Here is a 144179-nt window from a genome sequence, read left to right as displayed (position 1 = left end):
CCCATACCTGGTGACTAGTCATTGCTGGTCTGTTAAATTATAATCCATTTCATTTTTTATGGTATTATTTGGTAAGTTGACATATCTACCACCTTCCAACTCTTTCAACTTCTTTTTTTTTTCCTTTTGCAACAAACATTTATTTTATTTTTTTCCAGTTACATGTAAGGGTAGTTTTCAACATTCATTTTCATAAGATTTAGAGTTCCAAATTATTCTCCCTCCCTCCCTCCCATTCCTTCCCCCTCCACAAGATCACAACGAGGTTATATATGTACAATCCACAAGTGTTCTTTTTATCAGTTCTTTCTATGGGGGTGCATAGTAAGCTTCCTCATTAGTTCCTTGGGATTGTCTTGGATCATTGCATTGCTGAGAATAGTTAAGTCATTCACAATTGCTCACTGAACAATACAGCTGTCACTATGCACAATGTCCTCCCAGTTCTGCTCACTTCACTATACATCAATGTTCATTAGTCTTTCCAGGTTTTTCGGGGCTCATACTATTTGTCATTTCCTGTAGCACAAGACCATTCCACTACAATCATATAGCACAGCTTTTTCCATCATTCCTCATTTGACGGACATTCCCTTTATTCTCAATTCTTTTTTTGGTTTTTTGGTTTTTGCAGGGCAATGGGGGTTAAGTGACTTGCCCAGGGTCACACAGCTAGTGTCAAGTGTCTCAGGCCGGATTTGAACTCAGGTCCTCCTGAATCCAGGGCCAGTGCTTTAAACACTGCACCACCTAGCTGCCCCTATTCTCAATTCTTAGCCTCCACCAAGAGTTGCTATAAATATTTTTTGTACACTTTTTCCCCTTTTCTCTTTTTCATGATTACTATTGTTAACTGTTTCCTTTCCATCCTATTCCCTTCCCCATGATATTTATTCTATTATCCACCTTCTTTCATCCTATCACTCTTCAAAAGCGATTTGCTTCTGTCTGTCTCCTTCCCCACTCTGCCCTTCCTTCTTTTGACCCTTTCTCTTTATCCCCTTCCCCTCCTATTTTCCTGCTGGGTTAGAGAGATTTCTCCACCCAATTGAGTGTATACATTATTCCCTCCTAGAACCAATTCTGATAAGTGTTAGGCTCATTTACTGCGCGGATTAAATAGATTACTCCACCCAGTTGGGGGTGTGTGTTAGTCCTTCCTTGAGGCAGCTCTGATGAGTTTAAGGTCTTTGAGCCTTTTCTGATGAGTGTAAAATTCATTTACTGCCCTGCTCCTCTCCCATCTCTTCCCCCACTCCATAAGCCTTTTCCTGTTTCTTTCATGTAGGATTTAACCCCTGCTTTCCCCCTCCCCCAGTGCATTCCTTCACCCCTCAATTTAACCCTAAAGATGTCATCACCTAGCTGGGTGAGTGGACAAAACATCACCCCTGGCCACAGGGGGATCCCAGCCAAAACCTGGCCTCAGACACAAGACAGTTGCCCACTGTATGACCCCAGGTATGTCCCCCAGCTCCAATTGTTTATGGGTCTTGTATTTGGAAGTCAAATTTGCCATTCAGTTCAGGTCTTTTCATCACAAATATCTGAAAGTCTTCTTTTTCATCAAAGTCCCATTTTTTCCTCTGAAAGATTATGCTGAGTTTTGCTGGGTAGGTTATTCTTGGTTGTAATCCCATTTCCTTTGCCCTCTGGAATATCATATTCCATGCCCTCCGGTCCTTTAATGTAGAAGCTGCTAGATCTTGTGCTATCCTGACTGGGGCTCCACAGTACTTGAATTCTTTCTTTTTGGCAGCTTGAAATATTTTCTCCTTGACCTGAGAGCTCTGGAATTTGGCTATAATATTCCTAGGAGTTTTCCTTTTGGGATCCCTTTCTGGTGGATTCCTTCAATTTCTAATTTAACTGCTTCTTCTAGAATTTCAGGGCAATTTTTCCTGAGGATATCTTGGAAGATGATGTCTAAGCTCTTTCCTTGATCATGGTTTTCAGGTAGACCAATAATTTTCAAATTATCTCTCCTGGACCTATTTTCCAGGTCAGCAGTTTTTCCCAGAAGATATTTCACATTGCCCTCTATTTTTTTATTCATTTGGATTTGCTTTATTGTGTCTTGGTTTCTCATAAAGTCACTGGCTTCCATTTCTTCAATCCTCATTTTTAGGCAATTATTTTCATTACAGCGCTTTTGTACCTACTTTTCCATTTGTCCAATTTGACTTTTCAAGCTGTTGACTTTTTTCTCATGTCTTTCCTGAATCCCCCTCATTTCTCTTTCCATTTTTTCCTCTACCTCTCTAACTTTATCTTCAAAGTCCTTTTTGTGCACCTCTATGGCCTGAGACCAATTTGTATTTTTCTTGGAAGCTTTAGATTTAGGGGCCCTGATGTCAACATCTTCCTCTGAGGGTGCACCTCGTTCTTCCTTGTTACTGAAGAAACTTTCTATGGTCCTCACCTTTCTCTGTCTACTCATCTTGCCTTTCTTTTACTTGACTTTTAGCTCTTTAAAAGTGGGGCACTGTTTCCAGGCTGCAGTATCCCAAGCTTAAGAAGTTCCAGGTGGTATGATTTAAGGAAGATCAGGTTCTTCACTCACCTGGCCTGTTTCCTGGTCCTAGATGACCCCAGACCAACTTGCTAAACAACCAGCTTTGTGTGTTGTGGTTGTTAGCTCTGACGAGCCTGTGCCCCTCCCCCACCTGGGCCACTGCTGCTCAAGCCTACCTCCTGGTTCTCAGCAGAGATGAAAAACCCAAATTCTGCCTCAGCACCAGCATAAACCCCTATGTCTCTCCCCTACCCAGGGCTCAGCCCTCTCACCAGACTGTGAGCTTAGTTCCAGACGACACTGGCACTTCAGCTAATTCAGAGGCTCTGGGGGTCTCCTTCTCTGGTGAGGCCTTCCTGGGACTGGATCTGTGTCAGGGTGACTGTGGGGTTGGGCTCCACTCCTGTATCAGCACAGCAGCTCCCTCCTTCTGATCTTCCAAGCCCTTCTTGGTTAGAAGATGATTTCAGCACATTCTTCTGTGAGTTTTGCTGCTCCGGGCATTTTCCTATGGTGTTATTTGGGTGTTTTTTGGAGCGATTGTGTCATGAGTTCGAGAGCTCACTGCCTTTCCTCCACCATCTTGGCTCCACCCACCGGAAAAATATCTAGAAACCCCAGGTGGTGAGTTAATAAAAACGAGTCCAACTCTTTGAATTAGCTGAGCTAGAAGCAAGTTTGGGGATTGTGTCAGTCTTTGTTAGAGCCAGGAAGCTTATCCATTTTTCTCTTCCCCTATTCCCTTGTCATTGGCTTAATTAATTTCACCTTTGCTCTGTATTTTGTTCCCATTAATAAAACCTGATTTGTTTGTGGAAAAGAGGCTGTTAATCTCCTTTCTTATTGGCCTGGGAGAAATAACTTAAAAAGGCAGTTTGGAAGGGAGGAAACTTAGGACCTAGAGGTCCCTCATCATTTTCTTCTTCTTCTTCTTTTTGTTTTTTGCAGGGCAATGGGGGTTAAGTGACTTGCCCAGGGTCACACAGCTTGTAAGTGTCAGGTGTCTGAGGCTAGATTTGAACTCAGGTACTCCTGAATCCAGGGCCGGTGCTTTATCCATTTCACCACCTAGCTGCCCCCCCCATCATTTTCTGAACCCCAATATTACGGCAAGCCACCCAATTAACTCTCCCCATGTTAAATTCGGCTCCTATAGTTGTAAACAACTAACCTAGTGTTAAGTTAATAAATGGAGCTGGGGTATTAATCTCTGGGCCTCCAAAAATGAGGGCAGTACAGTCAGTGAGAGCTTGATCCTGTCAGAGAGGAAAGACTCCACAACCCCTTTAGGGTACTGGAGAACCCCATAGGGGAAAATATAGCAGGCCTAATCCTTGGACCATGAAGCCAGAGTAATCATGTTACATGTAAATAATCAAGCAAAACAAATGCCTGCTTTGGACATGTCCAAGAAGTATATGCCTTATTTTGCACCCTGACTCCACCACCTTCTGGTAAAGGAGGTAGGGAGTAAATTTCATCATCAATATTCTTTAAATCATGTTTGCATATTTAGAGTGGAGCCATCAATTTTATCTGAAAACATCATGCCACCAGGGGGTACTGTAATGAAAGGAAAGACTAAGTGCCATATTTAACAGCCCTTCACTGTACTTTCCTAATTTGCAAGTGTTTTGCATATTCAAAATGATGCCCACTCACCAGTTACAAGTACCTTTGAACCCTCAGGATCCTCCCACAAAGGGCCAGATCTTTTTTTTTTTTTGGCCGGGCAATGAGGATTAAGTGACTTGCCCAGGGTCACACAGCTATTAAGTGTCAAGTGTCTGAGGCTGCATTTGAACTCAGTTCCTCCTGAATCCAGGGCCAGTGCTTTATCCACTATGCCACCTAGCTGACCCCCCCCACACCTTTTTTTAAATAAATATTTTAATTAAAAGTTTTGAGTTCCAAATTCTAACCCTTCTTCCCTCCTCCCTGAAGCAGTAAGCAATCAGACATAGGTTATACATGTGCAATTATATAAAACACTATCATATTAGTCATTATGTATAAGAAAACTTGAATAAAAGGAAAAAATGAAAGAAATAAAGTGAAAAATAGCATACTTTTTAAAACATAGCATGCTTCAGTTTGTGTTCAATATCTTTCTTTGGAGGTGGATAGTATGTTTCATCATTAGTCCTTTGGAATTGTCTTGAATCATTGTATTCCTGAAAATAGTTGTCATTCATAAGTTCTTCATCAAACAATATTGCTGTCACTGTGTACAATGTTCTCCTGGTTCTGCCCACGTCACTATACATCAGTTCATATAAGTCTTTCTAGGCCTTTCTGAAATCATTCTGCTTGTCATTTCTTATAGCACGATAATGTCCCATCACAATCCTATACCACATCTTGTTTAGCCATTCCCAAATGAGGGCATCAAAGGGCCAGATCTTGAGACCAGGTTGCAGGCTGAAAGAGATGGGAGGTCTTTTTTCTGATGAAGCATCACTTCTCAAACTAAGAAATTTAGTCACCCAGACAAAGACACAAGTCATAAACAGCTTCCTTACTGTCTGCTTGTTTCCTCCAATTATTTAGTTTGGGAGTCAAAACAGTTTGTTGAGTTCAATTTTGTTTTTGTTCTTTTCTTCCCAGATGTGCCATGTTTGGTTTGAAACCTTTTAAACTATTTACTTCTTGGGCATTTCAGCCTTGGTTTTCTCATTATTTAGAAAACTTTCTGATGATTGGTTCTAAATAATGAGAGTTTCTTTCATGATTTGTTAAACTGATAAGTCACACCACTGTGAACTTTATCAGGCTAACAAGCTTTCATGGTGAAAAGAATATAAAGCATCGGGGTGGCTAGATGACCCAGTGGATAAAGCACCGGCCCTGGATTCAGGAGTACCTGAGTTCAAATTCAGCCTCAGACACTTAACATTTACTAGCTGTGTGACCCTGGGCAAGTCACTTAACCCTAATTGCCTCACTAAAAACAACAACAAAAAAACAAATAAAAAAAGAAAAGAACATAAAGCATGAAAGGGAGGACGTGCTGACATTGTTAAAGACCTATTGATCAGTTATCTCCTCTCTAGCGCAGAGGGTGAGTCCGCTGTTCTTTCTGTGGTTCTCTTGCCTGCAATCCAAGACTTCAGAGACCTAGAATTCCATTCATGTGGGTACTCCCTCTATTGGCACACATTCCAGTCCATGGATGGCTTAGGAGGAGGTCTTCGAGAGCTGCCATGAGTGGAAAAATTTACCACCCAGTGGCCAACCTGGTGATCTCCAGATGACAGACATGTAGTCCATCAATTGACTCAAACCTGAAGCCTTTCTAAGTTGTCAGGGCTTACTGGCGCTTGGTAGAGCCTTCAAGAACCTAAGGTCCCCTTTCTGTCACAAGAGTCAGAGGACTTCAGTGGGTTCTCATCCACACATTTCATAGGCATCCAGGTAGCATAGTGAATAGAGAACTACACCTGGAGTCAAGATGACCTGAGTTTCAATCCTACTTCAGCCATGTTAGTTATGTCACTCTAGATAAGTCACTTAAACCTCTCAGCTTCAGTTTATCTGCAAAATGGAAAAAATGGCATCAACTTCAAAATGTTGTGGCCAGGATCAAACAAGATAGCATATGTAAGTACTTTGCAAACTACACTGCTGTATAAGTGCTTCTTTTTTTTTCTTTCTTTCTTTTTTTTTTTTTGCAGGGCAATGGGAGTTAAGTGACTCGCCCAGGGTCACACAGCTAGTAAGTGTCAAGTGTCTGAGGCTGGATTTGAACTCAGGTACTCTTGAATCCAGGGCCGGTGCTTTATCCACTGCGCCACCTAGCCGCCCCCATAAGTGCTTCTTATTGTTCAGTCCTGTCTGACTCTTCATGAACAGTATGGTCCATGGGGTTTTCTTGACAAAGATACTGGAATAGTTTGCCATTTCCTTCTCCAGTGGTCCAAGGCAAACAGAGGTTGAGTGACTTGCCCCGGGTCACACAGCTAGTACATACCTGCAGTCACATTTGAACTCAGGTCTTTCTGACTCCAGGCCCATTGCCTCTATCCACTGAGACAGTTGGCTGCCTCCTATATAAGTAGTAGTTTTTAGTTATTATAGCCTCCAAAGAGGATTCACACAAAATGCTAATGGCCTTCTTGTTTGTTTCTAAAACATTTTTTATGGATAATGTAGCACTCAGACCCTCTCCCTTTCCAAATGATCAAAACAGCATTAAAAAAAAGCCAAATACATCTGTGATATCTGGATACTCTTATGTAACTTACTGGGTTTTTGTGACACTACTCTTTTCTGGTTCACCTCCTACATTTCTGACCATGCCTCAATCTCCCCCAAACTACCCCATTTTGTATATATGAGGAATTCCTTTATAAGAATTTTCGGGGGCAGCGAGGTGGTGAAGTGGATAGAGCACTGGCCCTGGATTCAGGAGGACCTGAATTCAAATCCAGCCTCAGACACTTGACACTTACTAGCTGTGTGACCCTGGGCAAGTCACTTAACCTTCATTGCCCTGCCCCTCCCCCCCAAAAAAGAACTTTCTCATTCTCCCATGAGAAAGTAAGTTCCTTGAGGGCAAGGATTATTTTCTTTTGTCTTTGTATCACAAGGACCTGGTGTGGGTGCTGATTGATTGTTGCCATTTCTCCTATTTAAAACATCATTGGTAATATTCAGCAGTCTTCTTGCACCCAGGCCTTTTTTTAAAAAATTGAGATTATTTATTTGAAATTAAGTTATCAGAAGAGCATCATTTTGTGGCTCATGAGGATTAACTATATGGTGCAGGGAAAAACACCATACTGTTCTAATGGCTTTTACATCAGCTGCAATTTTGATTCTTCTAAGATAGCAGTATCCTGTGATCATCAATCACATAACATCTGTACAGAATATTGGCATTGAAAGGATGAGCTTTTGTTGAAAAGAGTGCCTTGGTGTCACTCATGGCAAGTGCTGCCCATTGCACAAAATATACACAGATTTGAGTTTGAGGAAAGCTGTTGGTCTAAAACATATTGTGAATGAAAGTAATAAGACATAAAACTGGAAATAAAGGTTGGAGTCAAGTTGTGGAGAACTCCAAAGTTTCTATTTTATTGGTGGAAAAAGGAAGCCAAGCATGGTATATGAAAAAGGAAATGAAATGGTTTGGGGGAGTGGAGAGTGGAAAGAACTTGTGATTTCATTTGTGTAGAGATCTCCCAATGTGTAAGATTCCTCCATTGATATGGATTTGCAACTCATCTATCGTCTTATAGTCTCAAGCTTATAGTCTTAAGTGTTACCTGCCACATAGTGGTTAGGTGACTCGCCCAGTCACACGGCCAGTATGTAGTGGCAAGATCTAAATTGCACTTTTTTTTGATACCAAACTTGGTCCTCTACTACTACACATATGGCTCCGCTTTAGGAATCAATCGATCAGTTGATCGATCAACAAGTTAAGTGCCTAGTAGGTGTTGGGGATATAAATACAAAGAATGCAATAATCCCTACTCACAATGAGTTTACCTTCCACAAGGGGAGATAGGAAAGATTATCTTGGCAACTGGGTGAAGTACTGATTGGAGAGTGAAGAGACTGGAAACAGGAAGACCAATTATAGTATCCTAGATAAGAAGTAATGTTGGTCTAAATTAGGGTATTGGCCAATATGTAAAGGGGTATAGAGATAAATAAATAGAATCTGCCAACTCATTTGATGCAGGGAGTGAATCAAGGATGACTACAGCATTACGAATCTGTGTAACTGGGAGAATGACCCAGAAAAGTTCAGAAGGACCAATTCAATTCAATCCAAACATTTACTGTTTACTATATGCAAGGTACTATGATTACAAAAATAAAACAATCCTTGCCCTCAGGGAGCTTATATTCTTAGGAGGGTGGGGGTAGAGGATACATCATATATGTAGGTAAGCACAGAACAAGGAAAAATTGAAGAGGGAGAAAACTAACAATTGGAGAGATCAGAGGAGTTACTGATAAAGCGACATGTTGAACTCTGAAGGAAGACAAAGGTTCTGAGTTTAGAGGGAAATATAATGACATATTTTTTTATGCTATCTGCACTTTTTTCTAATTTTGTTCATTTTACTTAGAGTTTGACTTTAACTCGTTGATTTCACTCACTACCAAAGACAACTAATTTGACACCCATGTTGACAAACAGAAATTTTGTCTGTTAATATAAAATCTTTTTATCACAGGACCATAGGGACCAGTGAGTTCAAGCCCATTTTACAAACGAGAAAAGGTGGGGAGCAGAGAGGTGACTTGCCTGAGGTTATGCAGGCAGTGACAGAAGCAAGATTTGTATCTGAACCCTCTGACTCCAGAGCAGTGGCTCTAACTATATAACATGTGTGGGGCCCTTTCTACTCTTCACAATATATAGGTGTGCAGCTTCCAAGTAGTTCACCTTCCTTCATTTTTGGTCCTGAGCCATATTTTCCAACGTATTCTTTAACATCTTCCCCATGCCTACTTTTTTTTTTTTTTAAAGTAGGGCAATGAGGGTTAAGTGACTTGCCCAGGGTCACACAGCTAGTAACTGTCAAGTGTCTGAGGCTGGATTTGAACTCAGGTCCTCCTGAATCCAGAGCCGGTGCTTTATCCACTGTGGCACCTAGCTGCCCCTCCCCATGCCTACTTTCAATTCAATAGACAGTTATTAAACACCTAGATACTATGCATGTTCAAGGGCTATTATAGGCATTGAGGTCACAAAGACAAAAACAAAAGTGCCTCCCCTCAAGTTTACCATCCAATCAATGTGAGATACAATGTATATACAAGTAAACAGTTATTGCAAGAGGAGAGAGTACTAATAATAGCTGGGGCAAGGGCTCATCTTGGAAGAGGTGCCTGTGCTATGCTTTGAAGTTGCTGGGGATCAAGAGAATATGCTTAGTGTAGAGGGTCTTGTCAGTGAAGATCTTCATATAATTTAGAAATTAATCCATCTTTGGAATAAGCTTTGGTGCACAAACTGCAATTATCTTCATGGTGGCCTGTTTGCTGAGTATGTCCATTGCTGGCAGTGCAATTATCCCATTTTATATTTTTGGTGCTTTCTGGGATAAAAACGAACCCTTCCAGTTTATTTGACCAGCTGAGAAACTGTGAGGTATCCTTCCATTTAGTTACTTTTTTTTTTTTTTGGTGGGGCAATGAGGGTTAAGTGACTTGCCCAGGGTCACACAGCTAGTGTCAAAGGCCGGATTTGAACTCAGGCCCCGCTGAATCCAGGGCTGGTGCTTTATCCACTGTGCCACCTAGCTGCCCCTTAGTTACTTTTTTTTTTTTTTTTAAGGCAATGGGGGTTAAGTGACTTGCCCACCGTCACACAGCTAGTGTCAAGTGTCTGAGGCCGGATTTGAACTCAGGTACTCCTGAATACAGGGCCGGTGCTTTAACCACTGTGCCATCTAGCTGCCCCACTTTTTTTTTTTAAGAGACTGTTTCTCCAGTACTCACTGGCCCCAAATTACACATTGAATAGCAATAGCTTCATATTTGCAGAGGGGATGAGAACTTCTACTCTTCTCTGCTCTTTCATCCATAATTCACCAATGTCATTATGGAGGTGGAAAACATCCACACAGGATTGAGGGCTGTTCTGTTTTTGTTTCTTGCGTTACCAGGACTGAAAAATTCATCACCTCATGGCCAACCTTCTGGTGGTCAGCCTCTCCTTATTTAGCTAGGCAGGTTCTTATATAGCAGCATGTGGCTGGGACCACGGGCTGAAGTCTTTCCAACCGGGCAGACCCTGCCAGAGCTTGGGACTCCACTAGGAATCCAGGGTCAGGCCATTTCCACAAGGTAAGAGTACAGTATCAAAGGATGTTCATGGAGCTTTATACAAAATACACATGTAGCACTTCTGTACATCTCCTGATTCCCACTCCTTATCTATGACACAAATTATTCCTAGTTTACAGATGAGAAAATAAGGCTTTGAGAAGTTTTGACTTGGCCAACGTGACAGGTGTACCAGAACTCAGAGGCCCACAAACCCAATGCTATTGGCTATTCCTACTACCTATCTACTGCTAGAATGGTGTTATTGCCCCTTTCACCTTTATGGTGCCATGTCCCAAGTGTGTGTGAAACCTGCATGCAAGCCAATTCTTTTTTGTTTGTTTGTTTTGTTTTTTGTTTTTGTTTTTTTGGTGGGGCAATGGGGGTTAAGTGACTTGCCCAAGGTCACACAGCTAGTGTCATGTGTCTGAAGCTGGCTTTGAACTCGGGTCCTCCTGAATCCAGGGCTGGTGCTTTATCCACTGTGCCACCTAGCTGCCCGCAATCCAATTCTTAATACTGATCACTCACTCGAGAAAGCCTAGCAAAGGGGCAGCTAGGTGGTGAAATGGATAAAGCACCAGCCCTGGATTCAGGAGGGCCTGAATTCAAATCCGGCCTCAGACACTTGACACTAGCTGTGTGACCCTGGGCAAGTCACTCAACCCTCATTGCCCCACAAAAAAAAAAAAAAGGAAAAGAAAAAAAAAGCCTGGCAAACTTTGGCCAACTCCACAAATACAAGCTAGGGCAGACACAGATGGATAGTTCATTTGAAAAAATGGCAGCCAAACAAGCTAACCTGATTTTAGACTGCATAGTGGCAGTGATAGTTCTGCTGGGAGTGTTATGTACAATTCTGGGCACATTTAGGGAGAACAATGATGAAGGAAGCATCCAGAGGACAGCCAGGATGGTGAAATATTTCAAGTTCATGCCATGATGATCAGCTCAAGAACTAGGGATGTTTTAATGGGGAGAAGGGAAGATTTGGAGAACAATTAATTGCTGTCTTTGAGTATTGGAATGACTGCCCCATGGGAGAGACCAGACTAGTTCTGCTTAACCCTTGAGCTGGTGGATCTTAGCTTTTCTTTGTCATTTACTCATCAGTCCGATGAAATCTCTGGACCTCCTCAGAAAAATGGTTTTCTTTAAAAATCCATTAATTGAGTGGATAAAGCACTGGCCCTGGATTCAGAAGGACCTGAGTTCAAATCCTACCTCAGACACTTGACACTAGCTGCATGACCCTGGGCAAGTCACTTAACCCCCACTGCCCCGCCCCCCCAGTCCATTAATTGAAGGAAATAACTGTGGTTAGAAGTTAGTAAATATTAAGCTTCGATTCTTCCCCCATTAAAATTCACAGACCCTTTGTGAGTCCGTGGAACAGTGATTAAGAATACCTACCATAGAAAGTGGAACTAGGGGCAAAGGGTATAAGTTGGGCTCCGTTCCTGACCTGCAGGATGTTCTCCACAATATCATAGCAGCTTTTTCACCCTGTAAGTCCATTCTACTCTAGGCCTTCTCAAACTAGAAGTATACATGGTGCTGCAGCCCCCTCCTCTGATTGGTCAATATCTCCCAGAACCTACATTTGGGGAGGGGGCAGGGCAATGAGGGTTAAGTGACTTACCTGGGGTCACACAGCTAATAAGTGTCACGTGTCTGAGGCCAGATTTGACCACAAGTCCTCCTGAATCCAGGGCCGGTCCTTTATCCACTGGGCCACCTAGCTGCCCCCCAGAACCTATATTTTAAGGGAAGTGACCAGGTTAGCCCTGTCTTCTGAGGACTTGATTCCTGACTCCAAATTTTCCTTACCACATCCCTGACCTGGGGCTGGGGGGAGGAATGGTGGGGAATTTTAAAGCAGAGCAGAGGGTAAGGATTCTGCCTTGGTTTCTATCTGTACAAATCAGAATATTAAAGACTGACAAAAAATGTACTCGAAACTCTTTGTTCAGCACTATCTCAAAGCCCAGATAAGATTCAATGAAACTAAGTTATGCTTAGAGACAGCTAAGATCCAAATTTACTAGTTATGTGACAAGAATGCACTGGTGATGTTAAAGCCTGAAGATGATTTCTTTGGTCACTCAGTCTTCCTTTAAGATTAAGGGCTGAATTGGAAGTTGAGGGGGTGCCCATCAATTGGGGAATGGCTGGACAAGTTGTGGTATATGAATACAATGGAATACTATTGTGCTGTAAGAAATGATGAGCAGGAGGAGTTCAGAGAAACCTGGAGGGTCTTGCGTGAGCTGATGATGAGTGAGATGAGCAGAACCAGAAGAACATTGTACACAGTATCATCAACATTGAGTGTTGACCTACTGTGATGGACTATATTCTTCTCACCAATGCAATGGTACAGAAGAGTTCCAGGGAACTCATGATAGAAGAGGATCTCCAAATCCAAGAAAAAAAAAGAAAGAACTGTGGAATATAGATGCTGATTGAACCATATTATTTCTTTTGTTTTGGGTGATGCTGTTTTTTTTTTCCTATCTTGAGGTTTTGCATCACTGCTCTGATTTTTTCTCTTGTAACAGGATTAATGCAGAAATAGGATTAATGTTATTATGTGTATATATATATCTATATGTATATGTATAGAGATATATAGATATAACCTATATCAGATTACCTGCTGTCTAGGGAAGGGGGGAGGGAGGGAGAAAAATCTGAAATTGTAAAGCTTGCATAAACAAAAGTTGAGAACTATCTTTACATGTAACGGAAAAAATAAAATACCTTATACATTAAAAAAAAAAAAAGAAATGTTTGTATATGCTCCACAAGGGAGCAAAGCAAAATAAATCTATTTGTGGTGGATAGATAGATAGATAGACAGACAGACAGATAGATAGATGTATATAAACATACAGACTATGGAAATGAGTAGATTATTTAAGACTGGAAGAAAATAGTGATCACATTTACCATTTGAACTCATTCCAAATTCATGTTTTTAAATCCAGTAAAAGAAGTTAGGAGAAAATTTTAACAATATATTTTTAAAGCCTTACATATAATACTGTCTTGCTAAAGCTAACAACGACATGTAAATAAATGCATATCCAAAAAAGCATTCCTCCATGGGGCTTCTAGGGTACTTAAATAATTTAGTATAATAAAGGGAAAAATTTCATTATTAATAAAAAATTTTCAAAGTTAAAAAAAAAAAGATTAAGGGCTAAAGAAAAAAAAAAGAATGTTAAAGATTAAGGGCTTATGGGACAGCTAGGTGGCACAGTGGATAAAGCACTGGCCTTGGATTCAGGAGGACCTGAGTTCAAATCTGGCCTCAGACACTTGACACTTACTAGCTGTGTGACCTTGCACAAATCACTTAACCCTCATTGCCCCCTTAAAAAAAAAAAAGATTAAGGGCTTATTACATGGCACTTCTAACTCAAAACTCATGGCATTCCATTAGTGACTAGAAATTTAAGTTGCCTTATTTTAGACAAGCTTCCTCAACCTTCCACTTAAGCAACACTGAATTTTCTCTGCAATTCAAAATCCTCAGCTTTGATTTGTTCTCTTAGTCTTTTTGTGCAACCAATCATCAAAGAGCTGATTTTTCTTAAAACAAAAACTGCATTAAAAAAAAAATCAACAAGCACCTAGCTAGGGTTGCGTCGAGGTGCATATGCACCAATAATGCTTACAATGAATTTTTTTTCCATTTCACACACAAGCACTTGTAAGCAGTCACTAAACTAGGCTCCATGGAGATAGGGACTATAGTTAATTCATATTTTTGCTCCTGGTAATGGTCAAAGTAGGTAATTAGCATTTTGTAAAATACATGCTGTTTGCCAAGTTGCAGATGAAAGTGATTGGTGGGGGCAGCTAGTGAATAAAACACTGGCCCTGGATTCAGGAGGACCTGAGTTAAAATCTGGCTTCAGATACTTGACATTCACTAGCTGTGTGACCCTGGGCAAGTCACTTAAAAAAGTGATTTGGCAGATCACAATGATTTAGTCAAGAAGCATCTACCAGGGGGCAGCTAGATGGCACAGTGGTTAAAGCACCGGCCCTGGATTCAGGAGTACCTGAGTTCAAATCCGGCCTCAGACACTTGACACTTACTAGCTGTGTGACCATGGGCAAGTCACTTAACCCCCATTGCCTAAAAAAAAAAAAAAGCATCTACCAGGAACTCTGCTCACCTATCTTCCAGGCCTAAAAAAAAGACCCCATAATACTGTAGATATGTAAAATCAGTTCCTTGGGACTACAAAAGCATCACAAAAAATGTTCCATATTTTATTTTCAATCCCACAAATAAACAACAAACTTTTCCAATAATGAAAACTATTCCAGCTCTGAGTTCTTCTTTTATGGGACCAAGCATTTTGGATACCAGTCATTTCTGGTGAAATTTCTAATGGTCAGAACCAAGGCACAGTGGCCTCAGAGAAGTCTTATAGTTGATAGCCTCAACAGAAGGGCATAGCATATTTCATTTTCTCTGTAAGGCAAAGTTGTGTGAAAAATCAGCACTTTACATATATATATATCCCTTTGATGCTTAAAGTATTTTACTTAAAATAACCTGTGCAGGGTTGGCATCACTTTCATACACAATCCATTTCAGGAGTAAAAAAAGATTCTAACTCCAATACATGCAGGTTTAAATCTATTTTTGTTGAGAAGATGAAATATTTGAGGATGAAAAGTGGAGCACTATTACTGATCTTGAAAGAAAGAACAAGTTCCAGGGAATATTATTGTTTGAACCACAGAACATCAAACCAGGCAGAGAAGTCCATAAGGAAATCAATTTCAATACTCTCCCTTTGGTCCTTCATCTTCTAAGAACTTAAAGTATTTCCTTTTTTGTGATACTAGACATTTAATTTTATTACAAATGTAATTCAAGTAAGAATAAATAAAATTTAAGCTCTTTTAGACTTTCTGTCCCAGGTTCCTTTAAATAGAAAAAGTGCCAAGTGTTTCTTCAGAGTATATTAAACTCTTCTTGTCCAAATCCAACTGTAACTTGGTCTTCCAGAATCTTTCTAGAACTAAAGATCATATTCTAATAAGAAACCTCAGGGCAATAGTCTCATTATTGATATTGTCGGTAGTCTCCAAATGGTGAGGGTGACAACTGGGCTGGAGGCAACTGGGAAGGATCATCCACAAACTGGGGTCCTGTAATTGACATAAATTCAAGTTTTATAGAAATCATATCACTCTTAAATATCAAGAAGTTACAACTAAGAGCAGCGAACAACATATGGTTGAAAAAATGAAGTGTCTGCATTTAGTCCAACCAATGGAAAATATATTGCATTAAACTAAGGGTATCAGTCTAGTTTTATTTTTAGAGTTGCCTAATTCCTGTACTAGCATGACAGTACTGGAGACACTTCAATCTCTGTAGGCCAGATGACAGCCTGGCTTCCCTTGTGCTGAAGAGTGAAGATCTCTCAAGTACTATGCCAGAAATGCTGTGTGGATTAATTTCAGCAAGGAACAGAGTCAAAATTTTAAGTAACTGCAATAACAAGCTGCTGTAGCCACCCAACCTGGGGTGGTCTTACCTCCTGGCATACTTTATTGCAGTTACTTAAAAGCATTTGTTTCCAATTTTATGGAAAATGAAAGAAAAATATTCTTTAAACATTTATAAAACACAGGTAAGCCATGTTTTAAGACAACCCAGTGAACCAGACCTATAAAGACAACAAAGTAGGTGATGGAAACTCTTAAGAGGGGGAAGACGCTCATGGCTAATTCTAGGGTAGAGTCTTGTGGCACTGAGTTTGCAAAGACTGGAATGATAACCACTGACATTTAGGTAAAGTCTGAAGGTCTACAAAGCACCTTCTTTACAAAGCTGTTTTATAGGCAATTCAAGTGTTAGAGAGGTTAAGTGATTTGCCCATGGTGCAGCACTGCTTGGCAATCTTCTGCACTGCCCAGGGAATATTTCTCCATAGTAGGGTGTGGGAGTGAATGCAGGAGAGTGTGTTTGATCACAGATGTGAGTGCATACATAAAATGTAAAACTAAAGACAGTTCAATGAGAGCAGGGAATGAGTTTTACATAAACTCTATTTCCTACTCTACTTGGTATAGTTAACTGTGCCCACAGCAAGGGCTAAGTATTTTCTGAACCGAAACAAAGGATTGTTGTGGGAGTAATGGCAGTATATTAACATGGATAAGGAAGGGACATTTAATGATTCCTAGCATCTACAGAGAACACTGGTTAATGTCAGGGGCAAGATCTGAACTTGGACCTTCCTGCCTCCAAGCAGAACATTCATCACTTGTCACCATTGAGTCAGTCACGTAGCTGCCTTGAACATAAGAACCCAAAGGTTTTAAAAAATGAGAATAAATAATAACTACTAAAGTTTTCCACCCACAAAGTGCTTTACTTACTACATTTGTGGCAGCAACAGAATTTAATATGATTTAGAGAATTATAATGGTTTGTCTCATTCCTAGAAAAATTATTATTATTATTTTTTCAAATGAGGCAATTGGGGTTAAGTGACTTGCCCAGGGTCACACAGCTAGTAAGTGTGTCAAGTGTCTGAGGCCGGATTTGAACTCAGGTCCTACTGAATCCAGGGCCAGTGCTCTATCCACTGCGCCACCTAGCTGCCCGAAAAATTATTTTTAATTGATCTTTGGGATCAATTTTTCTTCATGGGAATTTCCTTGAAATTGTGTATTTATTTCATACATGATTTACTTTCTAAGAAATTTTCTTTACAAAAAATGTTCCAGAAATGTTGATCTAGGGGTGCAGTGGATAGAGCACCAGCTCTGGAGTCAGGAAGACTGAGTTCAAATCTGGCTTCAGACACTTGACACTTATGAACTGTGTGACCCTGGGCAAATCACTTAATGCCAATTGCCCCTGCCCCAAACCCACCCAAAAACCAAACAGAAAACTTCATCTATTGTTTTTTTGGCAGGGTGGGGTGGGGAGGAGAGGGGCAGGGCAATGAGGGTTAAGTGATTTTATCCACTGTGCCACCTAGCTGCCCCCAGAAATGTTGATATATTGCCAAAAATGGAGGCATTCCTAAAACATTTTCTTTTAAAATTAGGCAAAAGCTGAATAAGATAATGATGCCTTCAAAGATTGCTTTATGTTGCTTCTAGATGAAGGGTGTACTTTGGTCACTGAACTCTTCAAGAAAATAAAGCAAGTCAAACACAACCAAAGATAACCAACATTTTCTTAAGAGAGTCAGGACTGTATGGGAAATTTGAACATGTTTGCACTTTTTGTAAAGATGCTTGATATGACTATTTTCACTTTTGCATTGTCTCTGACAGAAATGGTGACTAAAAAGTACCCTGATCAGACAGAAAGAGCCTGTGAGGCCATCCCGTCCATCCCACATCCTTTGTAAGTTGTGCCAGAAGGATATGGGATCCTTGCTCAGTGCATAGGGAAATGAGATCAGATTGGGAGAGATTATCTCTTCCCCACACTCTACACTGAGTCTTGTCCAAGGGCTTGAACCAGTTTTCTCCTTGTTCCACTCCTCTGCTTGTCTTCCTAAAGAACAGCCAGTTCAATGTTTTGCTGTTACTGTCTCAGACAGAATGTGATCCTCCTCTGCTAGTTTCTGTGTCAGTCCCTGCTGATCCTATTCTCCTTCCCCAGAGAAAAACATTTCCAAATTTAGAGTAAGAAGTGTTTGAAGTTTCTATGGTTACCATTGCCAAACTAGATTCAATGGGATCATTAGCTCCTAAACTTTTCTCCCTAATTGCTACAGGAAGAATGGGTAACAAATAGCCACAAGCAATGACATGCACTTTACCAATGACGTTTAATGCTCCCTTTTCTCCCAATCCAAATCCTTGGAATCCTTAACCCAAATCCTTGGAAAAAGTAAATTGATTGCGGAAAAGATTCACTTTGGTTTTTCTTAAAACACAGTAGTTGAAACTCATGTCCTATTTTTCTTTTTCTTTTCTTTTTTTTTTTTTTTTGGTGAGGCAATTGGGGTTAAGTGACTTGCCCAGGGTCACACAGCTAGTAAGTGTCAAGTGTCTGAAGCCGGATTTGAACTCAGGTCCTCCTGAATCCAAGGCCGGTGCTCTATCCACTGTGCCACCTAGCTGCCCCCATGTCCTATTTTTCAAATGGCACTGTCACCTACTACCAGCATCCCCAGGGTCCACACAACAAAGTGTGATACTGTTCATAAGGCAGATTCCCCCAATGCTGATAAAGCCATCAACACAAATCAACTCAAGTAAGAGTGTATCTAAAGATCAGTGAGCCATTCCAAAGTCAAAATTTTGGCTACTGAGAACATTACTACTAGATTTAGCTACTGAGAACATAACTAGAGATTCTAGAGGAGGAATACTTACCATTTGGAAATTGTGAAGATGCAAATCTTGTTAACAGGATACCAGCTCCTTCTATTAAGGCAAGAAGAATGCCACCCATTGCAGCTGAACCAACCATGGCCACTGGTCCGTCTGAAGGCATCAATGACAGAGAAATTACTTTCCACTTCTTGCTTTATGCATTGGCCATAATAGGGGGACAGGCTTGAACCCAGTGGATATAAATCAGGAGTTCTTAACCCGAGGCCCCTGACTTGTTTTTAATAAAACTGGTTTCATTTATAATCCAAATACACTGTTTTATTTTATGCATTTAAAAACATTACTCTGAGAAGAGGTCCACAGGCTTCAGAAGGCCACCGAACAAATGACATAAAAAAGGTTAAGAATCTCTGATCTTAAATGAAGCCTGACCAACCTTTTCTCCCAAGGATTCAAAAGGCCAAAAGGTAGCTCTGTGACCACCTTTTTTGCAAGGGTTTGGGAGGCAGAAATGTGTTATAATCTCTCTCTCTCTTTTTTTTTTGGTGAGGCAATTGGGGTTAAGTGACTTGCCCCAGGGTCACACAGCTAGTGTTAAGTGTCTGAGGCCAGATTTGAACTCAGGTCCTCCTGACTCCACTGTGCCACCTAGCTGCCCCTGTTATAATCTCTTGACCATCAGGGTGAAATCCCTGATGCTTTCTGGCTAGGCTAACTCAAACTTGTTCTAGAATAAACACAACACCCCTTGCACTATCCGCAGAATTGTCTTGGTTTCCTTAGAATCCCTTTTCTCTCTTTCCCAGGGCTGAGCTTTTCTTTATAAATCACTGGGGACCAATTAGGCCTTCTCTTCCTTTTCTGGACCAAACCCACATCCCAGATGTCAGACCAGAAATGGAATGACCTTTGGAAGAACAAAGATATTCAAATTGTCAACTATTATCTAGTAGTATCCCAGATCTTGATTGTCCTGATTTTGAGAAACAGTTTTAAGTCATTAAAAAAAAAATCCTCAAATGCTGGTGAATTACCATTAGAGGGGAAATTATCAGTCGTTAACTTAGCAGGAATTATTTCTGCTAAGAAACAACAAAACAGAAATCATTCAACAACATACCATCACATGTCTGACCTGAACAACTTTCTCACAAAACAGTAGTTTTGGACAAGTCGTAAAAGGTTCTGATCAAGAAATGTTTAAGGATTGGCCCTGGATTCAGGAGTACCTGAGGAGTTCAAATCTGGCCTCAGACACTTGACCCTTACTAGCTGTGTGACCCTGGGCAAGCCACTTAACCCTCATTGCCCCCCCCCCCCCAATTTAAGGAAGCAGGTCTATTATACTGGTAAAATGCCAAGGTAATAAGTCCTCTTTTCTTTCTGACTTGTCATTATCTATACCTCTGCTAAGTCAGATCAAATAGGACTTAGCTTTTTCCTTACAGCTATCATTCCTCAAACACTAAACAAGTGATGGTGAAGATGTGATGCTTATTGAGGCCTTCCAAACATCTCTCCTTCTCGTGTAGCCATGAGACTTTCTTACTTCTTGCTGCCAATATGGCTCCGGTTAAGGCGCCACTTGTGATGGAATTCCACGGATCTTCTTTTCCTCTGACTTTTACCAGACTGCAGTCAATCATGGAAAAGAGACCTCCCCAAACTGCGAAGCTCCCTGTATAGTTTAAAACAAAAATTTCTCTTACAATATAAAAATTATTTTCCTGCTACAATAAAATGGCCTAGTAGGAAAAAAAGATCAAATTCTACTGTTATGCTTTATATTAACTGCAAAATTTGAACCACACTTCGTTCCAATCAGACCTTCATTCATGTACCACAGATCTGCACAAGAATTGAATAAAGCCAGAATATTTATCAGCTAATAAAAAGCTTTAGTTGTTACACCAGCCAGAAAATTAGCAAAGACCCCAGATCTGAAAGAAATAATTCCCACCATATGTCTTATTTTCTTCTCTCATTCATATATTTATTGAGCATCTAACCAGGCTAACTGCTAAAAGGACATTTCTCATTCCTTTCCCTTATTCATGCCTATAAACTATACAATCAAGTCATAACCTAATGCATCAATATTCAACAGAGACAAACTATTAGGAAAAAAACACAATTGGTATAAGAGGGGTTAATATTTTTTAAAATGGAGTTTCTTTTCTTTCTTTCTTTTTTTTCCCCGGGACAATGAGGGTTAAGTGACTTGCCCAGGGTCACACAGCTAGTAAGTGTCAAGTGTCTGAGACTGGATTTGAACTCAGGTTCTCCTGAATCTAAGGCTAGTACTTTATCCACTGTGCCATCTAGCTGCTCTCAAAAAATAGAATTATAAAAGAATTAGGAGTCAGTCTGGGTTCACCCATAGGACATGCCAGAGTAATCTAACCTCATTTCTTTTTCTGAGAGTTTAGTAGACTGGTAATGACAAAGGGGAATGTTACAGACATAGTAAATTTGGAATTCAGGAAGGCACTAACAACATATCCTATGATATCCTTCTGGACAGATAAATGCTGAATACTAGTACAGTTAGATTCAGAACTAGTTGAATGACCTGACCCAAAGAATGGTGATTAATAGATCCGTCTCACCTTGGTAGGAGTTGCCCCAAGGATTTGCCTTTGGTCAATTTTCTATTCTTTCTTTTCTTTTTTTAAAACCAAGGCTTAGGGGGCAGCTAGGTGGCACAGTGGATAGAGCACCGGCCTTGGAGTCAGGAGTACCTGAGTTCAAATCCGGCCTCAGACACTTAATACTTACTAGCTGTGTGACCCTGGGCAAGTCACTTAACCCCAGTTGCCTCACTAAAACAAAACAAAACAAAAAAAAAAAACCAAGGCTTAGATGGTATGCTTATTAAATCTGTGACTGACATGAAGCTAGCAGGGTCAGTTATCAAGCTGGAGGAAAAAAACAAACAAACGAGGATCCAAAAATATCTCAACAGGCTGGACCAATGGGCTAAACCTAAGATGACAAAGTGCAAAAGGCATAAATTTAAAGCCTTACACTTGGGTTCAAAAAACAAACAAAAAACCAGACAAGAAAAGCCAGACAAGCGTTCATGCGAAAAAGATGGGGTTTTTAAGTGAATTTAGAGCTTACTATGTATCAACACTGATACAGCAGCCAAAAGAGATAGTGTGATCTTAAGCTGGCATGAATTATAGTGCCACCTCCCTAGAAAGGCGGAGGTGATGGACACCAGGTCAGATCATCTCTGGAGTCCTGTTCATTTCTGGGCATATTCAGGAACACAAGTAAGCTAGAATACATTCATAGTGGACTGAATGGAAACTGCTACACAAGGATCACTGGAAGGAAATGGGGATGATCAGCTTGAAAAAAGAGATTCAAGGAGTGGCACATTATAACTGTTTACAGAAACACACACACACACACACACACACACACACGTTCAATTCAGCACAACTATAGTAATACACCAAACTAAAATACTGGGTACTTGACAAGTATATAGAATAAATACACTGTGGGTCTAATGTGTTTTCTAAGTATTAAGTTGTTATACTGTTAATTCATTTTGCAGTTATTTTTGGTTGTCACAACAGCCATTTAAACAAAGGAGAAATAATTACAATTTCCTTACTATGCCATAAAGTGACCGAAGAGACAGTAAAAATAAAAGAGGTGGTATAATTCAAAGAAAAAAATCTCTATCACACATACGGATGGAGACCCTATTGGTTCACTGAAAGCTTAGCAGGTTTTGTGTGACTTGTAGTAGACGTGGTGACAGCATGAGAACACCACAGAGTGAAAGTACATGGCAGAAAACATCAAGAAGTGATGGCTGGGAGAGAAAAGTAGCACGAAGAAAGAAAAATATGTAGAAGGAGCTTCTGGGAGAATGGCAAACACTGGGAATGGCTTTCTGCAAGGTAAAGAGTAGAGGCCGGGCAGCTAGGTGGCATAGTGGATAGAACACCGGCCCTGGAGTCAGGAGTACCTTAGTTCAAATCTGGCCTCAGACACTTAATACTTACTGGCTGTGTGACCCTGGGCAAATCACTTAACCCCAATTGCCTCACTAAAAAAAAAGAGTAGAGGCTCTTAAGCCAGGACTGGGCAGGAACATAGACCAGAGCTCAGTGATGCACAAAACCTTGCAGGAAGGGATACCAAAGTGATCATTACCAGAGATGCTCCAACACCACTCCCTTGCAGCAATTTTCTATTGATGCTGTGACCTTGTACCTGGAGCATTCTGGTAACAAATGTTTCTGTTCAAAATACTAACTGGTTGCCTTTGTTGCTAGCAAGCGAGTTGGTCCATCAAATACCCTAAAATCAAAATCCTATTTTCCCAGCCATACCTTACCTGCTACACTGCTCAGTGGGCTGTTCCACCTCTCATCTATACCTGGAATGCTCATTCTGACTAACCTTTGCCTCCTTCAATCCTTAGCTCAACTGCCATCTCCCCAGTTTTTAGTGTTATCCCCTTAACCTCCTACGTAAATACACTCTCTTCATTTCCCACTCCTGAGTGCTCTACCAGACTTCATGATCTCCCCAAACTCATCATTCTGCAAAATGAAACCAACTCTGAATCTTATAGCTCCTCAGATCATCTCCTTCCCTGGTTGTCAGACATCCTCCTGTCTCCTCACACTCGGCTTTTCAACTTTTTATCTTCTGTCTCCCCCATTAGACTGTGAGATCCTCGAGGGCAGGGAGGGTCTTAAGCCTTTCTTGTATCTTCATAGTTTAGTACAGTGCCTAGCACATAGTAACTGCTTAACAAATGTTTACTGATTAGTAAGCCATGAAGATTGAACTCAATTTACTTTTCTTCCTGTATATACTGGTTTACCTAACTGTAAGTTTTAAATGAAACCATGGGGGCAGCTAGGTGGCGCAGTGGATAAAGCACCAGCCCTGGATTCAGGAGGACCTGAGTTCAAATCCGAACTCAGACACTTGACATTTACTAGCTGTGTGACCCTGGGCAAGTCATTTAGCCCTCATTGCCCCCCCCCCAAAAGAAACCATGGGGTTCACATCTTGTTAATTCAATCAAGCAAGTTAGGTTCTGAGAAGCATACAAAGTTCAGGTAAGAGCATCCTGGCCCTCTCAAAGCTTATAATTAAATAGGGAGCTATTATGAAAACAAGAGTTGCTATAATGTTACCTATGTACACAAGAGGTATAAACAAGGAATAATAATGTAAGCTTTGAAGAAGTAAAGGTCTTTAAGGATGAGAAGGATCAGAGGTTTCTTGGAGTGGGAGCCAATTAAACTGGGTTTTAACGAATGGCTAAGAACTCAGCAAAAAGCCCGGGGAAGGGTATTCTGTTTTCTCCTCACCAGGTAGTGTAAAGAGTAATTGTCTCACATTGTGTGATGATCAACTGTGATAGGCTTAGCTCTTCTCAGCAATACAATGGTCCAAGATAATTCCAAAGGACTCGTGATGGAAAATGCTCTCCACTTCCAGAAAAAAGGACTGTGGAATCTGGATGCAGATTGAACCATGCTATTTCTACTTTTTTGGTTTGTTTTTTCTTTTTTGAGGTTTTTCCATTCTGTTCTGATTCTTCTTTCACAACATGACTAATGCAGAAATATGTTATTGTACATATATAACCTACATCAGATTGCTTGCTGTCTTGGGGAAGAGGGAGGGAAGGGAGAAAAATTTGGAACTAGATAGAAATCTTATATTGAAAACTATCTCTACATGTAACTAGAAAATAAAATACTTTTATGATTTAAAAAAAAAAAGAGTAATTGTCTCCTAATTCTTGGCAATTTGTGTCCTAGAAAATAGTTCTACTTTTCAAGTATCTCTCACAAGGCCTTCTAAAGTTTTAATACTTTCCTTCAACTTCTCCAGAAGCTGCCATATCCTTTCTTAAAACCAGCAACTTTAAACATTTATTTCCCCTTCTATTAAAAAAAAAGTAATTTGTGGAAATGAAGAAGGGTTTTCATAAGGTAAACCATAAAGACTACTTTTTGAAACAGGCCAGGAAGGCATCAGTTTGTGAACATATTTCCTGGAACAAGCAATTAAAGCCAAACTGAGATCAACAATTGGTATAAGCCAAAAAAAGAAGGTAGAGATTCATCTTCAGTAATTGGGCAAAAAAAAAAAAAACCTGAACATGAAATAATTTTCTTTACCTCCCAATTGTGGTGCTCTGGTTTTGATGGCTGTCAAACTGCCTCGAAGCCTGTGGCTTACCCCCTAAGGAAACAAAATTAAGTGGCCAGAAAAGATTAGACGTGCAATTTATTTCCAACCCATTGATAGAATTTGTTTTATTTTAATTTTTTATCAAATGTGGATTCCATGTAGAAGGCTAGTTTTCCATACACTTACCACAGGAGAATTGCGAAAACCTTTGATCGCCTGGAAGATACCACCTCCTATGGTACCCATAGTGAAAGCCCCACCACAGTCATCCACAATTCGCCAGGGGCTAAGAAGAAGAAAAAAACAACAACAAAAAACCTTTAATGATGCTGTATAGCTCAAAGCTTGCCTTATCCACAAAACCTTCCCTGTTTTAAATGAATGACAACCCTCAAACTCAAGCCCAGCCCAATTAATGACACCCAGCCCCACAGAAGACACACAGAAGTATATGGCAGGGGCAGTTAGGTGGCGCAGTGGATAGAGCACCGGCCCTGGATTCAGGAGGACCCGAGTTCAAATCCGACCTCAGACACTTGACACTTCCTAGCTGTGTGACCCTGGGCAAGTCACTTAACCCCCACTGCCCAGCAAAACAAAAAACCCAACAACAATAACAACAACAAAAAAGACTAAACGAAGGTACTGGATTCAATTTATGAGTGTCCAAGAGGGGAAAAGATGCAAGAGATGTTGCAGAAATAGAAACAAGACAGAGAGCAGCTATACTCTTAGTAGGGGCCTCTAAGAGGCTGGATCACTTGTGGGTGATGCTCTGGAGGCTGTCTTTGGTATCAGGTGTTTTGGACTGGAGGATGGCTGTGGTACCTTCCAACTCTGAGATTCCTGGTTCTGTGAAGTCTGAGATTCCAATGGAATCTGAGAATTCTAAGAATGCAGTTTACAGACGTCCTGTCTCTATGATTATATGAAGATCACAATGATCAACTACAAATAATTTTTTTTAAAAAGCAAAAAAAGAGGCTAGTGCAGATTTCTGACCCCAAAATTACAGGAAGGTAATTAAAGTTCAGAAGCTGGGCTCTCTCATCTAATGCAAATAAAAGCTGAGAGAAAAAATGCTGGGTTGACTGGATGGTTTGGGTGGACTATACTGTATCATCTAACATGGAGGAAAGAGTAAAATAGTCCTGGGTGTGTAAAGGCTCTTTGAGTAGGGAGTCACTCACTGACAGTGAGAGAAGGTAGGAATGGCCTAGTATGACTGAAGTAACATAGTTTTGATTCTGGCAAGTCTTTGTTAGAAGATAAACACTGTGTGTGACATTGAGGTCATATTCCCCCACCTCACCATGTGGAGATGGTGAAGAACAGAGGTGACAAGAAAATCTACTTACTCTCACATGTCTGTTGGCACTAACCATCATCAACCAGTGTCAAAGCTCGTTTGGGAAAGGCCTACTCCTCAAACTTCAAAGAGACTTGCTGGTGACAATTAGATTATCTAAATCCCCAATGAATAACTGATTTTTTAAAATGTTAAATGATGGACCCAATAAACATACACTGAAATCTATAAACAAAAGCAGGGTCCATCCTGGGGATGCTCATAAAGTCATTAATGACAACGTAAAAAGCTAAATACACAGTAATAAAAAAAATAAGTAAACATCTATGTTTGGTCTTCTAATAGGGTCAAGATCACTGACACAGCTCTCCCTTATGGCAGTGACCTGGTCTCCAGAAAACTTTCTTGAGTAGAGTAGAGTAAATATTGCCCCAGTCAAGAAGAGAATTTCAACTAATAATAGACCATCATTTGCTACACTCTGGGGAAATGCAAAGAACTAAAAAATAAGGCTACAACAGTCACAAAGTTTATCATCATCTGATTGGGGAGCCATATCATACTTTAACACTCACAATTACATACATTATTTCATCTGAGCCTCATAGCAATATAGTGAGGTAGGAGACCCAGATACCATTTTTATAGAAGAAAGACTTTTGTTAACGGTTAAATAAATGTTGGAGGGGGAATTTGAACCCAGATTTTTCCTTTCTTGAAATCCCTCTGTCCATGAAATACACATTTTCAAAAAAAGGCTTGAGCTAAGTTTTAAAGGATGGGTAAAGTGTGTTTATGTGTAGACATTTCAGAGCAAAAGCAAAGGCAGGAAGTTGAAAAGCATATCAAGCCGACCGTGAATCAACTTGACTGGAGTAGTAGATCATAGATATTCCTATAATAGAAGGAAATAAAACTGGATAGCAAGATTGATAGGCAGGTCTTAAATATTAAGCCAACACATTTGGATATGAATGTACAGGCAATGGGAAACTAGTTAAAATGTTTGTTAACAGGGTAATGATTAATACAGTACTTTAGAAAGAATAGGTTGTAGCTGTGTGACTCTGGGCAAGTCACTTAACCCTAATTGCCTCACTAAAAAAAAAAAAAGAATAGGCTACTTTTTGCAAGATGAATGAGCCTAGCTATAAGAGGCTCAGGTAGGAAACTACTTTTTGTTGCTGTTCAGTAGTTTTCAGTTATGTCTGACTTTTGGTGACCCCATTTGGGGTTTTCTTGGCAGAGATACCAGAATGCTTTGCCATTTCCTTCTCCAGTTCATTTTAAAGATGAAGGACTGAGGCAAACAAGGTTAAATGACTTTGCTCAAGGTCAAACTAAATGTCTGAAGGTAGATTTGAACTCACAAAACAATGAGTTTTCCTGAAACCAGGACCAGCAATCTAACCACTGCGCCACCTAGCTGCCCAGGCAATAGTCCAAGGACAAGATAATTAACAGTTCTAAGCTAGGATGGATGGATAGCAATGCTCAGGAATGGAAAGGGCCTGCACAAAAGAATCAACAAAACAAAAGCCTAGACAGACAGCACTGAAACAAGTGTTGGGGAAAGGAACAAGTTTATTGCTACCAGGGAGCAGCTGGTTGGACAGCTTCACTCAACTCTAAAGAAAAGGGTCATTAGACCCAAATAAAGGATGACCCACCACCCCAAGCCACATCTTGACCCCAATGATCAAATTTTGGATTTAACACTGGAGGCTTTTGGGTCAATCCCCAGTTCTTCGGCCTGTTTCCTCAAGAAGGGGGTTTGTTAAAGCAGATGTCCTCCAAAACTCCACCCAGTTCTAAAAATCTGACTTTATGCTCAATACTTTTGTTGTCCTATCAACCCCAGACACTGCTAAGATGCCCAAGAAAAGACTAGAATAACCATAAGTCCAAGGCTGTCCAAGCACTCACATTATGCCAAGTGTTACAGGTACTTGTTCAATATTCTCAAAGGTGCAAATAGTTTTCATTAAGCGAGTCAACATTTCATCGAGTTCAATATTTCTAGTGAGTTCTCAACAGTCATACTGAGCTCAACAAATATTGGTCTGGGTGCTTCAGAAGAAACAAAGTGGAATGAGAGGATCGACAAGAGCCATTCCCCAATAGATAAATGGTCAAATAGAAGATATCAACAACCACATGCAGATGCTCCAAATCACTAAAGAGAAATGTAGATTAAAACACAACTGAGGCTCCGCCTCATAACCATCATACTGGCAAAACAACAAAAGACAAATAGCAATTTTGGAGCTGTTGGTGAAGCTGTGAACTGGTTCAGTCATTATGGAGAACTTGGAACTAAATGTCAAAAGTCACTAAACTATATATATAAAACCTCTGATAGAGCAATTAGGCATATACTCCACAGAGGTCAAAGACAGAGCTTTATAAGGACCTTTATATACACAATTCATGCCAACACTTTTTATTGCTGATAATTAATTAGAAAAAGACATAGCTGCTCATCACTGGGGGAAGACATAGAAACATAATGGGATATTACTGTGCCATAAGAAATGAAGAAAATTGGGGGCAGCTAGGTGGCATAATGGATAAAGCACTGGCCTTGGATTCAGGAGGACCTGAGTTCGAATCTAGCTGACACTTTACACTTACTAGCTGTGTGACCTTGGGCAAGTCACTTAATCCAAATTGTCCCCCCCAAAAGAAATGAAGAAAATGACAAGATTCAGAAAAATATGAAAAGATATAAAGAAATTGAGAAGACATCATGAAATGATCAAAATCAGAGGACAATTTACACAATGACCACAATAATATGAAAGGAAAAAAACTTTGAAAGATCTCAGAAGCCTGACCAAAGAAGTAACCAATCATGATTTCAAAAGATTGATGAAATATAATTCCCAACACTCAGCAGCAAGGTAATGGATGAGAAGTTCAAATGAGACATTTGTTCTCAGACATGGCCAGTGTGTAGACTATAACCATTACAAGAGAGGGCTGCTACCAGAAGGCCATTAGTTAGTGGGTGAGTGATAAATAAATATGGGGGGGGGGGTGGGGGGTGGGAAGAATTATGAAAAAACTTTTCTTCATGCACATTAAAAAGCAAGACTGCAAAGGGGGACACAATCTTTTTTATGTACCAAAATGTTTAAATTCACAATTTTTAAAAATGCTAAGAGGGGCAGCTAGGTGGCACAGTGGATAAAGCACCGGCCCTGGATTCAGGAGTACCTGATTTCAAATCCAGCCTCAGACACTTGACACTAGCTGTGTGACCCTGGGCAAGTCACTTAACCCCCATTGCCCCGACCCCCCCCCCAAAATGATAAGGCTCATGCCCTCAAGGAATAACATATAAGCCAACAGAACTTAAAAGATGAGTACATAGGTTACAGTACATAGGATTCTAAGTACATAGGCTATGACACAGGTTATAAGTACACAGGAGAAAATTATTTCCTTTACAAATCTCGAACAACTCCACAATCCACAACAGTCCATGCCCTGGAAAAAACTTCCATTCCCATTCTAGAAGGTGCCGGCCCCTTCCTCCCTCAATTGATGGATAGGATAGATCTGAGGATAGGTAGATTTGAGAATCATCCGCATAAAGATGGTAATTAAATTAATGGGATTTCAAGCACAGTAGGATTAGAGAGAGAAGAGGGCCCAGGACAGAACCCAGAGGAATAAGCAGTCAGACAGGAGTTGAATCAGGAGAGTGGTTTCCTGAAAACCTAGAGTATCAAGGAGGAGAGGATGATCAACAGTATCTAAGGCTACAGAGAGGTCAAGAAGAATGAGGACGGAGAAAAGGCCATTGGAGTTGGAGTCAGAGAATGTAGCTGAAACTCTAGCTTTTCCTATGATGTGTGTGATCCTGAGCTAATCCCTGAGTCTCTGAGCCTTAATTTCTCCAGTAGGACATGGGGTCCAGACCAGACCCTTATGGCTCTATCTACATTCAGTAAGTTGCTTTAGTTCGGAGGGTCTGAGAAATCCTAACAATAGCAGGAATGAAAAAAAAGCTGATGCAGGAACTTTGGCACTTAGGCTAAAGCACTAGTGTGAGAAAATAATTATTAATAATGAATTTCTGGGGCAGCTAGGTGGCGCAGTGGATAGAGCAACGGCCCTGGATTCAGGAGTACCTGAGTTCAAATCCGGCCTCAGACCCTTGATACTTACTAGCTGTGTGACCCTGGGCAAGTCACTCAACCCCAATTGCCTTACCAAAACCAAACCAAAACAAAAACAATAATGAATTTCTTCGGAGGGGGGAGGGCCCGACAGACAGGACCCAACAGAGATCAGTTTCAATCCTTTCTCTCCCTCACTCCAGAAAAGTTCAGCTCTTGCCTGGGATTCGCCCAAAGGAGCTGGGGAAATCGAGATTGATTCTTTAGTTTAACTAATTAAAGAACCACACCTCGACACAGGAATTTGACCTTCTGTATACAATCTAGACCACCCTCAGGTCAGGTCAATCAACAGAACTGAATGATTGACTTAGATCTAAGGAGGATAAAACCCTTGGCCACACCAAGGTCAAGGTCACTTTTTTTTTTTTTTGCTCTCTCCCGCCCCTCTCTCTTTCTCTTAAGACCATGTAGGTATGAAGGCCCCAGACTATGAGAAGTTAGGGAGATGTCAGTTCCTTACTGGTATATGTGATATTAATTAATTAATAATAAATGCTTACTGCCAAAATGGGTGCAATAGCCATTAATATATAAATAGCAATTTCTACTAACAGAAAAAGAAGGATATTAAGAGTTGGGGAGTGGGAAGCTAATGGCACATTCAGCTCTTGGAACTGTAGCTTAAGGCACAGGAGGGAGTTAGGCTGAGTCTTATCCATCCAATTACCTCGATACCTTTTATACATCTACCTCCTTTCCGTTTATACAACCACCCTTCTCAATCACCTGCCTGGCCAATTACAATATTATCCTCATTCTTCCCCTGCACCTTCTAATCCATCCTGCTCACAGATGCCAAAGTCGTATTCTTATAGCACAAGTCATTCCCCTGCTCAAGAAACTCTAAGGTAAAATTCCATTTTCTGTTTGGTATCTGAAGCCCTTTACAATGGAGAGGTCGGGTCTATCTTTCCAGGCTGATATCACACTATGCATGCTACATCCCAGTCAAACCGGCCTCTCTCTCGGTATCCCCGGGTTTAGCATTGTGCCTGGCGCACAGTAGGCGCTTAATAAACGTTTATGGCATAGGACAGAACATTCCCAGGGGAGGGAGGAGTGGGGCGGTACCAGCGGCACTTTATCTGCAAACTTGGGTTTGCTCGACTTCTCCGAGCAGACAAGGTTATACTCACCGACCCTCCCCCCCTCCCTCACAACACGTTCCTGGGAACGGGACGGGGACCGGGGCCTCCCCACCGATAGGAACATCCGGGGAAAGGTAGCAAGGTGGGCGATGGGGGCTCTCCCACCCCCGGCAACGGGCCGGACTATGGGTCCCGGGCTTTGGCTCCTTCTCCCGCTGACACCCCGCGATCCCCCTAGGGTGCAGCCCAAGGAGGCGGCGAGAAGGCCGAGGAGGGGGCGTCAGGCCGAACGCAAGGTCACGGCCGGGCAGGGCCAGGGATGCCGGGGAAGGCGGCCGGGAGAGGGGCGGCCTGGGCCCCCGGCGGGGGCGCGCGCGTTGGAGGCCGCCTCGCGGAAGCCGACCGGAGGAGGCGAAGGGCAGGGAATCGCGGGCCGGCGGTTGGGGCGGCTCACCAAGGCTCACGAGCGTATTCCTCCATCTTGGCTGCGGTGGCGAGAGGGATGCCGGGCGAGCGGGGCGGAGCTCCGGCGCGCTCGCAGGGGAAGTGACCGACCTCTGTCCCTGGGACAGCCCCGGGGAGGGCCGGGAGGACGCTGCGGACAGGGATTGGCTCGCCGCTTCTTGGCGGATAGCCAATGGGAGAAGCGGCCCTGGGAGGTGTGGGGGGCGTGGCTTTTCCAGGATTTGCCAGAGAAACTCTCCTCCCCCTAGTGAGGTGGGCGTCATGGGTTCTAATCCTCCCTTTGCCACAGCCTCTTCGGCCTATTCTCTTTCCATTTGGAAGGTTTCCTAAACCCGTAAGAGGTGAAATTTTGAATTCCGCTTATGAATTAAAACATGGGGTCATACGATTGAGGCCTGGAAGTGACTTTGGAGATTATCTGGCCCCCAAGCCAGGAGGACTTGGGTTCAAGTTTCAGCATTGATACCCCCTGTCCTTGGAGTCAGGAGGTTGGGCACTAGTAGGTTAAAGGAGGTCATATTTATAACACACTCTGCCAAACCTTAAAATCTCCGAGAGAGTGTGACCCGGGGGCAAGTCCCTTTCCATTGCTCTAAGGCTGCAGGGATCTGCTTTGGTAGAGGGAGTTTCCACACTGGGAAGTCCCAGAGATCCTTATAAGAGAAACAATATTCAGCATGCCCACCATTCATCCCGTCTACTCCCGGATTTGTCCTGAACATGCTTCCATCGAGTCTATGCAAAAGAAACCTGCATTCCAACTCTTCGAAAAGCTACCATTTCATCCACCTCGGCAAAAGTCTTTCAAGAATTAATCATAAAAGGACGATATAGCAGTGCTGCAAGGCTCCCTCCTAGTGATCCCTCTCCGGACTGTGCCTCTGCTCTTATTCTTTTTTTTTTTTTTTTTTTTGCAGGGCAATGAGGGTTAAGTGACTTGCCCAGGGTCATACAGCTAGTATGTGTCAAGTGTCTGAGGCCCGATTTGAACTTAGGTACTCCTGAATCCAGGGCCAGTGCGCCACCTATCTGTCCCCTTGCTCTTATTCTTATCATGCCAAGCACTAAGGTAGACTAGGGGGTATGTTTGACTTATCAATAGAGTTACAACCTCTTTCTTATTATTAGTGGGTTTGAACTCCCACTCCAGCTTATTATTATTTTTAAATAAACTTGAAAAACTTTTCTCAATAGTAATTCTTTTTTTATATTAAATCCCTTAATCTTTGATGACTACATAAATATCAAAATCACCAAATACATAACTTATTAGCAAAATAAAATCAATGATAAAAACAACATGCGGATAATTTATTTTCAGTGTTTTGGCCAAGAGAATGGTCATTCATATCCAAAGTCACCTCAAACCCTTAATATAAAAGTATGACTTTTATACAGTTCTAAAAATACAATTTAATTATTCAGTTCACCACAGATACTGATCAAAGTTTATGAAGAATCCTCTTGATATTTTCCCTCACGATGAGAATTTCAACCCTCAGGAAATAAATAGTCCTTTTTTTTTTTCTTTTTTTCCTCTGGAAACCGTGTTTCCAGAATATACTTCAAATTTCCACTTCCTCACAGATTGTTCATAAAATTCTTTTTTATGTTTCTTGATAACAAGAGAAGGCATTTTTCACAAGAAAGATTTTCTTACCTTCTTTCTACATAGTTTATCTCAAATTTATTCATAGATCAAAGATTAAAAACACACACTTCCCAATTATATAGGGAAAGGCACCTCATGGAAAGACTGTTAAAACTAATTCTAAACTGTCAGTCCTAACTGCCTTTTCTATAACATTCCATTTGGCTCTTAAAAATACAGTACAATAATATCTGTAGGAAAGCTTTAGTGCAACAGTTTTTATAGTATATTAGCGATTTGTCCCAATCTGAGCTCCACTGAACAAAAAGATAGTAATAGAAGAAAGAAAATTATAATATTATTATTAGAGTAACAGAGGCAGTGTGGCATAGTGGATAGAGTATTGGACTTGGAGTTGGGAAGACTATGGCTCAAGTCCTGCCTTGGACACTTTTAGGCAGTATGACTCATGGCAAAGCAGAGCTCCAAGGCATCTTTTCTAAGCCTATGACTTTCAGTTGTGCCATAGGAGTGCCCTAAATTGTTGATATCATAGGTCTTAACTAAAGAGGGAGAACAATATATAGATATGTGTGTATATCCGTATCTATATGTGTGTGCATGTATATATCTGTACATACTTGTATATAACATGCACACCTATGTACATAATGCACACACCCACTCCATAATACATATATGTATGTATATAGACACAAATACATATATAGATATCCACAAATGTGCATAGATGCACATACATAGATATTTATGTAGATATGATTATTATTACTACTTCACCCTTCGAGGCTCGGTGATTCCCTTGGTTTGAATCCTCCCTTCTCAGATACAGATTGAAGCCCTTCCATCACTTAGTAGATGGTATTTGAGCAGTGGCCAAAAATTCATCACTCTATTACCAACCTAGTGATAAGCCTCTCCCAAATTAACTAGGCTGGTTCTTGGATGACAAATACACAGTACATCACTTGACCCATGCTTCCAGCTTTGTAGGTTACCTGCCACAGATTGCACGAGCTTGGTAGTGCTGAGGCGAGATTTAGGTGATGGAAAAACAAAAGATGCCAATAAAAGTTTGTTTTAAAGACAATTTTTGGGCAGCTAGATGGCATGGTGGATAAAGTACTGGCCCTGGATTCAGGAGGACCTGAGTTCAAATCCAGCCTCAGACACTTGACACTTACTAGCTGTGTGACCTTGGGCAAGTCATTTGACCCTCATAAAATTGTCTTTATTTTTTTTTTTTGTTTTGTTTGTGGGGCAATGGAGGTTAAGTGACTTGCCCAGGGTCACACAGCTAGTAAGTGTCAAGTGTCTGAGGCTGGATTTGAACTCAGGTCCTCCTGAATCCAGGGCCAGTGCTTTATCCACTGTGCCACCTAGCTGGCCCCTCTAGAAGCTTGTTAAACTGTGAGTCTGTACCCCATGTGGGGTCATGTAACTGAATGTAGGGTCACAAAAAATTTGGCAACACTTATTTTATATACCTACATACTCAGGGTTGCATAAAAATTTCTCAGGTGACAAGGGGTCACAAGTGGAAAAAATTTAAGAAGCCCTGCTTTAGATTGCTTGTTCTTATGGAGGGTAGAACCCTTGGCCCCTCCTAGGGGTCACTGGTGGAAGCTATCTTCAAGATAAATTGGTTGCCTTTGGCTTTTGGGGTGAGGGGCTCTTAGAGGAGGGACTACCCTTTTGTCCTCACCTGTAAAAAAGATCCTCTAGACCCTTTTGACACTTTTTCCTTCTACATTTCTTTCTTTTTCTTTGAATTTTTTTTCCTTCTATATTTCTTAAGGAAAGAGCCTAAGAGCATCCTAAATGCTCTCCTTATGGGGATGCCACTCCCCCCACCCTGAATGTCATAGAATGGCTGACTTGGGGAAGAAGCATAAGACAAGCTGCATTTACAAATCAAGCTGCATTTACGTGGCCTGACATGAGAGTCGCTGAAGGTTAGGATTTAACCAGTTATCATTGCCACTTCTGCTCTAGAGCTGACAGTCTCTTGCAAACCCAAGAGACAGAAGCAGCTGGGGACCATGGTAGAGTGCCAGGATTTCTGGAGAGAATCACACATCAGAGGCTCACCTGCATGTGCTCACCCGCATGGCCTGAGAGGCTTATACTTTTGTTTTAAAAAATCAGTTTCACAATTACATGATGGAGAAAGAGTGACTAAGTAGGAATTCATATGAAAAAGAAGTGGGGAACTGCAAGTGCAATGTTGAATCAGCATTGAGTTCTTGGATCTTGTCTTGGAAAAGCAGTGGATGGAGCTTTCTTTTTATTTATTTGGACTTTTCCCCAAGTTACATGTATAAACAAATTTTCACATCAATTTTTTTTGGGGGGCAATGAGGGTTAAGTGACTCGCCCAGGGTCCCACAGCTAGTAAGTGTCAAGTGTCTGAGGCTGAATTTGAACTCAGGTCCTCTTGAATCCAAGGCTGGTGCTTTATCCACTGCACTACCTAGCTGCCCCCTCACATTGATTTTTTTTTTTTTTGGTGAGGCAATTGGGGTTAAGTGACTTGCCCAGGGTCACACAGCTAGTAAGTGTCAAGTGTCTGAGGCCAGATTTGAACTCAGGTCCTCCTGAATCCAGGGCTGGTGCTCTATCCACTGCACCACCTAGCTGCCCTCCCCCACACACACATTGATTTTTAAAACTTTGTGTTTCAAGTTTTCTTCCTCCCCACCCCCCACCTTAAGAACTCAAGCAATTCGATATTTTATACATGTACAGTCATGCAAAACATTTCCATGTTAGTCAGGTTGTGAAAGAAAACAGACCAAGAAAACTTTAGAAAGAGGAACTAACAAAAAAAATTATACTTCAATCTGTATTCAGATGCCATCAGTTCTTTCTCTGTAGATGGATTGCATTTTTCTTAAGTCCTTCTGATACCATCCTGCTCATCATTTCTTACAGCACAATAGTGTTAGCAGGGGTAGCTTTCTAAACATGTCTCAACCGTGAAGAGGTTAACCATTTGGCCAAGAGGTGAGAGCCCTTGAAGTTTCCTTCTCCAACCCTTCCCACACCCCCCCACCCCATCATGTTCAAGAGTCCTGACTTCTAGCCAGCAAAAAAAAAAGGGGGGTCAATCTCCTCAGCACCAGGATCTCACAATATAGCATCTAACAAAAGAAGGAGATTTCTTGGGTAATGTAATGCCTGCCAGCCGTGGAGGTTTCCTTTTCAGTAACTTCAAAACTGAGAATTAGGGAAGCTCATCTTCTGTTGAGAGAAGGGAATTTCCTGAGCGGCTTGCCTTTTGGAGAGAAAAGAGGATTGCAGATAGGGCTTCCTGGGTTGGGAGGTGCAACTACAAGGGACTAGAGCATCATAGAGAAGAACAAGAAATGCATACTTTACTTTTTGCTATTATTCTGAGTTATTTGGCTGGTGCAGGTCAGAAGAGTGGGCTACCGCTTGTCTAGAGACTCCCAAGTGGATTTCCTTTCCAGGGGAGTCCAAGCCTGCAGAACAATACCATAAGGCATTTAAATATCTGCCTAGTTATCATCAGATCACAGGACCAGAGTATCATAGATTTAGAGGCCATCAAGTTCCACCCCCCTCATTTAGTAGATAAGGAAACTGAGGCACAAAGTGGTTAAATGATTTGCTCAGGATCACAAAGCACTAAGCATCCAAGACAGGAATAGTACTGGAGTCTTCCTGTCTCCAAGTCCAAAGGTCTATTTACTATCCCAGACTGTCTCTAGAAAAAGTGAGAGGCTAGCCACAATGTTGGGCTGTCTCTTTCCAGCAACCCCATTCCAAAGGAGTCCAAAGGAGTCCAAACCATAGAGTCATAATGAGTTTAGAGAAATTCAAGACCCAGGTAGAAAGTAATAGTCACCTGAAGAGGAAAGAGAATTGTACAGATTATTTATGGGTTCTTTGGAGTTCTTGTGTGATTCTGCATTTGTTTGTAACAGAGCCACTGCCCTTGCTCCTACTGCCTAAAGGCCACTTTACTACATTTCATCTCTCCCTTCCCCCCCTGCCCCCCAAGATTCTTTAGTACTCTTTTTTTTTTTTTGGTGAGGCAATTGGGGTTAAGTGACTTGCCCAGGGTCACACAGCTAGTAAGTGTCAAGTGTCTGAGGCCGAATTTGAACTCAGGTACTCCTGACTCCAGGGCCGGTGCTTATCCACTGTGCCACCTAGCTGCCCCTAGATTAATTTTTACAAAGGACTATTTACTTTAAAGGCATAGCATGAACAAAAGTACAAACAGAAGTTTCTGAGTGTGACATAGCTGATAAACAAATCATTCCCTTGTAGGCTGTGTCATGAATTCACAGCCAGGCTGGGTTAAGCAGAATGCTCCGCAAGGCTGACTTCTTACCAGGGTCGACTGCCTAGGCTACTGGCCAACTCTTGTGAATTCTAGATACCTCTGTTGGCTCTTCTGAAATTTTGAGTTCTTCAGAGATAAGATCAATGGATTGGTGTGTGAATGTTGAGGACTCAGGTGTGGTGTGGAAGGTGGTGCTGGTCCAGGTTGGGAGGGGCAGGTCATTGACAGCCAGGCAGATGATGAGATAATCTAAGTAGATGGCTGGATGGGGTATCAAGTTGAAGCTGGCCTGGTTTCTAAGGCCAGCAATTGACATACTGGGTTAAATGGACTAGTTTGCACATACTCAGTCACCAGTCACCTGGGCTATGTCCATAAAAATCAAATGCAATCATGGACTACAATAAGATAGATATTGCTTCCAGGAAGAGTGAGGTAATAGTTGCAGTTCTCAACCTGGAGGGGTGATGTGTGGTCTCTCTAATGTTATTGTTCTCAAGCCCCTATTTGGTGTGTGTCTTCTAGTATCAGCTGATCAGTCAACATTTCTCCAGGATCAGTTTGACCAGTCAATCTCTCCTCAATATCAATTAGCTCTTACTAATGAACATTTACTGAGAAGATATAGCACGAACTGAAGCACTAAAAACAAAACAAAACAAAAAACCCACCCCAAGCCAACCCAGTCCTCTCCACCACCTCAGTCCTTGGGGAGAATAGAATCAAATTTAAAGTGGTTGCTATAACTTGTAGATATCTTGACTATTTTTACCAATCCTCTATGGTATGTAAGTTGGTAGATATATATACTTAGACCTCTTTCCCTCATCCTCTTTTAGCTTAAAATATATTAAAATTTCTTCTTCTTTTTCTCTTTTTTTTTGGTGAGGCAATTGGGGTTAAGTGACTTGCCCAAGGTCACACAGCTAGTAAGTGTCAAGTGTCTGAGGTTGGATCTGAACTCAGGTCCTCCTGAATCCAGGGCCAGTGCTCTATCCACTGTGCCACCTAGCTGCCCCCTAAAATTTCAATACAAATACATTCTTACCAGACTTTCTTAGGTGTTATGGGGGAAATTAGTGGGGGCGGGGCAGGGTGTTAGAGTCCTTAGGAATTCCTCCTGAAAGAATTACACCCTCTCACACACAAATCCAATTAGAATAAAATAATATTTTATTTGGGCGCTAGAGAAAGGAAACCAAGAGAGAAGTCCTTCTCAAGGGGAGAAGGCATGGCACAGAGGTGTGGTTCTCTGAGATACCTATCTCCTCAAGCAGGAAACAGGCCAATACTTTTAAAGAAGATGGTGGAGGGACAGATGGGGTCATCATGTGACTGTGGAAAGTTTCCTTATTTGATGTGATCACCAGAGGGAGGACCGTCCTCCACTGGTGGTGGCTGGGGAAGTTGGGTGACAGGTGGCCACTCAGGCAGGCAGCCTAATGGGCTTATCTCTCTTGCTTCAAGGTGAGTCTCCCAGAGAAGACCCCTGTCAGGTGGCCAGGTTAAACTTTAATAGTCCTAACCCTATAACGTTAGGTACACTCCCTCTCCAGACAGGAATCTGTTATCCCTTTAAGTAGTTCAGAAGTCTAAATCCCTTTCTCAGACACTACTTTCTTAGCCAACTTTTTTGCTTCTTCAATTGATTTTTCTTTTCTACATTGCTTGCTTTCAATGGGCAATAGTGGGGGTGGGGTGGGGTGGGGGTGAGAAACCTGTATCCATATGGTCTTCAACTTCTTACCCAAGACTCCATAATTATTGGCAATGATTTTTAGGTTCCTTTTGGCAATTTCATTTGTACCCATGTGAATGATCAGAAATGAGTAGCTGGGCAGCTAGGTGGCGCAGTGGATAGAGCACTGGCCCTGGAGTCAGGAGTACCTGAGTTCAAATTCAGCCTCAGACACTTAACACGTACTAGCTGTGTGATCCTGGGCAAGTCACTTAACCCCAATTGCCTCACTAAAAACAAACAAACAAAAAGAAATGAGTAGTTGATGTCCACTTTAATAAGTCTTGGGAAATTTTCTCTTATGTTTGGTGTCCTTGCTCTGAGAAGACAGTAGACCTCTTCACTGGAATCATGGTGACCTATAGCTGCCTCAGAGCACATAAGCAGAGAATCACCAGCCTCTACTCTTCTTCCTCTGACCCTTTTTGGATGTTTTCTGAGGACTCTTTAGAGGACAAACAGCTTTTTCTTCCTCTGGGCATCTAGTTCCCTCTTCTTGGGGAAGACATTAAAAAAAATCTTTTTAAAATTTCTAATTGTGCAATTATTCTTTTCCTTCCTTTTTTCCTCTGTGTAACACTTATTCACTCTCCAGTATCCTGGCATGTATCACATCTTTCTTCCTTCATATTAATTCTCTTGAGTTTTTGTTTGTTTCGTTTGGTTTGGTTTTCAAAAGGAGAGCTTGTTCACTTTATTATTTTTAATTATGTATTTTTATTATCATTTTTTTTGTTTTGCTTTGGCCCAGGGTTGCACAGCTAGTAAATGTTAAGTGTCTGAGATCGGATTTGAACTCAGGTCCTCCCGATTCCAGGGCTGGCGATCTATCAACTGCACCACCTAGCTGCCCCTAGTGGCTCCCTCTTGCCACCAGGATCAAAAACAAAATACTCCTTCAAATAATGGCCATTAGATATTAAAATAGAAAATCATTCTAGAACACAGTGGGCTTCCCCAGTTGGGTGGGGCCCAAATAAAATTGAGGAGAATGTTAAATCCAATCTCATTATCAGCCCTATTCTTCAGGGGCTGATTTGATCTAGTTGAGAATGAGGAAATAGAAAAGGAAAAAAAATCCAGCATCTCCCCAATAGTAAATGGTTATTAATGTTATGGGCCCATAGCACCCCAGAAGTTCTCTGGGGCACATCAAAGAATCTTCTCCTTGAGAAACTAAACCAGAGGACAGACACACCTAAAGAGATAAGTGGAACCAGATCGGACAGAGCTAGCTCCAGGAGTCCCACCCTTCTTTCTAGTCTCCCTCAACCCTGGGGCGATAAGATTAGGTGTGGCTGCTGCCATTGTGGTGGGAGGAGGAGAGAGATGGCTTGAGAGATCCCCAGCAACCCCTCACCCAATTCCCCCAGCCACCACCAGTGGGGGATGGTCCTCCCTCACTAAGGGAACTTTCCACAGTCAGATTGATGTGGGCTAGAATTTAGGGTCAAATTGATTGTGAGTCGTCCCAAAAGAATTACAAGACTCAGTGACTCAGTTTCCCAAGTTTCATTGCAATACTGTGGGTGACCACAGGGAAAGAACCAGAATACTGGCAAGGTATCTCTCCAATAAGGAAAGGAAAGACTGTTATATTTATAGTATGGATAAATTGATTATCAGTCTCATTATAATAATCTCCACCTTGGGGAGGGACAGGGGAGGGCCTGTCCTTCTCATTATAATATTCTCCACCTAGGGGTGTTACAAGGGAGGGCTTATCCTAATTTGGAGTTCCTGAGGGTCCTAAGCCAACCCCTGAAGCAGGTACTTTTTTCAGTGGAGGCGTGTTTTGGGGGTTTACACTTCATAGGGTGAACCTGGGGACAAATTTGGCCTTTTCTTCGCACGTCTCTTTCTGATTCCCATGGCTAGTTTCAAAATATAATCATTTTTCATTAGAATTTCTATAGGTTGTCTTTTTCCTTTATTGTTATTTTGACCTGACCTGTTCTAGTCCGTTATGGATGTTGATCACTATGGGTACGAGAACCTAACATAAGTTATCCATTAACTGGGGTCTGACTCCCTTTTAGAGCTAATTTCTGTATTAGAGCTTGGGTCTTGGCCTTTTCCATTAACCCTTTTTTGCCTCCTACATCAAGATGATCACCCCCATCAATCCTTTAAAAAAGTATCTGCCTGTCTACTGCTCAAGGAGATTGGTATCTCAGAGCCACACTCTGTGCCATGCCTTCTTTCCATGAAAAGAAGTCCAAGGATTTCTCTCTTGGTTTCCCTTCCCCAGCCCCTAAATAAACTACTATCTTATTCTATTGGATTTGTGTGCAAGAGGGTGTAATTCTTTAAAGAGGAATTCCTAAGGACACCTACCCCAACCCCTACCCCTATCCCAAACCCCCTACCCTATTTCCCCACAACAACCTTGTGAGCTTTGAAATGTCAGAAAAGCTATCCAGAGTTCCCTCAGAAACTAGAGTCAGTCAGTCGCTGAGACCACCAGAGCTGATAGTAGCGGTGATGTAGGAGGCAAAAAAGGGTTAATAGAAAAACCTAAGACCCAAGCTCTAATACAGATATTAGCTCTAAAAGGGAGTCAGACCCCAGTTAATGGATAACTTATGTTAGGTTCTCGTACCCATAGTGATCAACATCCATAACGGACTAGAACAGGTCAGGTCAAAATAACAATAAAGGAAAAAGACAACCTATAGAAATTCTAATGAAAAATGATTATATTTTGAAACTAGCCATGGGAATCAGAAAGAGACATGCGCAGAAAAGGCCAAATTTGTCCCCAGATTCACCTTATGACTTGTAAACCCCCAATACACACCTCCACTGAAAAAGGTACCAGCCTCAGGGGTTGGCTTAGGACCCCCAGGAACTCCAGATTAGGATAAGCTCTCCCTTGTAACACCCCCTAGGTGGAGAATATTATAATGGATAGGACAGGCCCTCCCCTGTACCTCCCCAAGATGGAGATTATTATAATGAGACTGATAATCAATTTATCTATACTATAAATATAACTGTCTTTTCTTTCACTATTTGAGAGATACCTTTCCAATATTCTGGTTCTCTCCCTGTGGTCACCCACAGTATTGTAATAAAACTTGGGAAACTGAGTCACTGAGTCTTGTAATTCTTTTGGGACGACTCACTATCAATTGGACCCCAAATTCCAGCCCACATCAGCAGTACTTGACTATAGTGAGGAGCCAGTTCCTGTTTGAGCCATCCTAGCAGATTCACACATCATCCAAAATACTGGGTTCTATAATGAGCCAGCCCAGATGGAACAAGGTCATCCCATCACAAACACTCCACGCTGAAACAAACTGAGTGAGAACTCTTTGAAAGAAACTCAAGGTTCCCCTTGGTCCAATGTGTTCCCTCTATTTTTTTCCTCAGTACACTTGTGATTTCAGTCTGAGCCTCCTTTCCCAAGGGACCAACTGTGTGAATATGGGAGAGTGCACCCCAAATTGGGTGATGTTTTGTAAAGCCTGCCATTGTCATGCCTTCTTAGTAAATATCCTTTTGTAAAAGCTAATTGATCTGAAAGGGATAATCAATACTGTGAAAGCATACTGAATAGGAGTGTGAGTATTAGCAAAGGAGGAAACCCGTCAAGGTTACCTCCTTAGAATCCTAAGGAGAGGAATGCTCAGCTGCTCCCTAGGGACCTAACCTACTAGTTAGGGGGTTTTGGAGAGGGATCCCAAAGGTGATGCTCCCTGAGGATCAAGTGAGATAATTCAATCCAACAACAACAATTAGGTATTTATTTATTAAGCATTCATTAAGCCTACTATATAGTAGGCTTTTTGTCTGAAAAACAAAAATTAAATACAATCTCTGCTCTTAAGGAGTTAGCAGCATACTGGGAGAGAGAACACATGAACAAACAGTAAAATACAAAATAATTGAGAAAGGAGACACAAGCAACTTGAAGATTCAAGAAAGATTCTTCTGTAACAATTGGAGTGACACCACCTGCTGAAGTTACTATAGGAAAGCTCCGCCATGAGGAGAAGGCATCTTGAGGGCTAGCCATGTAGCTTGGGAGGTCAGTTCCTTGGCATCAGGAAGTGACATTTGCTCATGGATACTGTCAATCAAGGCTACCAGCCAATTAGCTTGGAGCCATGTGTGATCGTGTGGAGGGGATGTGCCCAGTTTCACAGGAGGCTTCTGGGAGGAAGAAGTAAGCATTGGGTCCTTTTTGTTCCTGACCTTGCTATGGCAAGTCGGATGATGGGGTCTCTTAGAAATAGTTAGATTTTTACCTTCCTCTCTGATCATTAGATCCTTATGCTCTTTAATAAATACTTAAATACTCTTGCTAAAGCTTCTAATTTATTGGCGACCACTCATTAGATATTTTAGACAGTATAGCTAGATAGCAACTTTATACTTCATAGTAAGTGGCCCCTGAGTTGGGCCTTTGGAGAAACCTAGGGATTATAAGAGATAGAGATGGGGGGGAAGGGGAGGGCATTCAAGGCATAGAGGATATGGTCCTTGCAAAATCATGGAGACAGGAGCTAGGTGGTGCAGTGGATGGAGCATTGGCCCTGGATTCAGGAGGACCTGAGTTCAGATCTGACCTCAGACACTTGACAGTAGCTGTGTGACCCTGGGCAAGTCACTTAACCCCAATTACCTCACCAAAAAAAAAAAAAAAGTTGTGGGATACCAAATAGGCCAGTTTGCCCAGAAAGTAAAGCATATTAAGGTGAATAATGTGAACTTAGATAAAAGCATCAGCCCTGGATTCAGGAGGACCTGAGTTCAAATCCAGTCTCAAACACTTTACACTTACTAGCTGTGTGACCCTGGGCAAGTCACTTAACCCTCATTGCCCCCCCCCAACAAAATAATAATAATAATAATAATAATAATAATAATAATAATAATAATAATGTGAACTGAGTCCGTAAAGGCAGACAAGAGCCAGAAGGTGATCAACAATGTTAAAGGCTACAGAGAGGTCAAGAAGAATGAGAACTGAGAAGAAACTATTGAATTTAGTGATTAAGTGATGATTGCTAACTTTGGAGAGAGCAGTTTTGGTGGAATGATGAAGTCTGAAGCTAGATTATAGAGGGCGAAGAACAGACTGGGGGAGAAAAAGTGGAAGCACCTATTGTAGATGGCCTTCTCTAGGACTTAAGCCACAAAGGGCAGAAGAGTTAGAGGACAGTAATTAGTGAAGATGGAGGAATTGAGTGAGGGTCTTTTTGAGGATGGGGGAGACATAAGGAATGAGCCAGTAGACAGGAAAAGATTGAAGATTAAGTGAGAGAATGGGGACAGAAGGGGCAATCATTGGAGGAGATGGGCTGGAGCGGGTTCACTTGTATAGGAAGAGGGGTTCGCCTTGGTAAGGAATACTGCCACCTTTTCATGTGAGAGAGGGATGAAGGACAAAATAATAGCAAAAGGCAGCTGAGTGATATGAGGTCAGGAAGAGGGAGCTCATAATGAGTGGCCTTGATTTTTTTCCATAAAATATGAGGTTCTTTGCTGAGAGGGTTGTAGGGAGGGGGAGGTATGGGGGGTTTAGGAAGGATGAAAAGCTTTGGGAGAGCCACTGTGGAGGGTGGGATAGTAAGTCGATAAGGGAGATGGACCACCAAGCATGGGGGGGGGGGCCCAGTTAAGGTTGTGTAACACAAATTTGTAGTCAAGACAGTTGAGTGCTTTTCTCCACCTTCATTCTGTGGCATGTATGTTGGAGAGAAGGCAGGAGATGGTAGGAGTGATCCAAGGCTGAGGCATGGCAGGACATAATTGATATGATAAGGGGGTCAGGGATTCAGGAGAAGAGAGTGTAGAGTTGAATTGATTCACCAATGGTGTTGAGTTGAAGAAAAGAAGAGAGAGTGGCATTAGTGCAGAAGTGATGGCTTGGGAGAGAACTGAGAGGGATTAGAGGTCTTGTTGTGGACAAAGAGTATGGGAAGGCAAAGGGAGAGCCAGAAAGCCAATACAATAGATTAAGATCAGATAAGAACACTTCAGAGTTTTTGAATATGAAGGTGGTGCATTTCTGGGCAAGATCAAGTATATGACCATCTTTTTGTGTGACTGAGGTGGGGTGGAGGAGTAGTTCATGGGAAGCCAGTAGGTTGAGAGCTAAGTGGTTAAGGTGTTTGAAGAAATATCAATATGTATGTTGAAGTGCCCCAGTATGGGAACAGAAGTTGAGGAGAAGAGAAATATTTGAAATTGGGAAGGCAAACTAACATAGCTGAAGCAGCAGAGTATGTCAAACCACCCCCTTGTCCACCATTTCTCCTCAGACCTTTATGGTGACACCCCAGGATCCTGAACACAAGAAAGAGCCTTAGGATTAGTAACATCTCCCAATCCCCCAGAAGTGCTTCTAGCCCAACCCAGAAACCATCACTGAGGGGAGAAATCATTGTAGAGAAGAAGCCCATCTTCCTCATCACAACCAGCAACAGCTGTTGGCCAAACTACCAGCAATGGTTGAATAAATGTGGTATCTACAGCCATAGGAAAAACTGTTCTCAATCACTACTGATTAGAGAAATACAAATTAAAACTACTCTGAGGTACCACCGCATACCTATCCAATTGGCTAATATGACAAAAAAGGAAAATGACAAATGTTGGAGGAAATGTGGGGAAAATTGGAACACTGATGCATTGTTGGTGGAGCTGTGAACTGATCTAAGTATTCTGGAGAGCAATTTGGAACCCATGCCCAAAAGGCTATAAAATTGAGCTTACCCTTTGACCCAGCAATACCACTACTAGGTCTATATCCCAAAGAGATCAAAATAAATAGAAAAGGACTCACATGTACAAAAATATTTATAGCTGCTCTTTTTGTGATGGCAAAGAATTGGGAATTAAGGGGATACCTCAATTGGGGAATGGATAAACAAGTTGTGGTATGTAATGGAATACTACTGTGTGTAAGAAATGATGAGCAGGCAGATTTCAGAAAGACCTGGAAAGATTTACATGACTTGATGCTGAGTGAAATGAGCAAAACCAAGAGAACAATGCACACATTAACAGCAACATTGTGTGATGTTCAACTGTGATAGACTTAACTCTTTTCAGTAGTGCAATGATCCAAGACAATGCTAAAAGACTCATGATGGAAAATACTCTCCACATCCAGAAAAAGAACTATGGAGTCTGAATGCAGATTGAAGCATACTATTTTCACATTTTGTTGTGGTTTATTTTTTCTTGCATTTCGATCTCAAAATCTTACAAAAATGAATGTTGAAAACTATCTTTACATGTAATTAAAATACTATTAACATATTAATTCATTCCCTTGAATTGGACTCCTTTCTGAGATGCTCTTTTTGGAGGGAGAGACCATTCCTGAACCCAAGAGCCTTGGGAATAATAGAATCTCTCAAACTATTTGCCTTGCTTTCAGTCCAAGCTTTGTGGCCATCATTAAGGAGGACAAACTTTGTCAAGAAGGGGCTAGCCAAGCCTACCAACTGCCATTTATGGGGTAGAAAAGCCAGCCCAGCTGCAACAGACACCCCCAGGGAGAGAGAGGAGATGGAAGGTGCCAGGCATCATGTGGGGACCAATATTGCCGCAATATTGGGGCAAGGAAAGAGACCAGCAGCATCCCTCAAAACAGAACAAGATTTTTTTTTTTTAGTGAGGCAATTGGGGTTAAGTGACTTGCCCAGGGTCACACAGCTAGTAAGTGTTAAGTATCTGAGGCCAGATTTGAACTCAGGTACTCCTGAATCCAGAGCCAGTGCTTTATCCACTGCGCTACCTAGCTGCCCCCTAACATTTGTTTTTATATGATTTCTAGTTTCAAATTTTTCTCCCTCTCTCCCCTCCCTCCCCCTTCCCCAAGACAGCAAGCAATCTGATATAGGCTATATATATATGTACCATAACATTAAACTCATCTCTGCATTAGTCATGCTGTGAAAGAAGAATCAGAGCAAAAAGGAAAAACCTAAAAGTGATTACCTTAAAAGGCAGGTCTGACATCATTCACCTACTCAATAAGTGTTACTGGCTCCCTCTTACCTCCAGTGTCAAATAGAAATACCCTTTTGGCATTTAACTGAAGCCCTTTACAGCCGGGCCACAACCCATTACTGCCTCTTATTCATCTTGCAGAATCACAGCCTAGCCAGTTCAGACCTTCTCCTGATACACAGCACTCTTCGCACTGTGTCTTCACACTGATTGTTCCCCATTCCTGGAATACTCTCCTTCCTCACTCTAGCCCTAAGAATCCCTAGTTTCCTTCAAGTCTCATCTCAAGAACTGGATTCTACATGCTTCCTTTCTCCATAACCTCAGCTTCTAGGGCTCCCCCTCCCCATTACCTTGTATATATGCTGTGTCTATTTATATGTGCCTAGACCTATTTTCTATCCCTGTCCTTGTGGGCAGGGATTTCACTTTTATATATGTATTCCCAGAATCTGGCACATAGAGATCATTTAAGAAGTGCTGATTGAAAGAAAAACAACCTAGGAAAAACATTTGGCACAATGAACAAATTTGACTACACACACACACACACACACACACACATTATATTTCCATTCCAAGGTAATAGGGGGACAGGTCATTGAGGGCTTGGTCCTGGCAGAATGCACATTTAACAATATTTATTTAATATTTTATTTTCCCCCAATTACATGTAAAAATAATTTAAACATTCAGTTTTTAAAGAGTTTGAGGTCCACATTCTGTCCCTTCTTCCTCTCTCTCCCTCCCTCATTGAGAAGCCAGGCAATTTGATATAGGTTACACATGTGCAGTCACTGGCAGAATACACATTAAGCTCTGCTTGTTTCCAGCCAATATGAGAAGGGGAGAAGAAGTTGTTTAATCTGCTTGTGGAAATGCATGAATTATATACAATGGAGGAGTTTGCTCTCCGGTTTCAAAGCTTGCACACGTATTCTGTGATTGTTCCTGGTCTAGCTACTGAATGGTGTAGTTAAAAGCCTTTTGATTGGTTGTTGAGCTGGAACTGAGTGTTCCTACAAAGATCCCCAAATGGCCAAACTAATCTCTTTCTTTCCTGGTGGCAACTGAGGGAAGACATGCTTTAAGTCTCCTGTTAGCAAGAGAGGCCTCTGGCCCTTCTCTCCCCCACCTAGGTCACTGAGTGCCTAGAATGTCTCAAGTGGTATCACTGTTTTTTGCCTTTTTGTGTTTGCTCTTTCTTCTCCTAGGTGAATGAATCTTGGAGATGGAATAAGCTAGGCTATAACCTTGTGAACTTGTGAAAAGGTCTGAAGAACCACCAGAAGTATAGGAACTGGTGCCCATACCAGAGTTTTCCAGGAGCCAAGGTCATTGAGAAGCACAGCCCCAAACAACCAGTGGGATCCAGCTCAGCAGTGAGTCAACATGGCAGGCAAGATGCTACATATTGTGAGCAAAGAGGCATCTTTTCTATTGGCTAGCCTGCCTCCAGAAGTGACCTTGGTGGTAGCAAGAATGCTCATAGATACCACTTATACTAAGATGTAGAGAGAAGAGCATGCCCAGTCCAGGCTATACGTTTTCAGTAAATGTTTGTTGTTCTTGAGATGTTTCAGTCATGTTCCACTTTGTGACCCTATTTGCAGTTTCTTGGCAAAGATACTGAAGCGGCTTGTCATTTCCTTCTCCAGCTTTTTAAAAGTTATTTGATATTAATTGATTAATCCATATAAAGGAGAAATCCAACAGCAAATAATATTAGGGCAGTAATTGCTGGTGATTAATTTGAGGAGAATGAACTAGAATGGGGACTTAACTTGATAATATAGAAGACTTCTGCTTCCCTTCAAGGGTCCCCCCCCTTGAATTCTATGGGGGGGGATGTAGTCTATTGCACTCTGGGGACCTGACCTGCTAGTGTTCCTGAAGGTTGGGAGAGGATGTCCAGAGTTAAATCTTGCTATACTACTATTCCCCTCACCTTCTTCTGTGCTGGTGGATGTTTCATTATCTGTTCTCCCAGACTTTCACTGGTTTTTCAATTATTCAGTGTTCAGCTTATGTTTAGTGGAGATCTGGGGGTTAGTGGTCTGAAAATTCAATATAAATCAATAATGGAATTGATATGTTTGTGAAAAAAGCTGATGTGTTTTGGACTGCTTTAAGAGATTATTGTTATTAAGTTGTGGTATATGAATGTAATGGAATACTATTGTGCTGTAAGAAATGATGAGCAGGCAGATTTCAGAGAAACCTGGAAGGACTTGCATGAACTAATGCTGAGTGAGATGCGCAGAACCAGGAGAACATTGTACACAGTATCAACAACATTGTGTGTTGATCAACTGTGATAGAATTGATTCTTCTTAGCAATAGAATGGTCCAAGATAGTTCCAAAGGACTCATAGAAAATGCTCTCCAAATCCAGAAAAAAAAAAAGAACTGTTGAATCTGGATGAAGATTGAACCATACTATTTCTATTGTTTTTGTTGTTGTTTTTCTTTTTTGAAGTTTTTCCTTTTTGCTCTGATTCTTCTCTCATTACATGACTAATGCAGAAATATGTTTAATGTGATCGTACATATAGAACCTATATCAGATTATTTGCTGTCTTGGGGAGAGGGGAGGGAGGGAAGGGGTGGAGAAAAATTTGAAACTAGAAATCTTATATAAACAAATGTTGAAAACTATCTCTAAATGTAACTGGAAAATAACAAAATATTTATATGGAAAAAAGAGATTATTGTTATTGTTCAATTGTGTTCAACTTTTCATGACCTTATTTGGGTTTTCTTGGCAGAGATACTGTAGTGATTTTCCATTTCCTTCTCCAGCTCATTTTACAGATGAGGAAACTGAGGCAAACAGAGTTAAAACAGCTAGTAAGTGTCTGAGGCTAAATTTGAATTCATCTTCCTGACTCCAAGCTCAGTGCTCTAACCACCTATCTGCCCAAGAGATTATTAGCCTTATGGAATAAGGAAGTGATGGTTCCACCGTATCCTGCTCTGGTAAGACTATATATGTCGGGAGTATCGTGTCCAGTTCTGGGCACATTTTAGGAAAGACATTGAGAGTATACAGGGAAAAGCAACCAGAATGATGAAAGACCTTGATTCCATGCCATATGAAGATCATATGGGGACATTTGGTTAGAAAATGAGATCTTAGAGAGATATGATAGTGGTTTTAAATACTCAAAAGAATTATTGTGTGGAAGAGGGATGAGGTGTGTTCTTTTTGATTCTTAAAGGCAGAGCTAGGAAAATAAATGGAAGTTGCAAAGAAGCAAATTTAGATTTGATGTTGGGAAGACCTTGCTACCAATTGGTGTGTCCCCTGTAGAACAGGCCTCCTTAGGAGTCAGTGGGTCCCTCTCACTGGAGGCCCTCATGTAGATCCTAGCTGATCACCCATTAGGTATGTTGGAATAGAGATTCTTATTCAAGTGTGGGTTGGACTAAGTTGCTTTTGGGCTTCCTTCCAATCCTGAGATTCTTTGATTGTGAAATGTTGGCACCATGTGTAACATGGGTTTGAGAGACAAGAAGACAAACATAAGTGAAGAAGCATTAGGTGACTTTGTGGTAGGGGTGAGAGAAAGAAAGAGCAAGACAATTACGGGGTAGAAGTGGACACATGGGTTGGGGACCAGCTGATGGGAGTGTGAAATAAATAGAAGCATATAAAAAAGTTCAGCTTTCTGGAACCCAAAGCAGTAAAATGCCCTGTAGTTCAGCCACCCCTTCTATTCCTGCTCTCCCGTCATAGGTCTAAAACAGGCTACATCTTTTCTCCCAAATTTGCCCCTTTTCCAGACTTTCCTATTGCTGTACAGGGCACCACCATCCATCCTCCCAGTTACCCAGCCATATGACCTTGGTCTCATCCTTGACTTTTCACTCTCTCATTTTTTTAAGTAACTATCTTTATTTTATTTTATTTTTGCGGGGCAATGGGGTTTAAGTGACTTGCCCAGGGTCACACATCCAGTAAGTGTCTGTGTCTGATGTCGGATTTGAACTCAGGTCCTCCTGAATCCAGGGCTGGTGCTTTATCCACTTCACCACCGAGCTGCCCCTCTCACTCTCTCTTAACTCTCACAGCCATCCAAACTGTGTCCAGATCTTGTTTCTATCTTCACAACACTTCTCATATATAGTTGCTTTTCTTCACTTGTCTAGATGCTACTCAAGTTCAACCCCTCATCGCCTCATCTAACCTAGGTCAGAAGCTTTCTAATAAGTAGCCTTCTATCCCTGGTTCAGATCCCCAGTTCAATCTACCCTACAGGCAACCACCAAGGTGATTTTTCTGAAGTGTAGGTCTGCCCATGTCTCTCTCTACTCAGTGGGCTTTAGTGGCTCCCTGTTACCTCCAGGATCAAATACAAACTTCTCCATTTGGCATTTCAAATTTCTCATAACCCCAGCCTCCTCCTAGCTTTTCAGTCTTTTTTATACCTTACCCCTTGCTACACACTCGATGCTTCAGCTGCACTGGCTACTTACTGTTTCTCCAATAGGACACTGCATCTTTTTTTTTTTTTTTGGTGGGGCAATGAGGGTTAAGTGACTTGCCCGGGGTCACACAGCTAGTAAATGTCTAGTATCTGAGGCCGGATTTGAACTCAGGTCCTCCTGAATGCAGGGCTGGTACTTTATCCACTGCGCCACTTAGCTGCCCCCAACACTGCATCTTTTATCCATGCTTTTGCATTGTCCAAGCCCATGCCTGGATTATTTTGTCCTTTCAATTCTGTCTCTTAGTTTCTCTGGCTTTCTTCAAGACTTAGCTCAAACCCCACCTTCTGGAGGTGGTCTTTCCAGGTTCCTCCACATGCTAGTGCCTTCCCCTCTCAGATTACCCTCTATCTACTCTTTGTGTATCTCTTTCATAGCTAGTTATTTACATGTTCTCTCTCTCATTTTCAAAGGTCCTCAAGGGCAGCTTCTTTTTTGCTTTTCTCTATATCCACAATGCTTGGTACCTTGTAAGGGTGTAATAAATTGCATGTTGACTGCCTACCTCCTCTGACACATTGCTATAAAAGTGAGACTGTCTTTTAAATCCCAGGGCCGATTTTTAAGTTCTGATCCCTCTGTGCACTTGGCAAATGCTGACAACGTTGTGACAGTCTTCCTCTGACTTGGGAAGGCAAGAAGCCAGGAAAAAAAAAATCAAAGTTTCTCTTGATGGGTGACACCCAGGCTTTGAGAAGGGAGTCTGAGAAGGGAGAAGGGAGATTGTATGTCTCTGTGACTGGCCTAAGGAAACATGATTGATGAGGAGCCGAAAGCTCTTCTATGGAACATACCAACCCTAGGGCAGTATGGTATCTACTAACAGCTCAGAACTGCATTTCCCTGAAGACAGACACATTAAGGTTCCCTTGGGGTGTGTCAGAGAGCCTGTCCTTTGCAGTGACTTACTTCCTCATACATACAAGGGAAAACTATCTGGAAGCCCCTGCATCCAGGGAGGAAGATGTAGATGAAAACAGAAGAGTTTTGCAAACTTCGCTATGCATTCAGGTCTGGGCGCCTCATACACTTCCTTGCCAGCCTTTTAGGTTTTTCCTGGATGCCTCACACAACCCCCCACTGTAATCACCCAGAGGGACCTGCTTCTGTCAAATACCAGGAGAAGAGTTGTTGATTCCTTTTGACCGAGGGTAGGGTGGTCCGGAGCCCCGGAGGGAGCCAGATTCCCTTTGGCCAGGAGCTGATGACACTTTAGGGAAAGAAAGCAAACGTGCTATGTCCCCACTCCCATCTTTGTCTGGCTGTAAACATCGTGGGATCACCCAGCCCATGACCAAATAGAGTAGAAAGGAGTCAAAAGAGTGAGCTCAGTCCGGGGGTGACACCAGTGTTTGGTGATGGGGATGGGAGCTGGCCCTGGACGCCCCTGGCTGCTTGGCCGCCCTGTGCGCTCGCCACTGCCTCCTCTTGCCCCTTCGCCGAGGGCTGCCAGCTCGTGCATTTTTGTATCTTTTCTCATTGCGCAGCCCCCCTTGTCTTTAAAAGGCTAAACGCTCCGTACTAAATTTGGTCATGCAGCGGCTCCAAGATTCCCTGGAATGTCCTCAAGTTTCAAACAGCTCTGACAGGGAGGCAGACCCGCCTGCAGGCTCCTACGATTGGCTCCTCGGATGGGGGCTGTGCAGCTCTCGACTCTTATTGGTCAACTCTTACACCAGCGGGGTCTTCTCTTTATAACCATTATCCCCCGGGGCAGAAGGGAGGCTGCTTCGATTTAACACTTCAGCACCTGCATCAAGGGAGGGGAAAGGAGTCACTCGCTTATCCAGTCTGAGGAGTTGCTCCCACCCAAGCCCATTCTCCCTCCTCCAAACTTCCAAACCGAGCCCCTCCACCTGCTCACCCAGCAGCCCAGAGCCCCCCGCCCTCCTCCATACACTCGCACACAGCGCTTTGAGCTGAGCCCCATCTCTTCAAGATGTCCAAGGTAGCCAAGTACCGCAGGCAGGTGAGCGAAGATCCTGATATCGACAGCTTGCTGTCTACGCTGTCTCCGGAGGAGATGGAGGAGTTGGAGAAGGAGCTGGATGTGGTGGATCCAGATGGGAGTATTCCCGTGGGGCTCCGGCAGAGGAACCAGACGGACAAGCAGTCCACAGGCTTGTACAACCGTGAAGCCATGCTCAATTTTTGTGAGAAAGAGACCAAGAAACTCATCCAGAGGGAGATGTCAATGGATGTAAGTGAAAGCGCTGCGGGAGCAGGGGGTGGGCGGAAAGTACTTGTGGATCTAGTCACTTCTAACAGCACTAACAGGACTGGGGGCTTGGCAACAGAGCTGGTGAATTTCTTCGTGGGGGAATCAGGATCACTGAAAAGGAAAGGTAGCAAAGGACTTCATCTCTCATAACCTTACAGTGGCTACTGAACCAGCGTGCCCTTGTGAGCCTCTTAACCTTGGTTCATTATTCCCAAGCATTTGTGTGTCGTGAGTACCTTCATCCGTCCCACAATTTCAGTAGGCACTGAAGGTCTGTCTGGAGCACGGACTGACGGCTGTATGGACACATTAAGTATTAGTTCTTAACTTGACTCCACCTTGCTCCCCCAAACACTTACTTTGCCATATCTTTTTCCATCCCGTTGAGTGTAGAGATAAGAGAACAGGGAGTGGTGCCGGCATCTTCTTGCCATCTCCAACTAAAGCTTGCAGGTAGACGTGCATTTCTTAAATACTAGGCGCTTTGGTTAACCTGGTGCTTGGGTCTCATCTTGGCACTCAAATCAATCACTTCATGAGGTTCAGTTGGCAGGCACAGACTCCAGAAGCAATGGAAGAAGGTGGGGCCAGTAGAGGACCCAGCTGGGTTTAACCTTAAACTTGGTTGGGCTTCAAATTCACTCTCTTGGGAGGATGTTTCTCCATCCCCTTCTCTGGAGGAAGGAGCTCTTGTCGAACATCCCTTCTCTCTCTGTGGCTCCACCCAAACTTCCATTCCTTTCGAATACCAGATGCGACCCCCCCCCCCTTACAGGTGGCACTCTCCCCACACACACACACACTTTGTCCTATGTAGTATGTGTTGGAGAAAGGGAGATAGGAAGAACAATGTCTCCAAAACATTTGCTTACGTCAGGAGTTTGCTTATACAGGATCTACACTCTGCTTTGGCTGGGAGCACAGGAATCTTCATTGTTTCTGGGGTTCCAGTACATGAGATTTCTTCATATTATAGCACACGTGTGGGTCCCCCAGAAAATGGTTTAAGATGCATTATATCATCCAAGAGAATATAACTTGTGTTGATTCCTTCAGTCTGTGCCAAACAGTGAGAACAGATGTGTTTGGGTAGGAAAATTGTCTTATCTGGTTATACTAGTTCTTTCCATTATTTAGCAAGTACTCAACCCCCCCCCTTTTTTTTTGGCGGGGCAATAAGGGTTAAGTGACTTGCCCAGGGTCACACAGCTAGTAAGTGTCAAGTATCTGAGGCCGGATTTGAACTCAGGTCCTCTTGAATCCAGGACTGGTGCTTTATCCACTATGCCATCTAGCTGCCCCTAGTACCCAACTCTTAATTGGTCAGTGCTCTTGGAGATTATCATTAATTATACCTTTCTGCAAGAGTTCTTGACTGTTATCTCTCCTTTCCAACCAGAGAGACTGAGGAAGAACTTGAAATACCCTTGTTTATGCCTACAGAGCAAATGATACCATCCAACATCACTGCACAATCCAATGAGCATCTATTATGTGCTTGACAAATTGTGCTAGGTGCTGCAGATAGACAAAACCAAAACCAATCACTGCCCAAGGAGCCTATATTTTGCTGGGGAGATAAAACACACACACATGTGTGTGTATACACACCTATACACATATAAATTATACACATTACATATATACACACATATACAGTTATCCTGCATATATATCTCTATCTCTATCTCTATCTATCTATCTATCTATCTATCTATCTATCTATCTATCTATCTATCTATCTATCTATCTATCTACAGTTATTCCTTTCACAATGCAGGAGTTAGGGGTGCAGCTCCCTCATGATCTAGGAAACCCATATAAAATCTTTTGGCCTTCGTATTGTACCAGAGAAGAAGTTTCAATTTTGTTCTTTTTTTTTTGTTTATAGTACTTTTTTGTGTGTGTGTGAGGCAATTGGGGGTTAAGTGACTTGCCCAGGGTCACACAGCTAGTAACTGTTGTGTCTGAGGCAGGATTTGAACTCAGATCCTCCTGACTCCAGGGCCGGTGCTCTATCCACTGCGCCACCTAGCTGCCCCTATAGTACCTTTTTGTAAAATTTGGGTTGATATTATACAATACTATATATATATTCTATGCATTTCTGAGTTTCTAAGCTTTTTCTGTGTCATCTGCTTCATGTGTTGTCTGCAATTTCTGTAACCTCCCCCCCAAATTCCCATTTAATTTCTTATGCTGACCTGAGATATATCAAAACCATGGTGGGGAAAGTTGCAAAGTGGAAGGAATAACTATATCTGTTTGCATTGTGCTGAATCCTGTATACGTTATATTTACATGCATACAACTCCTACCCTTTAGGAGTTGATAGCCTGAGAAGCCAGTTGTCTTGAGTCCAGTGACACAGGAAGAACAACATAACAATAGCCCAAATGTGTCTGCAGTAAGAGACTGGTGATTATGAACCAGGAGAGGGGACTATACACAAAGAGGGGTTACAGGAGTGGGATCGGGGTACCTCTATCCTGGCTTCTCTACTCTCCATATTTTTGACTATGCCAGGAAGTCCCAAGACTGAGGGGAACCTAAAGTACCCAGAGAGGTCTTAGATGGTATAGTACTGCCGATTCTGTGAGCATCTATCTTGTCTTATCCCAACTCTTCTCAGCAGAGAATTTCTGGTGCCTGATAACCCAAAGACAGTTGTCAGGAAACATGAAGAATAAAATGAAACAGACCTGAAGTTATTGATGCTTTTCTATGTCCCATCCCCCCCCCTTCTCCATCCTGATTTCAGACTCCCTGCCCTTTGGGGACTGGCCCTGCTCATTTTTTTTATTCAATATGGCTGTGCCCCTCCATTTCTGTCTGTCATCTACTCATAAAGAAAGGGTTCCATAGATGCTCCTGAAGTTTTAGGCAAAAGAGTTTGGCTTTGATGGCAAGAATGAAGATTGAAATTCACAACAGTCTTTCCTTCTGGAAATTTTGTCCACCATGAGCACCTTGTCTTCTCTTTCATTCTCCTATTTTCTAGCCCCACCAACCATCTACAGAATGCTGGGAGACATATTCATGTTCTATGCCCGTTTTATATAAAAAAGATACATTCTGGGGGGCAGCTAGGTGGTGCAGTGGATAAAGCACCGGCCTTGGATTTAGGAGTACCTGAGTTCAAATCCAGCCTCAGACACTTGACACTTACTAGCTGTGTGACCCTGGGCAAGTCACTTAACCCCCATTGCCGCGCAAAAAACAAACAAACAAAAAAACAAATAAAAAGATACATTCTGAATTGTTTTGCGAGGAGAGGGCTTGAGTTGTGATATCTACATCAACCAAGGACATAACTTTGTTTGAGGCTGGTAGTATGTTCTGCGGCCAGGGGACAGAACCTTCCTTGGGCAAGTTTGACTGTATGGAGACTGATATTTCTAATATTGGCCTCATTGGCACCATGGTGGAATCTAGTCAATTAAATTCAACAGAGAAGATGTTTCTAGAATAAGAAAGAGACAGATATACAGCTCTACCTTCCTATCCAGCCCTGCTCCCTCCATGTACTTTTCTTGGAGGCTATGCATACCTTGCTTCTCCAATGAAACCAGTGATCATATTCACCACCAGGCAAACATGGCTAGCCATAGATGAGCTTGGTGGCCATTGTCTTCCCCACTATCTTGCTTATGTAGCCTATGTTAGTGATAATCTGTCTCTTCCTCACCCCACTCATCCATCCCTACACACACCATGCCTAACCTCAGGAGTACTTTACTACATACCAGTGATTGCCACTTATTTGGCAAATCATTATTGTTCATCCCTTTCATATGGAGGGATAACATAAACTCACTTGGGAGCTCTGAAGATGAAGCTACTCCTCATTGGAACTTTATAATCTAAGGGAGAGACAAATCAATACCCTTGAGAACAGTTACAAGGAAGCATGCTGACATGGGAGAAAAAAGGATGTCCATCACAGCAGTATCAGTGTAGCAGAGATGCAGAGAATAGGAAAGTATGGGGGTTTCCTCTTCCTTTTGATACCCATAGAAGACACTCAACAAATGCTTGTTGATTGGTTGATTGATTAATTGATTTCTGGTTGCCATAGACAGAAAAGACTATAGAGGGACAAGTGGAACACAATGCAAAACTCCAAAATGAAAGAATTTTCTAGTGTTTATGTCATCTACCCCCCTAACTCCCATGATGAACTTTGTTTAATGAGGAAAAGGACCCAGAGGAATAACTAGCAATTTTGGCACCACAGCAGGCAGCAAATAACATGCTCACAGAGAGATTTTGGAACTCTTTTTTTTTAAATGAATGTTAAAAATAGATAGAGGGGCAACTAGGTGGCACAGTGGATAAAGCACTGGCCCTGGATTCAGGAGGACCTGAGTTCAAATCCAGCCTCAGACACTTGACACTTACTAGCTGTGTGACCCTGGGCAAGTCACTTAACCCTTATTGCCCCACAAAAAAACCCCAAAACAAACAAAAAACCCATGCCCACAAACCAGTTTTCAATTCATGATGTGAACATAATGCAAGTAGCGACCTGGTACATAGGAGGTATTTAAAAAATGTTAATTGATGGATAAGTAATCAAGACAAATTACTTGACAGGAGAAGACAGTAGTTTGCAGACAAGCATAATTAACAATGCAGGGAATCTGGCAGTTTCCTACCAATTTTTCTTTTTTTAAAAAGTTGCACCAAAAAAAAAAAATGTTGCAACAATGCATTTGCTTTTCCCCTATTCATCTCTCCCTCCTCCTTGTCCAATCCCACAGGCCATAAAAAACTTTTAAAAAAAAGTTCAACAAAACCAATTAACACATTGATCATATGCGACAACATATGTAAGGCATCACATCCGTAGTCACCTACCTCTTAGAGGAGAGGAGAGTGGTGTCCCTTCTCATTTCTTCTCTGAGCCAGGTTGGGTCAGCAGAATAACACAGAAATTTAGTTTCTGTCTAACCGACTCTTCTGGCTAAGTAGCTGCTAAGCTCTCAGTTAATAACTATGTATTTCTCCATGCTAAAGGACCCCAGATGACATATTTTTCCCCCTTTTTCTAGTAAAATTCTAGACTGGTATTCTTTACCTGGGTGAGTCAACTAGCTTTTATTAAGCACTTGTTGTGTGCTTGGCACACTTTTTTTTTTTTTTGGTGAGGCAATGAGGGTTAAGTGACTTGCCCAGGGTCACACATCTAGCAAGCATCAAGTGTCTGAGGTTGGATTTGAACTCAGTTCCTCCTGAATCCAGGGCCAGTGCTTTGTCCACTGTGCCACCTAGCTGCCCCCGGCCATAAAATTTTTTAAAAGTAGTTTAACAACTTTTCAACGTCAATATAATTGACTTCCTTTGGAGTTCTATTAATTTTATTTTATGTACTTGAAAACCTTATTTTGAGAAGGAGTCCTTAGGCTTCATCAGACTGCCCGAGGAATCCATGACACACAAGAAAGTTAAGAATTCCTAGTCAAGAAGGATCTAACCCTGTCCAATCTGAATGATCACCATGAAAGGAGATCCCAGTACATCCCTGAAGGGAAGGAGTATGTTTTGCTAGGAACCAAATGTGAGGAAGAATGAATCTTGAGATATTGACAGAAAGGAGTCCTGGGATTTGGTTCACTTAACATACCTGACATTTATACAGCACTTTGTATATACGGGGCAGGTAGGAGATGAAGTGACTAGAGCACCCAGGTCTGTAGTCAGGAAGACCTGAATTCAAATGTGACCTCAGACACTTACTAGCTGTGTGAACCTGGACAAATCACTTAACCCTGTTGGCTTTAGTTTCCTCATGTATAAAATGAACTGGAGAAGAAAATGGCAAATCTCTCTAGTATCTTTGCCAAGAAAACTCCAAATAGGGTCCCAAAGAGTTGTACATGACTGAAACAACTGAACAATAACAACACTGTATCTATCATCTCATTTAGTCTTGCAACAACCTCATGAACATTATTGTGGGGATTTCTTTTCAGATAAGGGTAATACAGGTATTGTTTTCTCCATTTTACAAATGATGAGATTTTGATTCACAAATAAGTGAAAAATAATAAGTGACTTGCCAACAGTTTGGCAGCAAATAAGAGTCAGATGGGGGATTTGAACCCAGATCTTTCTGATTTCAAGTCCAGGACACCAGCCTTTATACTATGCTGCCTTTGCTATTACTATAGCTGGAAATTACCTATATCTGGGTCCTTGGGAATTGCTGGCCAACACTGGGATTGGATTATCTTTTCTCAATTGGACAGGAAACTTTCTGAGATATGTGGGTATACCTTATCTCCCCCTGTTAGACTGTAAACTCCTTGAAGGCAGGACTTAGATCATAGCTATCTTTTTTATCTACCATGTCTACCATGGTGTCCTCACAGAGCAGGTACTTATTATGATAATAGATTTAGAGCTGGAAATGTTTTTGGAAGCCATTGAGTAGAACGCCCTCATTTTACAAATGAGGAAACTGAGGCACAGATATATATTTTTTAAAATTACTTGCCCCAGGTCACACGGCCAGTAAGTAGCTGAGGCAGAATTTGAACTCAGGTCTTCCTGGCTCCAAATCAGTGCTCTATTTGCTATACCACCCAGCTGCCTCACAATCTGTCTCCATTGAATTGAATTTGTTAAATTGTTATCAGTGTGAGCAGAGCCCTTTAGAAGAGTATTTCTGGGATTGGTTATGCTTTACATGATGTTGGCAGGGATCATGGAAGTGGAGGGGTAGAGGTGAAGCCACTTCCAAAACCAATGGACCATCCTACCGACAGACCATCAGGGAAATGTCTGTCCTGGTGGCCTGACCCTGGAGCCAGTGCAGACTTTTCAGTTCCTCTCTTTTGATCCCAGATCAAGTCCCTTGGCCTTTTGAAAGATGGCTCTGTGATACCGGTGGCCTTGGGTCGGGTTGCAGGAATCAGATCCCACCTAACTGATTTGTGCCTTCTCTTTCCTTCCCTGGGCACTGAAGAAAATCCTGCCATTCCTTTCCTCTGCCTTGGCATTGCCAAGGGATGGGGATTAGCACCAGTCTTTGGCCAGGAGCAGGGACAGCAAAGCGGGATGGAGGGCAGAGGCAGCTGGGGAGCCTCTGTTAGATTGTCTCCTGAGAGAGACCCAATTTCCAGCTGCTGCCATTCCCTGAGGGCTCATGGGTTCCATGAGAGGCTCTATGGGTATTCTATATATATAGTCCAGCAGTCATTCTCATCACCATCAGCATCACAACTGACACAAGGATAATTCTGTAAGGTTTGCACAGTGGTTTAAATACATGACTTCGTCTGATCAAGGCCCTGGCTGTACCACCAACCCCCATCACATGCCTCGTGATTATATTCTCTTTAGCCGGCACTGGAGGAATGAGGGAAGGCCAGGAGCCTGCAACACTAAGCCTGAAAATGCCCTTTGAGGAGAGCTGGGCCGGACCAGGATAGCACTGGGCAGCACGACTCCTTGCTTAAGGAGATTAGCCCCGAATGTTAGACACTCAAAATAGCCCCTGAGCCAGGGTGAAAAGGGCAGGGGAGGTGAGGGTGCCTGCTGACCTGATGAAGAGAAAACTGCAATCAGGGGTGGGGACTTCTAAATTATTCCCTCAAGCCTGAAATTTGTACTCATACTTTTAAAAAGCAACTGACATTGCTTTTTTTTGTTTGTTTTTAGTGGGGCAATGGTGGTTAAGTGACTTGCTCAGGGTCACACAGCTAGTAAGTGTCAGGTGTCTGAGGCTGGATTTGAACTCAGGTCCTTCTGAATCCAGGGCCAGTGCTTTAACCACTGCACCACCTAGCTGCCCCCTGACATTGCTTTTTAAGGATGTGTGGATAAGGTGCTTTGGAATTCTGGTACAGGCCATTGTAGCCCTTGACTTGCCGTGTAACTTGAGGTAGGTTGATTCAACTTTCTGTTGAGCTTGAAAGTTGGGGGGTTAGGGTGGGAGAGAAGAGGAAATAACCTATTTCTCTCATCCCAAACATGACCATCTTCCTCCACCTGGGAGCTGTTGGAACTTTGGAAAGGGATGAGCCTGTAAAGGGTCCTCTGGGGTGGTTGGACTGTGCTCAGAACTGAGGGGCAAAACTGAAACACCAAATTAGAGCTTCGTTCTTCCTCATCCTCCCTGTCTCAAGCATTCTCCTATCTGTACTGGGTCATAGATCCAGAGTTAGAGAGGACCTCAGAGACCTTTGAGTCACACACCCTCATTTTACAGAAGAGGAAACTGGAGTCTAGTGAAATTACATGACTTGCCCAAGGTCACATATGCTAGCATTTCCTTATCTGTACAAAAGAAATGAAGATATTCACCTTCTTCCTCAGACCTGGAGAGTGTGAGGATGGCAGGACAGTCATATGCAATTATACATTTGTTGTTGTTGTTCAGTCATTTCAGTCATGTCTGACTCTACATGACCCCATTTGGGGTTTTCTTAACAAAGATACTGGAGTGGTTTTCCATTTCCTCCTCCAGCTCATTTGACAGATGAGGAAACTGAGTCAGACGGGGCTAAGTGACTTGCTCAGGATCACACAGCTAGTAAGTGTCTGAGGCCAGATTTGAACCTCGCTGCCTCATGGAATCACATAGCATTTTGTGAATGTGAAATGGCTTACCAGTGAGGAAGCCACTGTTGCCATGCACGCATAAGTATAAGTCATATGGGCAGAACTGAGATGTGCACGAACAGGATGTCGGACTTGTATGGGGGAATTCTTTCTTTTTCTCTACTCCAGGGTCTGATTCTGCAATGTCTTCCTTCATGCCTCTCTATTTCCCCTTTTTTTTCATGACATAAATTACTCATCTTCCTTATTTAAAAGCACATTTCTACTGATATTTTTGTATATCATCTACATTCTCAAAGCATCCTTTCCCTTTCCCACCCTTCTTTATCTCCATTGTATTTTTCTTATGATTTATTTCTTTTTATTTTTATGATTAAATTTTATTTTTAATTTGAGGAATAAAACAAACATTTCCATAACATACTACAATAAAAAAGATGATTGCCACATGAAATTGCAAATCTACTATGTGAAAATTGTTGTTCCTTTCACATATCCAACAAAATTATCATGTAAATTTCTTTTTTTTCTTCCTTCATCCTCCCATATGTTTTTTCAATGTTTTTGTGGGGTTTGTGGTGTGGGGTTTTCTCCCTCCTCCCCCAAATTCACTGAATTTTTAAACACTTCTCTCTCTCCTCTTTCCCCTCAGAACATTCTTCCTTTCCTGACACATAACTAGTTGCTGTCCCACTCTTAAAGCCATCTTTGATCTCCTCCTGCCTGAGTCATGAGGCCCCCATCCTTGACTTAGCTGACTGTGAAGGTAGAGACATGAGGACCTTTTAGGGGGACACCCTGAAAGGCTGAGCCCAGAGAGTCTGCACACCATAAACAGAGAAGAGATGTATGACTTTACACATTCCCTTTCTTTTTTTTCACAGTTCTAAATTCAAATTTCTTTTATTGTCAGTTCTAAATTCTCTCCCTCTCCCTCCCCCAGTTATTGAGAAGGCACCTAGGGGCAGCTAGGTGGCGCAGTGGATAGAGCACTGGCCCTGGATTCAGGAGGACCTGAGTTCAAATCCGACCTCAGACACTTAACACTTACTAGCTGAGTGACCCTGGGCAAGTCACTTAACCCCAATTGCCTCACCAAAAAAAAAAAAAAAAAAAGAGAGAGAGAGAGAAGGCACTTGTTCTTTTTGTACTCCATTTATTACTGCAAATACCTGGCAGGTTGCTCATCCACTTTGGGAGTGAGATACAACTTGGGTAAGGGAGAACAGAAGCATCATATCAATGAAAGCATATTTGGTATTCGGGTGTTGTCCTGGTCTCTGACAAAGGATTCTGGGACTCTAAGACATGGGCAGAAAAAGGAAGGCATAGAGAAGTCTCCCCCAACTGTCCACTTCTCTCCGCTCACATGACCATGAACTTACACCATGCCCTTAGCACTCTTTGCCTGGACTATTAAAATAGCTTCCTAATTGGTTTCCCTGCTTCCCTCTCCAATTCAGCCTCCACATGGCTACCAAAATAGGGGGCAGCTAGGTGGCTCAGGGGATAAAACACTGGCTTTGGATTCAGGAGGACCTGAGTTCAAATCTGACCTCAGACATTTGACACTTACTAGTGGTATGACCTTGGGCAAATCACTTAACCCTCATTGCCCTGCAAAAAAATAAAATAAAATAACCTTTTTAGACACAGGTTTAACTACATCAATGCACAGGTCAAAAAATTTTAAGAGTTCCCTTTTTTGTTGTTCAGTCTTTTTTGGTCACATCTGATTCTTTGTGACCCCATTTGAGGTTTTCTTTTCTTTTCTTTCCTTTCCTTTCCTTTTTTTTTGTAAAGTAAGAAGGTTTTGTTTTGTTTTGTTTTTTTGGGCAGAGTGATGAGGGTTAAGTGACTTGCCCAAGGTCACACAGCTAGTGTCAAGTGTCTGAGGCTGGATTTGAACTCAGGTCTTCCTGAATCCAGGGCCAGTGCTTTATCCACTGTGCTACCTAGCTTCACCCCACCCCCAATTTGAGGTTTTCTTGGCAAAGCTACTGAAGTGGTTTGCCATTTGCTTTTTAAGCTCATTTTACAGATGAGGAAAGTGAGGCAAAAAGGGAAATGAGCTTAAAGAAGTGACTTGCCCAGAGTCATACAGCTAGTCAGTGCCTGAACTCACAAAGATGAGTCTTCCTGACTCCAAGCCCAGCACTCTAACTACTGTGCCATTTAGGTGCCTTTAGAATAAAATCCAAACAGTTGGATACAACTGAACAACAAATAAATGTCTGTTGAATTTAATCCTTAGAATTTGTTCTTATTTTTTGGCATAGCCTTCAAGAATTCAGAGTGCCCTCCATGCTGTCATGAGCCATCAGAGAGACAGGCACCTTAGTGAAAGGAAAAACATATACCTGATCATTAACATCTTAAGAAGAAAGATTACAGAGAATTCTCCAGCAATTCTCTAGAAGGGAGAGGGGAGAGTCAGTAAGGAGTCAGTGACTCAGGGCTGCCCAGCCCACTGAGATCAGGCCCTTTGTTTTTCTCTTGTACTTTATGGGTAGAACACAAAATCGTGTTCTGGCTCAACATCTTCCATCCTTTTTTGTCCTGTTCATTCTCATCATTCTTCTTTCTGAGAGGATTTTGGCTCAAAATAAGTTCTTTTTAAAAACTGTTATTGAAATCATTTGCTTTTACATCACCTTCATTTCCAAATATATCTCTCCCTCCTCCCCTCCCCAGAGAATGAAAGAATAAAGAATGAAAAAGAGGGGGGAAAAAGCAGTTCAGCAAAAGTAACCAGGTCAATAAACAAGTCTGAGTGAGTGTCTGATATTCCACACCCATGGTTTGCTGCCTCTTCAACAAAAAGAGGAAGGCACAATTATTGTATATGGTATATTACAAATATTATGACTCTGAAGTCAAGCCTGGTTATTATAATTGCATAGTGTTTGGTTCTTTGTGATTATCATTGTTCTGTCCATTTATACTGCTCTGGTCACTGTGCACATTGTTTTCCTGGTTCTCCTTACTTCTTTCTGCATCAGTTCAGTGAAGTCTTTGGATTCACTATAGTGGCAGCAAAGGAATATTCCATTTATATTTATGTAATGCAGTTTATTTAGCTCTTCTTGAATCAATGGCCTTCTACTTTATTTCCAGTTCTTTGCTACTTAAAAAAAAAAGTGCTGCTCTGAGTACTTAGGTGTACATGGAGCCTTTCTTTCTCTCTTTAGTCTCCTTGGGGCATATTTTTAGAGGTGGAAGCTCTGCATCAGTGGGCATGGACATCAAGCTTCTTAGCAAGTATTACTCTTCAAGCTTAGCTCAAATTTATACTTCCTTCTAGAGGGTTTTTCTGACTCCTCTAATTATTAGTGCCCCCTATTAGTTTTTTATATCTTATATACATATGTTTTATTTCCCTAGAAAGATGTAAGGTTCTTGAGGGGGTAGATACTCTCTTGTTATTGTGTTGATATTCATTGTGTTATACATAGTGGGTAAATGCTTGCTGACTGTTTGACTGGTATTCCAAGAATTTGAAAGGGTCATCAATGTCACTAAAGTTGACGGCTTGGGGTGACCCTAACTAGTGGTGTGCTGATTAAACAACTGGCTCTCCAAAAGAAAAAAAAAGTGCTTGCCATACTTTTAAATTGAATTGGCATTATTAACTTTTTCTTCACCACTTTCTTAAGTCTATACAATCAACAAAATAAATAAAGCCCTGATTTTGTAGCCTTTGCTTACTTCTTAGATGTAAATGCAGCTTGGTGGCATAGTGGAAAGAGTACTGGGCCTGGAATCAGGAAGGCTTATCTTCCTGTGTTCAAATCTGGCCTCAGACACTTAGTAGCTGGGTGACCCTGGGCAAGTCACTTAACTGTGTTTACCTTAGTTTCTTCATCTATAAAATGAGCTGGAGAAGGAAGTGGCAAATTACTCCAAGAAAACCCCAAAGGAGTCATGAAGAGTTGGACACAACTAATTATGACTAAAACAACAACAAAATAAAGGCTCACACTGAAAGTTTAACAATTAGCTCTCCTGAGCTGGTGTCAGTGAGCAGGCTCCTGCCCCTTTAAATCTAATTGAGATTTTTATTCTCCAGTTCTAGGTTGTAGTTTTGTTTAGGAATGTTAACTTTCTATTCATTAGAAAGCACCATGACATTGTGAGTTTAAAATCTAATTGCGTGCAGCTAGATGGCGCAGTGGATAGAGCACTGGCCCTGGAGTCAGGAGGACCTGAGTTCAAATCTGACCTCAGACACTTGGCACTTACTAGCTGTGTGACCCTGGGCAAGTCACTTAACCCCTATTGCCTCACTAAAAAAACAAAACAAAACAAAAATCTAATTGCTATGATTAAAAATCTATTGTGTGTTCACCTTAAATTAGAAGCTCATAGTACCAGAATTTGGGGCATTAAGCATTTATTAATGTATTTCAAAGTTAACAAAAGAGAGAAGAACATGTGTATTTCAGAAGGAAACCTAGCAAGGGGCAGCTAGGTGGCGCAGTGGATAAAGCTCCAGCCCTGGATTCAGGAGTACCTGAGTTCAAATCTGGCCTCAAACACTTGACACTTACTAGCTGTGTAACCCTGGGCAAGTCACTTAACCCTCATTGCCCTGCTCCCCTCCAACAAAAAACAACAACAAAAAAAAAAGAAGAAGAAGAGAAGGAAACCTAGCTACCCTGCACCTGCTGATCCTACCTCGACCTTCAACAGAAAGAAAGATCCCGTTTTCTTGAGCAGAAGCTCCCTGCGGGCCTCCCAGGTGCAGGCCCTACACACAGCTCCAAGCTAATTGGCTGGTAGCATTGATTGACATGACTTACAGGCGGTTCTATGAATAGATATAACAATTCTATGAATAGATGTAACTTCTGGATGCTAGTCACATGTTTTCTCCTCAGGGCAGCACTGCCCTGGTTCTCACAATGTCTTTCTCAGCAGGGGGTGGCACTCTGATTCTCACAACATTTATCAAAAACAGATCTCACTTAGTTATCTATGCCATCGATAAGAATGTTCTTGATATGGTCAGGATACCTTGTTGCTCCTCAAATTCTCCTATAAAACTAGTCTTGGAATCTTGATGGACCATTTTCATAGGCTGCTTCCCCAGACCCCCAACTGCTAAGACATATATCTGTAGCATTTATCTTTTTCATATGGTAGTGTGCAAATTACTTGAAAATAAGCAATATTCTTCAAAAGATTTTAATTTGTGATGGCAGTTATCATATATATATATATATATGTATATGTATATATATGCCTTTGTTTTGTTTCTTGCAAGGCAATGAGGGTTAAGTGACTTGCCCAGGGTCACACAGCTAGTAAGTGTCAAGTATCTGAGGTCATATTTGAACTCAGGTCCTCCTAAATCCAGGGCCAGTGCTTTATTCACTGTACCACCTAGCTGCCCCATTTATGCTTTTTTTAACACTAGGCTAACTCAGAAGTCTGACCTTGATGGGATGAAAGTAGATTGAACTGGTTTCCCCACATTTAGGTATTTGTTAGAAGCAGTTTGGGGGTATAGTGGATAGAGTTCTAGGCTTGGAGTTAGGAAGACCTAAGTTCAAGTGTGACCTAAGATACTGATTAGCTGTGAGACCCCTGGGTGAATCATTTCACTTGGTGATTTCATCAGCACCCATGGATTTAATTGCCATCTCTATATTGATGATTCTCAAATCTATCTTTCCTGCTCCAATCCTTCCACTGACCTACAATCTCATGTCTCCAACTGTCTTTCAGACACCACAGATTGGATATCTATCAATAGAGAACTCATCATCTTTCTCCTTAAATCCCCTCTCCCCATCTTCCCTTCCCTCTTACTGTTGAGGGCATCATCATCCTCCCATACCCTCAGGATCACAACCTAGGAGTCATTTTCCATTCTTCACTATCTCTTCCATATTCTCCATATCCAAGCTCTTGCCAAAGCCTGTCAATTTCACCTTGGCAGCATCTTTCAATTAAGCCCCCTTTCCCCCTCCTACAAGCCCTACAAGCTTGAAGTACAAGCCCTCATCACCTCACACCTGGACTAGTGTAGTAACCTGCTGGTGGGGCTGCCTTTCTCAAGTCTCTTCCTCATTCCAGTCCATCCTCCATTCAGTCACCAAAGTGCTTTTCCTAAAGTGCACATATGATCATGTCAGGCCCCCCACTACTCAATAAACTCTGTTGGCTCCCTATTACCTCCAGGAGCAAATACAAAATGCTCTGTTTGGCATTCAAAGCTCTTCCCAACCTAGCTCCCTCTATCTTTCTCATCTTTTTATGCCTCACTCCTTGACAAGTGCTCTTTGATGCAGTGACATTAGGGTCCTGGCTGTTCAGCAAACAAGATGCTCCATCTTTTGGCTGTGGTCATTTTCTCTGGCTGTCCCCCAGGCACAAGTCTAAGTGATAAAAAGAAGGCAAAAATGGGTCTGAAACTGGAAAACCTAAGTCATGAGGTTTAAATGCTGTATGGTGGAAAGAATGTGGGACTGATTAGGTGTCAGGAGACCTGTATTCTTGTCCCAGCTTCACCACAGGCAACACTGGTTAAGACCCATACTCCTTTGGCCCTCCCTCAGTTTCTTCATCTGTGAAATGGAAATAATAAGACTTGCACTGTTTACCTCACTAGTTTGCTTTGAGGAAAGGGCTTTTTAATCCTTATTGCACGGTACAAATGTGGCTTATTATATCTATCTATTACTTCTAACTTGGATAGTCCATTCCAATGCCAAGTGAATCTTAGCATAGGTAAACTGGGGAGGCCATAGAAAGTCAGGGGTTCTGATCCTGGCAAATATGTAATAATAAGAAGTTGGGACCAAGGATGTGGAAGAGATTGCCTTGTCTTCTGCAAAATGGAGGTCCTGAAAGGAATGCATCGATGGGACCAGGAGGGCATGCGTTTTCTCATCAATTTTTGTGCCTGATAATTGCCCTTCATTCAGTATTTTTGCTGACTATGACATTATGCCTCTTGTTTTCCTGCTAATGAGAAAGATTTTAAAGGAGGTGATTGAGGGAAGATGGTGAAGCGTGTTTGTTGGCTGTTTTGCCCCTGATTTCTCTGAGTCTCTGCCTAATTTATTTAAGACTCCAGGAGCATGCGTTGACTGATTTGGGCAGTTGGTAACACTGCACAGCAACAGGAGGCCAAGTTTCAGATCTCGTATATTCTCCTCGTTTTCAAACTCCTTCCTCAGCACAAGCCAGTAGAAGGAAAGCCTGGTTTGGAGCTCGACTTCAAATGTCCCCAGGGCCTGCTACAGAAAGGACAGCCTGGGTTACTAAGAAAGCTGTTTATAAACATCTAGGAATAGAAAGGCCTTTCTCCAACCCTCCCTAGTAGAGGAGCTTCACAGACTGCTTCAGATTCTAACATCATTAACTTTAGATCCCAATGCAAGCCCACAGGTTGGGTCCACCCCTGTCCAGTCCACCAAGCAAAGGCTTAGGATGCCAAGCCCTGATGGTGAACTTCCTGGAGGGCAGGACTTGCTAGGATGAGGCATTTGGAACTGGGTGCACTTTGCATATTGTTTGAAGTAGGAATAGTGCAAGAAAAGGAGCCTCTGGAGGGATCCACCCTTTAAGACCCTTCCCCCACCAGGACCTCAGATCCCCTTTAGATCCCCTCTGAGGTTTGTCCAAGATACCCAGAGTTTCCCACTGCTGGTTGACCTCCTGGTGACCAGGACTGCCTACTCCTGACCCAAATCTTGGGAGTCAGAGACCCAGATTTATAACCCAGCTCTACCTCTTACAAGCTGACTGACCGTGGACAAAGTAGTTTAAGCAGTCTGAACTTCTCAGATGGGGAGAGGAATCCTCACATCTCACAAGGAGTCCACCTACCTCACAAGGAAATGCAGTGTGAATGACAACTATCCACCTCATTGCCCACAGTGGGTTGTATACACAGAAGGTGCTGGATAAATGCTGATTCCAGGGCAGATAAGTGATACTGTGGAGAGAGTGCTGGGCCTGGAGTCGGGAAGACATCATCTTCCTGAGTTCCAATCTGACTTCAGACACTTCCTAACAAAGAAAACCCCAAAGGGGCATCACAAAGTGTTGGATGTGACTGGGACAACTGAACAACCCCAAATGCTGATTGAGATTGGGTTCCAGGCCCAGGTCCCCCACCTACTAGCTGTGTGAATCCTAATCAATGCACTTGATCTCTGAGCCTCAAGTTTCTTCATTTGTAAAATGAGGATGAGAATAATCTCAGTGCCTACTATAGGTCCTAACACAGAAAAGTACTTCATGAATACTTGTCATATTCTTCCTCAGGAGACCATGATGAGAAGAGCACAATCTGATATTCTTTTTGCATCCATGCACCAACACCTACTTATACCCATGAAGGCATCTGGCACAGTGACAAGACTATGGGCTTGGGAGCGAGAGGGCTTGGAGCCACCTCTGATACTTAGTACCTTAGGCAAATCATTGTTGTTGTTGTTGTTGTTCAGTCATGTCCAACTCTTTGTGACCCCATTTGGGGTTTTCTTGGCAAAGACATTGGAGTGGTTTGCCATTTCCTTCTCCATCTCATTTTTTTTTTGCAGGATAATGAGGGTTAAGTGACTTGCCCAGGGTCACACAGCTAGTAAGTGTCAAGTGTCTGAGGCTGGATTTGAACTCAGGTACTCCTGAATCCAGGGCCAGTGCTCTATCCACTATGTAACCTAGCTTACCTTTGGGCAAATCACTTAACAATAATAGTAGAATTTACATAGCACTTGAAATATATTATCTCATTTTGTCCTCAAAACAACCTTGTGATATGTGTTACTAGTAACCCTACTTTACAGATGAGGAAACTGAGGCTGAGAGTGTTATAGTGACTTGCCCAGAGTCACACAGCCATTAGGAGTCTGAAGCAGATGCTTGGCTCTTCTGGACTCCAAGCCAAGTCCTCCATCCATTGTGCTGTCTAACTGCCTGAATTCCCTAGCCTTCAGCTCCCTCATTTGTAAAATGAGGGGGGCATACTAGGTGGCCCCCAAGTTCCCTTTCAGTTCTAAATCTATGGTCCTGTCATCCCTTACCAGTGACTGTGGCAATGACGTTGGTGGCGGCAGCCATTGAGGCCACAGCCTAGAGTTCCTGCCTCTTGTAAGATGAGGCTTTCTTCAGCCCTTCCCAGGATGCAAGATGCAAGGGGTCTGCAGCTCCAACAATGGGTCCTGGTTAGAAAACAGGACTGGAATAGGAGCAATCCTAGCATGCCTCTCTCCATCTATTTTTCTGAAAAAGTATGAGTTGCCTTGTCCTCATCAACAAAAACATTTATTAAGGACCTCCTGCAGGCAGGATCTCATACCGGGGGCTTTGATTAACAACTAGGGTTCAGACACTCTCTCCAAGGTTCTCAAAGTGCTTTCCTCCCAGTAGCCTTCAGAGGCAGCCAGTGCAAGTATTAGCACCCTTATTTGACAGATAAAGAAAATGAGGTATGGAGAAATACAGCAGAATAAATAAAGCGACTTGCCCAAAGTCACCTGGAACTTGAACGAGGTTTCTTGACTCCAGAGCTGGTGATCATGCCACTTCCCTGCACCTCCTTCCTCTTGAAAAGATGTGTAAGACATAATTCCTTCCCTTCTGGAGCTTTCTGGGAAGCTGGAGGAAAGGACAGGCACAAAAAAAAGATAAATGATGCTACCAGACAGCTGAGTGCCACATGAATGATATGAGACCAGTAGTTCTCAAACTTTTTTGGTCTTAAGATTCCTTTGTGCTTTTTTTTTTTTTTTTTTGCGGGGCAATGGGGGTTAAGTGACTTGCCTAGGGTCACACAGCTAGTAAGTGTTAAGTGTCTGAGGCCAGATTTGAACTCAGGTACTCCTGAATCCAGAGCCAGTGCTTTATCCACTGCACCACCTAGTTGCCCTCCCTTTGTGCTTTAAAAAAAATTACTGAGGACCCCTTTACACTCTTAAATAATTGTTGAGAACCCACCAAAGCACTTATGTTTATTTGGGTTATATCTATCAATATTTACTGAATTTAGAAATTAAAATGGGTAATTTAAAAGTATTTACTAATTTATTTATAAACATTAATCCCATTACATGTTAACATAAATAGCACATTTTAATGAACAATAATGATATTTTCCAAAACAAAAAAAACGAGTGAGGACAGTAGCGTTTTTTACATTTTTTTGCAAATCTCTTTAATGTCTGGCTTAATAGAAGACAGCTGGATTCTCCTATCTGCTTCAGCATTTAGTCTTTTAGGATACGGTGTTGTGGTTGAAGTATATGAGGAAAATGCAAACTCAGATATGTAATTAGAAAAGGGATGAGTTTTTTACTTAAGAGGTAAATAACTTAAGATTTACCTTGCAGGGGCGGCTAGGTGGCACAGTGGATAGAGCACCAGCCCTGGAGTCAGGAGTACCTGAGTTCAAATCTGGCCTCAGACACTTAACACTTACTAGCTATGTGACCCTGGGCAAGTCACTTAACCCCAATTGCCTTGCTTAAAAAAAAAAAAAAAAAAGATTTACCTTACAGTGGATAGAGCACCGGCCTTGGAGTCAGGAGGACCTGAGTTCAAATCCGGCCTTAGACACTTAACACTTACTAGCTGTGTGACCCTGGGCAAGTAACTTAACCCCAATTGCCTCACCAAAACAAAAAAAAAAAAAGAAAAAAGAAAAAAAAAAGATTTACCTTGCTCTTCTTTGTCCTCAGTTCTCAAAGAGGAGCAATGAATGACATAACAAGGATGATGTCTTGACTTGCAAGTGAATGGGATTGAAGTGAGACAGGGCTGTGCGAAATCATCAGCCTCACTCTCTCCTCCAAAGTCATTGAAGTTCATTTTTGTTTCAGTTTTTGTTTTGTTTTTGTTTTTTTACAGGGCAATGAGGGTTAAGTGACTTGCCCAGGGTCACACAGCTAGCAAGTGTCTGAGGCTGAATTTGAACTCAGGTCCTCCTGAATCCAGGGCTGGTGCTTTATCCACTGCGCCATCTAGCTGCCCCTGGAGTCATTGAAGTTCAATGGGCAAGACATAAGTCATGATGACTGGTGATGGCTCTGAAAATTTACCTAAAGAGGTTAATAAATTAGTGTATTTTAATTACAAGGTAAATAACCTCTTAGTATGATTATAAAAATAGTTTTGACTTCTTGCGACCATCATTTCCGAATAAAGGGCAGTTAGGTGACACAGTCTGTAAAGTGCTGGACTTGAAGTCAGAAAGACCTGAGTTCAAACGCTGTCTTATCCTCTTTCTAGCTATGTGACACTGGGCAAGTCACTCTTGGTCATTCGTAGGCTCTTAGTCTCTCTCAGCCTCAGTTTCCTCATCTGTAAAATGGGGATAATAATACCACCTATCTCATAGGTCTGTTGTGAGGATCAAATGAGATGACATATATACAGTGACGGTCAGACCTGAAAGCGCTATATCAATGACAATAACCAACCTGTCAGCCCAGAAACTATCCTTTTTTTTTTTTTGGTGAGGCAATTGGGGTTAAGTGACTTGCCCAGGGTCACACAGTAATTGTTAAGTGTCTGAAGCCGGATTTGAACTCAGGTCCTCCTGAATCCAGGGCCGGTGCTCCATCCACTGTGCCACCTAGCTGCCCAAGAAACTATCATTTAAAATTTTTTTCATTTATTTTTTGTTTTTTGTTTGTTTTTAAATTTAATTAAATTTAATTTTTTTTAGTAACTGTCCTTTTGACACAACCTGTTGACTGTCTGGGTCCCACTGTATGTCCTAAAGTAGTCTGGGCATTTCATTTAGGGCCCAGGTCTCTCTCCTGAGACCCTGCCACCCAGGAATTCTCAATAAATAGCCCTGCCATTTTTAAGCACCATCTCTTAGCTCTTGACTAAATCTGCATAAAGTTGTGCATTATTCACACTTTGTAGGAGGTTATACAAATAATTTGGTGACTGTCTAAGGTAAAGGAAAGGGGTGAGGGGGGACACTCGACAACAATTCAGTTCATCTAATTTCTGTAGCAGGCTACACTAAGGTGTTAGAGCCACTCCATTTTGGGGGATAGATAATTATTAGGCCCATAATTTGATAGTTCCCATAGTTTCTGGGCTGACAGGTTGGTTATTGTCATTGATATAGCGCTTTCAGGTCTGACCGTCACTGTATATATGTCATCTCATTTGATCCTCACAACAGACCTATGAGATAGGTGGTATTATTATCCTCATTTTACAGATGAGGAAAGTGAGTCTGAGAGAGACTAAGAGCCTACGAATGACCAAGAGTGACTTGCCCAGTGTCACATAGCTAGAAAGAGGATAAGACAGAGTTTGAACTCAGGTCTTCCTGACTCCAAGTCCAGCACTTTACAGACTGTGTATTCTATTCTATGAGCAGGTACAAGATGAAACCTGATGGTTATGGAGGAGACCCCTAGGCCTTGAAGCTGCTGTTCATAAATGTACTGTCCAGGCCTTTAACAGAGCCAATCCTGAGCCTGAGAATTTGCTCCTTCCCTTGACCTTTGGAGCCCTTCCCTAGAGAGGTGGCCAAGGAGTGAGCACAGAAAGCAGGAGTCAGCCAAACAGGATGATTAATTAGGCCATCACTGTGCTGTCGGCCAGCTAAGACTTATGGCCAAACAAGTGAAATGAAAATCCAAATGGAGAGAAAAAAGACCTAACTGGAAACTGGAAACTAAAGCTCCAGTGGTGAGTGCACAAGTTGGGTGAAATGAGATACGTAGCTGGGCAGTCATTCTTAAGGGATCAAGTCACTGGAACTACCACAAACTGTGACACTGGCTCTGAGTTGTCCATCTGATAGAGGAAACGTCACCTCCTCCACTGAGGGTCTGATTTTTATGTTTGGATTTGATTTTGGTTTGTGTGCCCTCACCGAATAGTCAAGCAAACAGCAAGTGTCTATTAAATGCTTGTTAGTGGTCATGCATGGGATACAAAGACAAAAGTGCTACAGTCTCTATCCTTAAGGAACTTCCATTCTAAAGATGTACCTGTGTCCAGAGGTCTAGGGCACTACACTTCCTCCCTCTCTGAGAGCAGTCCCTTTGAACTATACCCATGTACAAAGTCTAGCCTGAGTTCAGTTCTAGTGGAGTCTGGCCTCTAATGAGAAGAGAGGAAGGGTTAGGTATTCTTTTCTCTTAATTTTCTGCTTGTTAAGCTCCCTTCCCCAGACCTCTGGAGCCAAATTTTTTAAGGCTTAGCCTTTGGCTCCTATCTAGGTCTTCCTAAAGTAGGAGATAATGAGGTACACAGTATTCAACATAAATCAGTTATGGGACAGGTATTAATTTGACAAGATCTGGCAACTAATTGGATATGTATGAGGAATGGTGCTGAGGTTGTGAACCTGAATGACTAAAAAGGGAGATGGTGGTCTTAATAAAAACAAGGAATTTTGGATATAAAATCAATACCAATCATAGAACAGTCACAAGCCCAATTGTTGCTATTTTAGGCCTTTCCTTGAAAGGTCTTGAAGAAAATAAGGGATTCTAAGAGTCAGAGATAAGGAGGAAGTGCATTCCAGGCATAGGGGATGGCCAGTGGAAAGACATGGAAACAGGATAGAGAGGGGGGCTAGTTTTTCTGGGCTCTAGAGTATAAGAAGGAGTGTGTTTTATAACAAGGCTGTATTGGCAGGTGGGGCAAGGTGAAAAGGACTTTATATGCCAAATGGAGAAGGTTATATTTTATCCTAGAGGAAGTAAGGAACAGTGGAGTTTAGTGATTAGGGGAGCTATGTGGTCGACACAAATTTTAAAAAAATATACATTTTGGTAGCTGTGGGGAGGATGGATTGCAGAGGGGATAGACTTGAGGTAAAGAGGCCAATTAGAAGGCAATTGCAGGGGCAGCTAGGTGGCACAGTGGATAAAGCACCAGCTCTGGATTCAGGAGGACCTGAGTTCAAATCCGAACCCAGACACTTGACACTTACTAGCTGTGTGATCCTAGGCAAGTCACTTAACCCTCATTGCCCTGCAAAAAAAAAAAAAAAAAAAAAAAAGGTAATTGCAATAGTTCAGGTGCAGGGAAATGAGGTTTTCAACATGTGAGTAGTGAGAAGGGATCAGATACAAGAGATGTTGTGGCAGTGGAAATGGGAAGATTTGGTGACCGATTGGAAATGTAGTGTGAGGGAGACTGAGGGGTCCAGGATAATGCTGAAGTTGTGAATCTGGGTGACAAGAAAGATGATGGTGACCTCAGGAAAAACAGGAAAGTTTAGAAAATGTGTTGAGATGTCCATGGGATATCCAATCTGAAATGTCCAGAAAGTTGTCAGTTGGTGATGCATTTTGATGCAGTTTGGGGGACTTAAGGAGGGGAGGTGGAAGGGAAAGGAACAAGCATTTATTAAGCACCTACTGTGTGCCAGGCACTGTGATAATCACCTTATGATTATTATCTCATTTGATCCTCACATTAACCTGTGAGGTAGGTGCTTTTATCATCCACATTTTACAGTTGAAAAAACTGAGGCAGAGAAAAGTCAAGTGACTGGCCCAGGGTCACATAGTCCATAAATGTTTGAAACTGGATTTCCTCTTAGGTCATCCTGACTCCAAGACCAGTGCTCTCTCCACTACAACTGCATGTATGGTAAAGTCAATTAAGGAAAGCATATCCAGTAGGGGTGGCAGTGGTCATCAATCAATATGCATCTATTAAGTACCTGTTATGTGCCAGGCACTGTAAATAGTGTTAAATGCTGCAGACTGATCAAGGAGGATAAAACCAAAAAATGGAATTGGATCTGATCATTATGAGGTTGCTGGTGAACTTTGTGAGATACAGCTATAAGAACAAAGACATTCCTTGCCCTAAATGACCTTTCATTCTTTTTTTTTGCATGTTTTTAATTAATTTTTTTTACACTTCTCTCAACATTAACTTTCTCTCCCTTCTACTTTATCTACCTCCAATTGAGAAATAAAGAGAAAAAAAAAAACAACCAAAAGCCAAACAAACCCTGTTATAAGTTATAGTCAAACAAAACAAATTCCTAAAATGGCCGTGCTTTTAAAAAACCATCTTGGGGGCAGCTAGGTGGCTCAGTGGATAAAGCACCAGCTCTGGATTCAGGAGGACCTGAGTTCAAATTTGGCCTCAGACACTTGACACTTACTAGCTGTGTGACCCTGGGCAAGTCACTTAACCTTCATTGCCCTGCAAAAAAATAATAATAATAATCTCAATCTGCACTCTGAGTCCTTTGCTTCTCTATCAAGAGGTGAATAGCGTGTTTTGTTATTAGTTCTTTATAATTGTGATTGGTTACTGAGCTGATCAGAGATCCTAAGTCTTTTGAAATTAGTTGTCCTTGTAAAATTGTCATAATTATATAAATTGCTCTCCTGGTTCTGCTCACTTCATTCTGCATCAGTTGATACAAATCTTCCCAGGTTTCTCTGAAAAACTCTCCATAATTTCTTAGAACACAATAGTATTCCATCATCTTAATATGATTTGTTTAGCTATTCCTGAGTTCCTGGACATGCCTACACTTCCAATTTGTTGCCATCACAAAAACAGTTATTATGAATATTTTTGTACATCCTTAGTTTGGTTTTCTTAGACTAATCTGTCCCTTAATCTACCTTCCCTGTTATTCCCCCCTCTTCCTTCTCATCTTTCCCCACTGTAACCCAGTTGAGTGAAATTCATTTCTGTAATGAACTATGCATTTGTATTTTCTTCTCTCCTTTGACCAGTTCAGATGAGAAGTGTCACTTTCTTCCTCCACTCTTTCTTCCCTGTTTATAGGGGGAAAGGAAGTAGAATAAGCATTGTGCTAAGTGAATTGTTTTGTTTTGTTTTGTTTTGGTGGGGCAATTCAGGTTAAGTGACTTGCCCAGGATCACACAGCTAGTAAGTGTCAAGTGTCTGAGTTCAGAATTGAACTCAGGTCCTCCTGAATCTAGAGCCGGTGCTTTATCTACTGTGCCACCCAGCTACCCTGTGCTAAGTGATTTTTACAAATATTATTTCATCTTTTCCTCATAATAACCCTATTATTATTTCCATTTTACCGTTGAGGAAGCTGAGGCAGAGGCTAAGGAACTTTCTCAGGGTCACAAAGCTAATAACTATCTGAGGCCAAATCTGAACACTGGTCTTCCTGACTCCAGGGTCAGTGCTCTATCCACTGAACCACCAGCTGCCTCAGCTGTATAAGCTTTAACTTAAACACCCTGATTATATGAAATAATTTTCCTTATCTTTCCTCTCCTTCTCCCTACTTCAGTGTGTTTTTCTTTCCATTCTTCTTTTAATAACATAAAGACATAACAGAATTGCTCCCAGGCCCTCTGTCTAATTAGACTCCTCCTATGACCTTGAAGATAGGGTACTGAGCGGACATATGTAGCTTTTATCCCATAGTTTTCATCTCCCCATATTAGAATCTAAACAGTATATCCTTGTTTAGGCTATGATGACTTATGTTTTCATTTTTTTGTTTGTTTCTTGACTTGTGTATACACTTCAGTGTTTCTATGAAGCTCTAGTATTTTCATCAGAAATGTTTGGAAACCTTCTATTTCATTAAAGATCCATTCCCCCCTTTCCCCTGCACCATAGGATTACACCCAATTTTTCTGGGTTAGTTATTTCTGTGTAAAAGGCTAAATACTTTGCCTTCTAAAATATCTCATTCCAAGCTCTCCTGGTGGCTGCTAAATTGTATGTGATCCTGATTGTGGTTCCTTGGCAATTGAATTATTTCTTTTTGACCACTTAGAGTATTTTTTCTTTGACTTAGAAACTCTGGATTTTGGCTATAATGTTCCAGGGAATTGTTATTTGGTTATGGTTGGTGGTGTTTTTTTTTTGTTGTTGTTGTTATTTTTAGGAGGTGACCAGTGAATTCTTTCCATTTTTACTTTGCCCTTAGTTCCAGGAGATCTGAGCAGTTTTTTTTAAAAACAGATTTATTGAAATATGATGTTTAGGTTCTTTTTTTTTTTTTTTTGCTTGTAGCTTTTAGGTAGACTAATGATTCTTAAGTGATCTCTCCTTGATCTGTTTTCTAGATCAGATGTTTTTGCTAGGAAGATACCTTATATTTTCTTCTATTTTTTCCAGTTTTTACTTTATTTTAATATAGCTTTTTGTATCATTGAGTCATTGGCTTCTATTTAGTCCATTTTAGGCTTCAGAGATTTTGTTTCTTGGGCAATGTTTTGTATCTCTCATGTCAAACTATTAATTCTTTTTCCAATTCTTTCTTCCATAGCTCTCATTTCTTTCCAGATTTTTTCCTCTAGTGTTCTCATTTTATTTATAAAAACATTTGTTAAAAAACATTTTTAACTCTAAAACATTTTTAAACTATTGCTTCACTCTCTCCAGGAATTGTAGTTAAATTTGTCCCCAAGCTGTGTTTTCCTTTGAGGTTTTGGAGTCATTTGGAGTCATTCTCTTCTGCATTTGTCTTAAGTGGCTTTCCACCATAATAGCTTTTAGTGGTAAGATTCTTTTTTTCTTTGCTTATTCTTCTAACCTACCTCATGACTTCAGAATTTATAGTAGTGCCAGTCTCTGCACACTTCTGAAAGGAATGTCTCCACTAGTCCTATTGCTGTTTTCTTGGGGTATTGTGTTATTTTAGGATCTTAGGGACCACTCAGGTTGGAGACCTGCAAGCTTTCAGTATTCCCAAAATAGTCTAACCCAGTGCAAAGTCTGATTTCTGCCTTCCTGGTCTAAGCTCTGCAAGTTCCTGACCCAGGCAACACTCCTGTTGCCCTGCCCTGTTTAGAGTTCTAGTAGACTGCTGCTAGACTCAGTCTACTGGAAAGCTCTACTGGTTTGGAGTGATAGAACTACAGGCTCCCCTTTGGTCTAGGATCCCTGCCCTGGTTATTCCATTGCTGGTTTCATACTGGGTTAAAAACTAGAGCTGAAGGGGCAGCTAGGTGGCAGAGTGGATAGAGCACTGGCCCTGGAGTCAGGAGGACTTGAGTTCAAATCCGGCCTCAGACACACAATTACTAGCTGTGTGACCCTGGGCAAGTCACTTAACCCCAATTGCCTAAAAAAACAATAACAAAAAAAAAGAACTATAGCTGAGACCTCATTCTGCTCCTAGGTAGGAGCTACACAGTTCTTACTTACTTGAACTTGAACTTGTTTCTTTTATCAGTACATAGCCTAAACCTGTGATTATTCCTCACCTTGGAACACTACTCCTTGGTGCAGATCTTCTACTAAGTCATCCCTGAGTCTGTGACTTGGAACCGAGTAGCTGATAGTTTGCATGTGGTCTTATAACCTGCTCATTGTTTAATCCCCTCGGTACTGGATTCAGGATGTCTTCTTGTCCTGATTCACAGCCTCTCCTTGCACTGGACTACTTCACATGTCCATTCCTGTTTAGACATCTCTCTCTGTCTCTCTGTGTCAACCTGGACTGAGAGAGATTCAGATCATCATCATTTCCTTCTCTTGTGAAAAGACAACGTTAATATATTACCCAACAAACCCTTGGGCAAATGCTCACATTTTCTCTGGGAGGGACCTAATCTATGCCAAGTTTTCTCTTTTCTCCACAGTATATAAAACACAAATTGTGTACCTAAGTAGGAGTGAAAACTGTTCCTCCTCCCTTCTCCTTGGTCTTCCACTTGAACCAGAGAAGCATGAATTTCACAGTTCCTTAAGCATCATCTGTATGCTCAGCTTAGATCTGATGGTTTAGAACTGGTGGCTTCCTATGTTGTCAGCTTTCTGGATACTTTTATTGCATCCTAAGAAATTGTCAGGGATGGATGAATAATTGGAAATGGGTATTGCCCAACTCATGTCCTCCTCTTCCCACCCCCATCCCTAAAGAGGCATGGAACAGAAGGCACATTCTCTCCAAGGTGTACCTAAGCCTCCTGGACACAACTGAAATGAATGATGTTGTCCTTTGCATTGCAAAATACTTTACCTCCTTAAAAAGCACCTCTTGGCTGGACCTTTTCTTCTGAAGATTTCCATGATCAGCTCATTAATCCTAACTTGGAAGCTAACCAAACAGAATTATAGACTGTTATCTTGGAAGAGCAGAGACTTTGTTGCTGGCAGGAATTAATAACAAAGGCAACAACATAAAACAAAGGAACTAGGGTGGAGGTTGCCAGTTTCACTGGGTCCACTAAGCCCTTTTCAATCTTTTCCAAGTTGATTTATAGGGCAATTGGGATGTTGAAAGGAACCTCAAACACATTCCTTTGCAATTTTACTAAGTGGAGCCCCTTCACCCCCATGAAAGACTAATGATCAGGGGTATGATAGGAGTTAAAAGTAATTTTAAAATTTCAAGTCCTATAGTAAGTTCAGTCCAGCGAGTTTGAGACTTGCAAGAGGTAAATGGGTTATAAGAAAAGACAGTATTAACTTGAGACCTTCTGGGGGCCACAGGATGAAGGTGATTATAATAGCCCTGGACAATGGCCTTAGATTTATGGTGAAAAGAGCGGAACCCTCTTCCTGGAAGAAATATTAGGAATCAATGATAAAGATTTATTAAGCATTATACTATATGCCAGAGGGCAGCTAGGTGGCACAGTGGATAGACTGCCAGTCCTGGAGTCAGAACCCTCATATTCCTCAGTTCAAATCTGGCCTTGGTTACTTAATAACTGTGTGAACCTGGGCAAGTCACTTCACCCCATTTGTCTCTGTTTCTTTATCTGTAAAATGATCTGGAGAAAGAAATGGCAATCTTCCTCCAGTATCTTTGCTAAGAAAATCCCAAATGGGGTCATAAAGACATGGCCAGGAATGCAAAATGACTGAACAACAACAACATGGACTAAATACTGTACTCAGCTCATCTAATCCAATACTTTCATTTTATAGATGAAGAAATGAAAGTCTCAAACAGTGAAGAGACTTGCCCAGGGTCCTAAACTATTACATAGATGATCTGGGATTCAAAGTCAAGTCTCTTCACTCTGAAGTCTCATGTGCTGCTTTTTTTTTTTTTTTTGGTGGGGCAATGAGTGTTAAGTGACTTGCCCAGGGTCACACAGCTAGTAAGTGTCAAGTGTCTGAGACCGGATTTGAATTCAGGTCCTCCTGAATCCAGGGCCATTGCTTTATCTACCTCATGTGCTTTAAAAAAACTTTTTTTTTAATTCCCCCCCTCCCAATTAATAAGCATTTATTTTCTTTCCCTTACTTCATTACCCTCACCCAGTGGAAAAAGAAAAAGAAGAACCTTTGTAACAAACATGCAAGGTCAAATAAAACAAATTCCCACATTGGCCATGTGCAAAAATGTGTGTCCCGTTCTGATTCTCTAACAGGAGTTGGGTAACTTTCTTCTTTATTGATCCTCTGGGATCTTGGTTGGCTGTTGTATTGATCAGAGTTCTTAAATTCACCACACTAAGCTACTCTTCAGTTTTCATTCCACTCTACTGGAAACTGAGGCACAGAAAAGAAAGAAGTTGCCAGTCAAGGAGACACTGCCCACAGAGTGTTATCAGACATATATCAGATGCTCTATGGGATGCACTGCTTTGTACTATTCCTGGCAGGGAGGCAGCCACAGGAGTCTGGGATTGTAGTGGGGGAATATCCCATTTGCTCTCTGATGGTCATTCGATGCTGGCACCAAATCACCCCAGATGCTATCTTTGTACTGGGCAAAGATAGATACACTGGTTGCCAAAACTTCCTACGTGGGCCTGGGGAATTATTTGCCAAAATGATAACATACTCTAGACACCCAAGCCTGAGCCCAGCAGGCCAGTAGGGGAGCAGCCTGGGTTTTGAATGCAGATGAGAAACTGTTCTCCAGGGTCAGTTATAAAAGGAGACATCACCAGGTATAGGGCACCAGGTACCCTCCTCATGGCTGATAAGAGGGTAGAGTGCCCTGGCTCTACCTTGGTCCTCCCTGAGCCTCCATCTCCCATAGATCTCTCTCTTACAACCTTGTCTCTGCCCTCGTGTTCCCAACATTGCTTCCTATGTGCCACCCTGTGGTGCCACATCGCCACTGTTTCTCATCCCAGACACGGCACAATCTTAAGGTAGATTCTTCCCTTGCCTTGCCTTTGGGGTTTATGCTCTTGACCCTACACTGCGTCCTGACTCTGATGGATCACACCACTATGACCTATCCAAAAAGATCTCCAACCCATTCTCCTGAAAGGATAGAGGTTACAAAGCCACGTCCTTCAGATCTGGCAAATAAAGAAGCAAGGGCCTCACCACCTCCTTTAAGAGGCATCCTAAGAAGCTGCAGGCACTCCTAGGAACTTAGAAAGGGTAGCTATAGCTTCTGGTGGTATGGCACTCATGTGGAAAACATCTTTAGCCTGGGGGAAAGCTGGCTTAATGGGTGGTATAGCAAAAAGAATACTGGATCTAGAGTCTAGAGATCTGAGTTTGTGCCTTAGCTCTGCCTCTTACTTGCCGTGTGACATTGGGCAAGTGATTTCACCTCCCTAGGAGACTCAGTTTCTTCATATACAACAAAGAGAAAGTTGGACTGAAATAATCTCTAAGCTCCCTTCTGACTCAAGTAAGTATTCTATGATTCTGTGATATGCCATGGGGAGTAACCCCCTAAGAGTTAATGATCGGGGCAGTTAGGTGGCACAGTGGATAGAGCACTGGCCCTGAAGTCAGGAGGACCTAAGTTCAAATTCGGCCTCAGACACTTGACACTTACTAGCTGTGTGACCCTGGGCAAGTCACTTAACCCCAATTGCCTCACCAAAAAAACCAAAACCAAAAAAAAAAAAAAGAGTTAATGATCAATGACAGAGGTGGTGTTAGATCCAGGCAGAAGTGCACTAGAACTTTGTTGTTGTTCGGTCTTTTCCAACTCTGCATGACTCCATTTGGGGCTTTCTTGCAATTTTCTTGTCCAACTCATTTTACAGAGGAGGAAATGGAGAAAAACAGAGTTAAGTGACTTACCCAGGGTCACACAGCTAGTTAAATGTCTAAGACTGGATTTGAATTCAAGTAGATGAGTCTTCCTGATTTTAGGCCTGGCACTCTGTCCATTACCTCATTTGGCTGCCCTATCCTGGAATTCATCCTAAACAAAAAAAAATTTACATTTCCCTTTCTCCTCTTCCCCCACTACCCAGCTCCAGATCAAAACAGCTTCTGGGGCAAAAAAGTACTGGCTTGGTCTCCATAGTTTTAGTAAAATGGTCAGTCTTTTCTCTAGAAAAGGTAAATTCTTTGAGGGCAGGAACTATTTTGTGTTTGTCTTTGGCATTCCCAGCACCATCACTCACTGTAGGTTTATTGGATTGAAATCCATCAACTAGCAGGAAGGCAGAAGTCTGGAAGTCCTAGCTTACGATCACAACCCCAGACAGCTGAGAGGACGAGCTGTCCTTTCTACAATCCCTGTGGGATTCAGAACAGGGCTCAGAGCTCAGTGCTATGGGTTGAATAGCTTACATTTAAGCAACTCCCCCGAGGAAGGATTTTATTCATTGCTTTTCATAATGTTTCCCTAACTTTCCCATTTCCATCTTTGCTAATGGAGAAAGCTAGCTTGCTATGAAGTTCCATTAGACATCTTGGAGGGGTCAGATGCTAAACCAGCTTGTTTATTCTTGCAAGGGGCTTTTCCAACCTTCCCTTGAGTGGGGTTTTCTGAAAACTCAGAATGAGTCACTACTTACATTAGGAAAATATTTATACATTCAGAAAACATTGAACTTGAACCCCACCTTCTGGCTGAAATGGAGGATGGGGAAAGGGATGCCAACATGGTACTTCTGTCACAAATATATGTAAGCATTCCCCCAAAATAAAGAAAAGTTCATGGGGGCAGCTAGGTGGCTCAGTGGATAAAGCACCGGCCCTCAGGAGGACCTGAGTTCAAATCCGGCCTCAGACACTTGGCACTAGCTGTGTGACCCTGGGTAAGTTACTTAACCCTCATTGCCCCACAGGAGGGAAAAAAAAAAGGGAAAAAAAGCTCATAACAAGCTAAAATCCTGGTCCATTCCCTTCTGCAGCCTGAGGTACTGTGAAAGGGCACCAGCTCTAGATTCAGAGAGCTGGATTCAAATCCTACCTCTCATCTTGACTAATTACGTGACCCTGGGCAACTTAACATTCAATTAATGTACAGTTTTAGAGCAGTGAGGTGGCTCAGTAAATAGAACCTTGGCCCTGGAGTCAGGAGGATCTGAGTTCAAATTCAGCTTCAGACATTTACTAGCTGTGTGAGCCTCAGTTTCCTCAACTATAAAGTGGGGATCTTTTTTTTGCAGGACAATGAGGGTTAAGTGACTTGCCCAGGGTCACACAGCTAGTTAAGTGTCAAGTGTCTGAGACCAGATTTGAACTCAGGTACTCCTGAATCTAGGACCAGTGCTTTATCCACTATACCACCTAGCTGCCCCTATAAAGTGGGGATCTTGTTGTGGGGATCAAATTAGATAATTGTAAAGTGCTTAGCACAGTGCTTGGCATATACTAGATGCTTAATAAATGCTTCTTCCCTTCACCCATGCAGAGAAGGTCATTTAATCTCTCTCTCTCTCTCTCTCTTTTTTTTTTTTTTGGTGGGGCAATGAGGGTTAAGTGACTTGCCCAGGGTCACACAGCTAGTAAGTTACGAGTGTCTGATACGGATTTGAACTCAGGTCCTCCTGAATCCAGGGCTGGTGCTTTATCTACTGCACCACTATCGGGTCCTAAAACAAACAAACAAACCTGTCAGGTCCTGCTTTAATGGCTCATTGTGGTACAGTGGCAAGTCTAGGTTTTTGATGGCTATGCCAATAGGGCACAAGCTCTGGCAGATTCTACTAGGTAAGAAAGTAGTGACTTCCCTCTGTTGATTATCTCCGATTTATCCTGTATGTTGCTTGTTTGTACACAGCTCCTTTATTGTTGCCTCCTCGATTAGACTCAGCCCCTTGAAAGCAAATTCTGTTTTCTGACTTTCTTTGTATCCCTGACGCTTAGCACAGTGCCTGAAAAATAACAGGTGCTTATAAATGTTACTAGACCGACTGACTATGGGTGTGGTAATGGACAATATAGCTGTATAGCTCTTGTTGCCGTTCAGTCTTTTTCAGTCGCATCTGAATCTTTATGATTCTGACAAAGATACTGGAGTGAGTGCTTTGCCATTTCCTTCTCCAGCTCATTTTACAGATGAAGAAACTGAGGCAAACAGGGTTAAGTGACTTGCTCAGGGTCACCCAGCTAGTAAGGGTCTGAAGCTGGATTTGTATGCAGATTTTCCTGACTCCAGGTCTCATCCTCTATCCGCTGCCTACAAGCTAGTTGCCCATATAGCAGCTGTTGGCCTACTTCAGCTGGTCAAGGTTCTTCCTAGAGCTTTGTCCCCTGGTGATGATGCGTTTTAAGCAGAGCAATCCAGGGAGTCTCTTAGGCATAGAGAAGGCCCAGTCTGTCAGAGGGAATGACCCACACTGATGAAATCAAGGGTCCCTAAAGGTCAGGACCTGGGCAAGAGGACACTACATTAACTGTTGAGGCAGGCACACAAATGCTCCCTCTGGTTGGGTACCCATGGTCATTGTTGGGGTAGCCTGCCCCTTGCCCTGACCCCACTGAATGAGTGTTTTTCGGCACTCTGCCGGAGCTCTGAGTCAGGCCCTAGGGGTAAATGTTAGCAGAAGAGCACAGAGGGTCATGGGAGCTGACATAACCTCCCACTTAAAAAAAGATACCTTCGTTCATGTTTTCCTTCCCAGGCTAAAGATTTTTCAACCTGGGAAAATGAAGACAATTTCCTGCCTGATTCCAATCAGAAACTTGGCTTTAGTTGGGAGGATGCAAGACTCCTATAGACTATTCAGCAGTGTGGGAAGCTCAAGGAGAAAATGGCTCCCCACACACTCCCCTACCCACCCTCCCCCCCCCCAACTCTGCAGTGGCCTGGCCCAGCTGGGCTCTGCCTGTCCTTGTTTACCACATTCCTTTAGGGAACGTCATCGTCATCGGGTGGATAGGCACAGGGAAGCTGGCCCTACTTGCTTCTGACTTCTCTCCCTGACTCTCTCTCCCCACCCCCAGCTCTGAACAGCCTCAAGGTCACTGGCCATAGTGCCTCCGGTCCTGGTGTATTTCTCAGGCAGTGAGGTCCTGTCTGAGGATAGAGACCCAATCAGAATTGAGAGGTGCTCAATTCCATTGGTGCCCTAGTGGGCAGCTGGTCTGGGCCAGCCAACAATGGTCCAAAGCCTGGGAAACCACTATCGGAGGGGGAAAGCTATCCTGGGATATCTAGGTCCCTAAGGAAAGAGTTGGAGGTGTGCGCTTTGCCACAGGCTTGGGTCTCCTGAATTACTGTTACTAGTAAGATGTAGTTACTTTTACTAGCAGTACGTGGCCATCCCCATACACAGATGAGAATACTGAACATCATAGGGTTCGGGTTGCTTTTTCTAGCAGTGGGGATAAAGTTAGATTGATCTAGTCATTGTCTCACCTTGGTTATATTTTGTTTTTTAAATTACATTTTATTTATTTTTTTCAATTAACAAATCACTTTTCTCTTTCTCCCTTCTTATTCCCCATTACTAGGGGAGGTGAGAATCCTTGTAACAAATATGTGTAGTCAAACAAAACAAATTCCTGCATTGGCCAGGTCCAAAAAATATATATCTCGGGGCAGCTAGGTGGCACAGTGGATAGAGCACTGGCCCTGGAGTCAGGAATACCTGAGTTCAAATCCAGCCTCAGGCACTTAAGACTAGCTGTGCGACCCTAGGCAAGTCACTTAACCCCAGTTGCCTCACTTAAAAAAAAAAATATATATATATATATATATACACATATATCTCTCATTTTGCACACTGAGTCCATTCCATTGCCTCTCTAACAAGAGATCTTCAGAGATATGCTTCACCAGTGATCCTCTGAAATGACCGTTGGCCATCATTTCGATCTGAGTTCTTATATCTTTTAAATTTGTTTTTTTACAGTGTTGTTAAGGATGAACTTTTGTAAAGTGACTGACTAAAGGCATGATGTTATGTGCCCATGCAATGGGACGATGTCAACTGGTGTGAAGGAGAAAGCAAGCATATTTGTTGAATTGAGAGTAATAGATTAAGAATCCTGGGGAGGCCATGGAGAAGGAGCTTCAGCAATGCAAAGAAAGGGTGTTGGAGCTGGAATAAGAGGTTCTTGTTATGCCGTTGTTTTTAGTCTTGTCCAACAACTCTTTGTGACCCCATTAGGGATTTTCTCAGCAAAGATACTAGAGTGGTTTGCCATTTCCTTCTCCAGTTCATTTTACAGATGAGGAAACTGAGGCAAACAGCTTAAGTGACTTACCCAGGGTCACACACTGGTAAGTGTCTGAGTCAGAATTTGAACTCAGGAAGATGAAAAGATGAAAAAAAAAAAAGAATACACATAGTAAATAGTAAATAAATCCATTAAAAAAAAGATTTAGCAGGATGCTCAGCACATAGTAACCACTTAATGAATGCTTTTTCATTCATTTATTCACAGGGCTATCCTGGTTGAGTCCTATTTCCCAGACCTCCAGCCTTATATGATTATCCTAGGTTGGGCACTGAAGGAGAGGAAAGTCTTTGGGGTCATCAGAGAGTCAGTCCTCCTCTCCTATACTTCCACAGTCTCTGGGAGTAGCGAGGACCAGATTTGCTCCCCTAGCTTTGGCCCTCAGACTCTTGCTTCCTTCAAAGGTCAGCTCAGGCACTTAGTTCTTATAGTAAAAATGAGTTTGATGATTTTTATGGAGCAGCCTCACAGCATGTCAATCACTCTTGGAACATATTCAGTGGAAATTTCTAGTGCTGATCTTGGTCTAAGGCTTTTTTGTGCTTCCTACCTTTTAAGGTTGTTTTTGGTTTAGAAGAGTTGGATCTTAAATATAAATGAGGATACATTTATTCTAAATAACTTTGGGTGGCAATGAGAGAACAATCTGGATCAATGAGAAATATTAATAATGATAATGATAAGCATCTGTATAGTGCTTTCTGGTTTGTAAAGCACTTTACAAATATCTCATTTTATCCTCACAACAATGGCGGGAGGTGCTATCATTATTCCCATTTAATGAGATGAGAAAGTTGAGGTAGACAGAGGTTAAGTGATTTGTCCAGCATCGCACATCTAGTAAAAGTCTGAGGTCACATTTGAAAGTTTCTTCTTTTCTTCTTGCGGGGCAATGAGGGTGAAGTGACTTGCCCAGGGTCACACAGCTAGTAAGTGTCTGAGGCTGGATTTGAACTTAGGTCCTCCTAAATCCAGGGCCAGTGCTTTATCCACTGTGCCACCTAGCTGCCCCTAATGAAACCCGTTCCCGAGGTCACATTTGAACCTGTCATCTGGATTTCAGGTCTGGTGCGCTATCCATTGCACCATCCTGTAGAAGCAGGGAAGTAGCATCCTGCAGTAGGAACCAGTTTTGAAGGGAGAGATATGGACTCTTCCACTTCCTCTTCAGGCCAGTCACTGGATCTTTCTGGCTTTCAGTTTCTGCATCTCTGAAACAAGGGGGTTGTTTGGGAGCAATCTGGAATGATGCCCAAAGAGTTAGAAAACTGCATATACCTCTTGACCCAACAATCAGGTCTGTTTCCCAAGGCGATTAGGGAAAAAGCAAAAAGACGATTTGTTCTAAAATATTTATAGCAGTTCCCTTTGTGGTGGTAAAGAACTGAAAATGGTGGGAATGGCCATCACTTGGGAAATGGCTAAACAGGTAGTGGTATGTGATTATAATGGAACACCATCATACAGTGATGAACTGGTGATTTTTTAAATGATGATTTAAGAAAAACATAGAAAGACTTGCATGAAATAATGTAGAATGAAATGAGCAGAACCAAGAGAATGTTGCATACAGTTGTATAAAAGTAATTGTGAATGACTGAGCTATTTGCATACTATGAATATTCAGATTAGCTATGAAGGACTTTTGAAGGAAAATGCTAGCCACCTCCAGAGAAAGAACTGACACATGGAGTGTGCATCGGATGATTCCACATATATGTTGGCTTTCTCTAATGCAGAATTGGGAGGGAAGGAGAGAGGCAACTTGGAACTCAAAAATGCAACCAAAATAAATAAATAAATATTTGCAACAGAGCAAAATAAAATAAAATGGAGGTAGCCAGGTGGCAGAGTGGATAGAGCACAGGTTCTGAAGTCAGGAGGACCTGAGTTCAAATTTGTCCTCAGACACTTACTAGCTGTGTGACCTGGGCAAGTCACTTAATCTCAATTGCCTCCAAAAAACAAAATAAAATGAGGGAGTTAGATGAGAGGATCTATTTCCTCCAGCTCCTAGGATATCCTCCCCCTGAAATTTACCTTATGTTTGCTCTTTATACAGTTTGTATTTTGTTAATTTTGTTAATTTATATTTTGTATTTAGTTATATGTGTATATGTTTTTGTTGTTCAGTCATTTTTCAGTAGTGCCTGACTCTTTATGATTTCATATGGGGTTTTCTTGGCAAAGATACTGGAATTGTTTGTCATTTCCTTCTCCTGCTCATTTTACATTCCATAAATTTTTTGGTTTTGTTTTTGTGGGGCAATGAGGGTTAAGTGACTTGCCCAGGGTCACCCAGCTAGTAACTGTCTGAGGCCAGATTTAAACTCAGGAAGATGAGTCTTCCTGACTCCTGATCCAGTACTCTATCCACTGTGCCACCTAGCTGAGCTAATAGAACAAAATCCCCTTGAGGGTTTTGGTTCTTAAATCACCAATATCTAGCACAGTGCCTAGTATAGTAGTAGACTCTTTAAAGAGAAAAAAAAATTGATACTGTTTTAATGTCACCACAATTTCCCCTAGCATCCTCCCACCCTTCCCAGAAAACTATCCCATATGATAAATAATTTGTTTTTTCAGTGAGGCAATTGGAGTTAAGTGACTTGCCCAGGGTCACACAGCTAGTAAGTGTTAAGTGTCTGAGACAGGATTTGAACTCAGGTACTCCTGACTCCAGGACTGGTGCTCTATCGACTATGCCACCTAGTTGCCCCATAAATAATATTTTTTAAAGAAAAGAAAAAGAAAAAATCAGGGGCAGCTAGATGGCGCAGTGGATAGAGCACCAGTCCTGGAGTCAGGAGTACCTGAGTTCAAATCCTGTCTCAGACACTTAACACTTACTAGCTGTGTGACCCTGGGCAAGTCACTTAACCCCAATTGCCTCACCAAAAAAAAAAAAAATTTTTTTAAAAAGAAAAAATCAGCAAAACTAATCAATACATCCACAAAGTCTGAAAATATGCGCAATGTACCATGCCTGTGGTGAACTTTCTTCCTCTATAAAGATATGGGGTGGGGGTGTCTTCTCCAATCTCTTCTTTGGAGCCATCGCTTGTTCTTTGTAATTTTGCAACATTTGTGGTCATTTTCCGCCCATTTATATTGTAGTCATTCTGTATATTGTTTTTTTCTCTTTGTTTACTTCTCTATGCATCAGAGTGTGTAAATCTTTCCATGCTTCTCTGTATTCATCATTATATATATATATGTATATATGTGTGTATATATATACATATATTTTTTTTTGGCGGGGCAATGGGGGTTAAGTGACTTGCCCAGGGTCACACAGCTAGTAAGTGTCAAGGGTCTGTGGCCGGATTTGAACTCAGGTCCTCCTGAATCCAGGGCCGGTGCTTTAACCACTGCACCACCTAGCCACCCCCATCATTATTTTTTCAACATAATAATATTCTACAAAGTAAACCTTTAATAAATGTTTATTGGTGATGAACTGCAGCATTTGACACTATTGACCCCCTCCTCCACCCCGTACACTATCATATTTGGCTCTGTGGCATATCCTCACCCTGGTTCTCCTCTTTAATGGACATTTCTATTTCCTTCATTGACTCCTCTTTGTCCTCCATACCTCTAAATGGAGTTCTGTCCTCTAATTGTTCCTCTCCCCAAGATCTCTATTGGTGATGTCATCTACTCCACTCACCACTTTTAGCTGTCATCTCTGTGCTGATAACTTCCAATCCTATGCTTCTAGCCTTGCCCTCTCTACAAAATCCAGTTCCATATTTGCAGCCACCCGCTGAACATCTCTTGTCACTTTGCTACCTTGACTGGGATGGTGGAAGTAAGAATAAAGAAGAAAGGGTGAAACTCGGGACATTTGTCAAAACTTGTTCTGTTAGGTCCCAGAGGGGAGAAAGAATGAGGACAGGTCAGCAGAAGTTGCAAAGAGGCATATTTAGGTTTGATGTCTGGAAAAGTTTTCTAATGATTACAGAGAATTTTTCTGATGCAGAATGGGCCACCTCAAGGGATTTTCAAGCGAAGGCTGGATGATCATGAATTGGATATATTTTAGGGACAGATTAGCTTAAGTCCCATCCCCAAATGAGACTCTGGAATTCTGTAATTGCCTTCTCTCCTTAGTGAGTTCTTCCTCATTTCCCTTGTCTCTACTAATGGGATCACTATTTTCCCAATTACCAAATTTAAATCACCAGTCATCTTACTGGAAACTTCCATATCCCATGTGTCTCCCCTCCCCCAACCCCAACACACATCCCCAGTGAGCTGTGAAGTCCTGTTGTTCTTCCTCCAAAATGTCTCTCCATCTACGACTTCCCAAACCTCCTTACTTCCTCATATCTATCAGTAGTACCATCAGTTTCCCAGTTACCTGAACAGGAAACCTGTGAATCATCTTTGAAGTTCTCGGGGGCAGCTAGGTGGTGCAGTGGATAAAGCACTGGCCCTGAACATTCAGGAGGACCTGAATTCAAATATAGCCTTAGACACTTGACACTTACTAGCTGTGTGACCCTGGGCAAGTCACTTAACCCTCATTGCCCCACCCTGCCCCCCCAATTCTCCCTGACATTTTGTATTCAATCACTTCACAAGTCTTGTGGATTCTTTTTTTTTGGGGGGGGGGGATTTTTCTTGTGCTCATTCATCCCTTCCCTCCACTCCCACTGATGTATATTATATGATACTTGTGGTTGTGTTTATCCTTGATCCATTTTCCCCTACCAGAGCATAAATGATACCTTCAGGATAGGAAAGAAATATCCCTTGGTTTTGTAGTTCTAAAACACCTAGTTGAAGGACCTGCACATAGTAGGCCCTTGATAAAAACTTTCTGAGAACCAGCCTCAAATCAGGTCAAATCCTGTCTCTGATATCTCCTGCCTGAGTGACTCTGGGAAAATCATGTTGCTTATCTATATGATGGAGAGAGATAGTTTTCCTACTTGGATTTCCCTTTAGCCAGAAAATCATAGGTTCAGGCCAAAAAAGAAACCCCACAAAAACCAAACCAACCTGTCTTTTTTTTTTTCCTAAAATGACCCTCTGCAAGCTTCAGTGATGGCCCATTGAGTCTGGTATCCTAGGATTTTATGAACAAGCCCACGTTCACCTCATCCAACTTCTATATGATTTTGTAAACCTTGGATGCATCCATTCTCTGCTTCCATCTATCAAAACTAAAAAGTGTCACACTTTATTTATTTTTAATTGGTGGGGTGTTGTGGAAAGAACATTGACCAGGTCAGTCAGGTCAGGTCAGGAGACCTCAGTTTTATTCTTCCCTCTAATAATAATAATTTTATATGCTTTAAGGTTTGTAAAATGCTTTACACATATGAACTAATTTTTATCCTCACAACAACCCTGGGAGGTAGGTGATATTATTATCCCCAGTTTACAGATGAGGAAACCAGAGAAGAAAGAGATAACTTTTCCAGAGTCACACAGCTAATAAATATTTAGTAATTTAGTAATAATGATAATTCAATCATTTAATCAGTAAATTATTGTTAAAGAATGGTATTATAATGTAATTTTAACAAAATATGAAATAATTAGTAATTAATTAATAATTTAATATAATAAGAATAGCTAGTTTTTATATAGTGCTTACTATGTGCCAGACATTGTGTTAAGTGCTTTGTAATTATTTTATTTGATACTTACAAGTAGGTGCTATTAGTATCCTCATTTTACAGATGAAGAAACTGAGGTCTTCCTAATGCAGTTCAACCATGTCTAATAGCTGCCTGGTTCTCCCATTAGCAAGTTGTGTGATCTTGGACAAGTCACTCTCTAGGGCTCAGTTTCCCATCTGTAAAAAGGAGTGAGTTGAAGTACATCGGGGCTTTCTTAAACTTCTTAAACTTTTCCCACCTGTGCCTCCTTTTCACTTGAGAAATTTTTATGTGACCCTATATATATATATATATACAAATTAAATGTTTACTGAAAAATTTTTCATGACCCCCACATTCAGTTACACAACCCCATATGGGGTTGCAAAGCACAGTTTAAGAAGCTTTGGACTAGATTTTAGAATAGTAGATTTAGAACTAGAAGAAACCTCTGAGGCCATCAAGCTGAACCCTATGGTTTTACAGATGGAGAAACTGAGGCATAGAGTAGTTAAGTGTTTTGTCCAAGGTCACACAGCCAATGAGTATCTCAGGTGGAATTTGAACCCAAACTCCTATAGGAGCTCCTCAATCACTTTAGCTGACACTCTCTAGATTACCCTCAGCATGTCTTCCTTCTGGGAACACTCTGCTACTTAAGCACTGGGGCATTTAAAGATATTTCCAACATAACACATGTATAACTCTGGCCCCATCCTAGTGGAGTGAGGGTCCATCTTCCCCACTCAACTTGGGTGGGAGCAGAGGGTGACAAGTAAATTCTCACATACCTTTGGAATGTTGAAGACGCCATCTCGCTTGTCTCTGAGACAAAGATGCTGCTCTGCCCTCAGGATACTGGACCAAAGGGGGCCCTCTGAAAGCAGCATGGCATAATAGATGCCAGCAAGTTGTAGTGGAAAAGACATTGCATTTGAGCTCAGATACCTTGAGCATCCTTCATCTGCTGCTTATTCCCTAGGGGACCTAGGCAAGTCATGTCATCCTCTGGCCTTGGTTTCCTGACCCCTTCAAATGAGGAAGTTGGACTAGATGAGAGCTAAGACCCCTTTCTACTTGAAATTCCATGTTCATAAGTGTGGGGTGTTCAGGTGAAGGAGGGAGAGGGGGGTCAGAGGAGCTTTCAAGTTGGCAAGTTAAGGAGATAGTGGGGCTTTAGAAATAAGACTCCTGGGGGCAGCTAGGTGGCGAAGTGGATAAAGCACCAGCCCTGGATTCAGGATGACCTGAGTTCAAATCCAACCTCAGATACTTGACACTTACTAGCTGTGTGACCCTGGGCAAATTACTTAACCCTTATTGCCCTGCAAAAAAAAAGCTAAGAAATAGGACTCCCTGGACTCTGGAGTTGGGGAAGAAGTAGGGTTTAGGGCTGGGGTGACAGGACCTCTTAGTTTGGGGGACTAGGTTGGAGAGGCAATTTAGGGAATGGAGTACCTTGACTGTGGGGAGTGGGTCTGTCCATTTTTAAGGCTTAATTAGGAAGAAATGACCGCCTTTGCTTGTATTGAAATTTCCCAGAAGGCAGATTCCCAAGTCCTAGGGTATGGGTCCTTGACTAGCACAACAGTCCCCTTGTTGCTTTGTTAGTGATTTGGAACATGCCCAGTGGGCCTCTGGATGGATGATTTATGAGGTCATTTGGGGGTGGGAGGGGTGGGGGGGTGGCGGCAGTGGCTGGTGTGTGACTCTAAAGAAAGAATCTGTGAACTTCTTTTTAAAATATTTTAATAAATGTATCTTAATGCAATTAGTTCTCTTAATTTTCTGTATCTTATTTTATGCATCCAAAATAATATTTTGAAAAGGTGGGGCAGCTAGGTGGTGAAGTGGATAGAGCACTGGCCCTGGATTCAGGAGGACCTGAGTTCAAATCCAGCCTCAGACACTTGACACTTACTAGCTGTGTGACCCTGGGCAAGTCACTTAACCCCAATTGCCTCACCAAAAACAAAACAAAACATAATCTCAAATGAGATAATATTTGTAAAGCATTTAGCACAGGCACATAATAGGCACTTAAAAATGTTCATTTTCTTCCTTCTTTCTTCTCTCTGTCTCTTTCTGTCTCTCTCTGTCTCTTTCTCTACCTCCCTCTCTTCTTTCCTTCCTTCCTCCCTCCCTCCCTTCCTTCCTCCCTTCCTTCCTTCCTTCTTTCCTTCCTTCCTTCCTTCCTATGTACAGACACTCACAAGCTATGTGACCCTGGGCAAGTCACTTAACCAACACAATTCACTGCAAGTCATGATATCACCTCCTGCTGTTACAGTCCTCTTTGAGATCGAAGGACAAAAAACAAGAATGTACAGCATAAATGGAACTCATCTAAGATCATATAGTTAACAAGTAGCAGAGACAAGATTCAAATCCAGGTCTAGACAGTGGAAAGAACTGCTATCTCCAATTTACCCACGAGAAATCTGAAGCTCTGAAAGGTTCAGTGACTTGTCCATAGTCAAACCACTCATTCAGTATCTGACCTAGGATTCAAACTCGGGTCTCCTGACTCCAACCCTATCCTCCATGGCCCCCATAGAAGCCCTTAGACATTTCCCTTTAGTATTCACTTTCCCTGATCCTCCAGTAGTCCTTCACACCCTTCAGAAGTGCGTGGGGCTCCAGAGACATCCATATGATGCTTGATTGGGCACTGCACCCAAGTTACTAACTGGAACAGAAGACATGGAATAGGAGATATAACCCAGGAACTCTATGATCAAAACAGGATTATGTTGTGACATATATGTGGCATACTGAGGTAGAAGAGACAGCCTGAGTACTGCACCAGTGTTCATGGAAGGCTAGAAGATATAAAGACTTCCAGCAAATTGGGTAGATGTTCTGTGAAGGAATCATGGGAAAGCATGGATAACTATTGCCTGGGCTAAGATGGGTTAGAATCTGATTCTCACCAATAAAGAGAAACTACTTTGCTGAGGGTAAAAATAATGGGAACCCAAGGTGGTGGGGGAAGGGGGGAGAGAGTGACCATTCCATTTTATAATCTGTAATAGATAAAAGAATAGTTGACCATAGTCTGACATGCACCTGACTTTTGGGAGAGCAGGTTTCTAAGAGTTCATAGAAAACCTAGGTTGACTAGGCTTACAGTTGTATAGGGAAAGATGATCCAGAAGGGATAGAAATCTCTCAATGAAATTTTGAAGATACAAAGAGTAATGAGGCTAATGAGAAGGAAAAATGGATTTGTCTAAAGCAATCAAAGTGGATGAGTGGGGAATTCACCAACAGACTTAGAAACAAGGCCAAATAATGTAGTACCATTACATACCAAAGCATAGTCTTGTAAGAAGAGTGTCAGGAGCCCTAAAGTTTAGAATGAACTAAGGCTATAGAGGAAAGCAAGTGGGAAAAAAGAACAAACATTTAAAAAATTATTGTGACACTGGGGTGGGTTGAATGTATACTTGGTAGGTATCTGATGTAACCTTGCAGTAAAACAAGCTGCCTGCACAGGCTTATATGTTGCTTTCCTCAAGCCTACAGAAGACAAGGAGCAAAGGGAAGACAAAGTATTACAAAGTCTCTCTGACACATGTACAAGAGGTCCTTCAGGGTATGAATTCTCTGTCTTTCTATACTGACAAACCATATGGCTTTGAATGGCCTGGTAAGAAACTCATGCCAGATAGATTCTTTTCTCTTCTTCCTTCCTTCCTTTCTTTCTTTTTGTGGGGTAATGAGGCTTAAGTGACTTGACCAGGGTCACACAGCTAGTACGTGTCAAGTGTCTGAGGCCAGATTTGAACTCAGGTCCTCCTGAATCCAGAGCTGGTGCTTTATCCACTGTGCCACCTAGCTGCCCCCCAGATAGATTCTTAATCTAGACCAAGAGGTGATAAAATGTGGTTCCTAATTATTTGAAAATTAAAAGAAAACCTATGGCTCTAACTTTACCCAAAATTTAGACTTACTCTACTCAATCAATAACCCCCACATACTCATAAGATACAACAACTCAATTCATAGTGACAGCATAGTTTATTAGGTAGAACAAAAATGCAAGAAAAAGAATGGATTACTCCTTATAAAGGAACCCTTCACCCAAAAGTCTCTGAGAAACCTACCCCCACTTAACCACCCAGATTTCTTTCCTGTGGAACATTTCTGAAGCACTGTCCATTGTAGATCAATGGGAAAGATCAAGGGGGTGGTATTGCAGTTCTGGGACCCCATATTGGGATCTAGATTATGAACATGTAGAAACAAAGAAAGTGCAGGGGATAGACCCATTCTCTTCCCCATCATCATCTGGACTGAATCCATTGACCCCAAACCATCTTCTCTTTGGGCCAGACCTACACTATATTATGGTCTCCACCCTGCTACAGTAATAGCTAACTTTAAGGTTTGCAAGATCCTCACAATAAGCTTGGAAAGTAGGTGTTATTTTTACCCACATTTTACAGATGAGGAAACTGAGACTAAGAGGAGACTAACCCTAAAGTGACTTGCTAAGGATCACACAGCTAGGAAATGTCTGAGGCGGGATTTGAACTCGGGTCTACCTGACTCCAAGTCCACTGCTTTATTCGTGGCCTTACCTAACTGCCTCTATTGATCTCATTTGATCTCAATTGCAGTGTTTTCATGTTCCCAATCTATTTTTCCATCAGGAATTTTGGGAACCTCTTCATTCCCTTCTTCTATTACATGTGAAAACCATTGTGGAAACACCTGCAACGATATACTGGGGGAAAAATGATTGAGGAAGGAATAGACAGGTTGTTGCTCAGAGTGTATGGGATAATAATAACCAATGATAGAGAAGGCTGAGTTAGAGACAGCAAAATAATAATGGCTAGTATTTCTATAGCATTTCAAGGTTTATGAAGTGCTTTATGAACCACCCTGTAATAAGGTGCTATTATTAACACACACACACACACACACACTTTACAGATGAGGAAACTGAGGCTGGGTGTAGTTGAGTGACTTTCCTAGAGCTACAAAATTTTAATAAGTGTCAGAAGCACAATCTGAGTTCACATATTATGAACTCCAAGCACTCTATCCACTACACCACCTACCTGCTAATAGCAACATAGCAAAATGGGAAAAGTATTAATTCTGGAATCAGAGGGCCTGGATTTAAATCCTCCCTCTTAAGCTAAATGACCTTGGTCTAGTCAATTACCCATCCTGGGTCTCAGTGTCCTCGTTTGTAAAATGAGGAGGTTGAACTAGATGCTAGACTTTAAGGTCCTTTTTGCTTTTAGTTCTACAAACTCTTTATTTTGCTTCTATTCTTTCTCATTCTCAGGAGCATGACTTTTGGGCTGGGGACAGAACAAAAACAGCTATTGGGTAGCTGATGGCCAAGATAAGTAAAGAGATAAGAGGACACTTAGATACCCTTCATGAATTCAAGTTACCAGGTCCTGATGAAATAGGGTACTGAAGGAACCGGCAGATATGATTGGGTCCCTGCCAAGGTTGCTAGGAGGGAGGTGGGTGAGTAGGTAGGAGGATAGTGCATTCACACCAGGAAGGATCTCCTGCACATATGTCAGAGAGACCTTGATAAGATCCTTGTGCTGGTGAGTTGGGTATAGCACCACCTGGTGGACAAGATATCTATCACATGCTGTCAGTACTGAAAGGTTACGGAGAGTAAGGATTACAGGCCGACAAATTCTACCCCAGTTTTGAAAAAAAGGGAAAAAGGGGGGAAAATGGAGTCTAAATATTATGGGTCAATGAAATCGACTGCAGTAACAACAAAAAAAAAGGGATGGCTAATGAACATCTAGAAAAATTACAGGGAGGGACGAGAGGGAGGCAGAAAAATTTGAAACAAGAAATCTTATAAAAACAAATGTTGGGGCAGCTAGGTGGCACAGTGGATAAAGCACCAGCCCTGAATTCAGGAGTTCCTGAGTTCAAATCTGGCCTCAGACACTTGGCACTTACTAGCTGTGTGACCCTGGGCAAGTCACTTAACCCCATTGCCCTGTTTAAAAAAAAAAAACAAATGTTGAAAACTATCTCTACATGTAACTGGAAAATAATAAAATATTTATATGGCAAAAAAAATTACAAAGAACCACATGGATTCACTGGCAATAGCAATGCCAGATAAATTTTCCCCTTCTGTTGATGGGTTACTTAATTGACAGGTCAGACAATGTTGACGGTATCATTTACCTAGATTTTAACAAAGCATCTGACAAAGTTTTTCATGATATTCTTACAGAGAAGTGATATGGTTTAGCCAATATTCCCTTAAGTGAATTCCAAATTGATGTGAATGGCTAAGGCCTGTGATTGTCATTAATGGTTTGATGTCACCTTGGAAGCAACTCTTTAGGGAAGTGCCCCAACCATCTTTGATTGACCCTGCATTATTTAACATTTTTATCAGTGACTTGGATAAAGGGTTAATACACTCTATGAAAGAGTCAGAATTCTGAAAGATCCTGATAGGCTTGAATATTGGACCTAATTGAATTAGATGAAGCTTAAATAGTCTTAAACTTGGGTTTTTAAAAAAACAGCTTCTTAAGTACAAAAGAGAAGAGGCGTGGTTAAGCTATAGTTCCGTCCATGAAAGATCTCAGGTTTTAGGAGATGTATAAGATGAAATGTAATAATTATAAATAGAAAGTCTTCCACTGGGGTTCAAAAAATCAATTCTATAAGATAGAAGAGGATAGATTAGTGGTCATCCAAGAAAGATCTAGGAGATTCAATAAATTCAATAGTATGATATGGTAGCCAAAAAGGCTAATGTGATTTTAGGGTACATTTGGAAATGAAGGTTGCCCAGGACTAGGGAGATGATAGCTCTACTGGTCAAATCAAGCCTAGAGTATTGTGTTCCCATAATGGGTGCCATATTTTAGGCAAGATGTTGACAAGTTGGCCAGAAGGAGGGAAGGTATGAGTGAAGAGACTTGAGATCTTGTCATATAGTGATTGCTTGAAGGAATAGGGGATATTTGGCCCAGAGAAGATTTGGGAGAAACAGTATTTGAGGGGCCTTAGATGGAAGAGGGATCAGGTTTACTCTGTTTAGTCCCACAAGGAAAAACTAAGAATGGTAGGTGAAAGTGGCAGATTTAGGTTTGATTTGAGGAAAAACTTCCTAAGGATTAGGGCTATCCAAAAAATGAAAGGGAGTGCCTCAATGCATCATGAGTTCCCCTTAGAATTGGAGGTCTTAAGCAAGGCTAGATAATCACTGAGTATTTAGAGGAGATGCTTTTTCAAGTCTGGTTTGCACTCAAAAGCCTCTGAGATCTCTTCCAAAACTAAGATTCTGTGATGTTCATACCAGTGGAGGGAGATCACACCACAATCATGAGATCACAGATCTATTGAAGTACACATCTCCAAAAAATGGGTCATGTGTTAGCCTTCACCCTGAGAGGCTGCATGAACTACTGGATAGAGCACTGGTCTTGGGATCAAGAAAACCTGGGTTTAAATCCTGCCACAGACACTTAGTAGTTGAGTTTCCCCTTGGGCAAGTCACTTAACATCTCTGGGCCTCAGTTTCTTCATCTGTAAAATGAGGAGCTTGGATTTGGTGATATCTAAAATCCCTTTCAGCTCTAAACCTTTGATTCTCTGACCTCTATTTAGTATGGGAAAGCCACAGGCCAAAGCTCAGTCTTCTTAGGCTTGGTATTTAGTGTTACTTCCACCCCATTCCAAGTATGTACATGAATGTGTATGTGCATATATCATGTTGGGGAGAGAGAGTGAGTGACCTTCTAATCAGCTCCACTGTTGTATATGGATGATCACAGGCCAGTGTTAAATCTAAGACTGAGTTCCATTTGCCACTCAACATATTTCATGATCAAAAACAGATATTTCGGGGCAGCTAGGTGGCACAGTAGATAAAGCACTGGCTTTATCAGGAGGACCTGAGTTCAAATCCAGACTCAGACACTTGACATTTACCAGCTGTGTAACCCTGGGCAAGTCACTTAACCTTCATTACCCTGCCCCCCTCCAAAAAGAACAGATATTTCCTCATCATTCTGCCCTTATTTAGATTGCTAGACAAGGTAAAATCTTCTTTCAACAGGATGGAATGACTGGGGGGGGGGGAGGGGGCTCAAGGAGTACAGATTCATCTCATCATCAGTCTCACCCAAACAGAATTTAAGAGGATCAATTACTGTTAAGAGCCTGCATGTGTGCACTTGTGCATGCGTGCACATGAACAGAAAGTACTATTGTTTACACTTTGGTATGATGTTACAGACAATAGAGAAACTGTGTGAGAAAGCGAGAAAGCATTGACACCTGAACAATGTGTGTTTCCAGAGACAGCAGCTCAGGGAAGACAGGTTTCTGTCGGAGGGAATGCTTCCTCATCTTTATAACCATGATTTCTTTGCAGTCCAATAGGATCCTCACCATCAACTGTGCTTCTCTGTGTCTAACCCATTCAGGACAAGGGAGGTGAATGGATGGGACACAGGGGCATAAATTGGGGTGGATGCTGTAACCCTTGCCAGGGCAATATGAACTTCCTCTAAGAAGGAGTGGAAGCACTCATCAGGCTTTGAGGTTCAGGGATCATTGGGTAAAGCCTGGAGGTCTGGGGAGAGGAAAAGAGAAATGTTGGCAGATGCCTGAGGCCTGTGTCCCTGGGACTCTGGTCATTGCCAGAATGAGAGTCATGGCACCCCGGGCCAGAAATTGGTCAAGGAAGGAGCCTTTTAGCTTGGGAATGACCTTATTAGGGATGTTGGCATTGAGATGGGCCAGGACCAAGTAGATCCTGTTGGCTGGAAAAGTGACTTTGGGGCATGGGAAGCTCATGGGACTTGGAAACTCATGGGATAATCGCTAATTATAATCCTTAGCATTTGTTTTGTGTTTTAAGGTTTGTAAGACACGTTACAATTATTATCTTATTCAGTCTTCATAACAACCCTGGGAGGGAGGTTCTATTCTGATCCTCATTTTACAGATGAGGAAACTCATAGAAGTTCAATGACTTGCCCAGGGTCACACAGCTAGTGAGGATCTGAAGCCAGATTTGAACTCAGGTCTTCCTGTCTCCAGGTCTAGCATTCTCTCCACTGTGCCACCTAGCTGCTCCAGAACTGAGCTACCAACTAAGAAGTTGCTAGGGCTTTTGGTTGAAGAAATAGCTGGAGAAATAGGCAAGTTAGACAGTCCCAAGAGATACTGGAGGTAATGGGAGAGGGCTTTAGATGCCATCATTTCTTGAGGCAAAGGGAAAAAAACCACATTAATTAAGCTCCTACTATGTGCCAGGCTCTAGGATAAATGCATTATGAATAGATCTCATTCGATCCTCACAACCACTCTGGGAGGTAGGTGCTATTATTACTCTCATTTTACAATTGAGGAAACTGAAACAGAAAGAGGTTAACTGATTTGCCCAAAGTCACACAGATAGGAAGTATTTGATGCTGGATTTGAATGTGGGTCTTCTTGACTCCACTATGCCAACAGCTGCTCCTTTTGTAGAAGACTCTATATCACCACAGGTTTGCCTCCAATACCTTCTGTCACTAATTTAACAAGCACTTATTATAACTTATTATGTTCTAGGCACTGTTAAGGGCTAAAATTCTAGCTAAACTGTCTAAAATATCTAATGAGTGGTCGCCAATAAATTATAAGCTTTAGCAAGAGTTAGACTTTTAGGCATTTATTAAGGAGAATAAGAATTTGGTAGAGAGAAAAAGGCCTAGATTCCTATCTATTAAAGGGAGAGCGCATTTCTAGCTCCGCTCTCCACCAGAGTCCAAAGGCAAGAGAATCAGACCGAGCCACCAGTCTCTTCCTTCTTCCTCCCACTACCCAACGTCACTTCCTGACACCAAAGAAAAGACTCCTGGTCTTGCCCTCAAAGACCTTCGCTTCATGGGCGGAACTCTTCTACAGTAAGTCTCCAGCAGGTGGTGTCATTCCAATCATTACAGCACCATGTTACGTGATAGAGATACACAGACAAAAACAGACTAATTTTAGTACTAGAAGAGATGTTAGATGTCATCAGGCCCAACCCCCTTTGTTTTACAGATGAGCAAACTGAGCCTTAGACAGACTTGGTCATAAAGCACCGGCCCTGGATTCATGAGGACCTGAGTTCAAATCTGGCCTCAGACACTTGACACTTACTAGTTGTGTGACCCTGGGCAAATCACTCAACCCTCATTGCCCAGCAAAAAGGAAAAAGAAAAAGGAAAAGAAAGACTTGGCCAAGGTCAGAAAACTAGTAAGTGCCAGAGGTAAGATGCAAACCCAGGTCTTCTTGACTGTGCATCTTTCCAGTATAGCCTGCTATCTCTTAGAAACAGTCCCTGCACACAGGGAGTTCACACTTCAATAGGGAGCTGGGACAAACACAGGGTGGTGGTAGGCAGGAAAGGGAGTTTTGGTCTAGACAATCACAAGGATTAGGAATAGAGTCACAGACAGAAGATTGTCTGGCAGCAGTGATATTGCTTTATTGTTCCCAGAACAAAAAGCGTAAGGGAAAGGGTGGAATTTGCAAGTGTTAGCATTTCCCATAACAAGATGTCCTGGTAGACAACTCCATGGGAAATGTAGCCTGCTCTAGGGCTGTCTAGATGTAATGAGTTTTTTTTTTCTTTTTTTGCTGGGCAATGAGGGTTAAGTGACTTGCCCAGGGTCACACAGCTAGTAAGTGTCAAGTGTCTGAGGCCAGATTTGAACTCAGGCCCTCCTGAATCCAGGGCTGGTGCTTTATCCACTGTACCATCTACCTGCCCCATGTAGTGATTTTTAACTCCCCTCTCACCCAGCAATTGGGACAGTTCTTTTTTTTTTTTAATAAAGTATTTTATTTATTTATTTTTTCCCGTTAAATGTAAAGATAGTTCTCAACTTTTGTTTATACAAGCTTTCCAATTTCAGATTTTTCTCCCTCCCTACCCCCCAATCTGAGTGGATTAATTCCCCTGGGAGGTAAGGAATGGTCTCTAGGTGTCAGGAGGGAGCAGTAGCAGTGCAAATAGCAAGATATTTGCACTGAGTAGGCTCTGGTATGCTGGTGGGTGGCTTCCAGGAGGAGGCTAGGTCCTATCCTTAACTAGAAATCTTTAAGAATTAACGTCAGGGCAGCTAGGTGGCACAGTGGATAGAGCACCGGCCCTGGATTCAGGAGGACCTGAGTTCAAATCCGGCCTCAGACACTTAACACTTACTAGCTGTGTGACCCTGGGCAAGTCACTTAACCCCAATTGCCTCACTAAAAAAAAAAAAAAAAAGAATTAACGTCCTCAGGGGCAGCTAAATGGCACAGTGGATAGAGCACTGGCTCTAGAGTCAGGAGTACCTGAGTTCAAATCTGGCCTCAGACACATAACACTTAGTAGCTGTGTGACCCTGGGCAAGTCACTTAACCCCAATTGCCTCACTAAAAAAAAAAAAAAAAAAAGAATTAACGTCCTCAAGGGCAGCTAGATGGCGCAGTGGTAAAGCACCGGCCCTGGATTCAGGAGGACCTGAGTTCAAATCCGACCTCAGACACTTAACACTTACTGGCTGTGTGACCCTGGGCAAGTCACTTAACCCCAATTGCCTCACTAAAAAAAAAAAAAACCAAAAAAAACCCCCCAAGAATTAACGTCCTCAGCTTGAAATTGGTAAGAACTCAGACTGCATTCCACAGTGAATTCACAGAGGAGACAAGTCCCTTTAAATGTAATGAGCAAGGGGAAAGTTTTAGTCAATATTTAAGCCTTCATATCATTGGAGACTTCTCACAAGGAAGGAACCCCATGAATGTGAGTGGGGTTGAGAGGTGATCCCATTTATTTGTGTTGAATTAGGGGCAATCTTGTTTGGAGGCAGGGACTTCCGGGGAAAAATATAAAACAAAACAAAACCCCCAAACTGGGGGGCAGCTAGGTGGCACAGTATCAGGAGGACCTGAGTTCAAATCTGACCTCAAACACTTAACACTAGTTGTGTGACCCTGGGCAAGTCACTTAACCCCAATTGCCTCACAAAAAAAACCAAAACCAAAACCAAAAAAAAAAACAAAACCTGAATCACTGATGACGCTCTTAAGAAGGAGGACACAAGAAAGAGAGAAATTAGAGTTGGCTGGATTAACACCTTTCTGGATGACAGTTGGTCATTTCTCTGATGCCTGAGGAATGGCTGGGAGCTGATCTTTTCCAGTGAAGCTTTCAGTCAGAGGTCTTTTCCCCAAAAACTCTACCATGAAGCCTGGTCCTTCCATGCAGTCACCTTTTCCTGTGACTCCCTGCTACACTGCACTCACTATTATGGGAGGTAATGAGCTGTTATCTCTCCTCAGGCATCCAAAACCCTTTGGACACCCTTCTATCCATGTCCAGTGGAAAAATCTCCCCTCCAGGAGGAAGCCTCCAAGAGACACTATGGAATATCCTTAGTGGAAAAACACTCTGGGTTGGAGACAGAAAAACAGACTGAGGCCTCGGGGCTCAGTTTCCTCAGTGCAAAACAAGAAGGTTAGACTAGCTGATTTTTATGTTCCTAGCATCCCACGAACTTACCCAACCATGCTCTTCTCTTGGCTCCCAAAGTTGGCCACTGCTAGGCCCCCAGGCCTGGTGGGTGTGTATTGCCCCCTTACCTTGCCCTTTACATCAATCCTGAAATGGAGCTGCTCCCTAGAGAGAGCAGGTGACTTGAGCACCAGAGTCAGCCCCTAGACTCTCCTGTAGACAGCTTACACCAGAACAGCTGCAGTGCCTGATGCCAAGAGGCCACCAGGTGGCTGACTGGGAAGCAGGGTCAGGGACTGGGATCTAAAGGCCAGACTGAGTTGGGAGAGGGGGGTGAATGCTATGCACACCTGGGATGTGGATGTCCCTTTAGGGACTTTGTATATCATTTTCAGGAGATAAGGGAGTGCAGCCTGGTGCGTGTGTACATATGTGCGTGCATGCGTGCTTTTGTGTATGTTTGTGGGCATGTGTATTGGGAGGACTCGGGAAGAAGATACCACACATTCCAATGGTGCTTTCCTTGTGAATAAGCATCCTGATCCAGGAGAAATAAGAGTCAGGGCACTAGTTATAACAAGGTCTTTTAAGGAACTCTCAGTCCTTGGCATGCACCAACCCCCATTCCCCTTAGGGAAGGAAGCTTAGAGCCCCCAGACCAAAGAGGGCACCAATGCCTAGACAGAGAAACTCAGCCAAAGACAGGGCAGGACTCCCAGAAGTCATCACTAGGATCTCAGAGATCATTCTGGGGACACATTTGTCCCTTCAGGACAATGGCTTAGGGGCTATCACAATGTAGTCCTGGGAATGACAATAGTAAAAAAATCATGATGCAGTTATGTCTTGGGTGTTAGTCTTGGTCTAGTAATTAGCCCATTTGGCTTGAACGATTGATAATGAATATCCACTTGACAGTCCACCCATCCTGGTTTGCGGGGAAGAAAGTGTAATTTCCCTGGTCTGGATCTTGGTGACAGTGGTGGGGATTGTCATTCCATCCATTCCCCTGCGGGCACTACCAAAACCCAAATACCTGTGGCACAGTAAGGAGTCCTCTCTTATTCTGAAAATTCTTCAAAAGAAAGGGATTCCTGAATTTTGCAACCCACGCTGTTAAGAAATCCTAACATTCAACCCAGATGCCGCCTACTGCCACTTCAGCTGTTTGCTCCACATACCTTTCTTTGTTGAGACTCTGCCTAGTCCTCCTGCACCTATGTCATACCAAGCCTCAGTTATACTAGGATACGCCTAGCTTCCCCTTCAGTTAATTGGGTCTGTCTTTCTTTCTTTCTTTCTTTCTTTCTTTCTTTCTTTCTTTCTTTCTTTCTTTCTTTCTTTCTTTCTTTCTTTCTTTCTTCCTTCCTTCCTTCCTTCCTTCCTTCCTTCCTTCCTTCCTTCCTTCCTTCCTTCCTTCCTTCTTTCCTTCCTTTCTTTCTTTCTCTCTCTCTTTCTCTCTTTTGAGGCAATTGGGGTTAAGTGACTTGCCCAGGGTCACACAGTTAGTGCTAAATGTCTGAGGCCAGATTTGAACTCAGGTCCTCCTGAATCCAGGGCCGGTGCTCTATCCACTGTGCCACTTAGCTGTCCCTAATTGGGTCTTTTTTTTTTTTTTAGTGAGGCAATTGGGGTTAAGTGACTTGCCCAGGGTCACACAGCTAGTAAGCGTTAAGTGTCTGAGGTCGGATTTGAACTCAGGTCCTCGCGACTCCAGGGCTGGTGCTCTATCCACTGGGCCACCTAGCTGCCCCAAATTGGGTCTTTGGAAAAGAAAGTGGGGGAGAGACTTAAAGACTGGGAGGAGGGCAGTTAGGTGGCATGGTGGATTCAGGAAGGCCTGAATTCAAAAATGGCCTCAAACACTTGACACTTACCAGCTATGTGATCCTGGGCAAGCCGCTTAACCCTCATTGCCCCTCAAAAAAAAATGTTGGTATTAAAAAGACTGGGAGTAACTTGAAGGACCTTAGAGATCATTTCGTCCAACTGTGAGAAAACATCATTTAGTCCAAGAGATGAGAAAACTGAGGATTAAGAAAGTGAAAAAGCTTACATGGGGTCCTAAGTAGGAACTTTTCTTCAGGTCTTTTGACTGAGTCCAGCTTTCTTTTTAAAATGCCATTCTGTCTGAGGAAGGGACTGGCATCAGGAAAGAAGAACATAATGTGGAGCACCAGAAAGTTCTGAGTGCACAGCTTCATAAAACCATCTTTATTTTCTTCTCCCCCTTTCTAAGAATAAGGAGTGTGCTATGATGGGGGTGAGATTTCCCCCTTCCCCCTTCTGTGTAATCAGGGAGTACTTCCTAGAGGATGCAGCATATATGAAAAGAGAGAAGAAACATTGTGTTCTGTCCCTCTGGCTCCATAGAAGGAAGTCGACTAATAAGATAAAAATAAATCCAGGGGACAGATACCCTTCAGTTTCTTTATGTGACCAAAAAGGACAGTTGGGAGAACTATGGGAGAGATTCAACTGAATTCAGTTCAATTCACTTCATTTCACAGGATAATGATTACAGATACAATTTATATAGTACCTACTATGTGCCAGCCAAGTACTTTCATAAATAATATTTCATTTGATATTCACAACAATCCAGGGATGTATCAACAACAACAACAACAAATATCGCATTTGATCCTCACAACAACCCTGGGAGGTAGGTGCTATTATTATCTACCCCATTTTACAGATGAGGAAACTGAGGCAAACAGAAGTGAAGCACCTTGTCCAAGGTTACAAAGCCATGAAGTGTCTGAGGTTGGATTTGAACTCAGGTCTTCCTGACTCCAGATCCAGGTGGTCTACCCATCGTGCCGCCTAGGGTCACAGCAATTCAATTCAGCAGAAATGTTGTAGGGGCAGCTAGGTGGTGTAGTGAATAAAGCACCGGCCCTGGATTCAGGAGGACCTGAGTTCAAATCTGGACTCAGACACTTAACAATTACTAGCTGTGTGACCCTGGACAAGTCACTTAACCTTAATTGCCTCACACACACACAAAAAAAGAAAGAAAGAAAGAAAAGAAATGTATTAAAAGCCTGCAGTATTCTGGACATTAATCAGCAAGGGGTGCTATCCCTTACCCCTGGCCCTCATCCTTCAGCCCTTGCAATATTCTCACAGGATCCTCAGAGTGCTTTATCTTTTTCATCAACCTGTCTCCACTCAGGACTTTTTAGTCACCCATGGAGGTGGCTTCTATTCTTAAAGATGTTTTCCCAAGGAAAGAGATGTTGCTCTCTGATCATCGCTAATTTCTGGGATCTCCACCCTTGAGAAGTTCTGCCTCACATCTAACCTAAATCCCTCTTTTTTTTTTTTCCGGGGCAGTGGGGGTTAAGTGACTTGCCCAAGGTCACACAGCTAGTAAGTGTCAAGTGTCTGAGGCTGGATTTGAACTCAGGAACTCCTGAATCCAGGGCCGGTGCTTTATCCATTGCACCATCTAGCTGCCCCTAAATCCCTCTTAACTACCAGAGAGGAGACTGAATGGAGCCTGGTCTAGAGACCAGATAAGTTAGCCTCAGGAGGCATCTGGGGAACACTCAGCCACCAATCTCAGAAGAAGGGGGTCAAACAGAGGGCTTGGTGTTCCTTTGTAGAGAGGCATATGGGAGACAGCTCTGGTTTGTGCCCAAAAGAGCTCAGCAGCTCTGAACACTGAGATCCTAGCCCAGGGAGGGATTTGGGCTCCTTCTCCTTTTAAGGAAATGTCTGAGATTCTGAGGGCTGCGAGCTGCAACAAGCCCCAGCCCCACTCATTCCGAACTATTTGGAGGAAACGGCAGATTAATTGGCCACCTCCCCCCTTTCCTAGCCCTCCCTACCACCAACCTGGTTTTCATTAGAGTCTTTTTAAAGGTCTCCCGGGGCTTCACTGTGACAGATACATGGAAGGGCCCATAGAGCTAGGACCCTCCAAGTGGGGTCTAAGGAATTCTTGGGATCATCAAAACCAGGGGGTTGGTAGATAGATACAAGGTGAGGATGAATGGTTGGGGGAGGAACTACAGAGAGGCCGAGGGAAGACTAAAAGTTGAATTAGATGACCTGCAGAGGCCTTTTTAACCCTTGAGTCTCTGAGTCAAGTCAAGGTAGACAGATAGAGTTTGAAGATCATATGTAAGGGGGGAAGAGAGACCTAAAGAGTCTGGGAAGAGAAGGGCTGGTTTTTGGGTGGGGATGAGAAGCAAGAGACCTGGCTGTGAGGGGAAATGCAGGACTTCAGGCCAAGATGGAGCCGACATGGGGGAAGGCCACGGTCATAGGAAGGGCAGGGCAGAGCAGGGAAACTGTCAAGAAGAGCTGCCCCCATTGACCCTCTGATTCGTAGCCTCTTTGTGTGCATGGAGGGATGGAGGGAGAAAGAAGGGACCGAGGGCAGGCACTGTCATCAGGGATAGATGAGGAGAAAGTGAGGGGGTTGAGCCCACCTATGGTACTGTTACTACCCCATCTCTCCCCTACTAGTCTACCCCTAATGCTAGGTCAGAGGTGGACAGTCTCATGAGCAGTTGGTATTCTGAGAGAAGGCATCCGAGACAGGCACCTTTGCTTTGAGACTGAAAGTTCTGAGAGTCCACAGGTAAATAATATAAGTACTGCTTCAAGCTCTATATAAATATCAGATAGGAGGTAGGACCTGGGTGTATAAGTTCATTGATATGGGGAACTCCCAAGTGAGGAAATTCTCTCTACCAATGCAGATTGGCACCTTCTCTGAGTTATGCTATAGTCTCAGAGAGTAGGAGAGTAGATGGGTGCTGTAGGGGATAGAGTGCTGGACCTGGAGTCAAAGAGACTTGAGTTCAAATCCAGCCTCAGACACTTTCTAGCTGTGTAACCCTGGGCAAGTCACTTAAACTGCCTGCCTCAAATTCCTCATCTGTAAAATGGATGTTAAAAATAGCTCCCTTGGGGGCAGCTAGGTGGTGCAATGGATAAAGCACTGGCCCTGGATTCAGGAGGACCTGAGTTCAAATCCAGCCTCAGACACTTGGCACTAGCTGTGTGACCCTGGGCAAGTCACTTAACCCTCATTGTCCCACAAAAAAAAAAATAGCTCTCTTTACCTCCTGGGGTTGTTGTGAGTCTCAAATGAAATAACATGTGTAGTGTTTTGGAAACTTTAAAGCATAATATAAATATTAACTATTATTATGATCAGAGTTATCTGGGGCACTGGGAAATGATATGGTTTGTCTAGGGCTACACAGCCAAGTACGGTCAAAGACAGAACTTGAACCCAGATCTTCTGGGTGCTTAAGGCTGCCTCTCAATCATCAGCGAGAGGGATTCCTTTATCCTACAGGTTGGACTGGACGGATGCTGAGGTCCCTTCCAACTCTCAGATTCTGTGATTCATTAAGTTGTTGTTGTTTAGTCCTGTCCGACTCTTGGCCGAGATACTAGAGTGGTTGGCCATGTCCTTCGCCAGCCCATTTTACAGATGAGGAAATCACACAGCTAGTAAGTGTCTGAGGGTGGATTTGAACCCTGACCTTCCTGATTCCAAGCCCAGTACCTGCTACTGCCCCACCTAGCTGCCCCATTGTTTGTTTTTGTTTTTGTTTTTAGTGAGGCAATTGGGGTTAAGTGACTTGCCCAGGGTCACACAGCTAGTAAAGTGTCAAATGTCTGAGGCCAGATTTGAACTCAGGTATTCCTGACTCCAGGGCTGGTGCTGCCCCTGCCCCATTGCTAAGTAGCTCAATAGTAACCAATGAAGCCCTGGGTTTTTTTTTTTTAATTTTTGCAGGGCAATGAGGGTTAAGTGACTTGCCCAGGGTCACACAGCTAGTTAAGTGTCAAGTGTCTGAGGCTGGATTTGAACTTGGGTACTCTGGGTACTCCTGAATCCAAGGCCAGTGCTTTATCCACTACGCCACCTAGCTGCCCTGAAGCCCTGGGGTTTTATAGTGACTTTGGCTCTGGGTCTTGGGACAAATCATGACCAGCATGTAGATTATGAATTTCCCCAAATAGAAGGTCGGTGAGCATAGTGCAGCCACGTCCTAATCCTCTACCCCTTGGGGGATGATGTCCTATGACGTGTGAGATGGCACATTTGCAGATGAGGCACCCAGAGTCTGGGCCTTCCTTCCTTTCTGGGGGTTAGCATGTCCATCAGATGCCTCAGAGAATTCCTGACCTATGGGCACAATATGGATGGACTCTGGATATGCAAGCACTCATCCGTACCAGAGACCCTTGGGACCAGCTGCCAGCATAGATGACTCCAAGGCTGGGGGAACCTGAGAATAAGGCTCTAAGTCCCCTGAAAGGGTAAGCTGCTGGAGACAGGGAGGGTATTTCATGCATCTGCTGCGGGGACAGTTTTAGCTCTCTTGGGGATACAAAAAGGCCAACCCACATAATGAAGGAATCCTTCTTACTGCCCCATATAGAATGAATCTGGGTTTTGTATGAGCCCGACAAGGCGAGAGGCACCGTGGGATGTGGGTGACAGCTCCTCCCCCAAAGATTTATAGGATGAATAGAATATATATAGCCCTGATGACTGGGAAGATCCGCTCAAGAGCAGACAGTGGGAGAAAGGAAGGAAATAGATGAATGAGAAGGCAGCAGAACTCTCACCTCAGATTCTATCCTGCTCATCCAGCCCCACGGGCCTCCACGGAGGGAACAGGGGATCAGGCTGGTTCTGTGGAAACATTGTGTACCTGCACCACAAACAAATGCCATCAGGGACCTGGCTCGAGTTTATTTAGCAAAGGAAGTTCTTGGCTCTCTGGCTTGAATCACAGTGGGCAGTCAAAGGGCACTGCATTTGGTGAGGCATGGCCTTGGAATGCCCCTCACTCCTCCCTCCCCTTGAGGCTACTGAGCTCCAGTCACACACAGCACTACCTACTTTGGGGGAGGGTCCTGAGAGCTAAGGACTATGGGGAGCCTTGTCCCCTTGTAGCCTCTGACACTCTGAATGGACCATGTTTTACTCCTGGGTGGGATTCTTCAGCTCATTTCCCAGGGCAACTAAATGTAGCTGAGACCGGGTAAGGCAGAAAGGAAAGGAAACATAAGCTGGAGTGGGGGAGAGGAAGGATCTTTTAATTCATTTATTATTGGCAACATGTTTCTATAGAGCTTTAATCTTTTTAAAAGCACTTTCCTCACAATTCTCTGAGGTAGTCGGTGCAAGTAATCATTATCCCCATTTTACAGATAAGACAATTGGGTATCATACAAGTTAAATGACTTGACTATAGTTATACAATTAGTAAGTGTCAGAGGCAGGATTTGAACTCTGGTTTTCCTGACTCTATGTCCAAGAGCTTGGAAAGGAAGGATTTGAAAGATATATGCAAGTAAGTGGCAGAGAAGGTTCTCTTAACAGAGAGGCCACAGGGTATATTAAATGAGAAATGCTCAGAAGAAACTAAGGAAACGAATATTTATTAAGCTTCCTCAGTGCCAATCAGCTTTATAAATATGATCTCACTTGATCCTCATAACAATCCTGGGAGGTTGGTGCTATTATTATCCTCATTTTATAAATGAGGAAACTGAGGCAAACGGCATTGTGACTTGTCCAAGGTCACACCGCTAGTGTCCAAGGTCACATATGAACTCATTTCTTTCTGACTCCAGGCTCAGTGCTCTATCTTCTCTCATACCCCCTAGTGGCCTCAGGTTTGAGTCCCTGTTCCAGGTAATCTTAGATAAATCAAACTACCCCTCAGCCTATTTTCTTTTCTTTTTTTTTTAAACATATTTCCACATTAGTTTTAAGGGAAGAATCAGAACAAAAGGGGAAAAATGCAAGAAAAAATAAACAACAACAAAATGTGAAAATAGTATGCTTCAATCTGCATTCAGACTCTATAGTTCTTTTTCTGAATGTGGAGAGCATTTTCCACCATGAGTCTTTTGGCATTGTCTTGGATCATTGTCTTGCTGAGAAGAGTTAAGTCTATCACAGTTGATCATCACACAATGTTGTTGATACTGTGTATAATATTCTCTTGGTTCTGCTCATTTCACTCAGCATCAATTCATGTAAGTTTTTCAGGTTTTTCTGAAATCCATCAGCTTATCATTTCTTACAGCACAATAGTATTCCATTACATCCGTATACCACAACTTGTTTAGCCATTGAGGGGCATCCCCTCAGTTTCCAATTCTTTGCCACCACAAAAAAGCAGCTATAAATATTTTTGTACATGGGGTTTCTTTTCCCTTTTTTATGATCTCTTTGGGATAAAGACCTAGTAGTGTTCTTGATGGGTCAAAGGGTTATGCACAGTTTTATAACCTTTTGGGCATAGTTCCAATTTGCTCTCCAGAATGGTTGGATCAGTTCACAGCTCCACCAACAATGCATCAGTGTTCCAATTTTCCCACAGTTTCTCCAACATTTATCATTTTCCTTTTTTGTCATATTAGCCAATTGGATAGGTGTGAGGTGGTACCTCAGAGTAGTTTTAATTTGTATTTCTCTAATCAGTAATGATTGAGAACATTTTTTCATATGGCTGTAGATAGCTTTAATTTCTTCATCTGAAAACTGCTGCTCATATCCTTTGACCATTTCTTAATTGGAGAATGACTTGTATTCTTATATATTTGATTCAGTTCTCTATATAATTTAGATATGAGGTCTTTATCAGAAACATTGTAAACATTGCTTCCCAGCTTTCTGCTTTCCTTCTAATCTTGTTTGCATTGGTTTTGTTTGTTTGGCCTTATTTTCTATAATGAGTGAGTGGACTGAAAGGTTCCCTCCAGTTTGAATAACATGAGATCCTCCAGTGATGAGGAATGCATCTCAGGAGACTCTTTGTAGCCCCAAGGGCTGACTCAGTGTGAGTCATTTGACCTTGGTCTGCCTCAGTTTTCTCAACAGTACAACAGGATTAATAACAGCATCTACCTCCCAGGGTTGTTGTGAGGATCAAATGAGATATTTGTAAAGTGTGTAGCACAGTGCCTTGCACATAGTAGGTACTTAAATGCTTCAGTTTCCTGTCAGTTATTATTTTTTCCTCCAAGAAGTTGTCTAGTTGAGGAAAGTACTTCCAGCTTGGCAGCTGGCATCTATTCAGGAATTTAAATTCATGTGGTTACCTCCAGGGCTAGGAACATCCTGGGCTGGAATTGTTTGGTGACACAGAACCTTCGCCTGGAGGTACTGTCTTGGGCTCACCTAGATAAGCTCAGGTTTTCAGTCAAGCCATGTGCTAGAGTTGTAGCCCCTATTGCTGCTAGGGGTGGGGAGAAGGAGATTGAATTCCCTCCCCCTGCACTGCACCATTTGGTAGAAATCCAAGGGAGAGCTGGTGCTAGATTTATTCTAAGATAGGGGTGGTCCAAAAGAGAAAGGAGACTGGAGCCTTTTTCCAGTCTTCACAGCCTACTTACTAAGTGGAGAGCCTTCTCTGTGAGAATCCACTCCCCATATGCTCAGTGGCCAATCCTCTGACACAACTCTTAGTCATAGGGACAAACAGCAACCAATCAGGAGTTGCCATGTCATTTCAGCAAAATGAAGCACCAGTACCTCAGCAAAAAAAACAATAGGCATGTCCATCCCCACCGAGTCAGAAGGTGTACACTTTGGCCTCCCCCTTGCTACCAAGGTTAGGGTCTCCCCTAGAGTCGTAGACATTAAAGCATCTGTCTTTCAGTTAGGAAGGTGCCCAGCATATAATCCCTGCAACCTCTAGCAATCAAGACCTGCTATGTTCTTTGTGAGGATAGAAAACCAATGCCAGGGGCAGCTAGGTGGTGCAGTGGATAGAGCACCAGCCCTAGAGTCAAGAGAACCTGAGTTCAAATCTGGCCTCAGATACTTACTAGCTGTGCAACCCTGGCCAAGTCACAACCCTGATTGCCAAGAAGAAAGGAAGGAAGGAAGGAAGCCCATGACCATGGTACCATTTTGGCCTCATTGTGGAGGGAAAAGTGACCAACAGTTTCCTCTGGGGTATCAGCAAAAACCAAACTCATCTCCCCTGTTTCTCTCACCCATGGTCTCTGGTCCATGCTCAAGGCCCCCAGTTCATTTCTTTTTTTCGTTTTTGTTTTTGTTTTGTTTTGCAGGGCAATGAGGGTTAAGTGACTTGCCCAGGGTCACACACCTAGTAAGTGTCAAGTGTCTGAAGTCAGATTTGAACTCAGGTCCTCCTGAATCCAAGGCCGGTGCTCTATCCACTGCTCCACCTAGCTGCCCCTCCCAGTTCATTTTTTATGAGGACTGCTTAAAAGTACTGGGGATGGGATTTTTAGCCCATAGAAGAGAAGGCTTAGCTAGAGACATGATACCATATCGAAGAAAGACTAGACTTTTTCTCTTTAGCCCCAGAGTATGAAACTATAGCAAGTGGGGCAGCTAGGTGGCGCAGTGGAGAAGCACCAGCCCTGGAGTCAGGAGTACCTGAGTTCAAATCTGGCCTCAGACACTTAACACTTACTAGCTGTGTGACCCTGGGCAAGTCACTTAACCCCAATTGCCTGACCTAAAAAAAAAAAAGAAAGAAAGAAACTATAGCAAGTGGTAGAAGTTGCAAAGAGGAAAATGTAGGTGTAATAGAGAACTGGCCAATAGGGACCCAGTCCTTTGAGCATGCACAACTTCCTCTGCCTGGTGCCAACCCTCATGGATCCTCAGAGACCATGCTTCTGGGACTTCCAACTGGGCCCCTATTGGCCAGTATCCTCCCACCACTGGCTCCCATCCTCTCCAAGGGATTGGTGCAAGAAAACGCTTCCTAACCAAAAAGGTTGCCTTGGGAGGTAGTAAGTTGTCCCTAACTGGAGGTCTTCATGGGTGACCATTTTCTGTGTATGTTACAGAGTAGATCCTTGTTTGGGTATGAGTTTGATGGTCACTGAGGTCCTTCCAATTCCAAAACTCTATGATACTTATGACTCTACAGCCATTGCCTAGTGCAATTCATTTGTTTGGGTGCCACCCCATGTTACATTTTTTTTAAATTTTATTTATTTATTTTTTTTAGTTCTCAACTTTTGTTTATACATGCTTTACAATTTCAGATTTTTCTCCCTCCCACCCCTCCCTCCCCCCTCCCCTAGACAGCAGGTAATCTGATATAGGTTATATCTATATATCTCTATACATATACATATAGATATATATATACACACACACATATATATACACATAATAACATTAATCCTATTTCTACATTAATCCTGTTACAAGAGAAAGAATCAGAGCAGTGATGCAAAACCTCAAAATAGAAAGAAAAAAAAAACCAACAGCACCCAAAACAAAAGAAATAATATGGTTCAATCAGCATCTATACTCCACAGTTCTTTCTTTCTTTTTTTTTCTTGGATTTGGAGATCCTCTTCTATCATGAGTTCCCTGGAACTCTTCTGTACCATTGCATTGGTGAGAAGAATATAGTCTATCACAGTAGGTCAACACTCAATGTTGATGATACTGTGTACAATGTTCTTCTGGTTCTGCTCATCTCACTCATCATCAGCTCACGTAAGACCCTCCAGGTTTCTCTGAACTCTTCCTGCTCATCATTTCTTACAGCACAATAGTATTCCATTGTATTCATATACCACAACTTGTCCAGCCATTCCGCAATTGATGGGCACCCCCTCAACTTCCAATTCCTTGCTACCACGTAAAGAGCAGCTATAAATATTTTTGTACATGTGGGTCCCTTTCCCCCTTCCATGATTTCTTTGGGCAAAAGACCTAAAAGTGGGATTGCTGGGTCAAAGGGTATGCACAGCTTTATTGCCCTTTGGGCATAATTCCAAATTGCTCTCCAGAATGGTTGGATCAGTTCACAGCTCCACCAACAATGCATTAGTGTTCCAATTTTCCCACAGTCTCTCCAACATTTATTATCTTCCTTTTTTGTCATTTTAGCCAATCTGATAGGTGTCAGGTGGTACCTCAGAGTTGTTTTAATTTGCATCTCTTTAATCAGTAGAGATTTAGAGCATTTTTTCATATGGGAATAGATAGCTTTGGTTTCTTCATCAGAAAACTGCCTGTTCATATCATTTGACCATTTCTCAATTGGGGAATGACTTGGATTCTTATAAATTTGATTTAATTCCCTATATATTTTCCCCATGTTGCATTTAATTAATCCTAATAGCCAAGATGGGACTCACAGAACCTTGGAACTGAAGAGCTTGTGAGCTCCTCCTGAGTCTACTTTCACCCATTTCCTTTCCCCTCCTGAGCAAGATTGACTCTGAATTATACAAGAGAGACAAGGCCATCTTCTCTGGGAGAGAAGCCACCTTTGTTTATTCATTTTACAACAAAAGCACTGGATCTTGAAGACCTGAATTCAAATCCCAGTTCCAACACTTAGTATGGATAAATCTTTTAAGCTCTTTGAATTCCAATTTCTTTATGTGCAAAATAAAGAGGCAGGGGCAACTAAGTGACACAGTGGATGGCCCTGGAGTCAGGAGGACCTGAGTTCAAATCTGGCCTCAGACACTAAACACTTATTAGGTGTGTGACCCTGGGCAAGTCACTTAACCCCAATTGCCTCACAAAAAAAAAAAAAAAGAAAAAAAAAGCTATTAGTAAAATGAAGAGGCAGCTAAGTGGCTTCATGGATAGAGCACTGGGCCTGGAGTACAAATACTGCTTCAGATACTTACCAACTGTGTGACCCTAGGCAAGCCACTTAATCCCTATTTGCCCCAGTTCCTCATCTGTAAAATGGGGACATACTGGAGAAGGAAAGAGTAAACTGTTCCAGTATCTTTTCCAACAAAACCCCATGGACAGTATGGTCCATGGAGTCATGAAGAACTGGATGACTACACAACAACAAAATGAGGATAATATTTTTATTACCTACCTCATTGGGTTGTTGTTTAGAAAGTGTTACACAAACCTTAATGTTTTAGGAATTGGGATGGGTGCTAGGCCTGTGACTTCCTTAATAGAGGGAATTGCCAGATGGGGAAACTCTCTCTACTAATGTAGGTCATCCTTGTCTCTGCAATTCATAGTCTTAGAAAGTTGCCTAGAGCAGTGCTCAGTTATTTCAGTTGTGTCTGTCTCTCTGTGACCCCATTTGGAGTTTTCTTAGCAAAGATAGTGGAGTGGTTTGCCATTCCTTCTCCAGCCCATTTTACAGATGAGGAAACTGAGGAAAACAGGGTTCTTGAGACCAGATTTGAACTCGGGAAAACGAGTCTTCCTAACTCCAAGCCTGGCACTCTATCCACTGTACCAGTAGTAAGAGGTTAAGTGACTTGCCCAGGGTGAAATAGACAGTATATATCAGAGGGACTTGAACCTAGGTCTTCTGGCCACCAAGGCCAAATCTTTAGACCAGCCAGGCATATATCATGTCTATATCATTGGCATGTGAGCCATTATTAATAACTGAGAAAATTTGTCCTTCTGTTGAAACAAACTGTAGAACCTTCAATGAAGAACAAAAAATGGCTGATCACTATGCATAAAAACCATTTAAAGAATCAAAGGCCTTGCTTAGGACACCCACTCTGTCCTCCACTACTCAACACCCTTTCAATCTAGCTATTACTTCATGTTTATTTTTGCTTTTCTTTTTTTTTTTTCTTCTGAATTCTCCTTAGGAAAGCAGGCAAGTGGAGACCAAGACAGATGCCAAGAATGGAGATGAGAGGGGCAGGGATGCTGGTAAAAAAGTCCTTAGCTCCAAACGGGACTCAGAGCTGGGAAAAGAACAGAAGAAGGACAGTCCAAAGATAAGCCGACAAAGAGAAAAAGATGAAGCAGATGGCAAAAGTAAAGAGAGGCTGAAGGATGACAAAGTACTGAGGGGGATAGACAAGGGCAGGGTCAAGGCTGCTGTGGACAAGAAAGAGACAGGAAAGGATGGGAGAGAAGAAAAGACAGCAGCATTAAAGAAAGACGATGAAAAGAAGGGGATTGAAAAAAGCAGGAGTGTGAACAAAGAGAAGGAGAAGAAGGGAGAGGACAAGAGTGACACAGTGGATAAAAAAAAGGAGGAAGAGAAAGTGAAGACGGGGAGTGGCAAAGTGGAGGCCAAAAAGGAAGATGGGAAAGTTAAGAAGGGGGAGCCCGCTACTCAGAAGGACCCCAAGGATAACGCTGATGCCAAGAATACTAACGCCCCAGAGCCTGAGAAGCCCACCCCCAGTAACCCTGCCAAGGCCCCAGAGCCTGAGAAGCCCACCCCCAGTACCCCTGCCAAGGCCCCAGAGCCCCCAGCAAAAGCAGAAGAGGAAGCAGCCCCCAGCATATTTGATGAGCCTCTGGAAAGGGTGAAGAACAATGACCCGGAGATGACCGAGGTAAATGTCAACAACTCGGACTGCATCACAAATGAGATTTTGGTCAAATTCACCGAGGCACTGGAATTCAACACTGTGGTCAAGGTGTTTGCCTTGGCCAACACCCGGGCAGACGACCACGTAGCTTTCGCCATCGCTATCATGCTCAAGGCCAACAAGACCATCACCAGCGTCAACCTGGACTCGAACCACATCACTGGCAAAGGCATCCTCGCCATCTTCCGGGCTCTGCTCCAGAACAACACCCTGACGGAGCTTCGCTTCCATAATCAAAGACATATCTGTGGAGGCAAGACCGAAATGGAGATCGCCAAGCTCCTGAAGGAGAACACCACGCTGCTCAAGCTGGGCTATCACTTTGAGCTGGCAGGCCCCCGGATGACCGTCACCAATCTGCTCAGCCGCAACATGGACAAACAGAGGCAGAAGAGGCTGCAGGAGCAGAAACAGGCACAGGGTGTGGGTGGGGAGAAGGACCAGCTGACAGTCCCCAAGATTGGGGCCCTGCCCAAAGGCTCCCCAAAGCCATCACCACAGCCCTCTCCAAAGCCCTCCCCGAAGAACTCCCCCCAAAAGGGAGGCACTCCTGCTGCCCCACCCCCACCCCCACCTCCCCTGGCTCCACCCCTCTTGCCAGAGAACCTGAGGAATTCCCTTTCTCCAGCCACTCAAAGGAAGATGGGAGATAAGGTCCTCCCAGCACAAGAGAAGAACTCCCGGGACCAACTGCTAGCTGCTATCCGTTCCAGCAACCTCAAGCAGCTCAAGAAGGCATGTGGTCTGGGGTGGGGAGGGGTGGGATAAGACTTGGGCACAGGCAACAGGGCCTAGACTTGTTGCGGGGGGACAGGCAGGGAATTAGATGATCTTGGATTCTGAGGGAGATAATTCAGACTCCTTCAGGAGCTATTGAATAAACAGATTTCTAGGGTTTAATAGGCACTTTGAGAGGTCATCTAGTTCACCCCTTTACCTATAGCCAGTCCACACTTAAGCCATATTCAACAGATGAGAGAGATAGAGAGAGACAGAGAAAGAGACAGATAGAGACAGAGAGACAGAAAGAGAGAGAGAGCAAAAGAGACAGATAGAGAAAGACACACACACACACAGATTATTTATTAAGCACTTACCTTATGCCAAGCATGGTGCTAAGTGCTGGGGATAAAAATACAAACAAACAGGATATTGTCTGCGCTCAAGGAACCTCCATTCTAATGGGAGAGGACAACAGATAACAGGGTGCTAGAAATGGAGGATTAGAGGAGAGGGTATCCCCTGGGATTTGATACAAAGACTGCAGAAGCTGGCATATGGGTTCAGCCACTAGCAGATAAGGCAGAAAGTTCACTAATGGGGGGGGGACAAGGGGGATGAGGGAGTCTAAGTTTCCAGTGGGATAGAAATGGTTGGAAAATAGGGCCAAGGTGAAGATGAACATGTCTTGGTTTTGTTTGTTTGTTTTTGTTTTTTTGATGAGGCAATTGGGGTTAAGTGACTTGCCCAGGGTCATACAGCTAGTAAGTGTCAAGTGTCTGAGGCTGGATTCTAACTCAGGTCCTCCTGAATCCAGGGCCGGTGCTCTATCCACTGTGCCACCTCGCTGCCCCCTCATATCTTGTTTTTAAAGGTCTTAAGAATAAGAAACTTCACAGCTACCTCTCAGCATCCCACTTCAACCCTCCAACTCAGGAATGTCTCATCCTTTCACCTTCAAGTTTAACTATCCAGAAACTGAAAAGAGGGTGGTAGATCTAGAGTTGGAAGGAACATTAGCAGCTCTCTAAGTCCAAACCCCTAATTTTACAGATTTACAGATGAGGAAATGAAGGCCCAGAGAGGTTAAGTGATCTGTCCAGGGTCATGTAGCTAGTAAGCATCAGTAGCAGAATTTGAAATTATGCCCTGCAATTTCAAATCTAATACTTCCCCCCCCCCACTGCACCTCTGGTTCTATTCTGGGGAGGGGGAGAGAAGAGAGGGTGGGGGGAGGAGTCACACACAGAGACAGAGAGAGAGACCTAGCCTCTGGCTAATAGCCTTTCCCTTTATTCATTTGAAAACCATCACTAAAACATCTCCTCAGCCTTCTTTTCCTTAGGATAAATAATCTCAGGTCCTTTAAAGATTCACAGTTTGAGTTGTCCTCAGGATTAGCCAAGCCTCTTGACACTTCAGACCAAGAGCAAGCACTGATCAATAAACAAGTCATTGCTGAGCATATTATGTGCCCAGCACTGTGTTGGCTTCTGTGGTGGATAGAAGAGAAGTATAAGACATGGCATGTCTGTCCTTTCCATTTAGCTAGAGAGGCCAGGCTGGTACAGACTGGCAAACACCGCAATCCTATATTTAAGTACTAAACTGGGGGATAGGCTGTAATTATGGTGGGCCACTAGCTTTAGGTCAGTTTCTGTCTTTTCATTTATCCACTTAAAAATGCAGTGAGTTCCTGGGATAAGGGGCATCAGGTATGAGCTCTACTTTCCACAGTGAAAAGGTCACTATCACAATGGCATAAACCTATGATCCCTGCTCCAGAGGTTGAGAATGGTAGATCGCTTGAGCTCAGGAGTTCTGAGCTGCAAGGAGCTAAGCCAATCAAGTTTGAGACTAAGCTTAGTTCTAGTACAAAGAGCCTCCAAGAAGGGCATGGGTACCAAGCTAACTAAGGAAGGTCTAATCAGCTCAGGCTAGAAATAGAATAGGTCAAAGCTCTGCTGATCTGTGCTGGGATTGGCTGAAGTGAAGAAGTCAAAGGCAACAAACATTATTAAGCACTTACTGTGTGCAAAAGCAGTTCCATGAACAATTTAAGTGGGGGTAGTTTGGCTATATAGTTTCATTGGCCTAGGGAACTCTCCAAAGGGAAATTCTCTTTACCAGGGCAGATGTGGCATTGTTGTTCAAGTAATAGTCCCAGAGGGTTGCATGAAGCCATTGAGAGAAGAGACCTGGGGGCAGCTAGGTGGCACAGTGGATGAAGCACCAGCCCTGGATTCAGGAAGACCTGAGTTCAAATCTGGCCTCAGATACTTGACACTTACTCGCTGTGTGCAAATCACTTAATCCTCATTGCCCTGCATTTAAAGAGAGAGAGAGAAAGAGAAAGAGAAAGAGAGAGAGAGAGAGAGAGAGAGAGAGAAGAGACCTTGGACTTCCTTACGTGGAGGCCAGCTTTCTACCTACAAAGGCTTGCTGCCTCACATGTGTGTAGGGGCTAGACCTGGGTGCCATATATGGTCTAGATAAGAAGCAGTCTTTCTCTTCTATAAAAAAGGGATCATATAATCTAGTAGGGAGAGAAAGGTATATGAAGCAACAACTGGGATATGCCATAGTACATGACAAGGGCATTTGAGAAGCACAGCTAGCAGCACTTTATGAAGTCGGGAGAAAGGGCATTATAGACTCTAGGAATCAAGTGTTTTGGGTTGAGATGATGGACTCTTTTCCAGTAATATCAGAATTAGTTTCTATCTTTTGGCCTTCTCTTTAGTGTGTGTATGTGTATGTGTGTGTGTGAGAGAGAGACAGACAGACAGAGACAGAGAGCACTTTAAGAAAATGACTCCCAAGAGTCAGTTTTACCTCTATTCATCCTGTCCCCTTATGGGGTTGTACATTCTATCTGCAGAAGCCCTCCCTCCCTGGCTGGGAGTCCCACCCAGGCAGGAGTCAGGATTCATGAGCCTGGCTTGTTAGGTGGCAGTGGTAGTCTGACCTTAATGCACTCATGATCCCATGGGGACTCTAAAATGAGGGCAACTCTTGCCAGTAACCCTAGGGCCTGGTGTTGACCTTGACCATGTTTTAGGTGAAGAGGAAAAGGTTCCCCTTGCTTTGGCACATATTGAATGTTAACGGGGCAGCTAGGTGGCGCAGTGGATAGGGCACCAACCCTGGATTCGGGAGGACCTGAATTCAGGTCTGGACTTAGACACTTGACACTTACTAGCTGTGTGATCCTGGCCAAGTCACCTAACACTCATTGCCCTGGGTGGGGGGGGGGGGATATTGAATGTTAACAATGTCATAAAGCTGACTATCAAGAGAATGAGCCAGTTGTCTTGGAGGAAATTCATGCCATCCTCTATATTCTGCCTATCCTTGAAGGTGCCGCTCAAATGCCACCTTCTCCATGAAGCCTTCCCTGATTACCTACTCCAAAGGAACTCATCTCACAATCTACTTGTGCCTCCCTTTGTATACTAATATATTTGTTTTTGTTTTTTTAGTGAGGCAATTGGGGTTAAGTGACTTGCCCAGGGTCACAAAGCTAGTAAGTTTTAAGTGTCTGAGGTGGGATTTGAACTCAGGTACTCCTGACTCCAGGGCCAGTGCTCTATCCACTGGGCCACATAGCTGCCCTGTATACTAATATATTACAATTACTGTATATTCTAGAGGTCCTCTTAATCCAGGGCTTCTCAACACTTTTTGTCCAAGGACCTCTTTCACAAACTGGGGAAGTCCATGGACTCCCCCTCAGAATAATGTTTTAAATGAATCAAATAAAATATATAGGATGACAAAGGAAGTCAGTTATATTATAACAGTTATCTCACTCTCTATGTGTATATATACACATATGTATGTATGTGTATGCATGTATGTAAAGGCCACGGATCCCTGGTTAAGAACCCCAGTGCAGATTCAATAAGCATTTTTAAGCCCCTCCTATCTGCAAAGTGTCACTATGTATGGTGATACAAAGAAAAAAACAACCGTCCCTGCCCTCACATTCTACAGAGATACAAAGTGTAGTAGATACATAGTAAATACCAAGGAATACAAGATGTAGTAGACACACACGAGTAAATACCAGGAAGATACAAAGTAACATCAGGAGAGGCGAGTGAGCGGAGGGATCAGGAAAGGCTTCTTACAAGAGCCAGCAACGGCACGGGGCCTCCAAGGAAGCTGAGGATTCTAGGAGGCAAAGATGAGGAGGGAATGAATAGAGTGTCATAAGCGCCAGAAAAGTAAGGATGGTATCCTGGCTAAACTTTGTATTTTCCCCAGCACCTAGAAAAGGAGGGAGCAGCCTGGTGCAGTAGGTAAAGTCTGGACACAGAGGACTTTCACTCAAATCCTACCTCCGACGATTACGACTTGTGTGACCTAGGCAAGTCCCTTATCTCCCTGAGCCTCGGTTTCCTTATGTCTAAAATGAAGAAGTTGAGGCCCCTTCCAACTCCGCACTATGATCTCACCATGTCTAGCTCTCTGCATCCCACAAGTGCTGGTTGAATCCTCGAAACCATCCCCAGGACTTCTCTCAGACACAGAATACTGGATTATACTGACTTACAGGAGAGACCCAGTATCAAATTTCTGATGTCATTATTTACATAGAGGATAGAAAAAAAAGAGTATTCATTTGAATTATTTTAAAACATGGCCTTCCAGTGATTTTGGAAAGCAGAAACAGTACTTCTGCTCTCCTTTTGAATTTCCTAATAACTTATATGCACTAGTAGGTTATTTGACCATCACCACCCCCCTTTGAGGCAGGTAGTACAAGCATTATCATCTCCATTTGGCAGATTTGGAAGCTGAGGCTCAGAGGCAAAATAATTTGCTACACAGCCAATAAGTGACAGCCAGCATTTTAACCCAGACATCTCTTTTGTTTTTGTTTTGTTTGGCAATGAGTGACTTGCCCAGGGTCACACAGCTAGTAAGTGTTAAGTGTCTGAGGCTGGATTTGAACTCAGGTACTCCTGAATCCAGGGCTGGTGCTTTATCCACTGCGCCACCTAGCTGCCCCCAACCCAGACATCTCTTTTGTTTTTGTTTTGTTTGGCAATGAGTGACTTGCCCAGGGTCACACAGCTAGTAAGTGTTAAGTGTCTGAGGCTGGATTTGAACTCAGGTACTCCTGAATCCAGGGCTGGTGCTTTATCCACTGTGCCACCTAGCTGCCCCCAACCCAGACATCTCTTGATTTCATATTCTTAGTTCTTTCCTGAGGGAACTACCCAAAGGATACATGGAGGATTCAGTTTAGAGGCCAAAAAAGTTTTTCTGCTAGCAAGGACTGCCAAATGTGAAAACATCTTTCCCTTAGGCAGCAGTGTCAGTTATATAGATGTTGTTTAATGATACTACCTGGAGGCAGGAGATACATGAGGTGACCTTAGGAAGCTCTGGGATGAGAGTCCTTCAGTAATGCTGTGTTTTTGCTTTTCCCTCCACGTAGGTGGAAGTGCCCAAGCTGCTTCAGTAGGACGAGGGGCCTGGGGACCATGTCTGCCCATCCCATAACTGTGCTCAGACCAAGCCTCCCAGAATGATGCAGACCTTCCCCAACCTCGGCTTCCCGCTGTGGAGGGACCTACACTGTGAAGGGAGTCCCAGGAGAGAGGCCAAGGACCCTGGAGTCCAGGCCATATTCGAGGAAAGACACCTCCTTTAACCTCACCTTTCTTTTCTTATCTTTGAGATTCTCCAAGGATTTCTTTTCCCTGGAATCAAGGGTTCTGGACTATAAGAGCCCACCTAGTGTGCCACTCAGAAGGTGGTACTGTTCCTGGGTGCTATGCTCCCAGCTGGCCATGGAAGACCTATGGCTAGAGAGATGCCCAGCAAGGACCACATGACACTCTTCTCCCTTTCCTCCCAATGCCTGCTGCTCCTGTGGCTGGGATTCGGCTCTCCGAGGAGCCCAGGAGGCACAGCTGATGGGGTTGGTGGGTCTCTGAATGTGGTACTGCCAGGAGAGAGGAGATGACTTGGTATGGAAGGGTAGAGGTGAACAGAAGGCAAAAAGGAATCATAATTGTTTGGGCTGCACATAATTGGGAGGAATTGCATTTCTTTTTCAGAAAGAGATAAGGGTGAGATAGGAGCCACCCCCAAAATCCTTGGATATGGGAAGAGGGCAGTATCCTGCCCCCAGTGCTCCTGGAATGTGCCTGGGTTGATTGGAAAGGAAGTGGTGGGAATAGCAGTGTTCTGTATTAACTCTTGTAATAGAGGGGAAGAGGAAGGGGCTGGCTGCTGGGCAAAAATGAGGGAGGGGCACACCAAGAATGACAGTTGGTCACATCAGGTACCAACAGACATTTCCCTCACATCTACCAGCTACTGTATGGAATAGCTGTGTACCTGTTTTTCCATAAGATTTTGATAATATATACAAACCTTTAGCTGCCTAAGATTGTATTTGCTGCAGAGGTGCCAATCATTGACTGCACCTTGCCCTTACACCTCCTCTTTCCCTTGGGGACCTTGGAAAGAAGTCCCTTAACTGTGCACTTATTCTAACCCTCCCTCACTACACACAGCTAAGATTTGAACCTGTCTCAGGGGATCAGGGTGAAAGAAAGGGGAGAGGGAGGAGGAAGCTGACTGAGAGAGCCCAGAGCAGCATCTGGGAGCTTCCTGGCTCAGGCCAGAATCCACCATGTTCTAATATAAATGCCACTCAATTGAACATTTATTAATTTCCTGAGAGACAGTGAGGTATAGTGGATAAAGAAATAAGTTCAACTTGCTTTTGACTCAGACTGACTATATGACCCTGGACAAGTCTCCTAACCTCTCAGGATGCTCTAAACAATGCTCCAGGACTATAGACTACAGAGAAAGGACCAACCTACTCTGGTAGGTGTAGTTTCTTCTTCAGGCATTTCCTACACCAATAAAACTATAGGCCCACTCTCCATCCCTATTGGGAAGTACCTATTATGTCTTTGCCAGCTTGCCAGGCCATCAGGCCATCACTAACTGGAGCCATGGAATGGGGGGAGTGCTAGCAGGAAGAGTCAGAGGCACCTTTCAATGAATTAAATGGTCCCTACTGGCCTGGGCACTTAATGCCTAGGAACATTGCAGCTGTTGGCATATTCAACATAGCCAAAGGGGTAGAGGTGGAGGGCATTGATAGGAGTTAGTTCTCAGGAAATTGGGAGATGCAGAGAGGAAAACAGAGCTCCCCAAGATGCCTATATTAGGCATTTTCTGAGAGAGACACTCATTCCATTTCTCTGCCTAACCATGGGCCCCAGCCAATTCCCTCCAGAGGACACAAGGCAGCAAAGGAAACGGCTTCTGGGCCAGGAAAGGGGCTATAGTGACCATTTGGGAAATAGATCCTGTAGGGAAGAGCAGCCTTTGTCTTCCTCACTCAATTTCAGTAGCTGCTCTCCTGACCAGGGACCCAGCAGTCCCACCCAGCACTTGTCTGATATATGGCAAGATAACCTTCTAGTCTAGATTTGTTTTTTTACGGGGCAATGGGGGTTAAGTGACTTGCCCAGGGTCACACAGCTAGTACGTGTCAAGTGTCTGAGGCCGGATTTGAACTCAGGTACTCCTGAATCCAGGGCCGGTGCTTTATCCACTGCGCCACCTAGCTGCCCCTAGTCTAGATATTTTTATAGACTCATTGGACGGCTTTTGGCACCCTACAACAACCTTAATGAGAGAAACATCCTTGGGCCACTCCGTCAATCAAAAAACATATTAAGCATCTACTATTTTCCAGGCAGGGCAGCTAGATGACACCGTGGATAGAGAAGTGGGTTTGGAATGAGGAAGACTCATCTTCATGCGCTCAAATCCAGTCTCAGGTACTTACTAGCTGTGTGACCCTGGGCTAGTCACTTTACCCTGTTTGCCTTAGTTTCTTCATCTGTTCAAATGGGCTGGAGAAGGAAATGGCAAACCACTCCAGTATCTTTGCCAAGACAACCCCAAAATGGGGTCATAAAGAATTAAATGCAAGTGAACTGAAATGACTGAACAACAATGTGCCAGGCACTGAGCTAAGCACCAGGGATACAAAAAGAAGCAAAAGATACACTTGCTGTTATCTGCCAGCCTTCTAGGCTGCTCTCGATGCATTGGCAAGGGCCATTCCCTGCTGCCTGCCTTGGCGTGTCCACCAGGGGGACCTGATCACCCAGGTCTGACTATCCCACACAGTTAGGTCAGAAGATTCCCCAAAAGTATAGTGGTTGAAAACCCTTTACCCCATCAGCTTGTGTTCTGCAAACCCAATGCTGTTTCTAAAAATAGGAGATTGGGCAAGAGGAGGCAGGAGCCAAGACAGAAAGAGGTAGCTCTTAGCTATCTAATAGGGGGGAAAGAAATGAGTTTCATTCATACAACTGGCACATAAACTCAATCGACTTCAACAGAATAAAGACAGACGTGGAGCTGCCCCAGTCTGATCTTTGCTCACCCACCTCAGGTGGCAGAGGCCCTCTTCTGACCTCTCTTTTTCATTCAGTGATGCCCCACGTTCATTTCAACCTGATTTTACCTGAATACAAACATTGTTGTGGGAAAGAATTTGAGCGGGAGAGGAAAGGAGCAGGTGATGTACTTTGACTCAGACCCCCACCCCTAACCCCAGCAATATCTCTACTCTCAGGGACCAGTCAATCAACAAGCATTTATTTATTAAGCACTTAAGATGTGCGCAGCATTGTTCTAAGCAGAGGGGGGATACAAAGAGAGAAAGAAAAAGAAGTCCCTATCCTCAAGGAGCTTACATTCTTACGGAGGAGACAACATGTAAATAGCTAGGTACATAGAAGGAAAGAGAGAGGCCCCTAATCTCATAGAACCCTCTGCCACTGTTTCCAACCCTCTTCTTTCCCATCTAACCCTCCACAAAGCGGAAGACTGGAGACCAAAGTTGTGGAATTCTGGTTCCCTCTAGAGGTCAGATGCATCCATGACATGCCATAGGCTGGCTCTGTTCTTTTGCCAGGGTGCCCAATTGTTTGTTGCTTAGCTCGTATGAAGAGTCCACAAAAGAGGTTTCTGGGCATTCCCTCCCTTCATGGGACCCTTCCTGGAGCCAGGATATTCTGACATTCCTGAGGCTTAGAGCATTAAGGTGATGCAGGGAGGAAAAGAGCTATTCTTCTGGGGGCTCAGTAGCTCATCACTCCCATTCCCCTTCTCCTTAATCAATAGTTTACATTTCTATAGTTCTTTTAGGCTTACATAATGTTCTTTCTTCTCATCAGAACCCTTTAAAGTGGACAAAGCAAGTATTATTATCCCCATTTTGCAGGTAAGAAAACTTTAAGCCCAAAGAAACCACTCGATCAGCTCAGGGTCACAGTCAGCTAGTGTCCAAGCCTGGACTTAACATCCAGATATTCTGACTTCTCACCTTGCCTCAGTTTCTCCCCCTCCATGTCTCTGACTTTGTGTCCTCTGACACTGTGTACCTCATTGGGTGTCATTCACCCATGAGGGCTCCAGCCCAACCTCTGCCTCTATCAGCCAGTCCTCTGGTCTCTCACCATCCAATAATCTTTTCTCAGAATCTGCAGTACTGCAGTTTCCTTTTGGACTTCTCAATCTGGGCATCCCGTAGATATTTCAAATTTTTATATCAAATTCAACAAAACAACTCATTATCTCATCTGTCAGACTCTCTCCTCTGGGGGGCAGCTAGGTGACACAGTAGATAAAGCACCATCCCTGGATTTGGGAAGACCTCAGACACTCAACACTTACTAGCTGTGGGACCCTGCGCAAGTCACTTAACCCTCATTGCCCCCCCAAAACAACTCTCTCCTCTTCTTAATTCCCTATTCCTGGAAAGGGCCCTGTCATCCTTCCAGACAAAACCTTAGTGTCGTCCTAGCATCTTCATTTTTCACTCACTCCATATATCCAGCCCATTGCCCTATCTTTTATTTCTTCTTCCTATGCATCTCCATTCACATAGCTACCATCCTAGCTCAGTCCCTCAGCTCTTGTTGCTGGAGAAGACTTTTGAGAGTCCCTTGGACAGCAAGGAGATCAAATCAGTCAATACTAATACTTAAGGAAATTATTCACTGCAAGGTCAAATACCGAAGCTGAAACTTAAATACTCTGGCCACATAATTCGAAGATGGGATTCTCTGGAAAAGACCCCAATGTTGGGAAAGTTTGAAGGCAAAAGGGAATGGCAGAGGATGAGATGGATGTTTGGTGTCATGGAAACAATGAACTTGGACAGACTTGGAGAAATAGTGGAGGATAGAAAGGCCTGACTCGATATGGTCCACGGGGTCTCTAAGACTAGGACACGACTGAACAGCAAAATTGCATTAACCTCATAACTGATCTTACTTCTAGTCTCTGCCCTCTCCAGTCCATCCTTTACAAAGATGGCGATGATTTTTCGAACGCCTCGACCATGTCACCTCTCCCCCCCCCCCCAGTCATGAAAGTTCAGTGGTTTCCCCTTACCTCCAGAATCCAATAGAAAGCCCTCGGGTTGGCATCTGAAGTTCTTCATCTTTTGACCCCCTTCCTACCAATCGTTTTACACTCTACTCCCCTCCCGTCCTCTAGAGTTCGGCTACAAAGGCTTACTTCCCGTTCCTTTCATAGGAAGCTGCACCTCCCTTATCTCTATCACTTAGCACCGGCTAGCCTCCATGCCTGGAATGCTCTCGCTCCTCATCTCCACGTCGAAATTGTTCTGGTTTCTTTCACTCTCAGCTCAAACTCACCTTCTCTTCAGGAAGCCTTTTCTGGGGTTCCCCACCCCCACTTCTCCTACCCTCTAGTTGCTGGAACCTCTCTCTCTGAGATTACTTTCAACCTCTTTGTATATATCTCGTATGTACCTAGTTTTTACACTCTCTCCTCATGACTTTCCAGTTAGAATGTGGAGTTTCTTCCTAGAGGGCAGAAACTGTTTTTGACTCTCTGTATCCCCAGAGCTTAGCACAGCAAGAGGTATGTACAAAGCACTTAATAAATGCTTGTTGGCTGACTGAATGAATGTTGAGTTTAGAGTTGGTGGAGTTCAGACTCTTGTTGGGAAAGTACAAGAGACTAGGACGCGAGGCCCCAGCCCGCTCTCCCAAAATGCCAGCTCTTCTTGCCATCACCTTCCTCGATTCGGATCTGGGCTTTCTCTAGCCAATGGCGCCCGGCGCCCGCACCTGTCCATCTGTGGGTCTGTTTGTAGGCTTCCTTCTCCCGGTTCATAACTAGCTCATCGTCCCTTCTCCAGCACCCCCACCCCCTTCATTCCTGGTCCACGCCCAGTCCTCACTCCTCCCCTCCCCTGGCCTAGTTCTCCACCCCCACACCCGGTCATACCCACTCCCAAGTCCCCGCTCCTCTTTCACTTCTGGGGATGTCATACTTTGTCATTCCCCTCGCTTGATCCGCGGGCGTCAGCCTCCCGGCCCCATTGCGCCCCCAACCTGGGTGCCCCGCTCCCTGCTCTCCTGGTCAGTGACCTGGAGCAGCCGCGTGCTGCTTTTTCTCCGCCTCCTTCCTGGATCACTGTAGCTCGGGGGATGGGGGGGCGTAGTTCAGGTGGAGCCCCGAGAGGCTCCCCGGCTCTGACTGTGGCCCGAGCGCGGCTGTCCGTCGAGCAGGGATGGCGAGTCGCTGGGGACTGCAGAAGCTTCATCCCAGGTTCGCGGTGCAGGAGATCGAGATCTTGACTAATAAGGTGATCAAGTACGGGGTGCGGTGGTTCCGGGCCTTGGCCACCCAAATGAACGCTTGTGAGAAACGGGTCAACCACCTGATCACCGCGGTCGGGCGCAATCAGCGCGACGGAGGCGAGGTGAAGAACCGCTGGCACGGCCCGCGCCCCAGAGCGCATAGCCAGATCGTGCGGCCTCGCCAGGATCGTGGGGGACCCCCGGAGCTACCCCCAGCCCCGGCCCAGGCCGCCACCCCCGCATTCCCGACGGCGTATGCGTGCTAGACTAGGGGCAGCCGGTCAGGGAAGCTGGCTCCGGGGAGGGGAGAGCCCTCGAGACCTCGGCTCTCCCGGGCGCCTCCTGGCCGACCTAGGCACCTCCATTCCTGCCCCAGGCTCGCGTTTTCTTCCCCAATCCAACCGCTGGGCACTTTAACAAGTATGGGTCCCATTGCTATCGCACTTGACAGCCCTTTCTCGAAAACAACCTTGCAAGGTAGGAACTGAAAGCATCAGCCCCATTAGAAAATAGAGAAACTGAGACCCAAAGCAGCTAGTGAAATGTCTCACCCAACGCCACACAGCTGGTGCGGAAACATTTCCGGACTCCCACGCTAGTGCATGTTCCAACTTTACATGTGTCGCCTGTGTCCCAGCTTCCTCAGCCCTAAGGACCATAAGTCTATCTCCCCCTTTTCATTTCGTGTTCTGTGCTCCCTTAAATCTCTCCTTTTGTCCCTTCTCCGATTTCCTGTACCCACTCCTTTCTTCCTAACCCGTTTCCTTTTCTTGCAAATCCAATGTCTCTCTTCTCCTTTTCCTATTTCATCACCTGTGAACTCAAGTCCTTCCTGTGATTCTTACTACCTGTATGCAGTGGAACAAGTCCCATGACTCAGTTTCCTCACCTGTAAAGTGAGTCTAGTTGGACCCATTCAGTCGTGTCCAACTCTTCCTGACCCTATTCAGGGTTTTCTTGGCCAAGATACTGGAGTGGTTGCCATTTCCTTCTCCAGCTCATCTTACAGATGAGGAAACTGAGGCAAACAGGTAAAGTAACTTGCCCAGGTTCACACAACCAGGGTCTGAGAACAAATTTGAACTCAGGGCTGGGCACTTTAGCCACTGCTCCACCTAGGGGCCTTTTTGGTCCCTTCCAACTTTAACCTGTCTATGATCCATCCTATGCTCGACTTTTCTCTCTGGCCCTCATGCATATGGGTTAACAGTAAATCCCTCCTTCTCCTCCCAGCTCATGTTATCTCTGTAAATGCCCTATGATTCTCATCTCCTTTTCTGAAGAGGGTTAGACTGCTTAATATACTGGACCCTATATAGGGCTTTGGCTAGATCCAGCCAGTGCCTATGCCCCATAAGGTGGCAGGCTGGGGGGGGGGGCGCAATCTGGGGACAGGGGAATTGTGGGTAAGATATCCATGCTGCTGGGATCTCCATTCTTGGCTGGAGGTTTTATCCCCTTCGTCTCTTTAGCATTATAAGTGACTATAAAATTGAGTGGAGGGGCAGCTAGGTGGCGCAGTGGATAGAGCACCGGCCCTGGATTCAGGAGTTCCTGAGTTCAAATCCGGCCTCAGACACTTAACACTTACTAGCTGTGTGACCCTGGGCAAGTCACTTAACCCCAATCGCCTCACACACACACACACACACACACACACACACACACACACACACACAAAATCTGGTGGAATCATATCAGAGCAGGATGCATTCTGCTACAATCTGTCCCTTGGAGATTCCTCTTAATGGTGGGGAAAGGATTAGTGAACCTTTAAGGAGAGTATTCAGGGGGTGATGTGGCTGTCATAGAGTATGGGGAGTGGGTGAAGTCGTGTTCTTGGGTTCTTTCCCACACAACTTGGGGGTTACCAAAGTCCTATTCTGGGCAATAGTTGTCTTCTCTGCCCACCTCTATTTTTACAGTGCTTAGTCATCCTTAGGATCATAGCAGCATCAGTTTAAAGCAAGTGGGGACCTTAGACCTAGTTCAACCCCAATCCTCATTTTACAAATGAAGCTTAAGTCCAAGGGAGGTGAGTGATTTGCCCAGGGCCACACAGATTACAGCATGTGGCAGAGCTGAGAGCTGGACTCCCCCTCCCCCCCAATTACTTAGTGTTTCATTCTCTTCTCCAAGGGGCTCTTACTTTTGGCACTGTGCACAGGCCCACCTGGCTACTCAAATTGCATTGTATTTACATATATGTGTGCATGCTGTCTCTGCCCACAGACTGTAAGCTCTTTGAGGGCAGAAGTGGATTCATTTTTTTTTAACATTCCCAGTGCTTACCTAGCACATAGTAGGTGCCCAATAAATGCCCCTGCCTGACTGATTGAACACACATTCTCTGACTCCAAATTCAGCTGTCTTACTACTACACCATGCTGAGAAATATTCCCATACAAATGAGTGGTGTTCACTATGACCTTTCTCCCTCTGCTAGCAGCCTCAGAGTTCTATTTTTATTAGTAAGCAGCCCCAGGATATTGGATACCACTTTACATTGTACATAAAATGTGTGTTCTTGTCAAAACAGAAGCCTCCTCCCCCATATCTACTTGCCCACCTAAGCTCCATGTTGTCAGTCTAGAGAAGGGATGCAGTTTAGGCCCAGTGCCCCTGACCCTGACTGCATGACTTCTGTACCCACAGGTGTGAAGGTTGAACCATCCGAGGTTAAGCCTGGCCCATCAGAGGCCCCTCCAGTACTCATCTTGCATCACCTGAGAAAGCTGGCTGCAGAGCTGTGGGAATAACCCTGCACCCACTGCTGATGCTCCCATCAGGCTTGAGGACAATTTGGGAAGTCTGAGGGTTTGTCAAGAAGGGTTCTGAGGCCAGGGAGGCAGCTGAGGGGGCACCACCCTCACAATGGGCAGAGCCATGGCCCCACTTTGCCTTGCTGAGGAGTGACTAGCACAAGCCCAGGAACAACTCTCTGAAGAACCGAGAGCCCTCTGTAGGGAGTAGGCAGAGTTGCTGGGCATGTTTCAGCACTAAGCAGGCTGGCAGCAGCCCTGGGTATTGTGGCCAGTGCCCCCACACAGATATGCCAGCTGCCCATTTCACCTGGGCTTCCCTGAAAGACTGAGACAGTGATGGAGGGGCCTGAGGCAGAGATGTGAAAGGGGGAGGGAAAACCTAGCAGAGGGTGGAGCAGAATACAGGGCTGGAGGATGGGAGCTGGAGCCAAGGGACTAAGGGATGAAGGGAGGGGTGAGGCCATAAGGATGGGAGGCCAGAGGAGAAGGAACCAGTTACCGAATGACACTGGTTGGCCAGATTAGGAAAGGCTCTTGGAAGTGTATAGAGAACAGCTGAGATTGGGGGAGGCCTGGGAGAGGCCAGGCTGGTGATATTTTTTCCCACCTGAATAAAAAGAATTCCTGGAACCCCCTCCCCTTCAGTGGGGCCCTGCAGGGGAGGAGCTTGGTTTTGCACTCCTAGAAGTTTCTGGGGGCTGTGTGGACACAGGGGCCTCTTGGCTATCCCAATGAATCTCAGAGTGGGAAAGAGACCTGAGCAAATATATCCCGAACTAATTTTACAGAGGAAACTGAAGACCAGAGAATGTGAAATGACTCAGCTAAAGTCACATAGCAAGTTAGAGACAGCCAAGAATTGGGGTCCCCCCTCCATTTGGGAACACATTGAGTTACTGGAGAAGAGAATGGGGACCAAGGATGGCGTTTAGGCTGTTGCCCAGGGTAAGAGAGAATGGCTTATCAGATTCCTAGCACACTCCTGTTTAGGGGCCCAAAAGCTGAGCCCCCATCTCTGCCTAGAGAAAGATGCATCTGTGGGCTAGTTGGCAAGGCTAGGGAAAAGAGGGCACTGACATCAGCAAAGAATGGAGTCTTGGGGACAGGCAAACGAGAGCCAAGACACCTTGGTGAAAGGAGTGGGAGGTTCTTAAGACCCAGAACAGCTAGGGAAGATACCATTCTCACCTTCTCTCATATTCTGGCTTCTGAGCTTCCTTTGCCAGCTTAGGCTCCTCCCAGCACCCACCCTCATAATCATTCCATAAGCAAACCTGAGTGAGAAAAGCTCAGGAGTCTTCCCTTTCTGCTCCTCCTACCCCTAAGTGAGTCATCCCTATAACCACATAGCAACCTTCCAACCCACTCAATAGCAGTGGTACCACCAGCCTCATGCCCATAACCTGGGGAGTAACCAGAGAGTGGTTTTATGTCCTTCCCTGGTACAGTGAGGCACTAGTTGTACCTCTTTCTGTTGGCAACCATGGCTGGTGCCAGGCTGCCCTACTGCTGAGTTTTATACCAACCTTGGAGATCAGAGCATTACTGCATCTCTGCCTTGGGGTCTTGCCCCCTCCCTGGGCAGGAGACATGCCTGTCCCCTGGGAATGTGAGGCTAATTAATGTATGCCCACCCAAGTTAGAGAGCTGAAAGAAGCAGGCACAACTTCTGGCTATCCATATAGGGTAGATGGTGGGGGATAGACTTGGGTTGCGTCCTTGCTAGCCAAGGATGTGCTCAAAGATACTGAAGTTAGAATTTAGATGTGTTACATATTTACAGGTTTAATCTGTAGGGATAGCCGTGATTTACAGGTCGGTAGTGGGAGGGAAGGGAGAAGAATGAGGAATAGAAGGATGATTGGTAACTGATAGATACGACCCTCTCCCACCTCCACCTCCACCCAGATGGGCAGAGTTGTGATGGTGGAAACAGCAGCAGGCTAGGTAAGCAGTAGGCCTACTGAGGGAAGGACACTACTTACCAGGGCATGGGGTGTTCCCTCACCCACCATGCTTTCCTTCTCAACACTTCATATCTTTCCCCCTACATTAAAAAGAATCCCACCAACCCCAAAGTCCCTTCCCAGTAGGTGGCCCATGACTGTTCCCATGATGTCTGATGATGGGCTTCAGAGCCCATCCCAAATCAAAGTATCTGTCCTGCTTGGTCTGATGCTCAATGCCCATGGATAAGTCCTTCTGCATGATCTTCTCCCACCAGTGGAACAAGGTGGAGAAATTAGGGTGTGCCTCAAAACAAGTGATGCCTAGAGGGAAGGCTGCAAAGATCCAGGACTGGTTCCTCAGGCCCCAGGGTAAGTGGGTTGTGATGGCATGTAGGGAGGAGGAGCTGAAAAGAAAAAGGAATTGAATTAGTAGTGAACGACACCCCTGGGTGGTCTGGGGATGGAAGTGAGGGCGGCTAAGCCAGACTAGATGGTGGATCTTGAGCAAGGAGCCATGTGGGAAGGGGAGCAGGAACTGGGAAACCCAACTCAGCATTGAAGGTGGGAGGATGTCCAAGCAGGGCTGGGGGCTTCCTATTGGAAAGTAACAAAGAAACTTGGCGTTCCTTACCTGCAGGATTGTAGACTGGGGGACCAGCTGGGTACATAGGATACTGGGGGGCAGGGCCGCTGGGGGGGTACACAAAGCCCGGCTGGGGAGGGGCAGGGCCAGCTTTGGGGTCCTGAGGATATGGGTACACCGGCTGGATGGGGATGCCCGCCATCGGGATCTCTTGAACTAGGGCGACAAAGAGCAGACATTAGACCCTGGGCACAGAGTAAACACAATAAATGCTTGTTTACTGAAAGAACAAGACTGGAAGGAGGGAGGAGAACTTTCAAGATCATCCAGTCTGATGCCCTTGGTTTATAGGTGAGGAGGAACAGGGATTTCCCCAGGGTAGGATCCAAACTCCTCTCTATTTCAAATGGATCAAAGGCAGCACCTTAGTGATTGATATTCCTGCCCTACCTTGGTTAGGCAGGCTCCAGGATCCCCCCTGCTCCTTCCCCCTCCTAGCCCCCCAGCTTTCAGAGACCCAGGGTGGGTAGTGGTGCTAGGCTTCAGACACTCTGCTGCAGATCAGTTTACAGCCCTGACACTCCTCCCCTCATCGTCGCTCCCCCTCCCCCATTCCTAGAGGGGGCTCAGATTTCAGAGATCTCAGTCCTTGAGAACAGGCCACCTGGGGAATACCCAGCTGGGACAGGGAGAGTGAAAGCTCAAACAACCTCAATCATAAACTCCAACACAGCTGCCCAAGGGATAAATCCTACCATGTCCTGCCACTCACAGTGATCCCCACACATCCCCATAGTGTCACATACCCCACCTGCTGGGGTGAGACTATCATCACAGGCAGCATGGTAGAGTGGATAGAGTATAGATGGTATAAAAAGATAGAGGGAGCCTTGGAATCAGGAAAATCTGAGTTCAAATCCTGCCTAAGATACTTAACTATCTGTATGACTGGATAAGTCACAACCTCTCTAGACCTGGGTTTCTTCATTTGTAAAATGAAGGGTTTGGGGGCAGCTAGGTGGTGCAGTGGATAGAGCACTGGCCCTGGATTCAGGAGTACCTGAGTTCAAATCTGGACACTTAACACTTACTAGCTGTGTCACCCTGGGCAAGTCACAACCACAATTGCCTCATCCAAAAAAAAAAAAAAAGGGTTTGGAATAAATTACCTCAAAGGTCAATCTGAGTTCTAAATATGATCCTATGCCATCTGCTACTCTGCTTTTCTCACACATTCTAATAGTGTACTGTCCAGCCTAATGTCCTGGACATGTCTCCTAATATCCATGAGCTCTATTATACAGATAGCGTTCAAATATTCAGTAAGGGGTCTACCTTGCCCACAATAGTTACCAGAGATTCCCAACCTCCATGCACACACATTCACGCCCAATTCAGCCCACCTTGTAGCCCACCAGGTCCACGTGGGCTCCTGGCTCCCCCACCAGTAAGTACCTTCTAAGGGAGTCCGAAGCTGCTGGCGTCGGCGGTACAGGTAACAGCAGGAGCAGAGGAAGCAGCAGATGGTGGTGACTACCACGGCAATGAACAGGATCACAGCTGAGGCAATACCCGCAATAGTCTTGGGGCTATGGGCACAGTAAGGCCCTGTCAATCTCCAGCCGTGTAGAAAGGAGCCAGGGCACCTGGGTCTCCAATTAGATAGATACTATCCCAGTTTGTCAATGCAGCCATAAAGACTATAGGTTCCAACACACTGTGCTCACCTCTAGCTGGATCTTAAGAGTCCTAGGGAGGGGAAGGGCCGGGATAGGGAGGGGAGAGGTCAGGGAAGAGCTGGGGTCAGAAGAGAAGGAACCTATTTTGTGACTCTTCACCAGGGAGAGCAGCCTAGTTTCCTGACCATGGTGAGCCAGCAGATATCTAGAAGAGTAAGTGTGGAGCATCTTGGGACTTGTAGTTCTCTGGGGTTACTTTTCAGGCTCTACTCTCTTTGGAGTACCATGGTTTTTGGGAGCTGATGAGAGACCTGAGGAGGAGAGTGTGCATGGTACAACCCTAACCCCTTCATTGACTCATACCAGCACTAGCTTAGATGATAAAACATCGTCTTGAGTTCGACTGCTAACTTAGTTCTCTTGGAAATCTTGTTGGACGGGGTAAAAAACCAAAACACCACACATTAGGGCTCTGGGAGAGGAGATAAAGGGGCCGATAGCAGGCCAAGCCCCAGGCCCTGTAGTATGCAGCACCAAGTCCTTAAATGGGACCCACGAGTCCAGAGCTTCATTCCGGGACTCTAACCATTTAACTGTGATTACCAAGCTAGCCTCCTGGGCTTCAGGTTAAGATGTGGAAGTAGAGAGAAAGAAGCAAAAGGATGGCAGGAGGAAGAGGGAGGAAGAAAAGAGTCAGTAGGGACAGTGCCATCGGAGAGAAGAGAGATAGAAGAAGAGAGGGTAAGGGCCAGAGAGGAGAGACTAAAGGAGGAGGTTGGGAGCAAAGGGGCTGGGAGCTCACACCTAAAGGCCAGACAGTGCTTCTGCTGCCGTTCAGTGATGAGCTTGGATAGATCTCTGCAGCAGAAACGGTGGTAGCAGGTCCCACAGCAGAAGGTGGCGAATTCACAGTCAAACCCCGGGTGCCACGAGCCGTTCCCATCCAGATACCACAGGCAGTCCTCATCTGCCAGCACTAGGAACACAGTAGGCACCAGTGGGCACCATGCTTGCCCCCTTCCAGCCTACTCCCTCTAACTGCTTTGGACACCAGTCCCCAGTGGACTCTTGGAAGCCACTCAACTCCCCACCTCCATCCCCCTTGCAGCTACTGCCAGTGAGATCTTGCTCCTTGGCATCTGAGCCCATGCCCACTTTACAGGCATCAAAGCTGGGGTTCAGTTGCCTGAGCTCCTGTCTCATCCCCCTTCCCCTCCTCCCAGAAATCCAATCACCAGCTCCCCTCCCAGGGCCAATACTGGAGGATCTTTCCCACAGCCCTTTGTCTTTTCCTCTTTAGGAGCTCCTTCTGGGTCCTATGTCCCCTTCCCCCAACCCATCACTCTTTTCCTTCCCCACCCTAAGCCTGCCCCGTTCCAACCCCCCACCCCCTTACCCAGAGGAGCCAACAGGATGAAGAACAATATTCCAGCTAGCTGCTGCGCTGGGGCCCAGGTCAGCCCCGGAGGCGACATAACTGGGGGGAAGGACAGGGGCAAGGGCAGTGCCACGGAGGAAGAGGCAGAAGGAAAGAACTGGGAAAGAGGAAGACGGCCCAGCGGGAGCTGGAGCCGCCAAAGCTGCGGTAGGGCTGGGACCACGGAGGGCGGGCGGGCAGGCGGGTGGCAGCTCCGGCGCCGGCTCCTGATCCCGCCCCCTCAAGGGGAGGAACTAAGCGGACAGTCTAGCCTCAGTAACCCTGCCCCTTCCGGCTTGGTGCTACCCCACTACAAATGTCCACTCACCAGGGGCCCCCATTTGGAGTTTCCCACCTTCGGCCCTGGCACTGAGCACACCCTACATAATACAGACCATTCCTGAATCCGGTTGGGCAACCCTGTCCCCTGCTCCCTATGCTTTCTATGACCTTCATCCAGGGGATTCCATTGATGCCCGCCCCCCAATCCTGCCTCACCTGGCCATGGGCATCAAGGAAAGCGCCAGAACGCCCAGTCCTGAGGCCATCTCAGAATGTTCAGGCTGATGTGCCAACCTTCCTGAGAGCAACGAATGGCTGAGGCTGCCCTGGTTACGGAGTGTCCAGCATGGGGAGGGGCCTAGGGGGAAGTGGAAAGAAGGGGCTGGGGGATGGTCCCCCTCTACAGAGCCTGAGAACACAGGCTGCCATTGAGAGGCTGCTCTGAGCTGCATTGTGTCTCCCTGCCCTCACAGGGCCCTGTTGCTTTGCCAGCTGTGTTGGCTGCTAGGGCAGTGCCCTACCCCCATCCCTGTGCCCACAGAGCTGATACAGAGCTGGGGCTTGCCTTAGAGTCGGTCATGCTTTGGACAAGGGCTACATCGGCTATTCTGAGATACATCATTTCTTTAAAATACATTTTGGGGATGTATTTAATAATAGTACTTGTCATCATAGCTTATGTTTACATATTACTTTGATGTTCTCTAATCAGTCACCCCTCCAGGTTGTAGTGAGGATCAAATGAGATAATGTATGTTAAGTACTTTGCAAATCTTAAAAGTACTGGATTAGAATCAGTTGTCAGCATCCTTGTTGTGGGCTTCATTATTAAAGCTCAGACACCACCTCCCCCAGGAAGTCTCTCCTGATTCCAACAGTTGAAGATGATCTCCCTCTAGCCCTGGTTTGTTATAGGTCCCAATTTCTTTGTTCTTAACATATACTAGAGCTAGGTTGGTGTGGTTGATAGGACTGGAGCTGGAGTCAGGAAGATCTGTGTTCTCAGCAATACAAAGATCCAAAACAATCCTAAAGAACTCATGATGAAGCATCCTATCCACCTCCAGAAAAAGAACTGATACTGATTGAACACAGACTGAAGCATGCTATTTTTTACTTACTTTCTTTTTCTTTTATTATTCTTATACAAAATGACTAATATGGAAATGTTTTACATAATTGTATGTGTATAACTTAAATCTGATTGCTTATTGCCTCAGGGAGGGGGAGGGGAGAGAGGGAGGACAGACTAGGAGTTGGACTTCAAAACTTTAAATAAAAATGTTTAATAAAAAAAACCAGAATCTGGCAGTATTTTGTTTATAAGAAACAATTTTAAAATGAGAGATACACACAGTTAAAAAAAAGGGTTGGAGTAAAATTATGCTTCAGCTTATAAAAAAAAGCAAGGGTAGCAATCATGATCTCAGACAAAGTTAAAGCTATAATAGATTTATTTAAAAGAGATAAACGGGGCAGTTAGGTGGCACAGTGGATAGAACACAGGCCCTGGATTCAGGAGGACCTGAGTTCAAATCTGGCTTCAGACCCTTGGCTCTTACTAGCTGTGTGACCCTGGGCCTCATCAAAAAAAAAAAAAAGAAGAAGAAAAA

At 43.4% G+C, this 144179-nt stretch overlaps 3 protein-coding genes across 3 annotated transcripts; 1 reads left to right on the top strand and 2 right to left on the bottom strand.

Moving 5' to 3' along the window:
- Window positions 1-14569: 14569 nt before the first annotated feature.
- Window positions 14570-31994, bottom strand: TIMM17A (translocase of inner mitochondrial membrane 17A). The gene is made up of 6 exons (XM_043963712.1): window positions 31868-31994; window positions 25013-25112; window positions 24814-24877; window positions 20193-20321; window positions 18683-18793; window positions 14570-15481 (listed from the first exon to the last, which is right to left on the bottom strand). Exons 1-6 carry the CDS (start codon window positions 31891-31893, stop codon window positions 15396-15398), a joined length of 516 nt encoding a protein of 171 aa, XP_043819647.1. The 5' UTR covers window positions 31894-31994; the 3' UTR covers window positions 14570-15395.
- Window positions 31995-53730: 21736 nt separating this feature from the next.
- Window positions 53731-129030, top strand: LMOD1 (leiomodin 1). The gene is made up of 3 exons (XM_044005406.1): window positions 53731-54208; window positions 120759-122231; window positions 127666-129030. Exons 1-3 carry the CDS (start codon window positions 53948-53950, stop codon window positions 127690-127692), a joined length of 1761 nt encoding a protein of 586 aa, XP_043861341.1. The 5' UTR covers window positions 53731-53947; the 3' UTR covers window positions 127693-129030.
- A 9380-nt stretch (window positions 129031-138410) lies between these two features.
- SHISA4 (shisa family member 4) lies at window positions 138411-142726 on the bottom strand. Its single transcript, XM_043999499.1, has 5 exons — window positions 142264-142726; window positions 141672-141843; window positions 140644-140777; window positions 139237-139404; window positions 138411-139009 (listed from the first exon to the last, which is right to left on the bottom strand). Exons 1-5 carry the CDS (start codon window positions 142340-142342, stop codon window positions 138963-138965), a joined length of 600 nt encoding a protein of 199 aa, XP_043855434.1. The 5' UTR covers window positions 142343-142726; the 3' UTR covers window positions 138411-138962.
- Between the last annotated feature and the right edge of the window lie 1453 nt (window positions 142727-144179).

Source organism: Dromiciops gliroides, chromosome 4 (assembly GCF_019393635.1).
Source record: "Dromiciops gliroides isolate mDroGli1 chromosome 4, mDroGli1.pri, whole genome shotgun sequence".
Lineage (NCBI taxonomy): Eukaryota > Metazoa > Chordata > Mammalia > Microbiotheria > Microbiotheriidae > Dromiciops > Dromiciops gliroides.
Note: the sequence above shows the minus strand (reverse complement) of the source record. Positions and strands in the feature narration are given on the sequence as shown.

What these genes read in the sequence shown, in the direction of transcription:
- TIMM17A (XM_043963712.1), bottom strand. Translation starts at nt 31,893, where the DNA reads ATGGAGGAATACGCTCGTGAGCCTTG. An exon ending in GTTTTCGCAATTCTCCTGTG is followed by an intron (nt 24,878 to 25,012) that starts GTAAGTGTATGG and finishes TTGTTTCCTTAG; the next exon opens with GGGGTAAGCCACAGGCTTCG. An exon ending in AGCCATATTGGCAGCAAGAA is followed by an intron (nt 18,794 to 20,192) that starts GTAAGAAAGTCT and finishes TGATGCCTTCAG; the next exon opens with ACGGACCAGTGGCCATGGTT.
- SHISA4 (XM_043999499.1), bottom strand. Translation starts at nt 142,342, where the DNA reads ATGTCGCCTCCGGGGCTGACCTGGGCCCCAGCGCAGCAGCTAGCTGGA. An exon ending in AAGCACTGTCTGGCCTTTAG is followed by an intron (nt 140,778 to 141,671) that starts GTGTGAGCTCCC and finishes CTGTGCCCATAG; the next exon opens with CCCCAAGACTATTGCGGGTA. An exon ending in GCTTCGGACTCCCTTAGAAG is followed by an intron (nt 139,405 to 140,643) that starts GTACTTACTGGT and finishes TTGTCGCCCTAG; the next exon opens with TTCAAGAGATCCCGATGGCG.
- LMOD1 (XM_044005406.1), top strand. Translation starts at nt 53,948, where the DNA reads ATGTCCAAGGTAGCCAAGTACCGCAGGCAGGTGAGCGAAGATCCTGAT. An exon ending in AGAGGGAGATGTCAATGGAT is followed by an intron (nt 54,209 to 120,758) that starts GTAAGTGAAAGC and finishes AATTCTCCTTAG; the next exon opens with GAAAGCAGGCAAGTGGAGAC. An exon ending in ACCTCAAGCAGCTCAAGAAG is followed by an intron (nt 122,232 to 127,665) that starts GCATGTGGTCTG and finishes CCCTCCACGTAG; the next exon opens with GTGGAAGTGCCCAAGCTGCT.